The sequence below is a fragment of the Tinamus guttatus genome, unplaced genomic scaffold, assembly GCF_059628265.1.
Source record: "Tinamus guttatus ecotype Peru unplaced genomic scaffold, ASM5962826v1 Tinamus_guttatus_pri_ptg000002l, whole genome shotgun sequence".
NCBI classification, from domain to species: domain Eukaryota; kingdom Metazoa; phylum Chordata; class Aves; order Tinamiformes; family Tinamidae; genus Tinamus; species Tinamus guttatus.
Window position 1 is genome coordinate 1,398,252 of NW_028288536.1, and position 143,365 is coordinate 1,541,616.

Here is a 143,365-nt window from a genome sequence, read left to right on the forward strand (position 1 = left end):
CTCATCGTGCAAAATATCCAATTCTAGGTCCTGACTTGTCCCGTGAAAATCTCTTCTTGGGGTAATGCAAGGTCAGGAGAGAAGTCAGACGCCACTGAGCTGCAGACCTGGAGGGCCCATTAAGAAGATCGAGCCTTACTTGCCAGGAAAACACAGGGCATAACATTTCAGCAAGGGATGCCTTTGTCAAAGGTTAATAACGTGATGAGCAGGGGCCTAACCTTTCATTAAGGCATCAAATCTTGATTTAAAGGCAAAAAGTAATGATAAATTCACCGTATCTTGTGGACTACAACTTGCTAAAAATACTGCCACAGGGCTTCACTTTGAATTGAATCAAAGCTAATTGTAAAACCAGACCCACCCACCCCCCCCCCAAAAAAAAAAATAACACACAAATAATGGAAATGGAATATAAGTATTTAAAGCAGAGGGAGACTTATGGGGAAACTTTAAATTTTAGGGGAGCTTCTAGTCTTAACTTGAGGAAGGTTATATATAAAGAGTAGTATTTGCTACTCTGAAACAGAATGGGCTGTGATATTGTTTACTAGACATGCAGTCCTACAGAAAAAGAAAAAAAAAACATATTGCTGAAATAGAGACCCTCTTATCCATATTTACCCTTTCATGTCTGTGCCAAGATTGCATTCATAGTGTTGTGAATCTTTCTATTCTATCCTTAAGGAAAGAATATGAAACAGCAGTATCTGTGGATGTTTCTTAAAACGAAACCCGCACTGCCCAGGTGCCTGGATAGGGAATATTTGTTTGAAATCTTCTGTTCCATAAGGAATTGTAAATCCATAGAAATGTATGTTATGGTGGCTCACTGCACCATTTATGCAACTCCTGAGAGCGTGAATTTCCACCGATTTGATTTTCTGTGGTCATTTTTCAAACACCAGTAATACAAATCAGCAGTAAGAAGGAAAAGCTGAGTGTGACAAGCTGGTAGCACATATGTCTACATGTGGTATAAAGCAATGGAGAATCCTATAGATACAGATACTCTTTTTTGTTTTCTGTTACTCAAAAAGCAGAGAGGGGCACGGGAATTCTTCAGTCACACAGTGCTATGGGCAGTATTTACAAATCCCTCCAGGTAAAGAAGAGAGAGAGGACACTAAGCACAAGAAGTAGAATCCTTTGATGTGATGTGTAGAGCAGTTCTTAACTGTATCCTAAACTCATCGATAATCTGAGAAGAGAGGAAGTTTTAACTACAAAAATGAGACACAATAAACAGATCACCATCCGGTTTGGTGCTGGCTGCAATCTGACCAAATCTGGATCTGGACCCAGCTGATTGTTTTCATCTCTCTTTATGAAATCACATGAGATAAAAGCTTCAAAAAAGGTTTAGATGGAGCAGGCATCATTTGTTCTGCCTTCATTGGATCATAAAATTTGACTAGGCAGGGATTTATGGGTCTAAGGGTCCTGTTTTCTAGCTTGAGCTAACATTATCTAATCAAAACAAGACAAGGTGGACTTTGCTATGTATTAATCTGATTGAGTTAAATCTTCCACTGGTTGGTAGTAACCTGTTAGTTAAATCCTCCACTGAAAGAATGGGAGATTTAGGCTTAAATTCTGTGAACAAGTATTTCTGAACACACCATATATACATATTTTGCATTGTCTTGCCACTTTAGAGAACCAGTTTCACAAAATTTGTTCTCATTCTTTGCCCAGACCAAGCCACAAGAAGGGGATAAAGCTTGTATAATGTCTCTCTTTCCAAGCATGATTGATGTAAATTGATACCGATCTCACAAAACTCCTGTGAATTTCTCTTATTGCCTTGCATACGTGCTTTCAGATGATAGAAGAGTTGGAACCCTGAATGCAGTCCAAAATTATTCCCATTAAAAGTATTCCCATGTGTTCTGACAATTTTACACTGAAGAACAGAAGTGAACCAACTGGTTTTGTTTCTTCAACTCAGCTATTCTATTCACCTTTCCTTTCACCTTACAAGTGCCAATTTAAATCATGCTTGTCAGGAACAACTGACTCATAGTGAGAGGAGAGATGACTTTCAGATTACAGTGCCTTTCTAAAGTAATAAAGAAATTCCACTAGACAGTGTTTTCCTAATTTTAAACAACATTACAAAATGTTCACCATTTTAGTTAACATCTATAAAAATACTTTAGTTAATTGAACAGATCCTTCCCAATGCCTCCCCTATTCCTTTTTGAAAAAACATCAGAAATGAATGTTGTAAATCTCAGCACAACCTATTGCAGTCCAATTATTAAATCTTTTCAGCAGCATGTTCCTACGTGATACTCTTCCATATCTCCTGAACTTCACTCAGTCAACTTCTAATTCACTCCCAACTTCCTACTTTTCAGAATTTGTTCATTTCCAATATTATATACAAATATAAAAGACACCTTGGGTTATCTAGGCAATATGGCAAAACAGCACTGTAGTATAAAGTAGGGACAAAAAAAAAATTGAAAACAAATTCTTTTTTCTACTTCAAGAATGTTGTGATTTTCAGTTCTAGAGGACATAACTTTGCAAACAAGGTTCCTGTATGAAAACCTATAGCTGAAAATGGCTGCAGCAGAGAGATATTTTCAGTTCCAAAGGCCAAAGAAAGTTTTGTGCATAGAGCCACAAAGGGACGCAGAGTGGCATAATCCACTGAGATGCCTGAGATGCATCTGAGTGTTTAGTTATTCTGACAGCCCTGGAGGTCCCTGTCTATTCCCACATGAATAATCTCTGCCTCATCCAGGAGCAATCCACACGAGCAAGGAAATATGGACAGAAAACAGAATGCACCACCACTGAAGTGCTTAGTACGTACAGGCAAATGTGCATATGGTGAAGCAGTAGTGCCACTTTTCACCTGACAGGCACAAACTGTTTTTCCTCATGTTACCATTGCATATATCAACCTGGACTGGAAGGTACCCACCTCCTGCTACCTACTCCTCCACTTCCAAGAGGATCTCCACCTTCGTTATGTGGTACGTGCCTTCGCATCCAGATGATGGGCACATTGTGGAGTCCTAGACTACCTTGTTCTGTCACTCTTTGCTGTATCTTGGAGGCATTCCCAGAAATATAAACTTTAAAGAACAATCTGAATGACTACAAAGTGGTAATAAGAAGTAACCTTGTGGGTCAGTGCAGGGGAAGCTCATACAATGGAGACTACATGGGGAGAGCAGGCCAAGCAAGTTAAAACTATCAATATGGGAAAAGAGCATGGCTTGTGGATGGCATAAAAGCAGACAGACAGCAGAGTCAAAAAGGCCTTTTTAAAATAAGTGTAAGACCCCCTTCTTGATGCCGTAGCAAAAAGGATTTAGGAAGGTGAAATAAGTTCAGACTGGTGGATAATGCAGACTTTCCCAGTAGCAAGATACCTACCAAGTCAAGTGAGACAGCAGGAATGCTAAAGTTACCAAAGAGGAGGTGGTTGCAGTAATTAAGGTCTGAGGTGATGAGCTCAGCACCAACTGCCTCAACAACATTACAGACAGCTCAGCAAAGACAGCTGCTCAGGGTACAGCTGCAATCCAAGCACCTAACAAGATGTTCGGCTACTCAGTGACTGAGATGGTGAATAGTGCAGAAAATACTCTGCCCACATACCAACCAGCACTGAACTCTGGCACAGTGTCCATGTGCCTCCGCAAGCTCAGAAGGGACCCTGCAAAAGCAAGGGGAGGTCAGAGAGGAAGAATAACAACAGTGGGGGGAGAGGAGGAAAACCATGGTAGGAAGAGATCGAAAAGATGGGAATTTGTTTATCTCAGAAAGAAGATGGATAAGAAAAGCATGGCATAATAAAATGCCAAATATTCTAGAGAAAGTGTATGAGCCACATCTCTTTACCTTGCCACATAACACAAGAAAAGAAAAGGAACATTCAATGAAATGAATTGCTCATGTATTCAGAGACGATCAAAGGAAGTTCTCTTGCACTTAATGTGTAATTGGACAGTGGAAGGTATCACCACAGGAAAGCACTGAGGTCAAGAACTTTCCAGGATTCAAAGAGGGATTGGATGGCTATATGCATCACAGGAACATCCAATCAGAACAATTATGCTAAACTTCGGAAGAACTATAAAGACAGGGTTTCAGAGTTTAACCCAGTATCTGACTATTGGAGAATTAAAATGAGATTGCTGCAGGGACGGATCTGTCCCCTGAGGTCCTTCTCTCTTCTTTGCAATCAGACAATGCTGGACCTTTAAGGCCAGGCCTATGTGTGCTACACAGTTTCTCTTCCTCACACCCACATTAACTTCAGAGGCACTGAAAAGCTCTGTTTTTCCCTAGGTGCAACACTGCATCCACGCCAGCAAACTCAAATCTGCGCTCTCCTACCACTGACAGCCATTACGGCACCGTCTGTGGTTGAGCAGCAGTAGGCGTTTTCATCAGGACGGCTTCCTCGGGCCCGTGGCGGCCACGACCGCGGCGCTGCAGCCAGGTAAACGTGCAGGGATGGGGAGTGATACCTTTCCCACTGCGCTCCAGAGCGAGGAAATGGCCTTCTTCGTTTGCGAAGGTTCTTCTCTCTGCTCAGCACCACTTCCTTCATTTTTATAATCTCGTAGTATTGTATTGTCTGGTAACTGTACTGATTACTACTGTAATTTTAAAACCTCTTTAGGGTTTTAAAAGATCTCTTCGACCCCTCAGAACTGAAATCACTGAAACCATTAGATTTTAGTTGCCTTATAATGCACCTTTCTCCAAAAATAACCTTCCTGAGACAGTGGCCCATGCCCCGTGCAGTGTCCTAGGGAGACCTAATAACCATCGTTTGGAGGGCAGTATTGCCACTTTTGTGGTGCGTTATAGCTCATCGTTCCATGAGTCTAGTGTCTTGTTTGCCTTTTTTATTGCAGCTGTGCACTGAAGTGACAGTTTCCATGATTTCTTTCCACAGTATCCCCCCTTCTCGTGCTGATCGGCGCGCAGGATGCAACACCCATTCCCTGCATTTGCTCTTTGTTCCCAGACTAATTATTTTTCATTTCCTATACCAAGCAGCATTTGCCATCTGCTGGCTCATCAACTAAACGATCCAAATCCCCTTTGAATCCGCTTGCGTCGTTCCTTATCGCTTTCCCATGCTTCCAGTTTTACCATCCAACCCGCAGAGATTTTGCGCACGCAGAGCCTGGCTGAGGTACCTCAGCGCCACCGCAGAGACCTGTGAGCCCACGGGCTCCTCTCACACCTTGGGCAGAGCATCCACCTGCATTTGTCCCCTGCCACATTCACACAGGAAAGAAGGGCTGGCTCTGGCAGCAATTAGGCTCACATATGCTCCAGGCTGCCTGGGATTAGGGATGGCCGGCAGCCCAGGCCCTGCGGGTGCCCCAGGTGCTGTGGTCACACCAAGGGGCTGCACGCAGGCCCTTCCCGCCTCACGGCTCCCTCAGCCCCACTGGAAGGGCGGACACGTCTCATGTCTCATCCCAGTACTGGGACCTGATGGTGTGTGTCTGGGAAAAAGGGGAGAAGGAAAGAGAAAAATGAAATCTATATATATATATCCAATAGAAAATGGCACCTCTCTGGGCCCATAGGCAAAAATACCGATATGCTCTCACCTCAGCAGTGCAGTTTGCAGACGTTCAGCCCGGCGAACCTGAAACCTCAGGAAACATCTCTGGACAGGTTGGCCCGGTGTGTGTAAGGGAAGCCAGGCAGTGCAGGCTAAACGCTGGTGCTTTTGAAGCAGGGTTTATGGCCATGCCTTACACTGCGCTGATGTACGTGCCCCATGCACAGTCTCTTGAAGGTTCCCTTCTGCCGTAGCAAGAGCAAGGCCCACTTGCCTTTGCCCTAATTAGTTTGCCACTTTAGGATAAAATTGTCTCAGATTACCCACAGCAAACAATGTTTTGGCTGATCTTTCCTGGTCTTCCCTTAAAAGCATGTGTACACTTGAAGCATTAGCAGTTGCCTATTGAAGATACATCCAAGTAAGGATAACTGCAAAACCTGTCCGCTTCCCTGCACACTCTCTAATCATTTATTTATGTGGAAAATGATCACAGAGTGGTCAGTTCAGGAAGTTAAGACTTTGCAGTTGGTTTATAGTTCAAATGTAAAAAGATCTCTTTTTTCTTTTAAGTGTGTCGACTTTTCTGAGCGCCAAGCTCAGAGAGACCGAGCGTGATTTCAGAGAACATTTGCTGCTCCCGTTTATAGTGTTTGTAGTGGGTGATTTGAGCTGGGAGTGCAAAAGATGGATAAATCTTTAATAAGCTACAAATATCAGAGGATAACTTGTTCTATGCCTTTCTCAGGCAGGAAACCATCACACTCAGTCTAACTCACCCTTGGGTATAATTGTGATTCGAGATATTATATTTTATCCCAGACCATCCAAACACCTAAAATCAGCTACAGTTCCAGGTGCTCAACATATTTGAAAATTAATTTTTACCTTTATTTAAGAATCGAAAATCAGCATTTGCTTTTGCAACTCATGTCCATACTAATCACATCTTCCGTTCTGCTAGGATAAAGCGGTAGGAAAAAGAGCTTTGCCAATTCATGGCACAATTCTATTACTCTTTATTAACACTCAAGCCAGAGGAGATCATCGTAGGTACAAACGGCAGGATTTTCCACAGTCCTCCTCTTAGTGGCAGGTCTCCAAGAAGAAATTTAAGCTCCAAGCAGAATTTCAATTAGTTTTCATGTCTGAGTGCTTTACATTTAGTGAGAAAAATTGAGAGACCCATAATAGCCAAAATCAAGCCTTTTGTAAGAATAAAGACTCTTGCAATATTGTTGAGACCTGTGCTTGGACAAGGTGGTTGTATGATCTGTGCAGCATACAGCTTGTAGAACTGCCTGGAGTGTAATTTGGGCACACATCCGTAATATTTGATTCACTAGAACTTTTGAAAACCTCCTCCGTTACAACATTTAGACACAGCATCTCAGTCTTGCTTTCCCTTCTAGCAAATTTGTGTCTACTGCACAGAAAACGGTAGTTTTCCAGAAAGGGAAGGATTCTGATGCTCTTTTAATCCAAGTGACCTTTTCCCTGCTTACCTCACATCATCTGAAGCAACTGAAATTCTCTCAAAAGAGCATTGCAGAGGCCTCTGCCAAATGCAGAATATCTCCCCCTTTAGCTCACAAACATCCTCTCGATCTTACCCTCTCTCTGTCCTCTGCACAGACTTTTTTTCTTTTTTTGTCATCCTAACTACCAGGTCAGTTGTAATGTCCATGCCACTTCACCCTGCTGACATGCTGCCCTCGCTCCCCCATGTAACCATCCATGTTCTACTTGTTTATCCCCTCTGAAAGTGCTGTGATAATTGTGTCTGTCTGCAGACACATATTCGGATGCCATGCCGGGCAGAGTAAGTTAGAACAGTTCAAAAGACAGAGCTGGAGCACCCAGTGAGTTTCCGACTAGCCCAGAAGAGCTGAAGAATAAAGTGGACCCCATTGCCCTTCATGTGTCTTTGGTCACTGGGACTTGTAAGATCAAGTGTCTGGAGTTGGCCTTTCTTACCATTTTTTTCTCATTTCAGACACACGAGTTTCCCTTATAGCACATTACCAGGTAGCCAGTATGTGATCTTGAGTTTTAGGAAAGACATTTGTTTTGCCTGCTCCAGTTCTTTCTTTTCTCCCTATCCCTTTCTATTCTTGTAACTTTTGCTAATAAAATAAAGACAGATTCCGACCCTGCGGTCCATACTGTGGCCCTGCGCGAGAAGACTGTGAGGCATGGCAGAAAGGTGAGAGGAATATGGAAGACCAACTTTTACGAGTGAGATTCATCTTAGTTAATATCAAATGTTTCACAGTGTAGACCTTTACATCTGAGCTAGTCACCCTAAGGTTTCTTTATAAGAGACAGGTACATTCAGGGCTAGCTCAGCTGTAGGTATCTAAATTAGAAGAAATTAATTCAATCCTTCACTCCTGGTTCCAGCTGGTGACAGCCCGTGTCAGCACTAAATCCACTGCATCCACTTCATTGATATCAATGGCACTTTTCAACATTTGCATTCTTGGAGATACCACAATGCATATCATAATGGGAAAATATATCAGAGCACATCTCTGCCTTTCAAATTATCTCAGGAGCCTTCCTGGTTGTCAAGTGGAAGTTGCAGTATCATCTCTGTAACTTAATTTTCTGGGTATGGCACTATTCAGGTGTCCCAAATATTGAGAGACAGAACAAATGTAGCCGTTAAACCCTGCCTTTGAAAACCTGTATGCCTTTACAGACACAGAATGCCTTGCTACCTGCACAGGGACAATATGTGAGTTTGCTGCAAGGTTGCCAAGGGCATCCATCAAATGCCTGTTCACCACGTCAAGAAAAAAAAAATCTTCAGTAGCACTAAGGGGAAGTAAATATTATGGATTCCCATGCAGAGATACTATGGACAAGAAGAAAACTGACTCCAAGCAGAAAAATCTTCCCTTACCCTAACACTGTTGTAAACTATCTGGAGTTTACAGCAGAAAACTAAGTCCTGTAGTATTTAATTCACAAACAGGCTGACAAGGGCATGCAAAGTATTGCAGCCTGACCACTCTGACCACTGCAAAGCGAGATCCAATCTACCTTTTTGAATGTGGAAAAAATGGGAAGAGACACAATTTTAGGCTTTTTTATATATTATTTTGATACAACATCCCTAACTAGTGCTTTTTTAATCCAGTTGACTAATAGAAGCTTTATTGTTTTGTGTTGTAGCAAGCACCTGCTCTTGGCACATTACAGTGGCACATACATGCCCATCCCATGTCCAAGCTCAGCTGGAAATGATAAAGAAACTGTAACATGAAACAGAGCACCTGAAATCAAGGGTCTCACCTCATCTTATCTTTGGAGCGGAGGCATTGGCCTTACAAGTGTTAACTATCTGAGTACTGAGTCATGGTTTCAGATTAATTTAAAACTAGGCCACAGGTGGCAGTACACTTGTGTATAGTTCCTCTTCACAAGAACAATTTTGCACTGAGGGAGCTGCTGAAATGGAGGTGCCAGACCATTATCAGGCTGATGTAGACAACCCTGCAGACTCACAATATATACTGGAAATAAGTTCCACTACAACATCCTGAACTGCTTCTCCAAAAAAAAACTAACATAAAACTTATATTTATGAAGTCTTTCCAGTTCCAAGGGCAGATGCGGTCCAAGCATGTGAAAAAAAAAAAAAAAAAAGGATACTCCACCATTCAGCTGTGGCCAAATCATCTGCACCAGTTACGAGTGTTGCACCAGTCAGTGGTAGTGGGCAAAGGAAAAGGAGGGTTAAGGCTTCTCTTAGACTTCTCCATGGCAAATCCAAGATTTATTCAAAACAAACCTGAGGTATTGGTCCATTCTGCTCACTTTGCCAAAATAACCACTGGGGAGTGAAAGAAGCTGATAAAATAAAGCCATTAGCACACATTCATGTGCCAGGATTTTTGCTCTTCTTGCTCAGTAAAGCTGAATCCATCAGAAACCTCTGTCCCTTTCACGACTGGCCTTGTGGTCTGCAGTGGTTGTATTACTACGGAAGAGCGATACACTGCAACGTTAGCAAAATGCCTGTACCAACCTGTGGGCAGTGATTTCTCCCTATAGCCTTTCCAGATTTGCTCTTCATAATTGTTTTGGTTTTCACCATATTTAGCCAGGCACTTTTTATGCTCTTGAAAGGCCCTTCTGTGCCAAGACACCCGCGCCTGCTTCTCCTAATGCCAGGCACAGGCATGGATTACTGCTCCCTGTGCAAGTGTGGATCTTGTCACTTTATCCTCTCAGTGGCCTTTCAGGACTGATCCTAGCAACATGTTTAGAATACCCAGATTGCCTGCTAGTGAGGATTTACCTGCAGAGCATTTCTTTTTTTTTCTGTAATATTTTAAAAAGACACTGGCTATTTTCTCAAGCATTTAATTCTCAGACAAGCCGGGGGCAGAAATCCCCCTTAGATTCTTTCAGTCTTGAAATATAAAAGCAGCTCTTCTTAGCAGAACAGGTTAATTATTATTATAATAAAATATATATTCCTTCTAAAAATATGGCTGCAATGCTCATAAGAGCTACAGAATATTGGAGTCATGGTTAAAAAAAAAAAAAAAAAGAGTATGCGTAAGTAGTGATAGGCCTTATGTAACATATTAATCCTAGAGCCAAATGCTGCAGTTCAGGTTTTACAATAGCTCGTTTGCTGATTACCCTGAAACAACAGCGCTTGGTCAGGAAACTACTGCAATAATCCTGCAGCTTCCAGATGTCAATATCTAAGGCATCACTACAGCAGGCTGTGTTACTACAGCATTGCAGGAGTCCTCCAGTGTGCCTGTGCCATTCATAATTACCTCCACGACGCCCAACGGCGGCGACGAGCACGTACGCTCCTCTCCCTCCAGCTGTCTCGCGGGTGGTTCATTGGCTGCGGGACTACAGGGTGTTTACTGCTGCTGCTTAGCATAACCCTGCAGGATTTCGGAAGAGCATCACAAAAACGCAGCGAGCGGGCACGCAGGCAGGGCGCCCTGCTCGTGCCTCGGCCTGGCTGGGCCCCGCTGCCCTCATGGGCACCTGCAGCCTCATAAGTGTCGCCCCCTTCCCGCCAAGCCGGGGCCCTGCAAAGTCTGGCCTGTGGGGACAGGGGTGCCGCAACCGGCAGTGCCCGCAATGCAGCAGCACCTCGCCCACGCGGGAGCGGATGGATGGCAAGTCCAGCGCGGAGCAGGCCCCCTTGCAGTGCCTCCCTTTCCCCGTTAGATGTTGCTGCTGCAAGACACATGCGGCTGCACACCAGTCCGTGTTGCAACACAGTATCCGTGACCCGCGGGGCGGGGGGGAGACATATGTCAGGCTGCAGCAGCTCGGGTTGTAAGCGCGTGCGTGTGTGCGTACGCCTGGGATTTGGCTGGAGATGAGAGCCAGGGCACTTTTATGCCAAAGAAACCCGGACAAGGGCTCCCGCTGTGCACGGCCGGACGGCTGCGGAGGGTGCGCGCGCCGGGCTGCATGTCAGCGCACGAAGCAGCTCTGCCCGGCTCACACAGCGTGACCCACTCCCAGGCTGCTGAACCCCCGCGTGAGCTGGGTGCTAATTACGCACATCAGCATGGAACAGCTGCACGGCTTGTGCGTAGAAAAATAGAGGGGGGATGACCTCTGAACATATTGGTTTGAAATGGTCCAGGAAGCACAGTTAACACTTTGAGGGGAACTCAGTGCCCACTAGTCTCTTTTCGGTGCTGCCTAACTGGAAAACACATCTGCATTTGCTGCTGAGTGTTGAACCTGAGCAGGGGAGTCCTCTACATGGCATTAACTCAACACGGCTGACCCGTCCGAGAGCTCCTTGACCCAGGGAACTACAAAGTCAGAGCATGGATATATTGCCTGGTAAGGGACAGGTCGGTTATCTGTCACGTTGCAGCAATTCTTGAGTTAGTCATTGGTCCATAGGTGACTGCTACCAGGGAGCAAGAGCTCCAGGAGCTGAAAGCTGGTGACCAGTATGGAAACTTGGCAAGGAGTAACTTGGTTGTCGTCTTCCCCTTAGCTGGCTTCTGTCTTTGGAGATGGTATGAAGGGTTGAGTCTTATTGACTTGGCACCGGTACAGTCAAGCAACTGCCAGTGCTTTTCCCCTTAAATATAACTAGTTACAGACTAGCAAAATAGCAAGCAATGGAAAAGTCAACATTAAGTTTCCTCCTTTCTCTATCACATATAGCAAAGGTTTGACTCGCTGTTGACCTTTGTGCATTACAATAGCCCAAGATCACTCAAATAACTCTGGGAAATAAATTAGAGTAGCAGAGATACACAGGAGTACCAGCATGGGGACAGACCTTTTAGTGGCTTTACATGCCTTTCTAGACAATGAGAGACAGAGAGTTGTTCTATATTTAAGACAACAGCCCCACCATCATTGCCAGGTCACGTCTCCCATATTAGGTTGCAAGTAGCATGACACAGAGCATCTCCTATTTCACCTGGAAATGCTGTTGTGCTGAAGTTCTTGACATTACTTTAGATTTACTTTTTGTAAGTCGGACTAGAACTGGGCTTAGAAAGTAAGACTTAAGTAATATGTAAATACAGCTTAATGGGAATGCTCACCTCACTGAGATGCCCAAACCCACAGGGTCCCACTGAACCGAGGCCTGAACACACAGGGCTTCTCTGCCCAGCCTAGGATTCAAATCCAAACTTGGTGAAGACAACAAGAATTCCTTTCCTGTGGTCAGCAGGCTTGGCCAGCTTTACTTCACCCTGTAAATATTTACACACTGAATAAGCATATGCCTGGGCTCCTCATCAGCCTCCTACAAGCTAAGACATTTCCATGTCAGCCCAGGAATCCTCTGGTTCAGACGCAGTGCAACGTAACAGCCTTGCAAGACACAGAGAAGATCAACTATTTTCGACAGTTTGTCTGTTTCCCTAAACTTTCAAGGCTTTATGCTCTTTTTAACATTAATTCCTTTGCTGCTTTTTTTTTGATTTCTTCATAACTAATATTAGCCTATTTTAACCAGCAATTTTATGCATTCTTTGATGTAAGCACAGTATGATTACTTCAACCTTTTTCACTGTTAACTCTTATCCTTTTTTTACTTTACAAAACAAAATAGTCGTCCCCACATGCCTCTCTCAATAATTGCCCATATCTCTTATTATTTGCTTATATGTCAGCTTCTATTTAAAAATAAAATATAGTCATTGACTAACCATTTTAAAGCTGTTCTTCCTAACCTTAATTAATCCCATTTCCACTTGTCTTTCTGCGTTTCTGGTCCACAACTGCTCCCTAGAGAAACAGCTCTGGAAGGAAAAAATAATACACACATCCAATCCCACAGTTCTCTTAACAGTGAGTTTGCTCCAGACTAGGAAAGACCAAGATTATTAGAGGCCTATCTTCACAAAACTGTAAAATGCTGGCTCAGTAGATATATATATATATGCACATATATACATATATATTTTAGGCTATATGTCTTGTTTGAGCAAAGCTTCCTTCAAAAAAGTTGAATTTCTAATCAAAATGAAGACATAAGAAGGGCAGTTGTGGTGTCTGTAGAATTTGACTGGTTAAACATTTCTCCTGGCAGGGAACACCCACATTTTGAAGACAGGGGTCAGCAGAAAGTCAAATATTTTGGATCCTCACAGGAAAGCACTATACTTTAAATATTTTTTCTACACGAAACAAAGAAAGTGCATACTGGCTAAAATACCTGACTGTCAGCAGGCTTAGGCAAACCTTAGGTACCTTTGTTGGAACATTAACTAGCAATAGGAAAAAAGGATTGATATTGCCACGCAGTGTGAAGCAGAAAAACATTTGAAATAAGATCGTTTTCCAGAGAAAGGGACAATTGCTCCCCTGCTCCAGCAGTGCAGGCAGGCAGGGAGATTCCATATAATCACTTTTCTTCTTCTAAAAGGGAGAGCTGGGCAGTAGCACAGAGAGATACCTGTGGCCTCATCCCTGCATGTGAGGGGGTAGGGAGATGCGCTTCCAGGCAAACTGCGGTTAAAGAAAACTTTATTTGTTCCAGGGTACTAATTCCAGAAGGTCTAGGCACATACAGGACTGGGATCACGGCCCCTCGGCCATGGCGGCCTCTGCTCCTGCAGGAGAAACTCCCGGAGCGAGGGCCCGGGAAGGCCAGGGCCTGACTCCGCGCTGGTCCGGGGACAACCGCCGACCCCGACCGAGGTGCCGGGCCACCCCGCCGCCTGCCCCGCGCCTGCGCACCGCGCACCGCGCGCCCCGCCCCGCCCCTGCCTACGTCACGTGCGCGCGCGCCGGCGGCTGCTCCGCACGCGGCGCGCGCGCAGGCCGTGGCGAGGCGCGCTGTGCGCAGGCGCGCGCGCCGCCAGGGGGCGCCGCTTGTTGCCCGCGCGGCGGCCGGTGGCGCGAGGCGCCCTCGTGACGCGCTCGCAGGAAGGGCGGGGGGGCGCGGGGGAGGGGCTGCTGCGGGGACACCGGGAGGGGGAGGCGGCGGGGGGGACGAGAGAGGCAGGCAGGAAGGGAAGGAGGAGGAGGAGAGCGGCGCTCAGCGAGCCGTGGGCAGCGGCAGCAGCAGGAGGAGGAGGAGGAGGAGGAAGGCGGCGGCGGCTGTGCGCGCCCGTAGGCGGCGGAGGGGGGAGCCGCCATGTGAAGCTCCCGCGCGGCCCGGCGGGGCAGGCGGCGGCGCCCGGGAATGTGCGTGTGGGACGCGGCGAAAGGTAAGCGGCGGCGGCGGCGCCTTCCCCTACCTCCTCCCTTCCCTCCCTTCCCCCGCGGCGCTCCCGGCGCCCGTGGCCGCTGCGGGAGGGCGGCTCGGCGCCCGCCCGCCCCTCCCCGGGCCCGCGGCCTGGGCCTCCCTCCGTCCCTGCCGTCCCCGCGCGGCGCGGGGCCGTTGGCGGCGCGCGCCGTTATGTAACGCGCGGCGGGGCCCCGCGCGCCCCGGCACCTGCGCGCGGCCGCGCGTGTCACATGGGGCCCGCGCCGCAGACACAACACGGCGCGGCCGGAGCCGCGGGGAAGCGGGCTGGAGCGGGCGGGCAGCCCCGGCCCTGCTGCAGCCCTGCGCGCGCCGCCGCGCTCAGCACCGTCATCCCGCGTCCCGCTGCGCTTTTTTCTCCCGTGTTTGTTGTTGCAAGTTGTATTTGCTGAGCAATAGTGCTGGAGGACTGTGCTGAAAGGAAGAGGAGCGGCGCCTGCTGAGGGAGCCCGCGCTTACGCCAACGCCGAGGGACAGACCTCTTCGCTGAGGCCGCTTCGCCCTCTCCCATCTACTAACGCTGCTCCGTTTTGCTCGCGGGTAGCATTGGCGCGACCTGCGGTGCAAGGAGCCTGTGCCGGGAGACGTGCCAAAATGGCACGTGAGCCTTAAGGAGAGGCAGAAAGAGAGCATCGCAAACGCAGGATTTGGCGTAGCAATTGCTCATGTTCTATGCTGTAGTATTTCATTATTCCTTGGTGTGTTAAAATTAATGTCTGAGAATGACAGAGACATTCATGCTGACAAGGTATTCGTGGAAAGAAGAGTTACTCCTCATTATAGGTCTCGGGTTAAAAACCGGGGCTAATGTCAAATTGGATAATATTGTCTAAAGAAATAAAAACAGTGGGTTGTAATTACCCAGGCTAGATTCTTCATTCATTCGCATGCCGTTGTTGCTCTGACAGGCCATTTTAACCCGTTGCCTAATTACCATTACTTGCTGGAGGTCACAATTAAATTTATATAGTTCTGTTTTGTTAAAGTTCTTGGCACGTGCACGCAAATCCAAATCTCTAACAAACTCTTCCTTTGCCATCTTGTCTCAAGCATTAAGTTATTACTATTTCCCACCATTCTGGTCTTTTACTCTTTCTTCCACTGGACAATGTACCAAATACCTGTTAGTAAATAATCCTAGGCTGTAGGTCATTGGCAGGACTGCATTTAGAAGAGGCTCGATGCAGGCACCTCCCTTGTTATTAGCTGATGTTTAACTACTTGAAAGTATATTGTTTTAAAAATAGTAGGAATATATTGGCATACTTTAAATCTCTGTGGTAAATTCTGATGGTATTTATTTCTGCCCATAGTATGGGCATCTTCAGTACATATTCAGTAATTCACGTTCCAGTTGTAGCTCCAATTTGTCCTTCCGAATAATCTTGCTCTTGCATCCTCTTTACTTAGAGTCTAATCTGACGCAAGGATAGTGTCTTGTAAGTGGGTCCTGGATTTGACTGTCTTTTGATCTCTTGACTCGGATATCTGCTTTAAAGAAGTTTTATGCCGAATTTTCAATCTTGCCTGCACTCTTTCAGTTACTATAGAGGTTGAAGAGTAAGAATCCATCAGATATATTCAAAAACTCATTTCTAATAGGTAGAAAAATTAATAAGATCACACATACTCTTTCCCTACCTGTCCTGAACAATGATTTATTAAAAAGAGCAACTTGCCTGACCCTGCTGTGAGCTTTCCCCATTTAATGTTAGCTATTATTTATTTTATGAAGAATGGGTTTTTCTGTATTGAACCTCTTTTTAATTAAAGGTATATATGATTATCATCTCCGAGTTCTCTGACAGCTGTTAGCAGCATGTTTGCCTGGCATAGATACGAAAAGCAACTAAACATCCAAATGTCGAAACCCTCCCCTAGGAATACAGTATTAACTTGGTGATAGTGCCATGTGTTTGCCTGAGCACAGGTAGCAAAATGAGAAAAACTGGAAGCACTTGGAAGTGAGAGTGGTCTTGGGTTATAAAGAAGTTTGAAAGAGAGCACACGTAAGTTGATGCAAAAGAGGATGAGGAACAGGCAAGGAATTCCGTAACACCTCACATAGTATACTTTCTTTTTTAAGAGACAAATATAGTGCTTCTTCCCGTGAGCATCTTTCTGCTTTATCGTAGAGAGCAGATAGCATTTGGAGTGACTAGTGCTGATGAGATAGAAATCAGAATTATGAAGCCTTTCGTCTTTCTAGCTCTTTAGGAGAAGGAGAGAAATATGCAGAAGCACCTCAAATTTCAGGCAGTGGTGATTAACTTCCATTTTTGTGGCTTGAATTTTCAAAACTAACTGAAGAACTGGTGCTACTGAAGAGTTAGGGTTAGTTTGTTAAATTCATCTAAGCGATAACAATCCTTTTTATTAGTGTACCGAGGTAAAAGCTTGTCTTCCATAGACAGTTATGTAAGTAAAGAACTTAAGCAGATCACGGTCACTGAATTTCAATGTTAGCTTTCTCTGAAATTAAAGTACCATTGCAGTACCATTTGTGGAGCAAGTTTCCCATCTCAAAGCTTCACATCTACCATTTGGTAGTCAAACTGTTTAATGCTGCTGAAGCTGGTGATTTCATGTAGTCTCTCTATAAGTTGCTAATAATGTACACCAAGGTAATGGTAAATAAACAAGCATAAGGAGATACTTTCGTGTTATGACAGTTCAGCTCCTGTAGTTCATTACCTTTTTATTTAAAAAATTTAACGACTTTTTACTCCAGTCATCTATTGAGTCACTGTAGACTTCTAATACCCGTGGAATTTTATATCAGAGGATCCACAGATAAACTAAGCTGTACGTAAAAACATAAAACATATTTCTACTTGTTTTCATCTCACTGCTTACTAGTTTCATCTGATTTCTGCTGGTCTTAATGGTCCAAGTGGATGATAAAAGTAATATCTGTGGACTGAGAAAAGAGGTAGAAAAGCAAGAGTAGAAACTTAAGATTTTGAGGCTAAACAAAGAAGAAATGCCTTGTGAAGATTTTACTTCAAAAAGGAATTTGCTACTCTGAGAGTTTCAAAGGCAAATCCTGAAGAGCATTTGGGAACCTGATAATGCAGTGTCAGTTGGAAGTGAGAAACATCATTCAAAAGCTCCTTGCACAGATAATCCATCTGTGAATCCATGTTGAATCTGTAGTCCTCAGTGCTTTAACCAGTAAAATTACATAAGTTCCTAGAGTTTTGCTGCTGTGTGTTTTTAGGGCTGCCCCTGTGTGACTGGAGAGATGATCATCCCTAATACTTGACAGGAGCTACCACTTCAGATTTGCAAAGCAGATGTCTTTTCTCTCTTTTTCACTCAAGAGCCTGACTGGCTCAGTATCTGCCCTGTGTACAGTGGTAACCTGGAGTTCAAATGTAGCACAGCTGCCCTAGGCTCTTCTACAAAAAGGCAGGAAAGATACCTTATAATTACGTGAACTCTGTAAAGTTTTCCAGTTTTCCAAGAACACTCTTTGCTCCACGTGATTTTCTTCACTTGTGTTTAGTGAGTCATAAATCATGCAGTAGCTTCCCATTTGATGGAGGGGTCACTTACGCTAGCTATTGATTGTACAACCTACAGACTGTTTGACCTAAACCTCAGCGTAGGCTTTTCCTGTAAGACATGAGTTGTGGGACTGGGTTGTTGTCAGTGTGAGGAGTGTGCAAACCCAGGTTTCCACCTCATGAGCAAGTTCTGTTGATTTAAACAAAAGAATTAAAAAATGAGCCCTGTTCCTCTTTTTCAGAAAGTAACACAGTTCTCTGCCTTCAAATACTATAGGCATCTAAACACAGGGGCTTGAAGGAAGAACACTCATCTTGCATATTCATCTTTCACTGTTTCAGATGCTTACTTCAAGAGAGAAAGAGATTTTTCCTTTTGGTTTGATTTGCAGTCCATTCTGTATGCTCGTTATTGGGAATTGTAATTCCGCATTTACACATCTTATCCTGATTTGAGTAAATGGATTTTATTTCTGAATTCAGAAACTTAGAAGCTGACATAGACATTGTGAGTGTGCTACATCCTGTTCAGGCTGAAGTCCCAAAAGAATTTAAATACATAAGGGAAGTAATGATATCTGCCATTGTTCTGTGGCAGTAAGAACCCTTATATCGAGGAGATGATTTTGGACTAAAAAGTTAATAGAGCTACATGGTTAAATGTATCATGTACCAAAAAAAAAAAAAGAGAATGAACCCACTCACCACTGAAGAACTCCTGAGGGGGACAAATATTACCAAACAATGCACAAATGTTGAAGCTGAAGCCAGAGCTTCAGCTGTGAGCAGAAGGAAAAACAACTAAGTTAAACCACTGCTTGTGACAAGCTCTAAATGGACTGTAGCTGCTACTGAGTGCTATTCGTAGAGGGGAATGAAACATTGACAGTTGGTCTCAAATTGAATCTGGCTTGCTATTTTTCAGAGTACCAACCATCTCAAATGCCATGTATAAGAGCAAAAGAGTATCCAGAAGACATTGCTGAAAGCTAGTACGGGCTATACTGTGATGCACCATCTTACTTCAGGACAGCAAGTCCTCTGCTTATAACTATCTACCCACATTCTAAGTCTGTTGTGAAAAGGTTTTAATATTTTTGTCCTGTGCAGCTCTAATATAAATAGTTAAGTGCTAACCAACTGTTCTTGGTCATTAGGATGATTAACTAAAACAATAATTGTATCCTTTTGTATTGTTACTTGTATACTAAGTGTTTAGCTCTTGGTGGTAAAAGTAAACTGATCCAAAATAAACACCATGTTGGGTTACTGAAATTTTCAGTTTGGAAACTGAAGTAATTTAGCACAGAGTTCTTGTTTCGTATTCTGGGGGAGTAATTGAACTGAAGGTCAGAATATCGTTCTTTGTCGTCGAGCTCAAAGGAAAGTGTGCACGGAGCACAGCTCTAGAGTAGTTATTTGCACATAAGGAGTTGATTCTGAAGGACTTGGTTTTTTTCCATGCTTTTTTTGTGAGTTATATGGCATTTCACCTTTCTAACAAATGCTATGAATGTTCATAGTTTTGAAAAATATTCTTCTAAAACTCTCATACTACCAGTTTGTGGTATATTAAGTATAACACAATACTTCATTTTCCCAATATTTTCATGTTTGTTTTTTGCTAACTTACACTGTTAGGCTTACTTGTGGGAGGGGAGAGAGGCTGGGTGGTTTGTGGGGTGCATAAACTCTAAACGCTTTTCCAGCCAGTTTAATTTACATTACTTTAAAATGTCATCAGAGGTCAAATTGTGAAGAACTTGATGACTGACCATGTAGCAACAGGTGCTTGTAGTTAGAGGCAATTGTGTGCACATGTGGATTAGGAAGGAGTGTAGATGCTTTGTCATAATTTCTTTTGAAAATTCTTACTTTGTGTTGAACAGGAGGTAGCCTCTTGTTTTGAATGTTGCCCAGCTTTTTGTTTGCTGGGGAGAAGCACACAGGCAAGGGTGGGTGGTGACAAGTAGCTCGAAGCTAATCCACATCTGAATTAGTGTTGTTAGCTGGTTACAGCAGTGACCTAAAAGTGAAATTTTGAGATAATCGTTTAAATTCTTTTCAATCTGCTTTGGGCTTGCCTGACCGTTGTATGAGCCAGTTCAGGTCACTGAACTGTCAGGAAACTATCCCTGAAAAAATGAGTGACTTCCCTGATTGAGTGAGCTGAAAGGGCACGAAGTGCTGAACAGTGGGGTCATATGAATGCAGAGCTAATGCAGAGGTTGGGTAGGGAGAAAGGGATGGAGTGTGTAAGGCCAGCAGCGGGTGAAGAGCAGAACCGTCCCTCCTGGTGGCAGTCAGTCATCAAGTCAACTCAACCCTCTTGTGAAACTTCACCCTGAGAGTTTATTTCCCTCCGTGAAAGAAATTCGGTTGCTTTGCGACATGCTAATTAGTTTATTTGTAATGTGGAACAGTATTGTCTACTCTAAAGTGCTTTTGAATCGTGAGGATTTAAAATACGGTATCTTAAAAAAAAGCTTTTCAATTAACTTTTATTTATTTTTATGCTCTTTTGCTGGATTCTGAATTTAGAAGCATTTTGTAGAAAACACAGTTATAGACCCTCGTAGCAGCAGCTCTTTTCCAGAAGACTCAGCCAAGAATGGGACTTGTGTTGTGCTGAGAAATGTGTAAACACGTAAGACAGTTCTTTCCTCAAAGAGCTTTCAGTCTAGTGCCAAGTAGAGTGGTGAGTTTGATGTGGGAGCTGGAACGTCAATGCATGAAACTCAAAAAGGCCACAAAATACCCATTTGATGGAAACAACTTTCAAGCCCTGCTGAGCCTGGGATGGATTCAATCTGGAGTTCAAGCAAAAGATTCTGATATTCATTAGCAGTGTCCTGAGATATCCATACTTCTGTAAGCATTAAAGTTACACCTTTAAGAATAAGGCATGTGGTGTTTGAAAATCTGGCGAAGTTATCTGCAGAGTCATAGGGCAGCCTCAGATTGTCTTTGGAAATAGTTCCTGTGCTTTCCCGTGGTGCAGAGCCAGGATATATGAATTATGCCAGGTTCAAACTGGCCACATGAAGAGGCAGCAGAAATGTCTGTGTCCTGTACCTTAAAAAAGAAATGCCTAAGAGTAGAGCAAAGACAGCTTGAGTTTGCTGAGGAGTAACAACTCCCCCGGATAATGGAAATAACCATCATAGGTGATGGAAAGTGAACTGTCTTACTACTGGACCATGCTGATTTTAAGGTATTTTAAGTTTGTGAATCAGGTTGTTTATAACACAGATGAGATTGAAATAAATAATAACTTGCACATTTGCATCTGTATTTTGTAAGCTAAAGTCTCAATTGCTGTGCAACTCTTGTATACATACAGAGTTCAGAAAATATGGACATAACATTTAATTATGTGATAAGTTGGGTTTGATTAACAGTCTTTCAAACAAAATTAACTGGTCGTGGATTGGACAGTATAATGTTAGGCCCATGAAGCAGTCCACAAAGAGGTATCTTTTCCTAGTGGGCTCTGCAAGTAGTGCTGTAGGGCTCTGTGAGAGAGCAGGCATCAAAACTCCTTGTTTCTCTTCTGCCTTCATTTCTGAACAAGGATCTCCAATAAAAAAACTGATGTTTCTTCACTAGTTGAAGAACTCTCTGTCTAACAATAGGATTTTTCAATTTGTATGTGATCTAGGGAGAAGTGCAGAGCCAAATCATGTTTATCTTGATCACAGCAGTTATTTTTTTGTTTGTTTGTTTGTTTTCTTCAGAGTTTTTCCTCTTCCGCTAAAAAGCTAGATTTTATTTGTAGGAATGGACTGAACATCATTTGTACCTTTAGAGACTTTTGTGTAGCATCAGGTGAGTTTTTTATTTTACAGAAGCCTTCTTTGTTCTCAGGCTCAGTCTATAGGCATTTCACTTTTATTTAAAATGCTTTGCTTTGGGCTGGCAATTACTTTACAGACTGTAGAGATGCTCTAACTAGTAAAGATGGTGGTTTCCCTGTATCTGTACTCCTGGATTTGTGAAAAACAAAGACAACTCTTGCAGAAAAAAATAGATACTGTAGACCTAAAATAAATTGTCTTCAAAACTGGCCTGCTCATGATCATGGTTTAAGCTCCCTGGCTTGATTTTTCACCTCTACTTCCACAGATCTTTTAGCAGTGAGGATTCTCCTAGGTCCAGAAACCCTGGTTCATCATATAGTTCCTGAAACTGTAAAGGAAGATATTAGTCTCCACATTTTGATATGAGCGTTAGGAAAATATTATCTGACTCTAAAATGCTGATCCAGAGGCATCTAGTAATCATCGAAATACCAGGTTCCTAACTTGTGTGTTGAGTGTTTTAAGTGGACTGGCTGAGTCAAAAATCACATCTGCCAAAGAAAGGGTAAATCATAATCAGAAGTTGGAAGTAGGCGCTACGGTGCAGATTCTTTGCCTTTATGGGTTCTAGGAAGACAACTTCTGAGTGTTAGATGTGTCCTTTTTAACACATTAACTTATTCTTTTTTTTTTCCCTTTTTCTCCTGATTTCTAGTTCTAGTCAAACTGAGCCCACAGGCCTTGTTTTGATTTTGATTGACCGCACTGGTTGTGGTATTCTCTTCTAATGGCTTTCAGAATGGAAGTCTTTCTTCCTCATCTCTCAGTTTCCCAGAGAGAAATTAAATGATTTTCAAGGTTTCAGAAAATTCCCTCTTGAAAGCAGTTCTTCATCTTATCATGCACCGAATATCTTAGCTTCTGCCTTGCTGATACTGGAAAGGCTTCTTCAAACAAATTTAGAATACCCATCGTGGCCAGGTCAGAATACCACACTCTTCTTGACTGCATTTCTCTTCATCATAAGCATTTTTTTGTGTTTGTTTTGTTTTGTATTTTTTTTTCTTTAGATAAAAGAGGTTATTTTTGTAGGGATCAGAGATAATTACCTATCAAATTCTATTTTCTCAAGAACCTGAGAAGAATGAGGAACAACTTGGTGTGACTGATGCTGTTGTGATGAGTTTCATATACTCTTGAGAGTTGTTTTTTGTTTGTTTGTATAGTTTTGTTGTTTATTCCTTTTTGCTAACAGTTTCTTTTTCAATTTTTCATCCTTTATTAGGAAGGAGTGAGTGTCTGGTGGCCTGTTGTGGGCTCGTGTACTAATACCTATAATGTCTAAAAAGAACTTGATCTTAAAGAGGAAGTGTTTTATTTATTTCAACTTAAGACTTTTCAGTTTTCTCCCCAGACTCCTCAGCCGTAAGTGATACTTTGGAATTACAACTTATGTTTAGTTGGTAATTTCTTTCATATAGAAAATTTGTATTTTTCTAGACATTTCTAGTATGTGCCATTCTCTACAAAAAAATTAGATTCCACATGGTCATTCAATTCATGTCCTTCCATTTTTCTCACTTTTCCTTAACAGTCCTGTGATACCTATTAAAAAGAATCCAAACCACTAAGCATCATTTTGAGAAAAACATTCAGAAAAATGTTTTAGAAACATTCTGTATACGAATGTGTATTACTTACCCACAGAACAATTTAACATATTGACAGGGGAGAGGGAAGAGTTGTATTGCTTAGATTTTAGGGTAGAGCTCTTCTCCTTGACATACAATTAATCTTTGTAATCATACACATATGTGTAGGTTATGCATCAAATTACAGCTACCAAGAATTTAACCAAGTTCATCATGGTCTATCTATGTTTGCAGGAATTCTGAAAGCATTTCTGAAGCCTGTCTTTTCATGTTAGTCATACCTGCTTTGACTATAATTCTGTGGTTGCCTGATGTCGCATATTTACCATATTCCATAAATATCAGTGTATTTGTGAAACCTTCCGGCAACTGCCTCTTGTTCTGCAATCAGACTTGCCTGCAATCCAGCGTGAATTTCAGAGTATACCTACTTTGTAGCTCTAGAACAGCAGGGGTTTAAGAAGAGACAAAAGCTGGAAATCAGCTTTCAGCCAGGTTCAGGGGCAACAGAATTTTAGTATGATAAATGAGCCCGTCTGCAGAGCAGTGTAAGCTGAGGCCTGGCTAGGTAAGTGACCAGAATAGGTTGTTGCCTCAATTCACAGTGAGATGTGCTCCTGTGCAGGCAGGAGTGGAAAGTTTCTGGCACTTACTGAGCAATACTTTGTGTAGTGTAGAATTTATTTGGCTTCCTTTTACATATAAACTGTAGTTTAGCACATTTTTATGGAAGATAAAGGAATATAAAATAATAAAATAAAGATGAAGGCTCTAGTTTTTCTTCCTGTTAGTTTCCTGTTTAGTTTTCAGAATATACAAAGTACTGTTCCTGGCCTCATGCTTTGAGAGCTCTAAGAGACAAAAACATGCTTTTATTTAGGGGACTGGTTAGAGTATATTACATGCACCAGGCAGTGACCTCATGATCAGCCTATACCGTTAATCAATATTTTAGATTCAGTGTTACAACAGCTATGGTTGATGTGAATCACTAGAGTGCAGTGAACAGTTGGACCTAGTCCAAAACATTTCTTTTTCTCGCCATCAGTTCTGTTGTAGGCCACTAATGGCTCATCTGGGGAAACTGCTGTGTACAGTTCACAGTCCAGGGATAAGCATCTTGCATAAAGGCAAACTGTAATTTGCCTCACTGCGCATTTTTTATTAAAAAAAAAAAGACTAGAAATAGATCATGTTAGATCATTTCAGCAACTGGCTTTTCACAGAGCAGAATGGCTTTTTTCTTTTATGCAGTTTATTGCATTTGGAGCAACAGATATTTGGACCTTCCATGATTAGCTATAAATCCCTTGGTATAATTGATCTGATCTCTAGTACCAGGAAACTCCAGCCTGCGTTCAACCATGTGCAGAGTTTCAGCTGGGAAGAAGCAGAGTGCTCCTGACTTGGACAATGCTTTGCCTGAATGATAGCAGCTGTATTTAAAAACTTTTTATTGTTCTCTTACCTTTTAAGATGTGTATGTTAAATAATTTAATAAATCATAATGCAAAGTGAACATTAGAACAAAATGCACTTGTGTGTTTTAGATATGTAGCAGAAGTTGCCTTATGAGTTAGTGCAATACTGAATAACTGGGGCTTTATCAATTTTTAATGTCTGAATTAAATGTGTGGCTCATGTTTTAATACATGTCTAATTGTGACGATCTGTGGGTGGCCTTTAAGACACTGTTGAAGTGCTACTGATGATATTACGAAGCAGCCAACTCAGTGATGTTTTTCTTCCTATACAGAAGCTTCACTATGAGGCGGGGTGGATGGAGGAAACGGGCTGCCGATGGCGATGGCTGGGGAATATGGGTATGTTAAATACAAGTGGCTTTTTCAAAGAAGGTAAATGATGCGGTGAAAAGGGGGTTACAGCTTTGTAAAATCTGCTGTATGCTGTGAATTTAGTCCTTTTGCCTCACTTGACAAACATAATTCTGTTAAATAATTTTTGTAATTACCAAGTTTTGAAATGTTGTTTCACAGACAACCACTAATTTGCAGTATTAATAAGTGCAGACTCTTAAGTAGCTTTAAACAACTGTTTGAAATGAAGTTAAGTAACCTTAAAACTATTTGTAGTTGTCTGAAGAAGTCTCTGTATAGTTGGAAAAAAAAACAAAGAAACAAATTTACATAAGTATTTCTGATACTGCTGTGTCACATCTATGTGTACGATCAGAAAATATGTGGAGCTTGATGAACATTCTTTGCATTGCTTTGAGTCCAGTGAAACTCTTGATTTACAATCCAAATTTACATCTGTTTCCATTTTGTTAGTAACTTACATAGTAAGAAAAAAGAAATATGAGACAAATCCTGGCAATGGGATGAAAAAAAAAATTGGCAACAAGACACAATTGTAGGTAAGACATCAGGCAGCAGGTCTGCTATTTTGCATTTGGAACAATATGATTTGTCTTTTGCATATCATCCAAAGTTGTTGAGGAGGAATGCTGCCTAATGTTCCAGGGTTCTTGCATCTGATGAGTTTCAATCTATGTACATGAGAAAATGAGATGGGAATAATGTGTCCTTTTTTGTTTGTATTTTAACTTGAAAACCAGGGAGGGTACATGTCTGCAAAAGTTAAGAAACTGGATGATCAATTCCGGGCGGATTCAGTTGTTCAGCACCAGAGGGATGGAAATTCATCAAGTATCTTTAGTGGAGTTGCTATCTACGTCAATGGCTTAACAGGTGACATTTTTGTTTTTAAGTAATTTGTTCTTTCCTGTTATAGTATCTGTCATTGCCATGTTTGTTAAATTAATTGCGTATGTTTCCACAAATTTCATTATTTTTTCAATGTAAAATCAGATTAAGGTTTAATAATAAATCTTGCTTCACTAAATTTATTTAAGGGAATTTAATTGGTAGAAATAGCAGTATTTTTTTTTGACTTTCACTGATCATATTTGAAATGAAACCTAAGAGATTGGGGCGGGGGGGCGGGACAGGGGCACTGCAGTAATAGAAATGTTTTTACTTCTTTTTAACTTTCCCCATATGCCTGCAAATCAAATTCTGATTTTCTAATTTTAATTTTCAAAAATTTTGATGTGTTCATTGGACTTGCAGTGTTTACCTTAAATTCATGTTTGGGTAGATGTGTTGGGATTTTTTTGCTCACAATAAAGTAGTGGTTGAGACAATAACGCCCTAGAAGGAGGAGGAAGAGGGAAAACGTGGATATGCATTGCCTGTGGTAGACTACCAGTACATGTTAGGAGGAGTAAGATGTTTAATCTGCCATGTACATTTTTAAGTTTCTGCTGGGTTCCTTAAAATAAAATAATAATCTTCCTGAAGCACCCCAGAAGTTTTGTCAAGAACCTATGTTCTTGACATAATGTTGCAATTATTGGATAACTGATGTGTACAGCTGCTGTGGCATCCTGGAGCAGTGTTGATTTGAGCACTAACAGTACTGATCTGCGCTGCCATACATAAAAATCAGCAAGGTTAAGCTAGACACATTAAGCTCTTAGTACAGGCAGATCAGTTATTTAATATAGACAGTTTCTCTGGTATAAATCTATTGTTTTCGTATTCTGCAAGGCAGAGGTTCCTATATTGTGCTCCATAGGATGGTTGTCCGCATGGCTGGAGTAGAAACGATCATACTTAGGAGAAAATGTGCTGTTTTCCATTAAAAGTTAAATGTAAAATCAAGTGTTAGAACAATTTTAGAGTTGACAAAGGAATTCCACTGAAAGGAATTCTAACTGCATTCTCTCTCAAGAAAATTTGCTTTTCCTTCCCAATGTTTTCAGTATCTTGTGCAGAACTTACTGTTAAAGCCATTGCATTTGCCATATGTTCTGCCATAACTCTTTTGGTGCCAATGTGGCACTGCTGTCAAAGGTTTTCCAAAAACTTAGACTCTTTTTTTTTTTTTTTTTTTTACTATTTGCAAGATACTCTCTTTTTTCCACATGATTGAAAAAAGGCATAATATTAAATAAGTATTGGGGTTGTTGGCGGAGGTCTAAGAAGAGGTCTTAGTTTTAAGGTACATCTGTGCCCTGTAAAATTCAGGAATAGCCAAATGAGGAAGGAGTTGCCTAAGCTGGAAATTCTGGAGTAGGAGTTGTGTGGTCTCCCTAAGCCATTTTCAAACTAATACCTTTTTGTTGCTTTTAGGTGTAAACTAATACCTTTTTGTTGCTTTTAGGTGTAAACTGCTCTCCCACAGTGTGATCAGAAGTGATTTAATCTAGTACTTGGTTTTGGGTCGTGTTGTAGCAAACAGATTTTGAAAGTAGTTTGGCATAAAATCCACTGAGTGTTTTTTTTTTTTTTTTCCCCTCGCTCTGTACATGTTTCAGGAAGATCCTCTGTAGCTAGTAATATACTTACTTTTAGAGTAAATCTTTCTGGAAACGCTGTTTTCTACAGTTCTGCAGAAATGCATATCTGATTTGGTCTTTGAATAACTTGTGAAGAGAAAAACAATTTTTTTTTTATTTTTCTTAAAAACAATGTTTTTCTTAGTGTATTCGACAATACAAAGCAGGAATATTTCTGTTTTTAATTTTATAGATCCCTCAGCTGATGAATTAAGGAGACTAATGATGTTGCATGGAGGCCAATATCATATGTATTATTCCAGATCCAAAACAACGCACATCATTGCCACAAATCTTCCAAATGCCAAAATAAAAGAACTGAAAGGAGAGAAAGTAGTTCGACCAGAATGGATCATGGAAAGGTAAGTTAGAAAAATCTAGAAAAGCTGCTTTATAAAATATTGTATTTTAAGTTTTTATTTTGATTTAAAATAAATCTGTCCTGCATCAGCCGAATAAAGATACCACTGTCATACAGAATAATTTTTTTTAATGTTCCTTAAACAACTTTACATCATACAGAAAGTCTCAGTCATTGTAGGAGGGGTGAACACTGACCTGCTGTTTGCCACATTAATACCCAGTCAGTGGACCGGCCTTTGTCTCAGTATGTTTTATTAACTACCAGATAATTGTTTTTTAATTAACCTCCTGCCTTTTACTTTGCATAAGTTCGTCTCGTGTAAATAAAAGAAGAATGTCTGTTGAAAAGCATTTTCCTAAAACTGAAATTAATCCATCTAAAGTATATCATGTTGTGACTTTTAATAAAACAAATAAACCAAGGAACAGAAACCTATGAGCAGGAGAGCTAACAGTTTTATTTTCAAAGAATTTATGTCTTGTGTTTCCTTTATATATTAAAATATATAGGTTCAACTGAAATTGTTCTTAAGTCCTTGGAAAAGATGACAGGCTGAGAACAATTAATTGGTTTGCATCTGTATTCCTGCATCTTAGGGGGAATAGGACAGGAACATGTTTGGGGAATAGCTTTCCATGGCATGTAGTTCCTAATCAGTCTTTTCCTAGAGGATCGCCAGAAATGGGCAAGGAACTGTTCTGCATACACACTGTATGCAAAGCATGCATACAACAGCATACATACAAATGCTGTTTTCAGTTGCATACAACTTAACTGAATTTGAGTCTTTAGGACTCAAATGTTTCATATCATGTATCTTCCTTAAGGTTACTTTTTGAATTTTAGACGGAAATGACAGATTCTTCAATTTGAAGGGGAGCAGGGCGAAGAAGATTTTGTGTGCTTTTTTGTTTTTTCCCTTAATTTTAGGGTCTCGCCTTGTGTGTTTAAGTAGTTAGAAAAGGGGCAGTAGATGTGATTTGTTTCACAGACGTAGTTGTCTTAATTGGTGTAAAATATATATAATTTTAACCTAAGCTGGAAAAATCAGTTTGTATACATTCAGTAAAGACTTAACACATGAAATATTCTAGAACTTCCCCCACCATGTCTTGAGTGCAACTGTTGTATCTCCTTCTTCTAGACAATGCTACTGTAGAGTAACTCAGAAGAACTGCATATAGGCAACTTATGGGGATTAGACAAAAAGAAACAGCAATCTATTTCATCAGGGCATGATTTATGTCAGAATCTGAAAAAAAGCTAAAAAAAATTTCCCTTGCTTTCAACACTACTGCAGAACACTTCCTGGTAAAACATTCCATCACCGTGCAGTACCTGTGCGTGTGGAATATCAAATGATGTTACCCTCAGTTGGTAAGTTAGTGAAAATCTATGAAAAGAATTTAGAGGTTCCAAATTTGTTGAGTAGTCATATGCATATCTTGTTGGTGCAGTCTGATGGATTTTTTTTCCTATTTTGTTAAAATTTGACCTTAAAATGTTACTGTTACGAACAGTGAAATAGGTAATGTTGTTAGATCTTTCAGTCCTGTCGTCCAAGGCTATGAAATAAAAAGTTTAAGCTTACCTGTGCAACTTCAACACTTTCTGTGCACACATTTTGATTCAGTCTTTCAGTTACATGATCACACGCCATTTTGTGTCACCGTCACCTTCTCTGCACAGAAAAGATTTTGTTCAGGTTGCAAATTGTTAATTCGCCATCCTATTTTCTTCTTTACTCTGCAATCCTATACGTTATTTACTGTCTGCAGCTGAAATTCTTCACTGAATGTAGAATGAATAATGTTTTATTAGAGAGCTTTTGTATTGGCACTTATCATTGCAGCATCCGACTGTTTCCCCAAGACTAATGAATTTATCATAATACTTATCACAATAATAGCTTTGTTTTTATTTATTTATTATGAACCATCAAAAACATGAAGGTAAAACAATAATTTAGGTAGCTTGGAGAATGCCCTATGAAATACTTGAGGAAAAAGCAATCCTTTTATGCCTTTCCGTTAAGACACTGAAGGGTGGTAAGTCATGCATTGAAGTTTGTTTTGAAAGTTTTACACATTCTAAAATACAGACAGTCTGGTCTAAACCTCATATCCTGTGCTTAAGTGCGAAAAGCTCTAAAATTTTCATTAAACTGGCACCACACAGATAGACATAGTCTTGTAGTAATAATAGTCTCCAAATCCAATTTTGCAGAGAGTAATATGTGTTTAGATTAATTAAGAAACCATTTTTCTGCCCTCTCTCATGTTTTGTTTTTTTTAATACCTTCTGTTTCTGTTACAAATGAAACAGGTGTGCAAACAAACCTCCTTGCTGTACTTTTATTGCTTTTATATTCAGAGCAAATGTTATTTGAAAAATATAATGCACAATTATATAGTTCAGAAAGGATGCATGAGCAATAGAAGACAGATTAAGGTTATTCTGGGTGGTCGGAATTCTGACATAACCTGCTCTGAAACTTTACTTCCAAATTTGAATGCTCTTCTAATAAGTATTATTTTACATTTATAATAAAATCACCTTTCAAAGGTCAAGGCTAGTTAACCACTAAAATCAGCTACCATTGGAAGCTGTGGATTCTTTATTTTGATTTTTAGATTAAGTAAAGTTCTTCTTAAAGATATTCGTTACTCTAACACAGATATGAAAAGATTTTTAAATAATTTGCCAGGAAAATACCAAAAATCAGTTTGGTGAGTTGCGCATCATTTTCTGCTTCTGATGTGAATTCTGAGTGCAAAACATTTGAATAAGCATTTGAATGAATAAAATCTTTCAGTCTGAAATGAGGACAACTTTTGTAGGAGTTGCTGTGTTGCTCTAACAGTAATTATTTTGGAAAAATAATGTGGACTTTAGGAAAATCACTGTAGTTGTGTTTTGATAAGACCCTAATGAGAGAACATCAAAGAGAATTTCTGCAGACTAAGGGAATAATCCAGCAAGATAAAAAAATGTTAGAATAGTTTCTCTAAAAGTTTATTGTTATTATTATTATTAATGAATTAGCAGCTGAAATTAGATGTTTGTCATGACTAAAGTATTGATGCGTTCAAGTATGAGGGAGGATTGCTCGTGGAGGTGGGGAGGAGGAGTTGTTAGCTTCCTAGCTATTCCACTGGGAACAGATGATGGACCAGGAAAAAAAACGTTTTTAATTAACTGGAAGAGAAAAATAGATAGAATAGATAGAAAGCTGAGGTTTGATAATTTTTGTTGTTTAGATTAGTAAAATATTCGGAGTTTTGCGGCATTCCAAAGAGAGGAATTAGAATTGAGTTCCATTGTCACAGAATAAATGTAGCTTGGTAAAACTTACAAAACAGTGCACGTGAGCCAAAGTGATGAAACGATCTCTGTAGTGATGCAAGCCTGTAGGATCTTTTAGGCAAAGATGGCTTGGGGGGAAGTCTTATCAATATGTAAAAAAAACAGGAGAGTGTAAAGAAGAAAAGAAGATGGAGCCAGGCTCTTCTCAGTAGTATCCAGTGAACAGATAGGAGGCAATGGACACAAAGTGAAATACAAGAAATTCTAGTTGAACTTCAGAAGAAGCTTCAGCATTAAGCGTGGTTGCAGTGGAGGAGGTTACCCAGCGAGGCTGTAGAGGCTCCACCTTTGGAGAGATTCAAAACCCACCTGGACAATTTGAGCAGGGATGTTGGATTAGAAAATCTCAGGTATCCCTTCTTCTCTGATTTCTATAGCATTTGTGGAAGTTAGAAATATCCAATCGGATGTTAGAAGAAATAGTTCCTCTCTAATTATTACAAATACTGTAATAGATACATTTTTCTGGAGGAGAGGTTAGATGCTTTAAGCAAGGATATTGCTGTTGAATGGCGAGGGCAACCTGATGACAAGGGACATGGAAAAAGCTGTGATACTCAATGCTACCTTTTCTTCAGTCTTTACTATCAAGGTCTGTTTTCCAGCCTCCAAGTGGCAGAGTTTTGGGAGAAGAAGTGCTACCGAAGATATAGGAAGCTTAAGTTAAGGGTCAGTTAAGCAAACTACATGCACAAGTCCATAGGACCAGCTGGAATGTATCCAAGGGAACTGGCTAATACTAGGACATCTAGGATGTCTTTGAAGATTCATGGCGGTCAGAGGACTGGGAAAGGGTAAACATGCCTGTCAGCAAGAAAAGCAAGAAGGAGGATCCAGGGAACTGCAGTGCAGTTCTTCACTACAGTTTCTGAAGGTTATGGAACAAAGCTTTCTGAAAGCCGTATCTGGACACATGAGTGGCAGGAAGGTGATAGGAAAGAGCCAGCATGAATTTTTCAAAGGCAAATCATGACCAGCCAGAGTCAGAGTCTTGTCTGTCAGCTTGTTATAAGCGGCTTTTCTCAAGGGTTGGTATTGGGTCTGCGTTAGTTTAATGTCTCGCTTAACAACATGGGTGTGCATGAGGAAGTGCAACAAGCTTACAGAAGACACCAGGTAGAAGTGAACACTCGATACAGTGTTCACAAAGAAGGGGTGCCCTTTAGAGAGATCTTGACAAACTGAAGGAATGGGATGACAGAAACCTCATGAAGTTCATGACATCACAACAAAGGCAAATGCAGAGCCCTGCATTTGGGGACAGAGTAACTCCATGCTGTAGGACAGGCAGGGGACTGACTGGTTAAAAGGCAGCTTTGTGGAAAAGGTCTGCCAGGTCCAGGTGGACAAGATGACTGTGAACGAACCACCAGTGTGTCCTTGTGGAGATGAAGGCGAACAGCACGAGACCATGGCCAGCAGCTTGAGGGAAGTGATTCTTCGTGTCTGTTTGGCACTTCTGAGTGCACATCTGTGTACTGGTGTCTACAGTTTGGGCTCCCCAGTACTGGGAACGTACTGGAAACTAGAGTGAGCCTGGCAGTAAATCTCCAAGATGATTAGGGACCTGGAGGAGAGGCTGAGGGAGCAGTTTTTGTGCAGCCTGGAAGAAGGGCTCAGTGGGGCTCAATTGCTGTCTTCCCCACTACCTATATGGAGGTTACAGAGAGTCTGGAGCCAGATTTTTCTTGAAAGTGTACAGCAAGAAGACAAGAGGCAATAGTCGTAAGGTGGAGCAAAGAACAGTCTGAGTCAGTGTAAGGAAGAGATTTGTCACAGTGAGGGAGGGTGGAAACTGGAAAGAGAAGTTGTGGAATCTCTATCCTTAGAGTTACTCAGAATTTGACCAGACAGATCTCTAAGCATGTGATTTAACTTTTGAATTTAGCTGTGCTTTGAGGAGCTGTTGTATTAGAGAGACCTGCAGAGATCCTTTTCAACCACATCTTTTCTGTGATTCTAAATTCTGTGACCTAGGCTGCGTGGAAGAGGGAAAGGTACTGAAAGATGCATCTACAGTGGGTTTCCTGTTGTTGCTGCATCTTCATAGTTTGAAAATCAACCACCTGCATAATGGAGCTATTCCAGTAGATAGCATCTTAGCATGCAGGGGATCCTGAGTGCTCTGTCTAATGACCTTGAAATTGATGTCATGATTTTGAGATTTTACCTGCATGATTATGCAATTTTGCATGGTAATATGAGAAATATTATAATCAGGCATTGTAAAAGCTTAGTTGCTGCATCACCATGTCCTGTGGGCTGGTGGGCTGTTTCTACTCTTCTGCTCTCATAGAAACCTTACTATTACTGTGCTAACTAGTTTTTTAATTTATCTAATTGGGTAATATGATCTCCCACTGTATTCTTCTCTGATTGCACTGAGAGGTTACAGGGGATTTGGTCCCCTGTCCAGCTCTCCTGACAGTAGTACAAATCTGAGCACACCTCCAAGACAGAGTTCAGGTGTTCAGGAACAGCAGAATAGTTTGTGTGTCATTGAACTAAATTCTCTTTAAGATTCTGAATCTAATTGTATCTTCAAAACCGAATGTCAGTGTTTGATATGAAAAGGATTCCTTCCTGTAAGAAGCTTCAGCATCTCTGACCAAGTGTTCAGTATGGAGAGTTGTACATGAATAGGAAGTGGAGAGTAAGCTGGGAAGGATATTCTTTCTTCCACCAGCAACAGACATTGGGATGGAGAGATGAAATTGTACTGTGGGGTATTTTTGAGAGGATTCTGCTTCAAAAGTAATGACTTCCCGAGGGAATTAACCAGTTACCAAAGTACAATTGCAGTTCCAGTGGGAGAAGTAAAAGAAGAAGGGAGATGTAGTGCAGCGCTTAAGACAGAACTGGAATGGTTAGGGTGGATATATTTGGCAGGACTGTTTGGAAATCTTTCTTCTCCTTACCTCTCTTCCATGGATTTTTCTCGCAAGAAGGAGTAATTATCCTTTTGAAAGGGAAAAAGTGGAGGTTCCTCTTTAATAATGAACTGCATCCCAGCTGACCTCTTTTAGTTTCTGCACAGATTTACTGGGAGCACATGTATTCACTCATCATTGTTCAGTTAGAATAACTATTCGTGAGATTTTTGGATTGTGTGTTGTTTGCTTTGTTTTTGAAGTTAAATACATGTATTTTTTGCCTGCTAATTGGAAAAACAACTGAATGTAGACAACTGAAGAAAACATACGAGCAAATGTTCTCACTGGTTCCGGTCACAACATTATAAATTACTATCAAGTTAAGTCCAGGTAGTAGTTGGAAGAGAGTTGTGGAAGGAGAATTCAAAGATGCATAGCAGAACAGTAAACTCTGACCAAAGTAAGTATATTGTATGTGGGATATTTTTTGGATTAAAGAGGTTTGTTTTGTTTCTTTTCTTTTTTTTTTTCTTTATTTATAAGTAGCTTAAGTATTACCTTGTTTCTTTTTTCTGTTTCAGCATTAAAGCTGGTCGTCTTCTCTCATACATTCCGTATCAGCTTTATACCAAGCAGTCGAGTGTCCAGAAAGGTCTCAACTTTAATACCATATGCAAACCTGAAGATGCTGTGCCAGGTCCAAGCAATATAGCTAAAGATCTCAACAGGGTGTAAGTGTTTCTAATGTTGTTCATCCATACTGGGTTTGTGTTTGTAATTGTGTAGTGTTTTTACAGTTGATTTCACCATCAGTAGAGGGGAACTCTGAGTCACTGAAATGTTAAAAAAAAAAAAAAAGTATAGTTGAGGATGGAACCGCAGTATCTTTACTCAAAGATCTTTACTCTTGTCTCTTGTCTTTGTACCATATTTTACTGGATACCTGACTTAGGAGTTCCACTGGATGCCTCTGTGGAAATACCAGTGTCTGTTGGAAACATTAAAGGTTTCTGACTAGCCACTGAAAAACAGGTCTTTATTCTAAAAACAAAAAAGCTGCTATGGTTTGATTGCTTTTACTAATGGTGTCCAGAAGTAAATGTAAATGTGTACTAGCTTTTCAGTGCTTAGTTTAGCTTCTTTAAACAAGAAATCACAGCTTCTTTTTGTATGATAACACTAAAATTTAAGTGAGACTTGAGAGAGCAGATGGATTTGAAAAAAATGCAAATACAACAGATTTTTTTTAAAGACCTTAAGAAGGGAATGGAATTGAAGGCATCAGTGAAACTCCAATTATTTAAAAAAATATCAATACAGTAAAAGAAATCTTGCATTTGGACAACATGTTCTTTCTATATGTTTGTGTGTTTCTGTGCCTAAATGTCTTTAGATACTTCTTGTGTCCTTTTCAGAAGCACCTGGTATCGTTTGTTTTTTAGAGACAAGGTTTCAGAGTGACTAGTTTTCTCATTTGTAGAGATGGTCTTTTTCTTCCACTGTCAGCTGCTTTATGTAAAACCCAACTCTGCACAGTACACAGAGACCTCATTGCATGAGGGAGATTGTCTGTATTTGTGCAGAAATGAAACTGGTGCCACAAAAAAGAAATGTTTATCAATATTTTAAGTAGATGATATAACCACCACTGCCTTCTATTATTATTGTACAGTTGAATGAGAAGAATATTCACACTTTCAAAAATTCCTCTTTATTTCTACAAATGTGTATTTTAGGCTTGCCCTAGCTCCTGATGCTAAGTGTGTATGTCTGGAGATACCCCTTTCAACTATTGTTACTTTTAATTTAATTTATAATTGTGATAACCAAATTGCTATCACAGTTAATTGGCTTTCTAGTTTTACTTGTATGCTAATTATTACCCACTTCTTTTTTGTGGGTATATTTAAATTGATTGCTTTGGGAGTTTGGAGGGTGGTTGTTTTTTATAGTGTGTGAGGAATATGCATAATTCTTAAAATCAGGCTTTAATTCCACTTAAGCGTTGTAGCAGAGTCAATGCTTTTAATAAAAGCTTTATCTTTACTGTATGAGAATGAATGTAAATTGCCAGTATTCTCATAGCAGAACACTTTGTTTTACATACTTAATATACACAAAGTAGTTAGATTTTTGGTTTGTTGTTGAAAGTATGCTTAATTTATAGAGTCGGAACGTATTTTTCCTTAGGAGAAGATAAAATGAATCCAGCATACTAATCAAAATCCTGTTCTAAAACAATAGAAGGTTTCTATGTGTATTTTCATCATTTTCGTTGTAGCGTAGAGTTGGAAAATTACATCCACTAATTAAAAAGACGCTTGTTTCTGATGGCTTGCTGCACTATTCATACGGTCCATGGTGGTAGAGTGCCCTCAAAATAAGAGAGTTCTGTTTCCTTTGGAGAGCATGGGTCAAATTGAAAGCCGTGAAAATAGTTTTCCCAGTGCAGGCAGGCATTATTTTGGTCACTCCTGCATAAATTCCTGATAGAATTGTATTAATATTGCAGCAAATCCATGGAAACTTTTTCATCTGTACAGTGTTTTGTGAGGTATAGCACAAACTTTGTGGTAATTGCCTTGAGACCGTAAAAACTAATCAAATACGTCCTGATACCAGTTAACAAAATAAATAACCTAACACTTCAAATTACTTGGAAATGTGCCTTTTTATAAAAGAAAAGCTATTAAATTATCATATCTGTTTCAGAAATCATATTAAAAAGTGTGAGACTGAGAGTGAGATCACACCCAATGGAATAAGTAGCTGGCATGAAGAGGAAGATGAAAGTGACAATTTTGGATTTATGGAGCTGGAGCCAATCATTCCTGAAAGGAAACAAAATGGGATTCAGCCTCACAGAGACAGCACTGCCATTTTTAATGGACACACACACATTTCTACCAGTGCCTTAAAGACACAGGATTGCTCAGCACCGTCCAGCAACAGTGTTGCAAGTAGATTCTCTCCAGGCCCTGTGCAGGAGGAGGGGAAGACTGAAAAAGGCACCGTTGACTTCAGAGACTGCACAACGCAGCAGTTGCAGCAAAGCAACAAAAACAAAGACTTCCCGTGGAATCCACATAGGACTATGAGCAATTCATCCTCATCTTCATCTTTGCACAGTAATACTAAACTAAATGGTGCTCACCACTCCACTGTTCAGGGGCCTTCAAGCACAAAAAGCACTTCTGGACCTGCTCCTAGCAAGGCAGCTTCCTCACCTGTGTCCAAACCTTCAGATTGTAGTTTTATTTCTGACTTTTATTCACGGTCAAGGCTGCATCATATAGCAACGTGGAAGTGTGAATTGACAGAGTTTGTCAACAGTCTGCAAAGAAAAAACAGTGGTGTCTTTCCAGGAAGGGAAAAATTAAAAAAATGGAAAACAGGCAGGTCCACATTTAAAAGTGATACAGGTAGATACTTGTTTAAGAATGTTTATGTTCATAAGGTCTCTTTATATCTTGGCTCACATGTTAACTGTCTATCTGAAACTAGTTTTCAATGTTCACATGGCTCTCAGGCTATGTGGAATGGCTTGGTGACTTTGATGCATCCAAAACAAAAGGTTTAACTACATTTAAAAAGAAACCACTTAAATTGTGATTAATGTGATATTCTGGTCCATATTCAATTTCTCCTTGATTAAAAAAAAAAAAAAAAAAAAAAAAGAAGTCTTGACTTTACCAAGGTTTACCAAGGTATGTGGAGTGACTGAGGAAAACAATATTGTTACCTGTCTAAATGTAATTGCCATGTGCAAATCTTCAGAACGGAAATAGAGGAAAAAAACCCAAACTTGCTGCGTATAGTTCAGTGTGAAAAATTAAAAGACAAATCACATTTGGAAATGAGCTAAAATCAAAATGATTTTTTGTTAGTAAGGCTGTCATATTCTTCTGGGTGTGTTTAAGTGGGGAACAGTGTCATACAAGTCTTGTGAACTTGTCTTACGGCAGAAGAGAAACGGTTTGCGTCATCTCATTGTCCATCAAGGGCCAAAATGGAAGTATATGTGTAATTTGAGAGCCATAGTATTACAATTATAGAGTAAATATCCTGCATCTTATTTTTTTTTCTTTGAATTTACAATATTATTCAATTAAAAGGCTGACTGTATGTGATCAGAGGGATTCTGACTCTGTTATGCTGTATGCTTGTGATCGTTTACAAATAAGTTCACAAAGACAGATTATCCTAAAAATTTACTATTCTAAGAAATAAATTAACTGCTTTTGTGTTTTTGCTAGCACACCGCAGTTTTAAAGTATGTTGACTTATAAACTACCATCAAAACATGGTATAAACTAATGTATTGTACTTTTCCTTGAATTTGACTTAGAGAATTCCTGTAGTTAATTACTGTCTTTCATTTGGCAAGGAGCATCTTCTCAAGCACTGTCTTAGTTGCTTAGTTTCTGAACACCTTTTATAATATAGTCATTTAAATGCAGGTGGTAAATTACTAAAAATTAAAAAAAATGCATATTTCTTATTATTCAGCAGTTAACACAGTCGTCAAGCAGAACAAATCAATTGATATATTGAAATATTTTCTCACTATCATACATTCACCATTATGTTCAGATTAAGGTTTTACCTCAGGCGTAGCCTTCCCTGGCAAGTGAGCAACATCAACACACAAACCTGAATTTCTAGTGTACAAATTCACAGAAGAATTATTGAACTTCAGCAGTGTAGTTTTTTCAATCTGTAGCGATCTTGCTCATCTTTGCTGGATGTTTGCATCAGTGTACATACATCATTTGACAGAATCCAAATGCACAGAAGATTTAAATACATTCAGTGTGTTTTGTGAAAAGTGAAAGTCAACCTTCAGTGCAGCTAAGCTTTATCTTTTAGTTCTTTAACTAAACTCTTCTAAACTTTATCTCTGTTCTGATGTGCCAACAAAAATCCTGAAGCTCGCTCTCATGGATTCATTGTTAGCATTGAAATGAAAATCAGTTAAGATCCAGTTCCCCCTATATGCAATAATGTACTTGGGGTGAGGGGAGCTTATTATAGTAAGAGAGCGTTAATTATGGGAAAAAAGAAACTTAAGTGTGATGCCTTGTTTAGACTGTTTAGTTAGTGTTCATGTTTTGTGGGTTTTTTGATTTTTTTTTCTGTAGCTTTTGCACTGAGAATTTAGGAAATGGTGATACCCTCTTGGTGAGAAGAGGTAAAAATCTTTGTAACTAAGGGTGGTAAAAACTTCATGCTAGTCCTTGATGGCTAATGTGCGTAGTACCGGGTTCAAGTTCTCTGTTGGTGTATCTTCATACTAGGTAATGTGTCTGTTTCGAGCTTGGCCAAGCCACAGAGCTGTATAATGCACGTGGATATGGATTGCTTCTTTGTGTCTGTAGCTATCCGAAATAGACCGGATCTCAAAGGTCAGTATCCAGTTTTCAATGTCACTTTGCTGGTTTGAGGCTTTCTCTGCATACTAAACTCAAAGAAAACAAAAACCCTGCATGCTTAATCAATTGGACTTCGCATGTCAGTTTTGGCATCCTTTTCTAATAGCAGGATTGCACAACTTTCATATTCCTCCTTACTGACTCACAGTCCAAAAGCATGTGGAAGAGAGAACTGGAATTCTCTTTGCTGTCTGCATTTGAGTGTCCAAAGTAACAGCAGAGAAGTCACATTCAAAACAACCATTCTGTGTGATGCTGCACGTATCTCACTGAGACTTAAATCCACGAAAGTGGTTTGTGGTCAAAAAAATAAAGTATTATCTGGACGATGGTCAGTTCAGTTGGCACTTAAAGCTCTAACACTGTGATCTTCCGTAGAACCTAGGAAGCTGTAGCAAGTTGTTTCAGAGTAAAAAAAATCCAAAATTAAAACACCAGTTCTGCTATGCAACTACTGAATTTTGGTGTTGGGTGAGTCTGAAGACTTGGTGCAATGCTCTGAGAAAGACTCAAAACTATATAATCTTCATATACATTTCTTACATATGTGTGTATCTTAAAAACTTGGTTTCCTGCAAAATTTTGAATTCCAGGATGGCAATATAGAGAACCTCGGACTTTTGTGTGAATATTTTTTCTTTTTTGTAAACCAGTACCAGAACTTGCAATGCATAGGTTAGCTTGCTGTTGAAGAGTTATAGAAGTGTTGATATCATCAAAAAAGTCAGAATTTTAACTCAAGATTTGTGTAGTTAACTCAATGATCTTGTGTAGTTCATTGAACCAGTGGAACCAAATGTGTGCATGTGTTAAGATAAGCTTGCTTTAGCTAACAAGCCTGCTAAAATGTTTAAAACTTGTATGGTGTTTGCAGCTTGTCAGATTTTGTGCTAATGAATTATTAGGGCGTTGGGAAGTTTCACAGCTTCCCTTTATAGTAGTTGTTCAAGACAAGCCAGCATAGCTGCATTTTCACTCTTTCACAAGTTTTCATCTCTTTTATGTCTAATTGCAGCCATGTGTAAATTAACAGTCATAATGCAAAGTCACTTACATAGCTGTTTGCTCCTGTAACAATGCAGAAGCTTGAAGCTTATTTAAAATAAAATGGACATCTTCATAATCTTACCCTGGATGTGCTATTATTAACCTGTGAGTTTTTATATATGTTGTCATCTAATTATGTGCATTTTTTTTCCATAGGAAAACCAGTAGCTGTTACCAGCAACAGAGGTGCAGGAAAGGCACCGCTGCGCCCTGGAGCAAACCCCCAGCTTGAACGGCAATATTATCAGAACAAGCTATTGAATGGCAAAGCAGGTACTAAAAACTGATTTTTTTTAAAGTGTTTTGTGATTAAGAAATTTAAAGAGAGGAAAAGTTACTAATAAAATATGCAGTGGATAAACTTTTTATTATTATTAATTCAGAAAAGTTGGTTGCATAAGGCAATGCTTTGTGGCTTTAGTAGTCTGCTACTGTGACTTTTCAATGGTTATCTTTGCTCTGGGAGTATAATATTTTAGAGCCATTTTAGGGGTTTTATTCACTTTTTTATTGAGGGTGAGTGTAAGGTAAGTATGTGCGGAGGAGAGGTTTTTTGGTTTGTTTGGTTTTAGTAGAAAATACAGATTGTCTGAACACTTGGTTCTGAGTATTGCAGAAGTATATTACAGAAAAGCAGGTACAAAATATATTTTGAAAAGCTGCTAGTATTTTTTATGAATAGAAAGTAGAAATGATAGCACATAGCCAGTGAGGCATTGATTAATCGAAGTTGGTTTTTTAATTGCATTTGTATACCTGTGTACAATGGCTTAGTTTGGGAGGTGCTCAGAACATTTTGGGTGTTTGAAGAGTCCGGCAACTCCTGCTAATTTTGACTTCCCAGTAGTTTGTTTCTTCAAAACCAAGTAATCTGTTATAGTTTGAGAATTCTTTACTTTCCTACAGTCATTTAGAGCTTCCTTGTTGTTTTCTATGTTTTCAAGTAGCAGTATACTAGTGTATAGAATAGCAGTATACTAGTGTAAGGAAAACATTATTATCTGTTTTTCTGATGGTTACAAGGTGTGAACTGCATTTAGTGTGGGAACATACTAAACATAAATGGTAACTTTGCTTCTCCTTGAAGGCTAAGTGAAGATGTTTTTTATTGCAACAGTTTAATTTTAGTTTGGAGTGGAAGTTGCCTCTCCTTTGACCAACGTACACACACTTCTTACTGGACTTGTAGCAGATACTATTGTTCTAGTTTATAGCACAATTATTTTGCTGATATAAGGAGGGAAAATGCAGTTCCTTCTTCCATGGTTGTTTCTGAAATGTTAATATGACTTTAAAAAAAAAAAGTTAGGCATATAGGCAGGTTTTCAAAGACAATTGGAAACAAGGTATTACAGTAAGTGATGCCTTTTGGTCTGTTTGCTATAGTTTAAGTACTCATTTAAACTGCATTAGAATATATGTTTGTGGAACCTGCTGGCCTTGAGTTTTGTAAGGACGTTTTTGACTTTCTGTAAGTCAGAAACTTTCCAGACGTAGTTTCTGCTGTGTTTGTAATGCCATCTGTGAGCGTGTTACAAAGATAGCTGTGGCTTTGTGGGCTTAGATTTTCCATAGTACAGTTCTTTGTGTGAACCATTTATTGGTAGCTGAGTTTTAAGCAGTGGCGTTACTAATAAAATTTATTAGAGCATATCATTGAATAATGATGTGACTTCATACAGTGAAGCGAGGGAGTTAAGGAAGCTTAACTGATGTAACTTAGTATGTTCTCTGTGTTTCCTAAATTCAGCACCATCTCTTCTGCTATATGTATTGCTTAGAGGTACAGCAGGTTTCAGCCTTGCAATGTAACAAACTCAGGTTCTTACTTCAGCAGCTTTTCCGGGGTGTCCACACTATCATTTCTTCTAATCTCAGCATCCAGTCCCGCATGCAGGCAGGCAGCTAGCTCTTCTTTCTTGATGCTTAGTCTGCTCGTATAGTCTATGGTTTTGACAAAAGGATTTTTTTCCTAACAGTGTTTTTGCAGTCTCTATCTCATTTAGCTGCAGATACTTATTTTTCAATCTCTGTGTTAATTTTTATCCATCAGTACAATATTTTTATCAACAAACAAATTAGCCTACTGTTCCTGCTTACATTCTTGTAAACACATGGATTGACTCCCTTTTGGGTAGAAGAGATTAAGGTTAGTTGTAATCTTATAAGAAAACATAAGTACACTTTTGTTTAGGCTTTTTTCCCATCACAATTATCTTAGGAAGTGTATGTGAAACACTTCATAGCACGCACTTAATTGTGCTTTGCCACAGGTGAATATGGTATGGCGAGCCCATGTATCATATAGAAAAATGCTCTTTTCCCTAAAATATTAAATATATAGAATGCTCTTTTGGGCTCTGTTAAACATAGACCATTCTGTCTGGGGAGGTGTTGTATGAATGATGTAAAAAGGTAGGTGGGTCCAACTTTGAACATACACATATTTTTACTTCCATGTTTCAACTCAGAATCCACTTCATTTTTTGGTGCTTCTTGCTTTCTAGGCTGCCCTCTCTGGTCATACCTTTTCAAAGTCTTGCTTATTAGAAAAAAAAAAGTTACAAATTAAAAAAAAAAAAAAGAAAAAAAAGAAACCTATGAATCACTTAGTTTGATTACATACTGAATTCTGCTGCTTCAGCTACTTCTTTTTTTGCAATTACTTCTTCAGTGATATTAGTTCCTAGCTTTTGATCTGCATTGCTGAATGAGTATCTAGTCTCAATAGACTCTTGGATCCTCTATGAAATACTTTCTTTTTCTTGTTTGAATTCATCCAAATATAAAACTTTCAAATTTAAAAAATTGCTCTCATTCTGTCCCTAAATCTCCACATTGGAGACAGGCTTTCTGGGTAGTAGGGATTACTTCTCTATGTAGGTACCATCTCTAACAGTCGTGTCCTAAAGCTAAAGGATTAACATACGTTAATTGGAATTCATATTTTGGGGTCTCCTTTTTTGTGGCCAGGATGTCCAAGATGTGAATATTTTTTAGGCTTCCTTTCCCTCAACCTTAGTATCTCCTATTTTTCATTCTAAAGAGCAACAGTTTTTAACCATCATATTAGTCACAGATTTATTCTCAGCGATTTCTTTTTCACAGACTTGGGTCCTGGCCTCTGATTTCTCCATCCGTTGCTCCACATTCACCATGTGCCTGTCTAGTTTCCCAGCTTTTGATGAGAGGTTCTCTACCTTGCCTTCCATTGAGGACAATGTGTTCTGCATTGCCCTGAGTTTCACATGAAGTGACTCCATCAGCTCACGGGCGGCTCCGCTCTGCTGCGATGTGGGAAAGCTCGGCGAGTCCAAGGAAGATAGACAAGATGACAGCATCATCTCAGGCCAGGGCGCAGGAAGGCGTGGACTAAAGGAATTGTTCTTGTCATTCTTATCTTGATTTGGGGCATAATTTTGCTCTAATTTGCAGCTGCAGACATCTTAGGTAACTTACTGAGCTCTTGATACATTAATATATTTACAGCTTAAAAAGATACTTGAATTTAGCAGAAAGTCTGAATAAAAGCAGCTTTTCACGCGAACCGAGTTCTGGCCCCGCTGTCTCCACTCACTCACTGCCTCTGATGACAACTCGTATGTGCACCCAGCACCCCGCTTTCTTTCAGTTGAGTTGTCAGTGTGTGAGTTGTTGGTATTACGATGCACGATTAGGTGTTGTGGCACTTCGGAGTAGCCTTTGTGTATTTCAAAGGTGCATAGAATTAAATAGACTACAGTAATGAGGAAGAACTATAGCGTATGTATTGGATTTCATTTAGCCAGCAGCCATCAGAATCATCATTTTTTATCATTGCAGGCTGGCAGTACTTCTCTCCTGATGTACCATTTGGCACATTAAGCAATTCTTTTCTTAGAAGGGGAACCTCTGGTTTTGCCATGTAATGCAAAACATTTTGAGTAAATAAGAAGCTTTGTGTCTTTATGATACTTTTTTGTTTTGATTCTGATTGGGAATTTGGACGGGATAGCAATGTTTATATCAGTACGTGCTTCAGACTAATCCATAACTTAGAATCTAGACATCCCCTGTCAAGGTTTGCATACCATGAGCCCCTGAATAGAGAGGAAGAGAACTTCTGTACCTGAGCACACAGTGCTGTATGTCCTGAGTTTCTGTCCTGGTACCTAGTATGCAGTTGGCCTAAGAGCATGCTGTAGCGCTTCGTAGAATTTGGAAAGGCCTGGCTGAAAGTCTGAGATTGCAGTCTATATAGTTGTATCCTTTTGATCCAAGAGAAATTTGTGGTGTTTTTTGGAAGAAGTTGCATCTCCTAATACATGCATTATTAGAAAGTAATAATGGAGGTTTTGTCTGTGATTTTCCCTGTTAAGAATATTAAATAATGTACAAGTTTCTGGTTAGATTTAGTGGATTTTTATAATTTAAGCTACTTTATAAATATATTTATTACTTTATTTGGCTTATTAAAAACCATTTTGGGGTATATAGATAGAAGAAATATTTAGAAATAGTTTTGAATAGGAAGCTATAAATATGTGAAGCAGTGTAATTGTACTTAGAATATAATTGCTCTGCCTTGGTGATAATTGTGCTTTTTTAAAAAGAAATACAGCTTTCTTTTTAAAAAGGAATTTATCTTTTTGTTCAGGGAAGCAATTGGTAATTTTTCAGGGTCATGCATTTAATTACAGGCTGTGGCTGTATTAGGTGACATCAAGAGTTTGTCTAATTGTTGTTATCATTACAGATAACTGAAATCTCTTATAGTTCTATAATAATAGTGTAGGTAGCCATATACAAGTTATTCTATAAAAAGGAGAAGAACCTTACTGTAGCATAATATTAGTCACAATAATATCTGCAGACCTATCTGTAGAGAGAGATTACTGGGAGCTTGGAGGGGAAGAGGTCTGTCTTTTTTGTTTGGTTTGGTTTCTTGACTGTTATATGAATGAATTTCATGCTAAGAACCTCTTCACCAACAGGTGAAAAAGCTATATAGAAATTGTATGAAGAATACTCCATTATATTTATTTCATTCACATTAATTTTATTGAACTCATAAGAAAATAATATTAAAACAAATGTAAATATGATTTTCCAAGCAGAAATTAGAGTTCCTGATAAGCTGGACTCGTCAGTCTGGGAACATCCAGATTCCACCCAAATGAATGGAGCTGATTCGGATCTCACTATTCTGTCCATGGCTGAAATTGCCTCTTGTAGTTATGAAGCCAGGTAAGTTAAAGTTACCCATAAGGTTGCCTGAAAAGTCTCGTACAGACAGACGCAAAATGTCTGTAAATAGCAATTGTTAGGTCATATATTGCTTAAATTTATTCAGAAATTATTTTATGTGTCAGTTGTTATGTCCTTCCCTATTCATGCAACTGCTTTTTAAACATTGTTTCAGCTCTCAGCCTAACCTGCATGTTAACTGAAACAAAACCAATTAAGGAAAGCTTTATGCCATTCATAAAGATAAGTTTGATTTTATAATGTAATCTTCATTTCTTTATATTAACACTGACTTCCCTTGTGAAGTTGAGAACATCGTGTTGCTGAAGGGTTCAGTTAAAATGATACAAGGATAAAAGTGCTAACTAAACTTAAAAGCTTTTCATGCACTGATCACGTTGAGTGTTCTAGCTAGTATAGCTTTTAACTTTCAGAATTTGAAATATCTTGTTATACCACCACAATGCTGAAAACACAATCAGCTACCCTCACGGAAAAAATACTTCAGCAATTAGTATTTCACTGTAACTTTTTAACTATGTCAGGGTAGGCAAGGTGATATTTTTGTCTTTGTATTTGTTATGGGAGCATAATTTTAAATGTTTACATAGTGAGATATAAGAACTAGCTATCTTAATCTCTGCAGTATATGCTTGGTTTTAATTGTAAACAAAAGATGGCAAGCAGTGCTTTGTGGAGGGTTTTTTTTTTTTGATGTTTTAAACACAACCGCAAACACTTGCTGTCCATGCTGTATGCCTAACTATCATACAGCTAATTAAAATAGTCTATTTGCCACTATTTTTTTCCTTATTTATCAAAATACTGGCAGTCTTATCAGTAATTTACTTTTGGGGAAAGACAGTTACTTCATTTGGAAATACCACATATTAACAAAATTTGTGAAGCAGCTGGCAATACATGTTTTTGTTTCTTATTTGATTTTAGACAAGTTGGCATAAAGAATGGAATGTTTTTTGGCCAAGCAAAAAAGTTGTGTCCGAATCTTCAAGCAGTGTCGTATGATTTTAATTCATACAAAGAAGTTGCACGGACAGTATATGAAATACTAGCAAGGTAATGTGTGCTGTAACTTTAGATGATTTTCCGTGGTAATGTTGTCTGGCATGTTCTCGTTTGCCTCTGCTGAATGCCAGTATTCGATCTTGGATTTTCATCTCCGCGTCCCACTTCATGAAAATCATTGCTATGTCAGACCTTCCTTTTGTAGTCCTTGTTTATTTTGAGCACTCTGTTTCTTCTGAGCACCCTTTTTTCTTGGAGCCAAATCCTATAACTGTCAGCATCTGATTCTAAGGGAATCATTTTTAAAACTTGCACTGATTTCACTGTGAGAATTGGTTCCTGCTTGTTAGTGAGATGCTTCCACGAGTGGTGTGGTTTGGTTGTTTCATTGTTGTTAGTTAGCTTGTTTGTTTGTTTTAAGCAATTTAAATTGCTTATTGAAGTAATTTCTATTAGAAACTACTCTCATTTAAAATGCACTGGAACAATTCTGGAAATCTGTTAGTGTGAGTAAAAAATGAATATCCCAACTATCCTTCCCCAGCTGTTCCTTTGAAAGCATGATGCATGTTGAAATTAGTCCTACGTGATAATGTTACTGTAATTTGCTATATTAACATTTTTAATCTTTAAGTTGTGTGTGATACTAAATGAGCAGGGAAATACCACCACAAAAGGAAGACTTTATTTGCTACATATTTGTTTTAACAGATGGTGAGCTGTTGCTGGTGTTTCACCTCCTTTACTTTGTGTTGATAGCTATACTCATAACATCGAAGCAGTCAGTTGTGATGAAGCACTAGTAGATATCACTGAAATCCTTACAGAGACCAGGCTGACTCCTGATGAATTTGCAAATGCTATCCGCATGGAAATCAAGGCCCAAACTAAATGCACTGCCTCTGTTGGGATGGGTAAGTACCTTATGTCATTTCTGCTTCCAAGTATTGCCTAGTATTTTTAGGCTTATCAAAGCTATGCAGGATTAGTAAAACAGTAAGTATTTGTGGAATATGGGATATATTGCCATGTATATTAAATAAATTAAAGTGCAAGAAGCTTTAATAAATGAAAAGTTTTAAGGAATGTTTTGCTATAATCTTTGCTTTATGATTTGAAAGCTATGCTAAAATCCATCTGCATATTTACATTCATTTTTATGAAATGTTGCTCTGTTTCTTCCAGTAAATTGAAAAATGAGAGCAGATACTGTTCCTTGTAAGAGAAAGTAGTAAGAGTTTATAGCATGGCATGGTTTAGCGTAGCTACAACTAACTGAAAGCAAAGCTTGTGAAATCTGTAGCAAATATTGTACACAAAATTACACATCTGAAAACAGTTTCATTATTTCTCTTTGCATGGCCCTTTCCTTTGTCCTTTCTTTTGTTTTGGGGTTTTTTGTTTGTTTTTTCCTAATCACATTAGAGTAATGAGTATCTGGGAATAAGTACCGAGTGTACGCAAGTGTATAAATCCAGTTGTGATGCAAACTGAAATTAATTATTGTAAGTCTTAGTGGTAGAATTCTTCTTTTTATTTCTTGGGGGATCATGGTAGAATAGAGACTGTAATTCCCTCGATCCCTGTTTGTGTCTTGGTTTGACTGAAACACATTTGTAATCTCTTTTATATTTATTGTGTTATTAATTAGTGTGTTTAGTGTGTTTGGGGATTTTTTTATGTACAAAGAGAGAAATTGCTTTTTAAAACATTATCATATTTCTCTTACTGATTAAAAGAGACAAACACCTATTAGCAAATATTTATTTCTCATAAATTTGTAGTAGATATTTGGAGAATAATACTGATGTCCTTTCTAGAAATTTGTGCGGTGGGTACATTGCAAGGACTTTGTCTTTTCACTCTTAATTCATCTCAAAATGGATGGTTTGGTGGATAGTAATGGTGTTATTGCATGAATGTAGAGACCAGATTTCAAAAACTGGGTCTGACATCTCATTTAAGGGGTTTCTGTGTTGCCCAATGGGAAAGTTACACCAATACAATACAGTGTCTTATAAAATATCTTAATAGATATTGTTATACCATTGAGATCCCTTCTCAGCACTATTATTTCTGACTGGCAGTAAATTAAAGGAAGACATGCTTATGTTGGTTGAATAAATTTAGTCCATACCCCAGAGATTTTAGTGGCTAAACTAAACTGACTCCAACAGTGCTAGTGAAAGATGCTAGTTACCAACTCCTCTGTGAACATCCTGTGACTTGGCCTCTGATTTGTTAAGTGAGATATTAACTTTTTCCCTACATTAGTGTTGCAGCAATAATACACTAAAGAAGGTGAATCACTGAGTTTTTGTGGTATTAGGGCTTTGTTGGTATGTTTGATAAATATGAAAAAATCTTCAGTACTCCATAGACAAAACATGGATCCCCGAAGTTAAACAGAAAATTGAATGAGTCTGTTTTTAATTGCTTCATCAGTTTAACCTCTTTGCGGAATTGGCGCTTATAAGTCCATATTACTGTTCTTATTGACCAAAATTTCAAAAAGGGAATAAAGAATAAGAACATAGGTGGGAGGAGAATAGCAATGGGGATATTGGGCTCTTAGTTCTGCATTGTCCTGCTCTTTTATTGGTTTGCTTTATCATAAAGCAGAGTGTTTGAGTAGCAATAATGAATCCATTTGGGTCTCACTTTAGAGATTCTTTTGGCTGGGCCTGTAAACAAGGAGGAAAGAATTACAAAATGGGGCTTATTCCTCTACCTAAGTAGAATATTGCAAAGACAAATCCTGTGTATTTAGTGAATTGCCCTGTACGCAGTTATTTGTTTCTTCTTTGCAGGTACAGTTCCTACTGCAGTTACTCTACTCAAATCACAAATCCTGCTTGTTGCCAGTTTGAAAGTGGATATTGCAAATACATCTCATTAAACTCTTTACAGTGTACTGAGCTTGGCTGTACCTGCTGCATTTTTCTTTTAACTGTTTAATTGGAAAATCCTATTTGAGAAGACAAAATTTACCACAGACTTGCTTCAATTTTTATTTTCACAGGTTCCAATATTCTGCTGGCCAGAATGGCAACTCGTAAAGCAAAACCAGATGGACAGTATCACTTAAAACCAGAAGAAGTGGATGATTTTATCAGAGGCCAACTTGTTACCAGTCTTCCAGGTACTTGTCTCTTCTTTTACAGAACATTTTGCCTCCTGAGACTAAAACAACTGTAACTACAAATCCGTGTTCACGTTTCAGTCTCGAATATAACAAGATTAGATGTTATTTTGGGTTTGCGATCTGAAGGAGAAGATTTACTAATAATGTCTGAGAAGAATATCAGTGACCTTTTTGTATCTTTTAGTTAATGATGTACTACAAACTGTGACAGCATATGTAGATTTTTCAAGAAAGAAAAACGGGTTTATTTAATCCCAATGATTTTTGCCCTATTCTTTGAGAAAATGGTTGCATGATTTGCAGTTTTAACAGCACTAATAATTTTGTAATCCATCTGGCAGTTCCAACCAAGTTACAAAGATACAGTGTGTCTACAAGTTTTGTGAAAATTGGCAGCTGGAGAGAGGGGAGTGGTCTAAATTAGTACATCTTTTGAGGGGCAGGCAAAATTCAATAGCTATTTTGGCAGTAGCTCCAAGCTCCAAGTTGTCATATGTACAGCTGGAGACATGATGTTTTTTTTCTTTTTCTTCCCCCCATCCTTTCGTGCATTCCTATTCCACTAGGAGAGATTTGACTAAGGGAATGATTAGATGGGATGCCTATGGACACGGGAAAAACACAAGGAAAATGCTGGGGGGAAGAAAGAAGCCTTTTGGGGGGAAGAAAGAAGCCTTTCTAGCTTAGGGAAGCTCCTCAAGGAGTAAGAGAAGCTGCAGACCGACAGAACAGGTCTGGAGTTAGTGTCAAGAAATGGTGATAGGCAGTTACAACATAAGGAATAAACCTGTATAAAAACAGGCTGATTGATTATTTCTTTATTATTTTGTATTTCTGTTGTTCCAAGAAAATAAATGAAGGAGTTGTAAGCTAAAATATTTTCTGGCATGCAAATCCATAGTGCATTGCTCTTCAGTATGTTATTAATAGAGTTTGACACAGATATAATTCAAAAACTGCTGAATACACCTTATTCATGCGCTGTGTTTTAGTGATAGTTGTGCCCAACCTTCATGTGCACACACATATTTAGTGCTACGTATTCAAAATGGCAAACTGCTCTGTTTAAGGAAAAAAGAAGCAGAGATCTATGATAATAGAGGACAGTCAATAAAATGGAGAAGTGCTAGGAATAGAACTCATGTACCAGGTTTATCAGAAATTCTCTTTGCATTATCTTCTTCTGCAATCAAACAAACATCATGTACAGCACAGTATCATTACTTTTCAACATAACTTGTGGGAGGCTGTTTTTTTCCTCCATAAAACCATTCATATAGTAACATGCTTTGACCTGAGTCTTTTAAAGTTTTCACTCATGCTTCATGTGTTCATGGTAAAAGCTTTCTAGTGCTTGTATCAGTACATCACTAAAATAATGAAACGGATTCTGAAAGACAGAATTTGGCTCCCTGAGGTTCTTGACTTTTGCTGTCTTTGTCCATGCAAACTTGCAAGGTTTAATATCTCCCAGAAACAAGAGCCTACCTCTCATCAAACCCATAAATATACATATATTTATCATACTTACAGCTGTGCAGTTGCCATGGATACATACACTTGCCAGTGGTTGGTAATTCAGAGCACCAGCGATACAGGTATATGCTGTCACTTGCGCTTGAAATAGTGTTTTTCTACCTAGGAAGCAATGGAACAGTAGTAAAAATATTTGCTGGTTTTCCTTTAGATTAAATCACTTGTATGCAATGGTAAAAACATATTACATGTTGTACACCCTCTCTGGACTGAATATTGTAGCATGCAGAGCTATATGCAGTGTAACAGGCAGTGCTTTGTCAAGGAGGTTTCAAAGCAAAAGTCATTCACCTAGAAAGAGAGGAAACATTCTGCACCATGACACCTTAAATGAAATGTGTGATACAGATCAAAGAAATAGTGATGCAAGCAGCATTTCATTTAGTGAAATTCACTTGTCATTAGGATAGTAATTTGAACGTACATATTTTACGTTTAAAAAAGACAAATTTTATTCCGTCAAAACCTAACTCTCCTGAGTTGTACAGAGTTAATGGAACTAATTGCTTTCTTGTTAGGAGTTGGTAGGTCCATGGAATCCAAGCTGGTTTCTTTGGGAATTAAAACCTGTGGAGACCTACAGTGTGCTTCGATGTCAAAACTGCAGAAGGAATTCGGTCCAAAAACAGGACAAATGCTTTACAGATTTTGTCGTGGTTTGGATGATCGACCTGTTCGAACAGAAAAAGAAAGAAAATCTGTTTCAGCAGAAATAAACTATGGAATAAGGTTTACACAGGTAAATTCAAACTTGCTTTCTTTTCTGCTGCGACTTCTTTCAACTATAGGGGATTCTTTTCATATTCTGATTATTTTCACTTAGATCAGACCACTTTGATCTGTTAGAGCACCACTTTGTTGACAAAATAGAAATGAGGAAAATGAAGAAGTAGGAGATCAGGGTATAATGAGAGGAGAGCTTGCTGAGTTTTGAATTGAGAAGAGGAAGTGTTTCACAAAATTGGCTGTTCTGCAATCATTGTATTGGTCTAGTGCGGACAACCTGATTGCGGTAGTTTTGTCAGCGCCTACTGCATTCTATTTCATTAACATACCAGTTATTCAAACACGTCTGTGTCTAGAACCATCCCCAGTTTTGTCCAGTGCACCATTTTGTTCTATTTTTTTCTCGTTGTTTTTTTGCTTTGTTCCATTTTGTAAATCTTAGCAAAAACTATGAATGGGTGTCACTGACAAAATTGTATTCAAATAATTAATTTCTTTATTGAGATATTAAGCATTTTTAGAAATTACAGAATAAAACAGACCTCAGGGTGTTGTGTAGTTCAAGCTTGTGCTCGGAACAGGGTCAGTTACGAGGTCAGACCAGGTTGCTCACGGCTTGATCCAGTCAGGTCCTCAAAACAGAATCACAGAAGGGTTGAGGTTGGAAGGGACCTCTAGAGATCATCCAGTCCAACCCCACTGCTCCAGCAGGGACACCCAGAGCATGTGGCACAGGGTGGCATCCAGGCAGGTTTGGAAGATCTCCAGAGAAGGAGACTCCACAGCCTCCTGGGCAACCTGTTCCAACCTCTAGAGAGACTGCACAACTCCTCTGGACAGCTGCTCCACTGCTTGGCTTTGCTCATGGTAGAAATCTTTTTTTCCTTAAAAATCATAAGCACTTCATCTTCTAGGAATATGCCTAAAAATTGTCTTTAACTTTTGGAAGAAAATTCAGTTACCTCCATAAAGATTTCATATTTCACCGTTTTTTCAGCATCGGGATAGAAGTCTACCATCTGCCGTTCTGCATACAGTGTAAACATAAAACACTTGAAATAAGACCATTGCCTGTGAGTCAGCTTGCTCTTTTCAGTTGAGAAAATCTTACATATTTTCAAGTCTTAGCAATGCACATTTCACCAACTGCCAGGGTTTGTGGATTACATTAATTCTTACTGATTTGCATCATGTATCTGAAAAACAGTGATATTCTAAGCAGTGGAATGTTGACTTTTCCTTTTAGCCTAAGGAAGCAGAAGCTTTCCTTCTGAGCCTCTCGGAAGAAATCCAACGTAGACTTGAAGCTGCTGGTATGAAGGGTAAACGGTTGACTCTAAAGATTATGGTCAGAAAGGCTGGGGCACCGGTGGAGCCTGCAAAATATGGAGGCCACGGAATCTGTGATAATATTGCCAGGTAACTATGCATCAGGACCTGAATTGTCTGCTGTATACATCAGCCTACTCCTGTCGACTGAAACTTTCAGAAAGACAGGACAGGAATTTTAGAGGTGCTTAGTACCTTTGTGTCTGCTTATCAAACCTATATCAGGTATAGAATCTTATTCTCAGTTCTCTGTGTTTTGGTTCTACATACGCAGTCCCTCAGTTGTCAGTACTATCAGGAATTGAAAGGTTTGGGGCACAGGAGAAGAGATTGCAGTTTTTGGAGGTAGCGGACATGGGAAAGAAAGAATCTGACTCCACAAGTGCATTCTTTGTGGTTTGAAAATGCTTTCTTGAAAGAATGTACTCTTGTGTGTTCAAACACTACTTAAGTGGTTTAGTGAAATATGTTCAATGAATTATTGTGGTTATCCATTTCTGTTGGTGGGGATGTGCATTTTTCTTCCTCTTGGAAAGAAGAGGCTTAATAACTAGCTTGGTTCATAATTTAGTATTATTCTTGTTTTGATAATAGTGTCATGAAATATTGTGGCTTATAAAGGCTTTTGATCTTTTAAAAGTTTCATCTTCAGTTGATAGCCTGTATGTTACATGTATATTGTTGGTGTACACATCCTTTGTCCTCAATGTTGGAGCTATTTTTCCTTTTGCAGTACTTGCAGAAGTCATGTTTACATCCTGCACCCTGCAGCATGTGCAGCAATATTTTCATTCCTTTCAGAGACCAGCTGAGTTGAAATGTTCTGCTGCTGCAAGCTGTTCCCCTCAGCTGTGTGGTGTTTGTTTTACTGAAGGAGCTTCCTGCTATTTCTTGATAGCTCTTTAATCTCATGTTGATTGTGACAGTTGGAGTCGATTCTCCAGGAAAAATGCCTTTGTCTTGTCAAGATGGGTGTCTGATCAGTACTCTGCTCCTTCAGGTCTGCAACACATGGGGATTTTGGGCAGTAATTGCAGAATTACTTGTTACAGAAGCCTCTGAGGCCATTGAGCATCCCGAGGATCCAACTTGTCATCAGACATCTTGGACTGCAGTGATTCATCTCAGTACAGGCAAATTTCTTTGTGTCAAATCTCTCTGCTGTTTGTTTCACCAACAAGTCTGCAAAGAATTGTCTTTGCTCCTAGAAGGGAAAAGACCATGGGTAACTAGTATGGAGCTAGGAAGGTCGAATCTCTTAAATCTGTCTCTCTCAATCGTTAAGCGGCAATTTTGCCTAGCATTTCAGTTGTTTGAAAAGGGGAATATGTCTCTTGTCCTTAAGAGTGATGTTCATACAGTAATTCATCAGAAGTGCCTTTATTTCCTTGTGGGTCGTCATTACCAACATAGTGAAGTATTTTTCTGCTTGGTCTCATCACAGTGTTAGTCTTACCAAGATGCTACCCTGTCTCTGGTGAACTAGTTACGGAGCTGGGATGGTCAGTTGATAGTGACTGTCAAAGGAGCATGTCTTCAGCTTCTGCAAGCAGCTTCCTTTGTGTTTTAGAGCTGCTTAGGAGCGTGGGCTTATACAGCGTCTGTCCTGTACTTGGGAGCTTATGACTTACAATTTGCCACAATGTGCTGTATTAGAAAAGAGAACAGTGCAAAATCATTTTCTGAGACATCAGTGGTATTTTTACAGTGTCATCTTAAGTCCTGGTGGTACCATAGGACCTTGTAAAATATATGTATTTTACATAGCGCCTTAAAAAGATTTTTGTGGAATGGTGTGTAGCTCTAGACCTAGCCTACATGTCTCCCTAGTCAATTACTTTTTAATCATGGAGTTGATCTGCTTTCTTCTTTGCTTTGAACACTGACCTCTAAGGCCTAGGGAGTGCTTCATATCCTTCATACCAAGAAAACTTTTCATTTTGACAGGACCAGAGCTTTCCAGAGATCGCTTGGCCGTTCATGACAAATTCTGACAGATCCCAAACCCTTTAACCAGACAGCATCAAAGTGGGTAGTAGGTTGTCATGAGGGCACCTGAGAAATACCGGTGTCACCTGGAACTTCCTTGTGTCCTTAGTGCCCGTTCCACCCGAGTTAACACTGCATCAAGCACCTCAGTGAGAAAATTTTCCATTCCTCTAACATGAGAGCATAGCTACCTGAAACTCTGACCATAGCCTCCTCCAATAGAGTGCTGTGGGGTACGCAGAGCTGCCAAGCTCTGCTCGTGCCATAACCAGACTTCTTCATAATCTGTAACCTGCCTGGACGTTCCTGCATCTACTTCTGCCCCCTTCTGAAACCTTGGACTTTTGTCAGCTGAGAGGAGGTTGCAATGCTGGAGAGCAAACCTCTTCCAGGGGATTGTGAACTGCGCTTAAATGAAGGGTAGGGCACGAGAGCACTCCTGCAGGTGCTGCAAGGGGAAGTGTTCTTGTCTGGCTCCAGCTGACAGCATGAATATAAATCTGTCCTAGGACAAGTTAACGTCGGGACTGCACACTCCCAGAATGGTCAGTTAGGAAGTAATTTGCTTTTCTGTACAACATGCTTTGTTTCAGCTCCCTTTAAAAAGAAATCACAGAATGCTAAAAAAATTATGACGTGTCTGTTTTTTTTTGAAGCCTTCTCTGTAATAAATTCAGAATTATTTTATTTAGGATTTGTGAAGTAGTTGCTTTAAAAAAATTGTGTTTTTTGTAGGACTGTGACTCTAGACCATGCAACAGACAGTGCAAAAGTAATTGGGAAAGAAACTCTGAACATGTTTCACACAATGAAACTGAACATATCAGATATGCGAGGGGTGAGTCCATGTGAAAACCCAGATTTTTCTGTATCAAGTTTCTTTGTCGGCTTTAATAAAATTTTGTTTCTCCTAGGGTAGGAGGTAACCAAACTTAAGCAAAAGCATAGATAATGCAAAGCTCATGTGAATTAGACTATGCAATCATATTGTTTTTTTTATTTATTTTTTGAGAAAGAAAACAACTATGAAATTGTATATATATACTTATTTAGTATGGCATGGATTTATCTGCAACTTGAATAAAGCAGCCTGAAGTAACAAAGTTTCACCATACCATCTGCAGTTGTATTACCATATGTAAATTTGATTTTGTCATGGAATTTTTGCTAAACCTTGGCACAGTTATTAGGAAAGGAGCTAATATAAATACTACTGATAATGCCAGACAGAGATACAGACCATAGCCGAATACCACTCTAGACTTAAATCCAGAAGAGGTACCAGCCCATGGCTTGGCCTTTGCCTCTTTTGCATCACGGCTTGTTTGGAAGGCTTGTCCTTCCCACAGTGGTTCTGTCACAGCACAGTAAATCCATAATGAGGATGTATTGGCATGAGCCATTGGTTACCACAGAGCACAGCAGGCTTCCTAAGCAAACTTGCACTTACAGGTGTAGAAGCAGGTTCTTGAATCAGAACGTTGCCTTGCAAAGTCTGCTCTGTGGCTCAGGCTTCTTGATAGGACTGATCAAGTGTTTATCATCATCTTGTGTTTTTCCCGTCATCTTGCCTCTCTTGTCTCCTTAGTTGTCTTGGCTTCATGGTTCTGTTTCACTTGATTTCTTTAGCCCTTTTTTAGAGAATTCTTCTTTAAAGTTAGAATCTGGTGAGTGCTGTATTTGTTGTTTTGCAGAACAGGATGCTTCCTCTGAGCAAGTGGCTCTGCTGAGTTGTGGAGGGTCCGCGCAGTCCTAGATTAGGTGCAGGTCCATGTAAGGTCCCTGGGTGGTACCATTTCAGCTGACTTCAGGCATCTCCCTTACACATAAAGAGAGTCATGCTGCTAAAGGGCCCCTTTTTCCCCCTCTGCCTTTAGAAAAGGTCCTAGAGTGATAGCCTTGGATATAAGTGCCTACATTTGGGCAGGTGAATCCACAGGCTTATTCAGTATATTAAGATTACGCTTTAATGCTGCTGTTCTTTCAGAAAAAGGAAAACTAAAGGCAAAGATGTTGATTTCAAAGACTTACGTTCTAGAGCTAAATCTGAAAATGTTTAAAAGTATAACAATAAAAGTGAAAAGTTTACAGTGGTGTTTTAATATCCCCTTAACTGCAACTAAAAAAATGTACCAAATAGTAATCCTTGCTGTGTAATTATAGAAAAAAAAAGATGGAAATATATGCATTAGCCCTTTCTTGCTTTCTGAGCCCTTTTCTCTTATGAGTTACAGAGAATTAGCAGTATACTTGCATAAGGTACCAGTAGCATTTCTGAACAGTATGTTCTAGTGTTTTAAAATAAAAAAAAAAAGTAAGGCTATTTTATCAAAATTAGGAATATATCTTCTGTGATAAAGAGTACATTCATCAAGGTACTTTCATCCTTTGAGGCTTTGCAAGGACCATTTCTCAAAGGGAAACATTTTTTCATCTTTGGACTCCGGTGCTAAATTTAGTATAAGTTGTGCTGAGAAGCAAAGAAAATTCCTTCTTGTGTGTGTAGCCAGATTTAACAGTAATCAGTTTTCCTGGTCAGTACTTTCTGTACTTGTTAGTGTCTGAGCAATTTTACAATAAATGCATTGTGTTATCATCCAGTTGACAGACTGTTCTTTATACAAAAAGTTAAAGTGTTTTTTATAACTTCTTAGCTGTTGGATTGTGGTGAATAATCCTGGGATTTGTTAGGGATGGCTTCAGTAGCTATTTGTGTATATTTCAACATACTACTTATTAATTGTATATATTTTTTAAAACTTAATAAGATGAATGTATTAATGTCTTGGGTTTAGGTTGGAATTCAGGTACAGCAGTTAGTTCCCATCAATCAGACTACTCCAGCACATTCAACAGTACGATCTGGACACTTACCTGGTGGATCACATTCAGTCATTGATCTTTTTCATGTCCAGAAAGCAAAAAAGTCCTCAGAAGAAGAACATAAGGAAGGTTAGTATGATTCTTACTTAGCATTTGTGATAGCGATCGATTCTTAATGGCGTAGTTTATCACTCTGAATACTTATTCAATACTATACAATATTATACAGATTGTATAAGGTAAACTCCTTGAGAACATGTATTGTTGCTGCAAATGAAACTGCTACAAACAAAAATTTGTATTACATTTTTTTAAAAGTAAATAGCAACAGAGTATACTTAAAAATAAAAAGTTTTATAATAATGCCTAATACTGTGTGAACTGTATCATCATTAATTAGGAATTAGCTTCAGTGTGGCTCGAAATTTCAGGGTATTTTTAACAAGCTGATCATTCTGTATCTTGTTTTCATGGGTATAGTATTTGTGGCTGCTATGGACCTTGAGATATCTTCAGATGCAAGAACTTGCACTTTTCTTCCACCCCGCGGTACTCACCTTGCCTCTGGTCTCAGTTCTAATGCCAGCAAGCCTGAGTCTGCTGTCAAATGGAATGGCTTGCATTCTCCTATCAGCGTGAAATCCAGGCTGAATCTGAGTATTGAGGTTCCGTCTGCTTCCCAGGTAAAATCTGAGAATATAAAACATGTGCTATGTATATTCAATACTTTGCGGGAATGATGGTCTGATTTGGAGAGAACAAGAAAAGTTGCTTCACACTTTTTTTTTGCTAAAAAGAACACCAGTAGAGTAGAACACATAGTACAAGACTGTTACTGATGCCAACCTATTTTGCCTTAATAAAAGAGTTTTTAAAAGTAGTCTCTTAGAGGCTGTCTTGAAAAAGGATTATATTTATTCCGAAGAGAGAAACTTAATCTTCCAGTATCTGTTTTCCCTTGCCTGTACTTGTCAAAGGACTGAAATAGATGGAAATGGAAAAAATGCTGAGGCTACAGTATTCAAAAATATTATCATCCACATATTGTAATCTAAGATTTTTAAAGTAACACAAAGTCTAATTCTAAAGAATATGAAAACACTTTGGAAAAATTTCCATTGAATAAATTAGGCACAATCTGGAGTTACTACTTAAGGTTTGTATGATTATGATACAGTGTAGATTTGTAAATTCTCCTTTATTATGCTGCCAAAATTATTTCTGAATAACTGAAAAATTACCAGTGAAGAATTTTGTCAAGTGCTTTTTGTCACTTTGATAAAGGCAGGGCTTTTAACCGTTTTACTTTTTTTTTATAGTAACAGTATTCTTTGCCGCCAACCCAATAAATGATGATCAAGCCTTGTTCTGCACTTGTATATTTAGTCATGTCTTCCTAGACTGTCCTCTAGGTGTCTGCCTAAAAGAGTGTCAAACTTGTGTGCAGGTTAGACTGTGCAACTTCCTATCTTTTTTTTTTCCCAAATTTTCTTCAAGTTATATTGAAGCTAAGTTAGACACTTCAGATTTGTATAGAATGTAGGAAGACAGTCTTTATTTAGGTAAAGTATTTCTATTTGATTTTGTTGTTTCATCTAGTTATGAGAGCCAGTTAAGAGCAAGCTGCACCGAAATCTGTAGGAACTTTCGGTGTAAGCAGTCTTAAATGCTTTCTGTAAAATACTCCTGTAAATTAAATCTGTAGACTGTTTTATTTTTTTATATTCTGCTAGCAGCTTTCCCAAATATTCATACACATGTAGAAGCAGATCATGCTTTTGGCAGAGAAGTGTTCCTATAAAACAATACTCAGGCTAGCGCAGAATCTAAAGGCAGCCTGATTGCACAGTGTGCAACTCCATTTACTGAGCATCTCTTATAGAAATAATACATGTGAATGAGAGAAAAATATGCAGAGGAATTCCTAAAGCTTTTGTGCCCTTTCTGTCCAGTGTGCTTGTTTTCCTTCTGCTCCATAATTATAATATAATGTGGAATTCAGTACAGTGAAGGGGTTCTGACAGTGAGTCCCATGCTACCCTTTACATTGTGTGTTCTTGGAGTGGAACTGGAAGCTATTTTACACTCTAGAATATGTTTATAGAGCATACATATATATGTGACATGTGGAAGGAAGAAACGCAAAATGTAGACTTAAATAATCAGGAAGGTTAATCATATGGAGAGCTTTCATGAAAGCATTTCCTTTATACGGGTCGAGTAGCTTTTCATAGGTACTTGTCCTTCTTTTGCGGATCTTGAATCTGGTCGTGAGATCCAAATTTTCTTCCTAGAGGTGAAAGATGAAGTTTTTCACTACCCCTGTTAAGTCCTGGCTAGCAGCACTTACAGGCCAACATTGGCTTTCATTTACCTAGTCCATTCTGTTTGTGAGAAAAATAATGCTGTAGATCTTCTTGTCAATTGTGTTTAGTACCATTTATAGTAATTAAAAATCTGAATATAAACTCATTTTGTTATCAAAATCTGTGACAAAAATCTGACAGTATAAGACATAATTCTTAACATTAAAGGAAATTGGTCCCACGTTACCTAGAACTATATAAAGAAGGAAATTAATGGCTTACTGCTTTGAACCAGACACCAGTTTTGTATTCCTACGAACATTTTACCTGTACTTATTTTTGATTTTATTATTACTAGGTGGTTATAGAGGAAAAATTATGTGGAATTTGTGATGAGAATACTAAATTTTGAGAAAAGATAAAACCGAGAACTCATAGGCACTGAACTATTTTCAAGCTTGATTACATTTTCCTCTTGCAGTGTGTATTACAATCAGGTTCCCAAGCAAGTTCACACATACGAATTACAATAAAAAATTACTTTGTTTTTTGAGATTCAGGTGTTCCTGAGCCACTATTTTGAGTTAAATTAACACTGATTTTTTTTTCTCAGAAAAACCTAAAAATTGTTTTATATAACTTGCAGCTAGATAAGTCCGTGCTGGAAGCCCTGCCGCCGGATCTCCGTGAGCAAGTGGAGCAGATTTACACCATGCAGCAGGAGGAAACTTTTGGAGAGAGTCGGAAAGAGCCGGTGAACGGCTGCAGCGCCGCGCTGCTGTCCCAGCCCGTGGGAACGGTGCTGCTGCAGATCCCAGAGCCCCAGGAGCCAAGTGCCGACACAGGAATTAGTGTCATAGCCCTGCCCGCCTTCTCACAGGTAGGATGGTGGCTGAATGTCAGGGAATGCCCACTTGTCACCTACAGGAAGAGTTAACAGCTTTACTCTTGAGGCACAGTTACTGCAATCTGTTATTACTCAAAATGAATTATGGTCCCTTAGTAACTTCAGTAAAGTTTGTTTTAAATACATCTTTATCAGTCCCAAACATAATATGGTATTTATTAAAGATATATATAGTCCTCAGTATGCTTATGTTTTTGCTGTTGTTTAATATAAAATCCCCTCAGTTACACTTTGCTTTGCAATCCAGTGTGCCCATAGCCTTTTCCAGCACTGCAGCTGAGTTAACACTGCACCATCAGTCTAAAGCAGTCCTAAAATGAGCTTAGCTAGCCACAGCAGACTCACTCTGTTCTAAGAGGATGTTTTGATGGTGTAAAGCCAACATACCAGCCTCTGAACATGGGATTATTTTAAGCATGTTCCTGGGAGAAGGTGAGACATAACAGAAGACTGTGTGTGTCTCCGTTGTTTTAAATGCACTTGTGTACAGCAGGGGAGGGAAGCGAAAAGGTGTTTCTCAAAATCCTGGCCTGAAGTGGGAGTAGGCTGCAGAAGTGGTGCTCCCAGTGCCAGTGCTCCCTTCAATCTAAGACAGTCCTGAGGAGATGCAGGGTAAATGAATCAAAGATTGGACTGCCAAGATAGAAAATATCTTGGAGGGAGATCATTTAAAATAGAGCAGCATCAACAGTAATTTTATTTTTCCATTTGCTATGCCATTGCTGTTCTCAAAGTGATATCATCTAATCAGTTTTATAATGAGATTCTTGTTGTTTATAAGCAGTAATGCTGCTTAGCTAACAAGAACGAAGAGAAAATTGGATATAAATTGCTGAGCTGTTTTTTCGGTAAATAGTAGGTAACGCGTATTTATTGTTTAAAAGAGGTGTAGTCCATTTCACTATTACAAATGTCTTCACTTTGCTCAGAAGGTGAAGTGATTCATTTTGAACTGATTGGCTCAAGAGCAGTTGGGCCAGTTGCCATCCCGGAGCTGCTGAGCTGGGCTCTCCCCTAGAGTCGTTTTGGAAGAGCAGCAGCGCAGGGACTCTCCATACCTGAGAGGTTAAAATTACATAGTTAAACTTTTGCTTATCCATGAGTGTTCTGGGAACATCCGGGTTAAATTATACTATGCATATGCACATAAATGCATATACATATAAGTGCACACATGCACTTAAGTTCATTTTCTTTTAAATGATTCAACAAACTTAATAGTGACAGGCTCCATATGTAGAAATATCGCAAGTGACTCCAAATTGAGCACTGTAGTAGCTCCGCGACTGTGAATAATGCCCTGCCGTGTCTTACAGCTTAGCTAGGAATGTTTTCAGCTTCTCATTTCTTCTCTTTGAACTGCATTTATATGATCAGGTGTCAGCTTAGTTGGGTGACAGTGATTTATTCTTCAGAAACACATGAAAAATGCCCTCTTTCAGGGAAGGCTCTTCCTTTATAAGGGTGAAAAGAGGTTGGATTCATTTTAAGCAGCTGCTGAAAAAATATTTCAAAATCTAGAAGTAGGCATGCCTGCAAAAGCTGAATCCTGTAAAAGCATGGGGTGCAAAAAGTAAATATTACAGATGCCTTGAAATAAATGACAGTTGTAGTAGCAGAGTTAATTACTGCTGGCAAATTTCCCTTCCCTTTTTCTACTGGCTAAACACAGTGTAGATTACTTTTAAGAAAATTCACACAGCACATCAGAATGCCAGTAGGTGCTTGCTGAGGTAATGGGTAAATCTGTAAAATCCAGGTTTCCCTTGTGAATGTGATAAAATTATGTGAAAGCTCTGTTAGGACACTGACTGTACAGTAATTACTTCAAAGTCCAATTAATTAGTGTAAGTTTCATATGAATCTGACTGAAAGGTCAAATTCATATTGTGAATTTTACTTAACTGTGAATTTTACTTAATTGAGAATTTTACGATTTTACTTGGACTACTTTCAGTGGGCAGTGGAAAAAAAAAAAAAAGCTCAGTCCACTCTACTGCTTATTTCTGAAGGAATTACTTGGTCATGTAATTGAACAGTTGCAGGGAATGCACAAAAAAAAAAAAGAAGTTAACACTGTGCCTCCCAAAGTCCTGACTTGTGAATGCTTAACCATAGAAGGATAACCCTTTGAGACAGTTTTATTAAAGAGGATTTGTATTTTTTAAAGCATTGAAAGCTTCAGAGTTAAATTACTGTGTTTTGCTGTAATCCTCTGTTCTGTGGGACTGCTTGAGACCAGAATTGCTCCCACATCTTCCTTTAATAAATGTGTGTTTCGTGGGGGTGAAAAGTGTGTGTTGGCACATGGAGGTCTAAAAGTACTGTGCTAATGTGATAACAGTTTAACCTGTGGAAGGATGTTCACGTTTATTGCCTCTATAATTTAGACATAATGCGTGTGAACGGCACAGCCCACTTCTCTGACAAATATTGACATATTTTACTTAAAAATGAGGTGTAATTAGTAATGTGCATGAATCTAAAAGCATAATAATTATTCAAATACTTCTTAACTTTCACTGAAAAAGTGAAAACTTTTACAGTCAAGGCCACCCGTGTCCCTACCACATTCACTTCCTACTGACAGGTTTTTAGAATTTTTTTTTTTTTTGTACACATCTCAGAGTAAAGGACACCTCCCCCTGAGCAGACGCAGTCTTCTTAATAATAGGTCTGTTTTTCTGAAACACTTTTTGCAAATCACAAGTTGAAAACGCTGCCCAAGAATGTTGGGTAACTAAGAATACAGTAATAGCAACAGCGTGTCACTAATTTGCCACTTTGTCCACACAGCGAGGGAAAATGATAGATATATAATCTATTATAAAATCCTTTGGATCTTACTTTTCCCATATGAAGACAGCATTGGCAGCAAATAATTTCCTGTCCAGAAGCCAAATCCCTAGGACAGTTGGAAGGCACCGTGTTTTTATGATTTTATCCAAGGATGGACTATGGTAGGAAAAAAAGAAATGAAACCCTCTTCCCCGACTCAAAATATATTCACTGCCTGAACTTGTGTCTCATGTGCTGAAGAAGCAATACTGTTTTCAAGGATGTTACATTTGAGAAGTGTTACAGCTTATATGAAAAAGTATCAAAAGAAAAGGAAAAAAAATCTGATTATCACTGTGCTCAATTTTTGGAAAGTTGAAGAGATTGAACTAGGCTAAATTTCTCTGTTAGTACCCCATGATACTCGCTGAATAAAGACAGAACATCTTCAAAAGTCACTAGAGCTTCTGATTATTTTTAGAGGTTAGTAATAATATGTGTTCACAGATACTAATTTTACAAATGGATAAGTATAGAGCAGTATTAAAAGGTAAATAATGTAATGTTGCCTAAAAAAAGGTACATGAAGAAAATATAGAATGGATTTTGCAGTGTTCCAGTTGCATCTCATTTATTGTTGTTTAGTACAAAATGTAAATACCTTTCTCATGTGGCTGATCTGGAGGAAAGCAAGCGGTGCTGCTCTGTGGTAAAATAAGCAGACGAATCTTTTGTCCCTGCTCAGGTGGACCCCGAGGTTTTTGCTGCGCTGCCTGCTGAGTTGCAAGCAGAGCTGAAAGATGCCTATGATCAAAGGCAAAAGCAAGCAGAGCAGCAGCCCGCCAGCACCTTTGGTGAGTACACAGAGTTGTGCAGTGGTTTTGTGGGGGAGTTGTTTACTATTTGAAGAGACTGTTGCAACCCTAAATACAGTCTGGAAAATATAATGAATGTTTTTAGGAAGATCCTGCCGTAAATTGGATTCCAGTGTTTGCTTTTGATAGACTGTCAAATACGACTGGCTGTGGTCCCATTTTGCAAACAGATGCCTGGTGTTACTTAAACGAGTACTTAATTCAGTTCACTGGGACTGTGACACTAAACTTACCTGTGCCCATATGTTTGCAGAATGACATCTAAACTTGGTATATCTCATGGTTTAAGTACCTTGGTTAAGCAGGTATTAGTGTCCCCTTGGTTCATATAGCAGCAGTATGAGTTTCAGGGAAATGGAAATGGAACACAACTCACCACAGATGGAAGTCTGGTAGTCAGCTGTCTCTAGTCTGGGCTGACTAACCAGGTCTCCTTTTTATAACCAGCAGGAAGAGATCAAATAAATCTCCCTCTGAAAGTGCTTGTCACAAAATAGGTTGGAAATGTCACTGATTTAATTCCATGCAATTATTATCATGCATTATTATAATCAAATCTTGATTTCAGTCCGTGGTCTAGTGCAGATACATTGGAGTCTGATGGAACGAAGAAGAAAGAGTCTAGGGGAGGAGAGGACTTTGTGGGTGATGACCATCTTAGCCAGTACGAGGTGGGACCCTGCTGTAAGGTGAAGCAGTTGTCAGGCAGAGCTCAGTTCCTAGCATCTGCTCACACTCAGGAGCTGAAGTGTTTGGTATTAAAAGGCTTGTGAGCAGTCGTGTGTCCTCTGAGTACGCTGATGTCTAGCAGTGCTTTTCAGTACTCTGAACAGTGCCCATCTCTGGAATGACATGTGTGTAAGCTGCCCTGTCTGGGTTAGCTTTTACCAGTTAATACGGAGATCTTTATGGAAGAACCTCCCTTTTAATATAAAAATACTACTTTGAAATGTATCAACCACTGTATATTCCTTTGTTTTTCAGCATCAAAAAACCCTTTAGTTCACCTGAAGCATGCAACAATGAAAAGTAAGAAAAAAAATCGGAAAAAAAATCCAGCTAGTCCTTTAAAAACGGTTCAGAGTCCTTTGAAAAACAAACTCCTTGGTAGCCCTGCAAAAAACATGCCAACTACATCTGGAAGCCCACAGAAGCTCCTAGATGGTTTCTTGAAACAGGAAGGAGCAACTGCACAGGTAATTTTAATCCTCACACCAGCTTCTGGTAAAACTATTTCCATTTCTTTAGTCTTAGTCTTAGACTGAATGCACCTGATGTCTTTACCAGATGAAACCAGCTCCCACTTCCCAGTATTGCAGAATATTGTATCTGTGTACACATCTCATGAATCAGATGTATGCACACACGTATAAATGCATATATATGCTCTATATGTGTGTGTGTACGTAGATAAAGACGAGATGCTAAAATGCCTGTCAGACTGAGTGCTGTCGGTCCTTGTGTTGGCAGCAGTCGGCAGCGGTTCCGTCCACTTCAGATTCTCCAGGGCCGGCGGCTCTGCCGGCCGAGCGGCCCGGCTCGGTGCGGCCCCCAGCACCCAACCTGGCGGGAGCTGTTGAGTTCAACGACGTGAAGACGCTGCTCAAAGAGTGGATTACAACCATTTCAGGTAGGGCATATCCCGCCTGTGATGGCCTCATGTGCGCCGCAGGAAAACTATTTTTTTAGCAAAGCATTTGTACTCTTTCTTCCTTCCTCCTTTGGTCTTTTCCTTTCAGGTGTTTTTTTTTTTTTTTTTTCTTTCCACAGTAATCTTGAAGCCTTACAGTATAGGAGTAACTGGATTCCTCCCACTCAGTTGTTACTCTTTGTTTTTGCCAGCTCCTGGTCATGTTTCATGTTTAGCCTTGTGAAAATCTACCTCAGCCCATTTGTTGGGGCCTTCTCTTATGCCTTGATGCTACTTTTATGGAAAGTTTCCCTATTCTGTCAAATAAAGCGCAACTATTAAGGTGAAAACTACAAAGAGGGAATTCCTCCGTTTATAGAGGTATCATTTTAGAGGGAAATGATTACAAGTTTTCCAAAAATAGCTCCCAGAAACATGCTAGGATGAAGTGCAGTTTAGCTATTGTTAAATTGTGATTTGAATTTTAGTGTAATGTCAAACAATTAGCAATGCCTTAGCACTGTGGAAAATATAACCTGATAGCTTCTTAATATCCTGGGTATTACCATTCGCCTAAGAGTTTTGAAACAACTAATCCATTCTGAATCTCTTTTCTCTTTGGTTAATATTAGCTGTGCTGACATTCGTTCTTACAGAGAGGGAAGAAAACAGCAGCTCCATAAGCCTCGTATCCCAGGAGCTGCAGCCCTTTATGTGCAGGACTCCTCCTGCTGCAGGGGCAGCTGTGGGGGTGCAGCCACCGCCACATCAGCCCGGGGTTGCGAACGTGCAGATTTGCTTTGCGTTCCGCATAGAGAAAAATGGTCTTTTTTTCCTTCTCTTTCAACAGATCCCATGGAGGAAGACATTCTGCAGGTTGTGAAGTATTGTACTGATCTAATAGAAGAAAAGGATTTGGAAAAGCTAGACCTGGTTGTTAAGTACATGAAAAGGTAGCTGAATTACTGGCGTTTGTGACATTTAGACTGTTTTTGTTAGAGCCTGTTTCTGTTCTGTGCTCAGTGTGAGGCTAGAAACCTGCTAAACATTGCACAGATGGGTGTAAATTATTCAAGGCCAAATCTTATTCAAAAACGTAATTAAAAAAAGAAGCTGGCCAGGCAATATAGGTAATTGGTAAAAAAAAATAGTGGTAGTAATTAAGTAATTGTGTTGTTTGCTACAAAGCCTTGTGTTTCCAGACAAAGGTACATAGTTCTTCTGTTATGGTTGTCCCTTCATCCTTTTTTCATTCATTTGGTTCATGACACCTTTTATCTTTCCTTTGTTTCATTTGGTTTCAGCTCTGTTGCTGTCTCCAGGTCCTAATCCCTGTCTCACCTCTCCAACCTATCCTTAAAAGCTATTTTTATTGCTTATTTATTGTGCTCCTGTTACTCTTCCCATGAGTCAGGAGGCGCAAGTTCTACTGACTTGCTTACTGATACATAACTGTGTAGCTCCCCGTTTTGTGTCTCCTAAATGTGAAGAATGTGTGTTTCATGGAAACTAATCAACACTCAGAAGACTGTAGCAGTGCAAAATCTTTGTTACGTGTTTGTCTCATGGGATGACGTTAGGCCTCAGGGAATGAGGAGCACACAGTGCAGTTAAAGTCTTGTTGGCTGGCGCATGGCGGATGCCTGCTGCTCTGCCCAGGAAAAGCCCTGTCTAATTCTGACCTCTGTCCAAGTGACTGCAGCGAGGACAGCGGGGCCCTGCCGATCCTTGTTGCGAGGGCAGGATGCAGGGCAGGAGTCAGGCCTTGTGCTGTTAGCTGTGTGAAAGTGGCATTGGGTTAGCCAAAAACGTGTGTCGGTGCCCTCCGTTCTCCTGGGGGAGCTTCCTTGGGCCTGAACCTTTCACTGGCCACTGGGAGCAGCAGAAGGATAGAGGGTAACTCCGAGCTGGCGTGAATGGTAGAGGGTAACTCAGAGCTCTCCCATGTCAGTGGGACACAGGGTCTAGTTCGCTGCAGCAGGACACGACACAGGGCCCCCGAACCTGCTGTTCACACGTGTTACCCAGCTCTGAGAGCTGGGGGAGCAGATGCAGTGTGGGCGTCCCTGGGCGAGGGAGGGATCCGAGGCATCATTACCACAAACAAACCAAGTCACAGTTATAGTGAGATGCTGCGATCTCCTTTTCCGATACAGGAGTTGGAACTTACTGTCAGAGCTGTTTCTGTAATAGTAACTTTTGTTTTCCCTCTTCTTCCTCTATCCCTGCAGGTTAATGCAATCGTCAGTAGAATCAGTTTGGAATATGGCATTCGACTTCATTCTTGACAATGTTCAGGTAGTTTTACAACAAACTTACGGAAGCACATTGAAAGTTATCTGAACTTGTAGTGAGGAGCTTGGTGAGAGCCTGGAGCTCTCTGCTAGCTGTGCCATAAGTGCTTGTGAGGTATTTGCAAAGTGCATGATAGTAAAGCCCTGAGTTTTTATAATTTCAGATTTCTTTTTCAACAACAAAGTGTTTTGTACATTTCTTTTCAGAAAGTGCCAAATTTGTCAGTATTGCATGTAAATAATTGTGTTAAAATTCTTTTATTGTAGTATAGAATCTATTTACAAAATGTTTGTTTATAAAGTTTTATGGATTTTTACAGTGAAGTGTTTACAGTTGTTTAATAAAGAACTGTATGTATATTTTTGTACTCATTCTATTTTGTCATGCTTCAGTTTGAATATAGCTGACCCCGTTCATTAAAGCTCTAGCTTGGACTCCTTTACTCGGTTCCGCACGATGCCGCTGTCTCGACGGTTGCAGGAGCTGCTGCTCTGTGTTCTTCTGCCTGCGCTCGCTTCTCTCTCCCTGCCTTGAGCCAAGGGGGCCTTGCCTCACTCTGTCTTGTTCTTACTCCTGCAACAGCAGCCGTGCCCGGTGGAATTGCTCCCGGTGATCCCAGCCCTGTGCCAGCCGGGCCCAGGGCTCTCAAGGGAGCTGTGGAGAGAGAGAGGCCCACAGAGCCCAGAGCTCCTAGAAGAAAACAAACCTTCAAAACATTTTTACAGATCATGTTATTTGCATTAATTTGCCTGAGTTTCCATCCATTACAGCTTTGGTCTTCCATGGCACTTTGACTACTACTTTTGGGAGTGCTTGGCTTGTGTGTATGGCTGGACACTAGCCCGCTCGCAGCTCCCATGGAGGAGAGGTCCTTGCTGAAATTGTTGCGTGTGGGAGCTGCTGGTTTCAGAGGCAGAGCGGTGGTTGGGCGATTGCTACTCCAGTCTTGATCGAAACGGGCATTGCTCTTGAGGCGGAGGAGTGGAGAAGAGCTCCCAAAGGACAGGGCGAAGCTGCAGGCTGCTCAGCCTGGAGCAGCAGGTGCTTGGGAAGGGGCTAGCAGGGATTGATGAGGGGCCTCGCACATGGCATAGAGGGGAGAGCAGGGCAGGTGGCTGCCTGGTAGCCGGGCTCACGCACCGCAGCTCCATAGGCGCCAGGGCTGTCCATGGACACAGCGGTGCCCCAGGGTTGCTCAGTGCTTCCCGCGTGGCCAACAGGAGCGACCCCCTCCCATAGTGGCCCCTGGTACCACCTGCAGGAGCAGGGGCTGCCGGCCCTTCTGGCAGCACCGCCCCGCTGCAGCCTGGGGCAGAGGGACCCTCGGGATGTCCAGCAAGGGGACAAACCCAGGAAAGGGCAGGTGGAGGCTATGCAGCAGGACTGCTGCTTCACCACCCGCTGCTTCCAGCGCTCTGCTCTTTTATCCCCTTCTTTCTTGGAACCTTCCTGCAAGGCGGCTGGGAAAGCTGCTGCACAGCAGCTGCAAAGAGGCTTCCAGGCCTGTTTACCTCAGCCAGAGCACCCTTCCCTCCTTAGCAAAACAATACAGTACAACCACATGAGTTGATATCTCTGTTCTTAACTTAAGAACTCCTTTTATTAGTGTAGCTTTCACAATTGCATAGTTTGCAAAAATAAATTGTAACAATTTAGTGCAGTCTCCTCACTTTGACACTCAAGATCATTATAGTCTAAAGTCACTGACAGGCCCAGTGATGTGAATTTGTACCACACACAAACCATAGTGAAAAGGTCCTTTTCAAGTGTATGTTTTAAGTCTAACACCATTCTTGGTAAATTTAAACTCCATTGCCAAAAGAGGCTACAGTCACAAAGCAATTGTGAGAGAAGCTGTACAATCCAGATCAATGCAAGGGGTTTTTTTTTTTTTGAACAAAAATATCTGCACAATACAAAGCCTGATCAGTTCCAAATGCTTATTAGAGGTTATTTTTTATAAGTATTTTAAATGTGAAAAGTTTCAACTACATGAAAAATCATTATGTTTTAGTTCAGACTGTGCTTTTCAAAAGCAGTTGTTTGGCTCTTCAAGACACAAGTTTCAAATTACCCCTACTTAAAGACAGATCCAGCTGGGTCCCCAAGGGAAGGAAAGGTAGGAAAACACTAGAATTTGACTGAGTTTTGGTTGTCACAGCCACCATTAGCCCAACGCCTTTCACACTGGTGCAGCCCCAGGTGGGCAGCAACCCCTGAGGTGACACTGCAGCTTCTGAAACAAACTATGAAACAACTGGGCTACTCCGACCATCTCCTTTATTTGCTCTGCATTATAATGATTACAGGTCGACTTCCATGAACTGTACAAGCAATAAAAGGCGGCCAACTATGCTTTACATCATTGTTTCACACGAAGCAAATACAGAAATATCCAATTGCCTAATTCTCTATTTAAAAAAATTTCTAGAGGCACAAAGCAGAAGAATGTTGGAAAAGAGAGTTCAAGGGAAGAGGTATGCATAAATAAAGAAGTACTTCTTACATCAAAAATGTCCCAAGAATCACAAAGTCTGCAGAAGCTTGGTTAATCAAATACTGCAGTACTGATTTAATCAGTATAAAAGTGAAAGAGCTTCAGTTCTGTAATAAAAATTCAATTTATTTTCTTTTGGAGGGAGGAAGAGGTGGAAGGAAGGAGTCAGAGAAGGAAGGGCAAACTTTAAAACAGCAGCCAGTAGTAGGAAGGGCAGTGGGAGAGGTGAACAGGCACATTGGAACTGTGGGAACATGTAAATTGACCACTGTCAAACCAGTGTAAATTTCTTGGTTTCTCATGGAAAACATTTTATCCACATATTTTCCTCTTAAACATAAATCCAACACTGTCTTTAATATAGGACTTTGTTGGTGACTTTTAGAACAGGAATAGGGAGTTTATTCCTGCCTTCCCATTGTTGTAAAAAGTTATCTAGATGATCTCAAACACTTTCTTCAGCTCCACAATAAGCTGCCAGTCGGACTTCTGCATCTCGTCCCGGAACCAGTCCTTCAGCGCGTCGATGGACTGGCGACTGATCTGCAAGACACGGGGCAGAGCCGTGAGGGCACCCGCAGGCACCAAGCGGGGCAGTTTTCGGTGAGCTAAGGTAGCCAGTTCCAGTAAAGAGGGGAAAGGTCAGCCCCCGCTCGTCTGCACCACGCATCTTGCAGCCCTTTCCTTCCCGCTCCTTTGCCCTCACCCCGCTGGCCAGGGGTGACTGCAGCAGCGCAGGCCCTCCCTGATGCCCCCTTGGCAGGGATGCGGGAGCTCGAGTTAGGAAGGGCCCCCTCCTGCTCCCCCCACACCCAGCACCTCAACAGCCCCTCACAAGCCCCAGTAAAGTGGCTCCATCCCCCTCCAGCGGGGCGACACAGGCTGAAACACCAGGGAGAACCACCACGATGCCCTGAGTGCTGGCTACGTCAGCAGGCAGGCAAGAAGCCAATTGGCCATTTACCCAGTCACCAGCATCTGTCATTATCTGTGTTTTCAGGCTTCACACAATGACCCCATCCCACACAAGCCCCTCGCAGAATGGGCATGGCCCTTACCTTACTGACGAGGATATCCGTTGCTTCAAAGTGTCGGCCGTACATCTTGGGCGACTCACCAGGAATGGGCTCTATTTTCACACACACTTCTTGGCCTTTCTTGGCAACATCCACTGGCTTGTGGTTGATTTCAATACTTGTAACTATTCCAATTTCAACGAACTGTAACACAAGGAAGAAGCTGCAATGCACATAAGCCAAACCCACGCGCGCTCCCTTCCCTTCGCTCCCCCCGTTCACACAGGCCAACCCGTTTGTAGGGCAGGGCAGGAAGCAGCAGCACAAACCCCGCCACGAGCCCCGCGTGCCGGTGGCTCCGGCAGCCCAGCGCACCCACGGGAAGAGCCGCAGGCAGCGCTCGCACTCACGTTTTTGCTGGGCACGCACATGGGGGTGCCCTGCTTCACCTGGCCCGCCTCCACGACGACACCCATCACTATCGGATCTCGCGAGTTGAAAATGAACTGCGGGAGGATTTTCATCTTGCAGGGGAACACTGCTATGTGCCTGGGGGGAGACACAGAGGAGGCATGTGGAGACAGCCAGGGCAGCAGCATCGCTGGTTCTACCTTCCCTCACGCTCCTCTGGGGCATTTATCCCAGCAGTGTCACTTGGGAAAAATGGGGCAGGAAAACCCTCTCAACCTTGTTAACTCTCATTGATACTTGATCTTTATGAGCTACAGGGAATAATAATTGAGCAGGGCTGGCACGAATTTTATGTTGATGAAGGGCTTGGGCAGCCAACTAAGACCAAAATCAAAGGAGCAGTAATTAAAGCACAACTAGACTCTGAGACCAGCATGGGAATAGAAGCACTGTTGCCAGAGCCCATGTCAGTGCCTCCACTCAACATTGCGTAGCTAGGATTAAAAAAACAAAACTAACTCAATTTGGGATGAGGAAAAAACTTTTCTCAGGACCAACTGGTAACACAGCTTCCGTCAACTCAGTCTTGGATCCCTGCAAGTCCTTAATGACAGCAGATTGATATTTCTGCAGTCAGAATTAAGCCCTGTGCACTGGCAGCACACAAATAGGGAACAGAACCCAAACACTTTCAGTGTTATTTTCCTAACATCACAAGACTAACCCATCTGTCAAAAGAGGGATAAGAAACTAAGCTCACAGCAAATCTTAATAAGAAGGTTCTACATTATGTGATAGTTCAAAACACTATAGGGTTTTTCCACAACTCTCATCCTAATAAACTTAACCCCAGCTGGCAATAACTAAAGTAGAACTACACAATTCCTGGCAGTTACAAATTTCTTGTCCTATGCTCTTCTTCCTTTCCTTCCTTCCCATCAGAACTGCATGCTAAATAAAAACATGGAAACAAAGTAAAATGCAATTTCATTTAGAAATAAAACAATTAAGAGGTAATTTGGAAAGCATCCAAATGAAGATGACTCATACTTACTTGAACTCCTCTTGTTTCTGCTTTTTGTAGTCTTGTCTGTATTTTGTGAAGGCATCAAATAAGTGATAAATTATTTCAGCACTAAAAATCCGAACTCCTAAGCTATCAGCCATTTCCTGGGCATCACGCTCAATCCTTACGTCAAAGGCCAGAATTACTGCATATCTGCATGTAAGAGAGCCAAACAGTCCATCAGACAGACCATTAAGAGGCAGCCTAAGAAGGGAGTCTACTATGCATTTACCAACAAAGTTACTTACTGAGGGTCATGCTCCAGCATAACTGATGCTTTCATAACATCTTTTTTATGGACAGGACCTATGTTAATCCCTGCATACTGTTGAGAAAGAAAGCCACACAAATCAGGTGTTCATTATTCTAAGAGGAAACAGCTATAAACCAAAAGCAAGAACATCAGCACTAGATACAGCATAAGGTACTTACTGGCACTTCTGATGTTTTAAGAAATTCAAGTAGAGCTTCTAAAGAGCCTAAGGTAGAAGCCTGGACATAAACACCTTTCTCTTCTAATTTGATTGCATTCAGTGTTTGCTTCAGTTCGTGTATTAGTTCATCCTGCAGAAGAGAAAGCAAACCTTAGTTCTACTGCTGTGATGCCCCAGTGAAGCACAGCACTGCTCTGTTCATGAGTGGAGGCTGCAGTAGGGCCATGCCGCTTGCAACGCACTGCTGCTAATTTCAGACACCAGAAAAGCCTCTGCTGAGCCCGAACCAGCCGAGCACTTTGCAAGGGGGCCATCACCTAACACGAAGCAGATGCTCCTCCTGAAGTCAGTAATGTTTCTCTGCAGACCACAAGCTGTCCTGCAGCCCAGGCAGGCGTTGGCAGGGAGGAGGACTGACCGCGGTGCAGACACCCAAAGCCTCGGCTGCAGGCGGTCAGCGCCCGTCGTGCTGCAACACGGGCATGAGAGCAACAGGGCCACCCTGCTGCTCACAGGGCAGTTAAAGACCCAGCTCAGCTCATGCCTCTTAACCCAAACACTCCTCCTTTTCTTCTGACAGCTGAACCAATGCTCACCTTTATTACACACACAAATGCCTGCTGCTACTGTACTGCATACACATGCACCCAGGCAAGCCTCTACTTGGTGGACTTGAAAGATTAATCTTCCTTCAGAGTAAAAGGCAATTAGACAACCCAGTGCTGCCTGCTTAAACTGAACTAACACCGACTCAAGAATGTTCACAAGGACTTCTCTCTTTTTAAATTAACATTTTGACTTGGGCAAACAGGAGCATCTTGCCTGAATTTTGGTTTAAGGCAGCTGCATTTTTTATGTCATTCTGATAGGGTAAGTCATAAAAGAAATGTCACAGGAAGAGCTGTGCAATTAGCTTTTCCAATTCTGATGGTTTGAAAAACTCCACTGACATATATTAACTTAAAATGTATCAGTTGCTGCTAATATCAAATCAGTAATCAACAAATAATAAAACTGCATTCTCCATATGCAGACAAGATGTCAAGAATGTGCTAAGAATCGAGATACCACAAGTGTCACCACACTAACATTTCGTATGGACACAGAGCTACAATCTGTTATTTTAACAGTTTTTAAAAGCTAAATAAGTTATTTGCATAGTGAACTCTCACCATTTGAATGAACTTTAATACTGAAATAAGACACTTGAACTGAGCATGATAATCATCCTCACAGAGCTGACGAGAGTTTTACGCACTAAAGAGCACCTCACCTTGAGGACTGGGACTTCATCCTCTTTATAAGCCACAAGCAATGGCAAACCAGCCAGTGTTTTCTCCAAGTCTTTCCCGAGAATCTTCACACCTTGGGCAGCAACCACCTCTTTGTGCTTTTCATACTGATTCTGTAAAGAAGACAACACCAGCTAAGTGCTCACGCAGAACAGAGTGGTTAAATCTGCCCCTGGCCAGCATGGCACAGACCTCGATGGCACAGCCCAGCAGCTCCCATCTGCCCACCTTTAAATAGTGCTACTACACCTGCCCATTATATTTTCAGTTTTATCATCACAACATGAGGCTTTTGGTTCCGATTTTGCCTTAATGTCAATATGCCACCCAGTTTCCATACCTTAACTCGCAGCTCCTTCATGGGAGGAGGCAAGAGAAGACCTCTGATCTGAGTCACAATAGGGCCTTCTACCCCAGGAACTATAATGGTGTCTCCTTCTTTCAAGCGACCGTTAATCAAAATAACATCTATGGTCGTGCCCATACCAGGCAGTGCTTTAACCTAAACGAAGCGGGGAAAAAAAAAAAAAAAAAAAAAAAAGTTACTCCTTTCATCACTTTATAGGCACCTCCTTAGCCAGGGAGGTGGCGGGGGTGAGGCTTCTAAGCGAATTTCAGAGCGCGGCTGCTGAGTTACCTCCATGACTTGAGCTCTCAGCTCCTGACACTCAGCCAGCCTCTTGGTCAGCATGGTTTGCGTCAGTTCTACAAGCAGAGCTATGAGGCTTCCCATGCCATCCCCTGTGTGAGCAGAGGTAGGTACAAGAGAGACAAAAGTGCGGGGATCCTTATTCTCATAAAACAAGGCAGCGTTCAAGCCCTAGAATCAGGAGCGATAGTTCCAGGGGGAGGGAATAAAAAAATAAATAAATAAATCAGTATGTTGAGTCCCAGCCAATTACGATTGCATTTTAGAAATTCCAATTTAAAAAAAAAAAAAAAAATCCTATGTTACCAACAACATACTACGGAACATGCAGTCTCTACCCACACCTGGGAGCGCTACAGGATAAATCTACAAAGTTACATTTGACTTCTGTTGGTGACATACAACAATGGCCAGAAGTTCCCTGAGCTGATGTGTTTCATGTCCTGCCAGTGTCTAAAGGAAAGAGACGGATGGGCTCCTCTCTGGCACTTCCCAAAGAGGAAAAGAACAGGGACAGAAAACTTGATCTGTTATTGTGACTCCATGACCACACACAGCATTTAGCTGGTACTTTTCCCCAAACTAGCATTCCAAAGAATACCGCAGTTTAAAAAAAAAAAAAAAAAAAAAAAAAAAAAAAGTTTGCCAAAGTTCCTTTGATCCTGCAGGGTGTTTGTAAAGCAGGTGTCCAAATTGCCTTCATGAATGCTTTTGTGAACAGACAAGCTTGAAGATTCCCACTTACCTGTTTTGCAAATTCCACTATGATAGCTTTTGCACGTTCCTCAAATTCATCTTTTGTATTCTTTTTCTGCTTCTTTAAAGTGACAGCTACATCTGTATCTGGACTTTTTTTCCAGTCATATAACCTATCAATCTTGAAAATACAATAATATGTCATCTTTTATACTTGCTGAAGGGCATCTTTAGGTTTACAACACTTATTTGCAAGAAACACTTAACCAGAAAGAGCTATTCTATCCTTTTGCTCTACCCAGGAGTTAAATCTCTATTTGCTTTAACTGCAGTATTTTCCTAGCCACATACATACAACATTGGATAACAATGTTGGACAGTGTTTTTTGAGCAACATAACTTTAAGCTTTTAAAAATTCAAACTGTATTAATGTGAATTCAGTTGGAAGCATTTTATGTACATTTATGTACATGTAAGATGAAGCAAGTTTAGAAGAAAGATTAATTCATAATTCCACAAGGGGCTTTCTTTTTCTTTTTTTTTTCCACCTGAAAAGTGACACCACTATTTTTAAAGATCTTCTGAAGCTTGCTGGTAAGAACTGGAACCTTTCTTATGCTGCAACCGAGAACACAAAGTGGTGTTTAACACACACACGACTACATACTTTAGAGAGAAATCACTGAGTAAGTTTTCAAAGCAGGTCAGACTTAGTCCAAGAATCTACATTTGCTTAATTCAAATTCCTAGTTAGCAACCTTTCACAATATTCTCAAGCTTCACTATACTGCAATATACACATATCTAAATTAACACAAGTTAAACATCACAACATTTGCTGTGTAGCTCAAGATCATATATTTAAAAGACAGATGAAGACCTAGACATGTGACAGAACTAACATGAAAAGCAAAAACTTTTGGCAATTTAATCTTTGGGTCACTGTAAGCCTAAACAGCTTTCTATCCAATAGCTTTTTAAAAAGCAGATATTTTCAGTAACAAGATAATAATTTTATCTGTTCCAGCACCTTCAGCCTTAATACTTACTTCATTTTTGAAAGTCACTACCCACTACTTGTGAATAGCCTCTTACCAGTACATTAGGCAACACCCAGAGTCACTGGACACAAATAGTTTCCTTAATAGAATTCATGTAAGTCATGACAAAACAAACAGCTCTGCAACAACAGTATCTCATGCATAAGCACCAAGACTGAAGAATATATAGTTCTACTCTCTAATACTCCAAAGACTGAAATACTTCTGTGATCAAAAGCAACTGTATTACTGTGACATAAGCCTAAACACCAGCCTAGCTTCCATTCATGAACCCACAAGTATCACTATCTAAAGTAGGTGTTTTAAATGAAGCTTGTCTTTCAATTTTATGAACCGAAAACATAGTTTCACACAAATCCATCTAAATAGCTCTGAGGAGAGAGAAAAAAAAAAAAAAAAAAAAAAAAAAAAAGATATAGCTTATAGAAGTGTGAACCATAGACTCAAATCATAGGAATAAGACAAGACAAAGTTATCAGGGAGAATTGAAGAAAGATCTGCGAAACTCTCATAAGCCATAAAATTATTGGGCAGAGGTGTCAGAAAGGCATCAGAAAGAATCCAAGAACAGCAGCTTCAAAATAATTCGAGTTTGTGGAAAAAACAAAGCTGACAAATGCTAAACATGCTGTTAGAGAGGTCTGAAAAATTATCTTACCTTGTTGAGAGCTACTATAAAGGGGCATTTCTTGGATTTCAGCAGGTTTATCGATTCAATTGTCTGTGGCTCCAAACCATGCATGATGTCAACTACAAGAATGGCAATATCGCAAAGCGAGCTTCCTCGATTTCTTAGATTGCTGTGGCATTAGGAAAATTGTTATTTAGCAATAGAACATTAAGAAAAAAAAATGTTAAACTTGTTTTGACCAACAAAAAGTAAAAACAGATCAAGTGGTTATTAGAAAACTACATACCAATAAAATACCCAAATCATATCAAGTTTACATTCCATTTAACAGAACATTTGAGTTCTTGTAGGTAAAAATAAGAGAATGCTACTGTTCTCCAAATAGTTTTCCTGTTGTTGTATGTTTTTTACCATCCAGGATACATTCTGATTTGTTCTAAGAATATTTCAATGAAAGAGGGGGTACCAAATTTGAATGAGAAACTACTATTCGGTTACTTCAGCACTTCAAGATCACCAGACACATGCAGAACACAACAAAAGCTGGCTAGCCAATGAAGAGTTATCCGTGATAAGGTGGCAAGAAACTCACAGCACATTAACAGGTGCCCTACGACTTGGCATTTTGAATTTTTAAAACAGTGTTATGTTTTAAGAAAGTCGCATCAAAGACAACTTAACACTTCTGTTCAGGTATTCCACCAGAACTACCTGGGTAAATACCCACACATATTATGGTTTAAACTGAGAAGTTGATCTAGTAACTTGCTTGCATGTTGTCGATGTTTCAGACAGCACAGGAAGCAGGTGATTTTTGCTATTCAAAAATCTGTAGCCTTAAGAACTCCATGACCTTAACTGGGACACTGTAGACTGAAGGCTACAATAGAAGCTTTAATTTTTTAAACCAGTGCATTTATAGTGACTTCTGAGATGCTCACATTTTCTTTTCCAACCAGTTTTCTGACTGTCTTTACTTTCACACTACTTAGAAGTTATTTACGTGGTTTCCTTTTCCTCTAATATTCATGGTTCAGTTGTCATGAAGACATTTACACCTCTACTTTTGATTTTATTAAGTGAGAAGAAACACAGTGGATTAGGCAAATACCTAATACTTTGTTAGAATGCATGTAGACACTTTAAACATCATTTCTGAAGAAGAGAGTATTGAAAGAGTGAACATTACCTGAAAGACTCATGTCCTGGAGTGTCAATGATCAGCATTCCTGGAATTTTTATGTTCTCTCTGTCAAACTAACATTTCCAAATATTAGCCATCTTGGAAAGATTACACAATGGAAAAAAAAAACCCTTCAGAGCTCAGGGTTTTAGCGACAGCACTCACTTCAAAGATCCAGACACATATTTTAAGCAGGTCTAGCACCTTCTGTCAGTCAAATTAGGCAAAGCTCATTTCAATACAAAATACTAACGTGATGCAGCACAATTCACTGGATTTCAGGTTGCCATATGCTTAACTAAGAGCATCTGTAAGATGAGGGAGCCCATCGAGAGGAAAAACAAACAAACAAAAAAACCCACACACCCACATACACAGTTCAGTGCAGTGAGAGTTATCATACTTGTCTTGAACATTTACTCCCCTCAAATGATCTTGCAGTTTTAAGTAATTGAATAAAATCTTAAGAAATGCACTACAGAACTGAGAGGCAGCTCTCTGTACAGGTTTTAAGATGGCTGTTGCTGCAACCTCCTCATTACACTCAGTAACAGCCAATGTTCTGGGCAAACCTCCCTCATTAAACATTTCCTCTGCAGTTGACTGACTAGTTTTGTAATTACAAAATTCTTAAGTTATGAGTAATATTCCTGTCCCTTGAAAACAACCAGCACTGCTAAGGTTTTTGGACACTTATTGCAAGCAGATAGAGTATCTAAAAGAAGCAACACAAAATAGTTATTTCTGTATCACAATAAAATTCAAATAGACTCAATTTCAGTTCCCCCAGCTAAAGTTAAGATGATAAACTAAAGTACTGAGAAATAAGCGGTCCATTAGTATACTGTCCAAAACGGGGTAAAGAGCAGGTGTGTGTTTTTGCTGAAGAAACAGCAATGCATCAATTGAAACCAGCATCAGCTACATATATTAAAATAAAAAAGATGAACCTCCTCTTTAGGCAGGAGTGAGAAAAGAGATAAGAGTTAAATAAATAAAGCACCCATCCACAAATTAACTCCAATATTGGAGATAAGGCGGGGGAAGGCATCTACCATTGCCAGCACAAATCTTACAAGGCCTAAGTATCAATTAAATATATTTTTAAAAAGCAGTATTTAAAGTGCTATAAAACTTACATTTTTCACCATCTTTGTTTGCTCATTAATAGCTTCAAGGGGAACGTTAGTTGCCCCGATCTGCTGTGTGATACCACCAGCCTCACTGTCCTGGACATGGGTATGTCGAAGCTAGAGACAGAGAGAGCATAAAGAGCTGAATTCAAAGATAACAAAAATACTTGCACACAAGAGGCTATTTATAGTCATACCAGATGACACTATTTTCAGTAAAAACTGCATAAGCATGGACAAAAACATATCTGCATCTTACCTTATCTAAAATTTTCGTCTTGCCTGTGTCGACATGCCCCAGGACACAGATAACTGGTGCTCTGAGCTTCTCAGTGTTCATATTCTTGCTGTTTTCAGCTCGACGCTTCTACAGAAATAAATTTTAATATTGAAAGTAAAGCTCTTGACCTCTCAAGCCGATTACACATGCAAAACAGAGTTAATTTGGGGACTTCAGTTTTCAAGGTGAATCAAGCAAAGGTAATTGACAAAAAAAAAAAAAAACAAAAAAAAAAAACAACACAGGCAAGAAAAACCTAAATACAGTTCATTAGTAGGCTAAGTTATTACATACACTAACATGTACTTTTAACGGTGCATTTTGAACAGCATCTTAGTACAGAAAAGAGAAAGTTTACAACCACAAAAAGGAATTATGTATTTTTAAAACTGAAATATCTATAAAGAGTTAAAGGGTACTTTTTTGGCAGAAGCAACACTTAAATATTCTATCTGCAATGAAGGCCTCTAAAGCAAGATACTTTGGATTCAGAGAGGGGAGAAAAAAGGGCAGGGCAGTAAATAAGATAAGACCATTTTATGGACCTGTCTAAATACTAGTCATGACACGGCTACCATTTTGACAGATTTAATGAGACTTTCTCTGAACAGTGAAGGTTGAAATATATTATTTTATATATATATATAAAATATAATGTAATATATATAATATATTATACAGTGCAAGAGTATTGGCCCCATAAAGCCAACTCCTAGTACCTCAATTCTCCGTTTGGCTTTATCGTAGGCACGCTCCTCCTTAGTGCGGTCATCGTCAGAGTCGTACTCGGAATCGGAGCTAATCTCTTTGCTAGGCTTCTTCTCCATAGACTGTTTTCCAATAGCTTGGGAATCTGCCTCTCTCTCATCTGAGGTCTTTTCATCCTCATCGTCGCTCCCTTCACTTTCTCCTTCTTCGGATTCTTCACTCTCCTCTTCTTCCTCCTCCTCATCTTCTTCCTCCTCATCCTCCTCCTCATCCAGTTCATTTTGTTCTTTGACTTCTATGTGGACAGGTTTGCTTTCTAGGAAAGAAAATAAATAAAACCTGAAGTAATTTTTTTAATTGTATTCAGATTTGTCAGGAGGGGGCAACAAAACAAACAAAAAAAGGCTATTATATAAGATTGAGAAATGTGATCAGGTTCCCGTATTTTTCAGATTTCTATATCAAGTGTTTCATGGCTAGACCTGCCAACTTAAGTGTTTAAAATCTGTGCAGGCAGAGCAAGACTGGGAGAGGAAAGGAACAGGGATAGGATCGGCCATTTTCATATAATCAGAAAAGTAAAAAGGTGTCCTTTAAAATCCCGTGCACTTTATAATGGAATGAATTCACTAACACACTTCAGCATAGAAATAACACTACAAAGTCACAATATGCATTCAGTGAATTGCGGATCATGAAAGCACATTTAAAGATAAAAAGAATCCAAATTTCTGATTCTTACAGTTACTCCTGTATCTTTAAAAGCCTTATCTTTAGGTTTTTTTTAACAGGTTAGAAAAGACTTATATCTTCCAGAATAATTATTCAGTAAACAAAAATAATTAAAAGTAGTATTTTTTGCAAGTACATTTACACTAAACATAACCTGAGGAGTTGCCAGGACGCATGCTGCTCTTAGTTATCTTCCCCTGCTACACTGGAAGTCTATCAGCTTAGCAATACACTAAGTCTAAACCCCAAGGAGGTTCTTTTCTGCAGTGCATTGGCTGCTCATTCACATCTGATCAGTCTGTGGGATGTGACACTGGTAGCAACAGACTAAAATGGATTTTCAGGAACATGAGCAGTCCTTACTAGCCAAGGTAGAACAAGCCAGCATTGCAGGAATACCCTCCTCTGCAGGACATATACATATACAGAGGAGCAAACTTGAAAGCACAGGTACTAAAGGTGGGGTTGAGCAGGCCAGAATACATCAAAACTAGTTTCTGATCTTTAGAAATAATTAAGCTAAATCATGGAAGGACTAAATACAGTAACCAACTCCCATTCAGGGAGATTAACAGCAGCACTGCTCCCTCTACCACCAGAACTTATCCGAGAAGCTACCCCCACGTGCTTGCCAAGCTCTAACTCTTGGGATTCCCCAAAATCCTAGTAGTGGTTTAAACATTTCTAGAGAGGATTTTTACTGCTGTAAATCAAACAAACAACAATAAAACTCCAAGTGACTTAGTTTATCTGGTAAGTACAATTCTAAAGAATCCTTTTCATTAGAATCATAGAATCATAGAATGCTTAGGGTTGGAAGGGACCTCTAGAGATCATCTAGTCCAACCCCCCTGCACACGCAGGGACACCTAGAGCACGTGGAACAGGACTGCATCCAAGCGGGTTTTGAAGATCTCCAGAGAAGGAGACTCCACAACCTCTCTGGGCAGCCTGTTCCAGGGCTCTGGCACCCTCACTGTTAAGAAATTTTTCCTTAAGTTCCTATGGAATTTTTGGTGTTTCAGTTTCCGGCCATTTCCTCTAGTCCTATCAGTGGCCACCACTGAAAAGAGACCATCACCGTCCTCTGCACTCCCTCCTTTGAGGTATTCATATACACTGATTAGATCCCCTCTCAGCCTTCTCTTCTCCAGGCTGAACAGGCCCAGCTCCCTCAGCCTCTCCTCATAGGGCAGATGTTCCAGGCCCCTGATCATCCTTGTAGCCCTGCGCTGGACTCTCTCCAGCAGCTCCACATCCCTCTTGTACTGTGGAGCCCAGAACTGGACACAATACTCCAGATATGGCCTCACCAGGCCTGAGTAGAGGGGCAGGATCACCTCCCTCGACCTGCTGGAGATGCTCTTCTTAATGCACCCCAGGATCCCATTGGCCTTCTTGGCCACAAGGGCACACTGCTGCCTCATGGTCAACTTATCATCCACCATGACACCCAGGTCTTTCTCCACAGAGCTGCTCTCCAGAAGGTCGGTCCCCAGCCTGTACTGGTGTCTGGGGTTATTCCTTCCCAGGTGCAGAACCTTGCACTTGGCCTTGTTGAATTGCATGAGGTTTTTCACCGCCCAGTTGTCCAGTCTGTCCAGGTCCCTCTGGATGGCAGCGCAGCCCTCTGGGGTATTGGCTACTCCTCCCAGTTTCGTGTCATCAGCAAACTTGCTGAGGGAGCACTCTGTGCCTTCATCCAGGTCATTGATGAATAAATTGAACAGGACTGGACCAAGGACTGACCCCTGGGGGACCCCGCTAGCTACAGGCCTCCAACTAGACTCTGCACCGCTGATCACCACTCTCTGGGCCCTGCCATCCAGCCAGTTCCTAATCCAAAATGGAGACACCGCTGGGATACGAACCCAGGATCTCCTGTTTACCAAACAGGAGAGTTTCTGAAAGTTTTTCCTTTAAGAAGATGAGGTGCATATATCCCTTTCTACCACACTTGCTTCATCACTCATTCAACTTAGCAAAGCGGAAGAATTATAGTATTTTCTCCAGCAATGACTCAGTTCAAAAGATCTATTAATCATTGGTATTTACATGCTCACCTTTCTCCTCGTCTTCATCACTAACCATAGCTTCCCAGTCATCCAAACCTGCATCTTCTGTTTCTTCTTCTTCTTCCTTTTCTTCTGAAACTGCAAAATCCGAAATTAAATTAAGTAAAAAGGAAACAGCCCTGCAACATACAAATCTTTTAGAAATCCCCATCCTTTGGCTTACCCACAACTGCAACTTTTAAGCTTGCTCGTACCATAAATCTAACTTAACTCTCCAACTTCTCAAATAAAAAAAAATCCTGACAGATAAGCAGGGAAGGGGGAGGGGAAAAAAAAAAAATCCAAAATGTCAGAGCAGTCTTCACTAATGCTGCATACTTAAAAAATAACCTTCACTTCTCTCCACAAAGTCTTCTAACTCTAGTATGCCTAGCAAAACTTATTTTTGGAAGACATAACTAAACTACTATAGATCCAGTTCCTGTGTGCATATCTGACAGGCATCTGCTCAATAAACATCAGAAATTTCTACAAAAAACACATGCCTTGAAAGGAGCTGCCCAGTTAACAGCTAGTCATGCATAACAAACAGAGAACCAGTAAGAGAGTTTGTTTGCAGTATTAATTTCAGTTAGGAGGAAAGCAGTTAAGCATTAAGACTACATGTGCCTTAACACAATTATATGGCACTCTGAATTCCAGAAGCACTGAAATATTAATTCCCTCCGAACTCAGACATCTGAAGAGACTGCAGCTATTAAGAGATGAATTGAAAAAACAAACTTTCAGTCTTCTCCAAAAGAGGCATTAAACAGCATATGTGGTGCAGTACATGGCAAGTCATGAAATTTCAGCTATTTGAAACCAACAGGAGGAATAAATACCAGACTGCTAGAAGACTAAATCAGAACTAGCATTCTGCCAGACAGCCCTTCTCTTTCATGGCAACAGAATCATTCTTTCAAGAAAGAAGCCAACTAGAAGTGACATATATATTCAACATATGAATATTTTGGCATATTCAGCTGGAAGCCTTGTCAGTACTTGTCTAACTTAAGAATAAAAGGGAAAAACTGAAAAGGATTGTCCTGGCTAAGGAAGCAGAAGTCCAGGATGCTATTTTGCCAACACAAGTGCTGTTCACAGATAATTAGGAAAGCAAGGGTCACACACCAGGCTGAAAAGTCTTATTTTCACAAGCCAGTCAATATTCACTGCATTCAGCACTTGTGAGTGCAAAACCCACTAAATACAGAAAAACATCACTGAAGATTGCAGCACAGGTACCAAAAGGGGCAGGGAGAATGTGCCACATCTGGCAGTTAACAAAATAGACTTCTAAAAAGCAAATGAGAAGTGAAGGGAGCTGATCATAAGACACTGAATGTTCTTACATGCCACAGCTGCCTGAACTAATTGAAGACTAGAGTATACTCAGAATATGGGGCATTTACAGTTTCTCATCCTGAAGCTTTGTGCCTTTTTATGCCATGAAATTCCATCAGTTCCTCAAGCAGGAAAAGTAGCATTACCTTGACTAAGGACAGCCACTCAGCCCCATTCAATAAGATACAGGGTATCAAAAAAAAGTTATTTGCCACTCCATACCACCACACAACAGCCTTCCCATATGCTCGAAGTTGAACAATGTTACTACTGACCTGGTTCTACTGGAAGAGGAGTCTCTTCTTTTATTGGTGTTTCTAGTTCTACAGCATCTTCAGCTGGGGAAGTTGCCTCCACAGTTTCTGAAATTGCAAGAAAGCAAATTAACTCCTACATTCTCTCAACTGAAACTCACCTAGTTAGAAATTGGATGTGAAGTTATACAGCTATTTTTAAGTTGTACTGGTACAAGGAAACTAACCAAAATTAACCAAACAACCACCTACTGATCTAAAACACAGTTAACTTCTTGGAAGAAAACTATTTCTCAAATAGACACCACGCTTTAAATAGACGAAGTCCATCAATGTCCAAAAGAATTGCCATTACTTCTGAACACAATATTCTGTGGGTTTTGTTTTTTTTTTTCTTCCCCAAAAGAGCTGAAATACTGATTCAAGTAATTATTTTTTAAACCAATTAAGGTCTTGGTGAAAAAGCCACTCTATCACAAGAAAACCATGAAATACAAGAGTCAAAAAAATACTGACACACTCAATCAATTCAAACTATGCCTAACTAGTATGAAAAAAAACAAAGTTTAAGTCTTTAGTTCTGATTTAAGTTTTAGCTTAAGGGTGTTGGGTTTTTGTTTTGTTTGTTTTCAACTAAAAAGTTCCTTGTGGTCCTGGAAACTGAAAACTATTCTCTCGATAGGGCACAAGCAAAACAGCTTTCTCCAACTTAAAAAACAAAAACGACACCAACCCCCTTTCATCCAGGGGTATCAGCTTAGATTTAATAACAAGTCATTGTTATTTACACTTTATTGTACTTACTTTACATAAGCACAAAAAACATGCATCCTCACATTCCTAATACTGCTACATTTTACAAATTCTAAAAACAAACTAGACTAGAAAAAACGTAATGGTCAAGTACACTGTAAAACAAAGGATTAAACACCAAGCAGCCTTCAAAACATCTCTGTGATCTTAATACATGAGCACTTGCATTGGTAGAGATGGGGAGACAGAACTTGCAGGCACTCTGACATGCGATCAGTTTAGGATCAGTTGATTTATTCTACCAATTTCTCCTGAACTGCGACTAATTTGTTGAGTATCTCCATATGTAAACTATACCTTCTTTATTTTCCTGCTGCTGCTGCTTCTTTTTCTTTTTATCTTCATATATAGGCCTCTTTTTTGGCACAGAGTCTTTGGATGGCACTTCAACACCTGCAAAAATCAGGGAAAAATCCAGGTGATTACTTGCTAAACAAAATTTGGACAAACAAGACATTTTCCAGGCTTGCAAGGTGAAAGAGTAGAAAGAGTGGCAAGTAGGCTCAATGCATTTTCTAGCTAGCAAAAACCTTAGCCCAATTTTTTAAAAGTTACAAGAGTTGAGTGATGCTAAACAGTTCTACCTGTTCTCTGACTGTCCATGTAAATGCACTTCTCAAGTAATCTTATCACGGAAAATGTCAAACCATAGAACTGCAGGTTTGAAAATTCCCAATACTACTTAAATATGCTTTCATGAACACACACACACACACACACACACACACCCCTCAAGCTTACCAAGCACGTGTCAACTGAAATTCCTCTATGTTAGAATTCACTTTAAAAACAGTCTGACAATTGACCTAATCACAGACATTTAGAAGCAGATAAGAGATCTCCTCTTAAAAGCTTAGTTAGCAGATAACGTTTTGCCTTTTGCTATAAAAGGCTGTATTTTTAAAACTATATAGACTTGGTTTAGGTACTAAAACAACAACAACTTGAAGTCACCACCTTCATTTTCACCTCCCCAGAAAAATAACATGGATATATTGCAAGAGATTCAATCAAGAAGTAGTTTAGCGAAACAACAAATTCATCATTTAATTATTCCAGTACTTTCTGAAACACTCAAAATTCCTTTGGGCAATTTACTGAGATGGACAGAAATTGAATTATGGCAGCATTAAAGTAGGACTCTAAAATGCAACAGCAATTGCAGAGAACTAAGAGCCTAAGTTTAGGGCTTTGGGAGTTCCAAACATTGTGCTAGCTACAGAAATCCTTTCTTTTTTTCCCCTACCCCACTTCAGCAAATTGAGACAGGGGTTCCCTCCGAATATAAACATAAGAATATTCAACCTCTGGAATTAACTTCTTCCCTTAGCCACACAAAAAGTTACCAGAATGTGGGTTTACAGTGTAACAGCTACAGGGTAGCACTTGCACACATTTATTTCACTGCAATGGTAAGAAAAGAAAAAAGCAAGTATTTGACTGAAAAGTAGGACAGCTTCTGTACTCTTTTCCCAGGGCAAATGCACAAAGATAAGTAGTTCCTATGGACTAGCCAACTTGAGACAAAGTAATGATCTTGCTCAAGTGACCACACAAATTAGTTCAAGGGGATGGAGATCTCCAGCCTTCCCAGGTCTGAAATCTGCTCTTCTTGGCCTTTGCGTGCAAGAAGTGAAAAGACTGATTTAACTAACTTAAATCTGTAATAGGAATGTATTGTTAACAAGTTAGATATTCAGTATATAAAATGAAGATACACACACATTTAGAACTACTAACAAAAACAGCGCCACTCTGCCTTCCTTGACACATTTACACATGGAATTACTCAGTACTCATCCTCCTACCCCCAGATAGCAAAATCTAAAAGCGATGAGTAAGGTGAATGAAATACTCTTTTCATTACCCTGAGCTTGGAGGAGTTTAAGAGTAGCCTCTGCTCTGGCTCTGGCTTCTCTTTGAGCTTTAGTTAAAAGTTTTCCCTCCTTCTTCAAACGTTCTTTCCTCTCTTTTTCTTTCTGCTTCTTTCTTTCTTTCCTCTCTTGTTCTAGCCTTTCCTAGAAAAAAAAAGGTTACCAAAGAAAGCATGTAGAGAACGTGCTTTTCAGAACAAAAGCTGTCAAAAGTACATATTCTATCGACAAGAAACATATCAAGTAATAAACTGGCAGCTGAGCCAACAAGGACAGAGGTCAAAATCAACATCTCCTTCATTCAATCTGCAGAATAAAATATAGTTATACCTCCTCTTTGCGTTTAGCTTCTAGTTCCTCCAGGCGTCTTATGCGTTCTTCTTCCTCTCTTTTTGCCCTTTCCTCCTCCTCCTTCATTTTTGCCAAGGCTTCTTGCATAGCTTTGACTGTAGCTTTACTAGGACCCTTTTTCTTCTCTTTCTCTTTTTCTTTTTCCTCACCTTTCTTTTTCTTCTTGTCTTTTTTCTTTTTGTCCCCCTCATTGTCATCAGCTGCAGATGCAAAACACACACATTCAAAGATGCCAGAAATTTTAGGGACTCCAAACACAGCGAATGTTTCTACTACTATATAAAACATCAAATATAGGAAACTAATCTATAAGCAATTCAGAATGAAAAAAAATTCTTAAAATACAAAGCAGGGCCTGAGATCTTTATGCAACAGGTGTCTAGGAATAACTGTGGAGTGAAAAAAAATTACTCTTGGATTAGAGAACTGTAAGCATATGCTGCAATGAGAATTCACCATCTGGCTTTTCTGTCCCCCACATGCCTGAGAAACTACAGGCCAAGGAAAAATGGTCACGTTAGCCAATGCAAGAAGAATGAAAAGGTTACCAAATGTCTAGTGTATGTGGTTTACAGGAAAGCAGCAGTCATCCTCATTGCCAGCCAACATTTTGGTCTCCTTATTAAAAAAAATGAAGAGTATTGGAAACTTTGTTACCAACCTTCTGCTGTTGCAGGAGTCTCTCCCTTGCCCACGAGGGCTTCAGAGGAAGCCTTCTCTTCAGCCTTCTTTGGAGCTTCCTTCAGTTTTGCTGGTTCTTTACCAGCTTCTGATTCTTCCTTCTCTTTCTGTTTCCTCAGTTTAGCTTTTTCCTCCTCACGTTTCTTCCTTTCACGCTCCTTTTTTTCTGCCTTCTTCTGGGCTACTGTTTTTACTTTGAATGAAGGTTCTTCTTCCTCATCCCCACTTTCAGCAGCAGGAGTGGGTTTTGCTTTTTGGGTTTTCTTTTGTCCTTTTCTAGGCTGGGAGACCTCATCTGATTCATCACCACTGTCCCCCGAAGACACTGCCCTGACTCGCTCTTTACTTTTTTTAATGTTAGTCTCATCATCTTCTGACAGGTCCTGTTTTTTATTTGACTTCTGAGTTTTCCCTTTATTTTTCTTAAGCAGCACCTCATGATCATCATCATCACTGCCAGAAAGCATTTCTTGTTTCGCTTTCTGATTTTTTCTAGATTTTCTATCTTTTTCTTCTCCTTCCTCACTGTCATAGTCATTTTCAATACTGGCCTTTTTACTCTTTCCTTTCCTCTTTTTGTCTTGTTTTGATAAGCTGATTTCTTCACTGTCATTTTCAGCCTAGAAATAAACAATCATATAATCAGTCATGAAGAATGATATGGTGTGTGTTCTGAGACACTGCATTCAGAGCTCGAGAAAACCTTCCCTTATTTAAGGCAAAGTTTGAAAAGCAGTACATAAAACACATGGGTTTTATATACCATACTCCTTTTTTATTATATTTCTACAAAGCCCACAATTAAAGCCTTTTCTGCATGGTTTTGGATAATCATTTACATGCAGACATGGCTTCTGGCAAAATCTTTCATAGTTGGCATTTAGCATGAAAGCATGACCAGATACAAATAAAATAACATACAAACTGCTAAGTTTCACTTATGAGCTCCAACTACGCTATAGCAAGAGAATTTTATTGGGACAGTTGCGAATGGTAGCCCAATTATTTCTTACTACATACCCACATCCCTTATATTGTTCACCTTTCCTGTAGAAGGTTCTTTGTCAGCTTTCCCTCCTTGTGTCTCTAAGGATAGCTCTTCCAGTTCTTTCAGGATATCATCTTCACTAAAAGAAGAAAGAAGTTATAGGACTTAAGTAACTGAGCTTGCGTACAATGGAATAAAATTACAAAGATATCAAAAATATTTACTCAAAATCCTGTTTTTTCTTTTCTTTTTTCTTTTTGCCTTTAGATTTCTGAGGCTCTGGCTCCTTTGCAGCTCCTGCACCTTCTATCTCAGCAGCAAGGGCATCAATATCAATATCATCTTTTGCACTAAAATACGAAAGAGAATGCAGGGTTATAAACAGTTCAAATTAAGTGACATAAGTAGAAGCCACCTGCACAAAACAAAAGTTTCAAAATCTAAGATCAACCTGAAGATGTAAGAAATGCATGGACAAGAGATGTTTAACAAATCATTACACACTTATCTTATTCCTCCCAGTATACCAAAAGTATTTCACATACATTTTAGGTTTCACCTCTCCAAGAAAAAAAAAAAAAAAAAAAAGAAAACACACATACATTCAATTCTTGCAATTTAAATTCAGTTCTTTAAGTTCTATATGGGAGATTTGATTAAGCTTTTAAGAACATAATTATGACTTCAGTATTTTCCTTTACCACTAGAAGACAATTGTTTAGCCATTCAAACCATAAAAAGCACCACTAGTGGAAAAGCAATCTCCCTCTTCCCCTGGAAAGTGTAAAAATGAAGCATGAATAGGAAAAAAAGTGTTGGAATTCAGTAGCCAACTAATTCTATTGAAAACATTTATCTGCTCCTTTAAACATTTTTTGCATAAAAGAACGGAATTACTGTATCTTGATGGCTCTTGTAGATAAGTAAGAGATAACATTAGGTAAGCAACAGTTCTTCACAGTTCCCAACTCACAGTTACAGTTGCTTGTGCTCTGTCACCAGACTGAAGACTTTCATTATTCTTCCTCAGAAGTCAGACAGGAGAGAGCATCCTAACCCCTCCCCAGACTCTCAAAAAATGGATCAGGAGAAACGATAACAAAGTTGCAAGCAACCATTTTTGTCACTTCTCCCAGGCCTAAACAAACTCATAGGAAGTTTCACAAGGCATTTGATCCGTGCTTCCCTTTTTGTTAGATCTCATCCCTATCAAGTTTTTTCCTTTTGATTTCCCTTTCCTTTCTCAGTACACTCTTTCATCTGTAAGAAAGCAAAAGCAGCTCTCTTCTACTCTTTATCAACTATTTTAGTTCAGCATTTTAATAGGCTTTTTTTTCCCTCTAATTGTACCCATGGGACTGAGCAAAGTGTTCTACGCAGAACAGTTTTTCCAAGCTATTGCACTCCCAAAGCAAGTTGTTGTTTCTTTTTCCTGCTATTCCCTGCTGCACACTTACAGCTTCCATGCAACTTAGTGCTCTATTAAATGCGCAAATATTAGCACGCTATTTCTATCACAACTTGTAGTTTCAAAAACAAAACAAAACCACACACACACTTTTCACCAACATGCTCTCAATACTTTTTCTAACTCCCTCTCAGCTACATGGGCCGAGAACACAGTTCTTCCTCTCACAGTTTCAGTCTATGTCATTATGTTATGACCACTATCTGCGCTACCAAAGAAAAAAAGTTGTCCCATCTGAAGCTACAACCAGAAAGTCAGAAAAGTGCATTTTTTTTTTCCAAATCCAAAATCTACACAATACCAACAAATCTTTCAGATACTGGAGTTTCAGCCTTGCCAGTTCACAAATCTAGGAGTAATCAAAAAAAGACACCCCACTTGCTTATTCAAGCAAGTCACCAAATACTGACCATCTATAACAACTACACAAGTATTGTTTAAAAACCAAGTTTAATGCTTCGTTTTTAAGATTTTAGGTTCTTTTACACAAAGATATCAAAAAAGAAAATTAAAAGGCTACATGATGCAACACCTCACTACATAGCACCTTTTCTAGAGATACTTACTTTTAACTAAAAAGAAAAATAAACACCCTTGTGTGTCTTAAAGAAGCCTAGTGGTATTGGTATGTCCCATATGGTAAATAATACACATCTCAAAGCGCAACTCTTATAAATCATTAATGCAAGACTTATAAACCAAAGCCCTCCCCCCAGAGAGAACAACAACTTTTGGCGGGCCATTTGCATCTTTAAGAAGTTGAATTTGTAATTTAGCGATTCAAAAGCCATTTCAAAAAGCAGTTTGACTTTACACCTAGAGTTAGAGCCCTAGCATCAGGCTGAGCACATTACACATATGGCTAGGTATCTAGGGCCTTACAGGTTTTTCTGCATTAAGTGCAGCCCACCAGTTTCTCGAGCATGCTTGCATGCTTCTTTCCCTCTGCCCCAGGCCCTTACAGAGCAGATCAAGGCAAAACCAAGACGACAGTTTGCAAAGCCAAGATACATGGTCTACTGCTGCTGATGACACTGCTCCCACTGCTGCAGTGTTAACCATAGTGCTATATTGGGGTTAGAGGCACCAGCCCTTAAGCACCTCTTATTTTAGATGGATACTCTAGACTGATGTCTTTGCACATTGTAACTCCGTAGAAAATACATTCAGGCAGAAAACACATGGGTTTTATGCTACTACACAGAACACAACACAAAGCAGAAAAAGGAGGGAAGTCTCCCTCTTTTGCGGAGATTTTTTTATACCAAAAGGAAACCACTGCATTTAAATATGTAACAGGATATGTAATTAATTATTAATGTAATGATTAAATATGTAATCTTTCCTACCTACACTGGTCAATGCACCTACAAACCCTCATTTATTTCCCCTGTAAACTTGGGCTGCCTAATACAGGACCTGAAATCATTATTATACCCAAATCTCTTTCAATTTTGTCCTCAAATCGCTTTCTCAGGAAGACCTTCTATACAGACTCTCCAGCCTAACTTCAGTTGTTTAAGCTCATCATGTTTTTGACTCAAGGGAGGCCAGTTGGTGATTTGATTCAGACCCCAGGATTTCTCCATGTTCTCACGGCACAGGAGGCTCTGGGAAGCCTGGAAAACACAAAGCTGAATGCAGAGAGCTCCCGCCTGCTGAGAAGGGCATGTTTGCCCCCTTTTCCTCTACCTTTGCTTCGGAAGTGAAGCCTGAGCCACCTCTTATTCATGCACTTTTGCCTTAAGCCACTATTTTTGCTGCTAAAAACGAAGAGAGCTCATCCATGCCCTAGTTCTGATACTACTAGGGCAGCATTTCTATGGAGCAAGTAAGCACAAGATTTCACTTTGCAAATAAAAGAAAAAAAGCATTTAAACAAGCAATTTCTAAAACATTAACCAGTTACCAATATTAGGCATGGATGCCTATGGAAGAATACGGATCAAAATTCCGCAGTAGTCAGGCTAGTTATAAAGGAGTTATCAGCAATCTATAACAAGCATGCAGAGATCACCATCACACTAAAAATTATTTTTCCTCTTCAAAATGAAACCGCTGCTCTCCCCCCCCAAGCATATTTTTCACATTCCTCCTATAGAATTTCACTGCCTTTTACCATTTAAAATAGAATTAAAGTAATCTATACCCACAAAATGTCTCTGAATTTTAAAAGCAACACATCAAAACATTCAGATATCTATCCTGAAAAATATTGATCTAGAAAGGATATTAAGCAGTCATCTGGAACAGGGGTTTTTATTTCTTTTTGAGTTTGGGTTGCATAAAAGCATTCCAGTACAATTTGTTTGCATAGCCTATTGAAAGCCTGCATTACACAGGGATCAAGGAAGCAAACTGATAATAGATTCCTGGATATTCAATGGACCACTAATTAAACAGTGTTTTAGTCCCCCGCTTTGCATCACCACTCCATACCAAACCAGGACCAAATATACCTAGACCATCCCAAATACATAATTGGGGATTTTTAAGAAAGGAGTAGACAACGAAGGCAACTCAGCAACATTCCTCACGGAATTAAAAGCTCCAAATCAGGCTAACAACATAAAGTCACACTCCAAAAGCCAATCTAGATATTAATCATGTTAAACCAAAACACTGGCAAGGAAAACTACATTCCCAAATCCAAACTATAAAAGAAGTGAAACATTTTTAGTGTAAAGTCTAAAACTGCATTAGAAAAAGATGAAGAACTTCACCCACCTCTGCTAAATCTGAAGTAAAAAAGATGGCCAGCAGCTCTGCTATTTATAAGATCCAAAATAGTTGCAAGCTATTGAGTCAGAAAAGCAGAAAACCCTCCTGACTGATAGGTATGTAGCCTGGAGGGGAGGGAAAAAAAAAAAAAAAAAAACCCACACACCACACCTCCCACCAGTTACCTTCCTAATACAGAAAGGAAATGTTTAAACTTCAACATCAGGTAAAATAAAACACTGTATTACAATATCCATTAAAAAAAATTGTGGCACATTAAAAAATAAAATAAAAACAAAGAAGCATGCATGGATTTGAAGCAAGTTGCTTTTCTGATGCAATGGCCTGCAACAGTTAGCGCCTAGAAATGCCATGTGGAAGCTATTATGAGATCAGAGTTCACCTTAAAACAAACAAATTTTAGAACGTTCAATCTTACATCATGGTTTTCATACATGATGGCTTGCTCTAGTCTTTAGAGCGGATTCTTTGCCATTTCACCTGCAAGCCTTGAATTACAAAGTTATTGAGTTTCTACCGCTTCTATACAACTAGGAAGTCACATATTTGCAGAGGCCAGGAAGATTGAGATTTTACCCTTTTTTACAGTAGTTAATAAATGTACATCTCACCAGAAGTCATCACGCTATGATTCGCGATTTGAAGTTTTTAACTCTGACATAAGAGAAAACCTGCAATAATGTCCTAATCTAGAAGTGTTTCAGAACAATTCTAAGTTCACTTTAATTACCTACCATCTCTTTGTTCCCCAAGAGCTTAAACGAGTGATTTCAAGAATATGGTATGTTCAACACTAGGGGATTTTTGTCACGAGGCTTCCATACCAATGACAAATACTGGAAGCAAATTAACCTACCTCCCTACAGCAAACGGAAGTCTAAGCATAATTCAGAAGGAACCACTGAGTATTGGAAAAGCAAACTCACCACAGGGAAGAGAAGCCCACAGCTATTAAAAAAAAAAAATGTTGACAGATCTTTTGCACTTTACTTTGCTCAGTGAACTCCTGCCACTCAAATGCTCGGCTGCCCTTCCTTGTCAGACAAGCTCCTCCAGCTTCTGTGCAGGCTCCAGCAAACCATTGGCCTGGGAGCCAAACAGAACCAACAGCGTTTCACAAATACCCTTCGACAGCAGATCAGCACATTAGAGAGACCAGACATGCACATTCTCATCCATGCTCTTTCCTGAGATCATCTACAACCATGTGCTCTGTTCAGCCTGGAGAAGAGAAGGCTGAGAGGGGATCTAATCAGTGTCTATAAGTACCTCAAGGGAGGCAGTGAGGAGGATGGGGCTGGCCTCTTTTCACTGGTGGCCACTGTCAGAGTTAGAGGAAATGGCCAGAAACTGAAGCATCAAAAGTTCCACAGGAACTTAAGGAAAAATTTCTTAACAGTGAGGGTGACAGAGCACTGGAACAGGCTGCCCAGAGAGGTTGTGGAGTCTCCTTCTCTGGAGGTCTTCAAAACCTGCTTGGACGCAGTCCTGTGCCACGTGCTCTAGGTGTCCCTGCGTGTGCAGGGGGTTGGACTAGATGACCTCTAAAGGTCCCTTCCAACCTTAAGCGTTCTATGATGACTTTGAGGACACCTATAAGAGTACTCATACCACATAGCCTAAAACCCAGAGCGAGGGTTCAGGCAGAGATGTCATCTTGACAAAGCAGTGATAAGAAAAAGAAAACTTAATCCTTAGTCTGTGCATGACCTGAAAAGAGTAGAGAAATGGGATTAATTAGCAGCATACAAAAAGAGAAGAGTTGTCCTCATTTATATCAATCCAAATCCATTAGAGGTAGATGAATTAATCTACAGAAAAAAAAATAAATAAATAAAACACAGAGAAGATATCTTAGGGTGAGAAGCCACCTAAAAGTACCAGAAATCCAACATACAGCTTTGCAAGGGAAGACAACTGGATAATGCTCTCCTGATGGAAGTGAAGCTAAAGGGTATGTGCAGACTTAAAGTTCACAAGTGTTTTCTGATCCATGCTTGTGACCAATACAAATATGATTAGTAAAACTTGCCTTAGTTTATTATCTCAGTCAGCTTTAAACCTAAGCCAAATTGTTTTGAAGTTGTCTGTATAAAAATGAAGATCAAACCTCAGAAAAGGGTTACATGATTAAAAAGCAGGGTATGCTTGTGCATGGGGTGAAAAGAAGAGGCAGGATGAGCAAGCCAACAGAACAGGAAAGTCGCATCACTGCTGTAAACTCACTGCCTGCATTCCTGTGTAATGAGGTCCATTTTTGCTGAGGCAACTCTGGAGACATTGCATCACTTGCATGACACCAGCTCCCCTATCCAGCTTCAAAGGACCATCACCGTCATTAAGCCGTTCTCTTTTGGTTAAAAAAAAATGCAAATATTAAAAAAGTTGAAAGAAGCTGAATCATCTATTCCTATGCATTTGGGCTTGTCTTAGTTAATAACTAATACCATTACAGAAGTCTTGATCATTACTTCTGTAGAGTACATTACCCTTTCCTTGGGTTTGAGGCTTGTAAGCCCAGTAACAAGAAAAATAACCATTTCTAAATGCAATCTCATTGCAGAATTAGAGCCTTACAAGGTTGAACATAACATTTGTAGCTGTTTAGTTTTAGGTATTAAGCCAAATTGGTATAATTCCCCAAAAGGAAGCTCTGCTAGAATAGGTGGATTAAAACACTACAGAACATATAACTTTCGAAGTGTTTTTGTTAAGTGTTCAAAACTATGCACCACCAGCTTGTTCTTTATATGGGCTGCAAATATAAAGTACAAGCATTTGCTGGGTCAGCAGTGCTATTCAAGGTCTGAGAAGTTGCAGCCTTTTTGTCATTCTCACTCATCACAGAATAAATTTAAATACCAACAGACATCTCATTTTGGATAGAGGGGCCAGGGAGGGCGGTGGGGGGGTTGTTTTCTGCTGAAAACATTTGGATTACATTTACATAAAACTGGCATAACCTGAAAATTGTGGAAAAAAAAAAGTTCAGGTCCACTACAATCCTTTCTTGGCCTGCAAAGTGAAGGAGAGCCAAGTGGAGCACTGGCTCTGCCATCCATCACTGCAGTTGATGATGCTAAAGAAAACCACTGCCCCCAAAATCCCTGCCCAGCCTTGTCCTCAAGCAATGAAGCAAAGTGGGAGGGAAACAGCTTCCCCCCCTCTTTCCCCGTCCCCCTTTCTCCTCTTATCGAGCAGCCTAAAATGAGCATTTTTTGATAATTTTATGTCAGATCACTCATCTGAGCTGTACATACGCATTAGATTCAATGTGATGGAAGTGGTTGGAATGAAGCCCAAATAGAGCTGTGGGCAGCAAGAGCAAGATTACAGAGTCTGAAATAGCTCACAGCAAGACTGAATTAAGTGCAGCATGAAACTATATCTTAACAGCTTTCCCCTAGTAAGATGAAGGAGCTGGTGAACCTAACTAATTACATGAGACAGCAAGGAAGCAGCACTTGACTAAAAGTATAATTGGTTTCTACTCATGCTTTTAAGACAATGATTTCATCTTACAATATTAAAGTCATGCCTACCTTTTCAGGCTTAGCCAAGCAAGAAGAGTAACTATTAGTTAAGCAAAACCTAAAAGAAGGCTTAAGTTAGGCCCCAAGAGATTCTAGGAAAAACAAAGTTAAAAGTCTCCTTCACACACCCTAGATAAAAAGGAAAAAAAACAAAGCACATGTATACTCTTTTATACAGAAGACCCTTTTAAACAAAGCTGTAACAGGGTGCCAAGGTGAAAAGAGCTTCTGTTGTACCTAGTAACAGACAACACAGAGCTCTCAGAAAAAACCGTTCTTCAAGGCTCAGTTTAAATATTTAGGTCCCAAGAGAACAACACAACTGAAAACATGCAATATGAAACACTAAGTAATGAACAAGCATTCAGGCTTGCCTGAATTAATTCTTGTGTTTGTTTAGAAAAAGAAGGAGTTTAAATTTTGTCGTCTTCTGCCAAATCTGCCATTCCACAATTTCCATATCCTATGCATTTCTTATGGTATGTAGTCAAAACACATCACAAAAATACCATCTAGATCACTTCATGAAACAGACTTTGGGTTCTCTACAATCCTGAACAGCAGTGGACACCCACCTACATTAGTTATAATTAAACTCAAATCTGCATTTAACATTATCAGATTCTAAAGAAACACACTTCAATGTTAAAACAGAAGAACCATCCTTAAAATCACACACAGACAATTGTGGAAAAATATCTGAGATATAGGAAGAGCAAATCATCAGTGCTGCAAATTTAAAAACCCACAGGCCACACACATGCAATACAACATCTACTTTCAGAAAGGAACAGCCACCAGTCTCCACTGTATATCTGCGTGCAGATCAAACCAAGTGGTTGAACACACAATTTCTGTGCAAGCAACATGTTTCCTCTCCCCATCAAAAGAGCTTTTTCTCCCAAGCGTTACACCAACATTAAAAGTTATGAGACTGGAGGTTTTGTCCAGGCCCATAATCCTGACTCCTTTTATTTTAAGGAACAATACACTGCACAGAACAAGTGCAAAGCAAGGAACATAAGGCCAGAGTCAGAAAAACATGACAATACAAGTGTAACTATAATAGACAAATGGATACTGAGCTGCCAGCTTGCCTGGCTTGCCATGGCAAGTGTCAACAACAGCAAAGTTTTAACTTACTGCAAATCAACCCTTTCTTCCAAGCAAGGTCTTCCAGAGGTGTCCAGAAAACTGAAAAATGATTTTATGCAGGCTTGGGCCCTACAGTTTTCTGAAGTTCATGAAAACAGCTTTCAAGAGCAGCAGTTACATGTCAAATTTAGAAGGCTTTGTTTTAAAAGACAAATCCAGAAGTATAAAATTTGTCATGCAAACACTGTGAGAAAATTAAGAATGTCTCTTTTGTTAGAGAAATTTACTTTTGCATAGAAGAGGCCAACATACATTCTTACTACATTTTTGTATTTTATCTTCTGGTACAAAATCCAGGCGCCTTCCAGATGAGACTTGCAGAGCCGGGATTCCAAGGATTTATCAGCCATTCTCTTTGCTGGAACTACAGAAAGCTTTGCTCTTGGAAATATTTTTGAAAAGCAAATAGCAACAGTTATCATTTATTCTCTGGAGTACAGAACATTTTGAAACTACAGGTTATTTGCAGGCTTTCTAGAAAACACAGGCCTTCACAGTACTTCCCAAGGCAATATTGAGATTTTAACTTAAAACACTAAAAAGACAGACAGAAATAGAACATTTAGTAGACAGTATCAGCAGTTTAATTTGCAGAAGAGGAAGCAATATATAGCATCAGCACTATCAGTCTTATTTTAGCAGCAGCGTTCGCTCTTGGCTGCAGAATCACGGTTGGCACGCGCAACTCCTAAAGCAATATGCATGAATGGTCAGAGTGGTATGCCCAGGCAGCAGCTCCCAATATTAAAGGGCACAGGAACGCACTCAAAGATTAAGCGTTGGAAACTAAAGAGAGCTACTGAGAAGAGGAGGAAGAGGTAAAGCTGGGAGGAGGGAACAGAGAGAAAAGAACCCATAAGAAGCTAATGAAAACAGGAAAGATGCAGATTCTAGGCAAGCAGTAATTGGGAACATACAGGGAATCTTCTTCTAAGGGCACAGCACCAAGCTGAGGTTTGAATTCAAAGCATAGTCCACAACAGCCCTTCTTCCCACACATTAGGAAACACCACAGCCAACTTGTACAGAACAGCATGGGAGACCCTTGGTGCATGTGTTGCTCTTCAGCTCTGCCCAAGAGCTGCAGCAGAGCTGCCACTGCCAGCAGGAGCTGCATCATGCACTGCAATTCCCCCTCTGCCCCAGGAAAGCCTGGAAATCTGTGTGTCTTACCTTGTATTGACAAGCCTTGCTATGAAGTTTCATTTGAAAATGAACAAGCAACAAAACCATAAAAATTCCAAAAGTCTACTAAGGGTACTTTCACCTTTAAAGGAGCCTCACAGTTTTCCTACACCACACAGTTTTCCTACAGCAACTAAAACTCTGGTCATCTGGATAAACGTGTTCTCTATGAACACCTACACAGCAAGAACAAAAAGAAATGTCAGGAGTCAACATAAAGGTTCCACAGGTGCTGCATAATGGCAGGGTGCAGTATAGCAGGAACAGATTTATAGGCATACTGGTTCAGCAAGTGATAGAAATATTGCCTCTTTCTCAGTATATATCTTCCCCTTCTTTCCTTATCAACATAGCAGCCATTTCGCCCCTATGCATTTACATCCTGCTCCCATGACAAAATCCTTCCTCAGTTTCATTTACCAGCATACTACTTTTGATATATATTCACCAATATGACCTCTATTTCATTCAGCAGAAACACTGACTGGGCAAAGAAATGAACTAGTAGACCAGCCTGACACCATCAGATAATGGGGAAGTACCTTGGCAGGTAATGAGATATTTCAAACTATCACTGGCCTTCTAGGTCCATCCTGATTCACATTCCCTCAAACTCTTTCCTGTTAAACAAACCAAATGTAGCTTTCCTGCCCTTCTCAAACAGAAATCTGTTAATTATTCTTTCACATTATCCCTTCCATCATCAAGTAGCCTTGTAATAGGGTATTGCTATTACCAGTAATGGGACATAGGCTTTGTACTGAGCTTGCAAAGCTTCAATACTGAAGCTTGACAGGATTGCTCCAGCTCTCCTTGGCCTGCCTGCAACTTTGTTTTACTTGATTTAGCTTCCACAGCAGTTTCTCTGAATGCACAGGACTCCTTTTTAACATCTGCTTTACGGTTGTTTATCAGTACACAAGGACCATACAACCCTGGCTTCATACAGACAAGAGCAACAAGCAGCCGGTCTGTGTAGAATAAGGTATTTACAACTCTAACACGGGGGCGATGCAGATAAACACAGGCCTGATACGATAGCAGAAGCCTTGAAGCAGAGCGCAGGGTGCAGCAAAAGAGTGATAAGCGACGGGGCGCAAGCCGGCACTGCAGACCCTACAGCTAAAAACAACTCACCAGTGGCCAGTTAAAGAAATGTAGACTTGGGGCCAAATATTGGGTTTAGTGGTAAAAAATGGAATGAGGAAAAAAGAGTATTTAACACGTAAAAAGTACCATATAGAGTAAATATGGCTGTAAAGCAGAGCTGCAGACCAATAAAACAAAAGCAAAGCACATAAAGCAAACATATGAAAGGGATCCCAAGTTGATTCCAGAGGGAGGAAGAAGCCATCAACATGAACAATCACATTCTTCCCAGTGAAGGGCTCCAGATGCAACAAACTATCACCAGCAAAAGCCACCAACCTTCAGACCTAGAGAGCAGGGGAAGGGTGAGCCTACCACCCAGAAAAGGACAAAAAAAAAAAAAAAAAAAAAAAAGTTTGTATGGAGCAATATAACATCACTACTCTTTCTTGTCCTGTAGAAATTGAATCTGCACTAATGACTGTGTTCTTAAGATTAACTATACAATTTTTTGGCTTTACCTACAGGGTTTGCTATCCCTCTGCCCATGAACAAGCTATTGTCAACAGAGGTGCCCCAAACAGCAGCACTTCTGTGCCTGAAGGCTCCTGCCAGATATCAGTGTCATCTCCACCTCGTGCAAAGAGCTCCCTTCTTCTACAGGGCAAAAAAACCAACCTCTTCCTCAAATCACACCTGACTCACCTCCTCACCCAGCACTGCTCCAAAGGGATCTGCCATACAATGCTGCCACTGAGACCAGCTGGGAACAGTCTGCACTACAAAGCAGCATATGGTACAGCACAAGCAGGGAGGAAATAAGTCAGACGAGATCTTCGCTAGCAGAACAGTCAATATCAAGAAAGACAGAACAGAAAGTAGTAAAACAGCTCACACCCTAACCTCGAAAAGGGCAACAGCTTTAGAACACTAGCATTTTTCTTGGTATCTTATTGTAAGGCATACCTAGACAGCCAAAAACACCTAAAAGCATTAAAGGAATACTTCAGATTTTCACAGCTAATAACAAACAGTCATATTCTAACCACAAAAAGAGGAAGGGAGGGAAGAGAATCCGAAAAAAAAAACAAGTTTGTGAAAGAAGCTTCTTTGGGTACTTTCCACTAAATAAACAGACTTACTGAGTCAAGAAGCACATACAGAATGAAGAACTAGGGTAAGAGTAGAAAAAAAAAAGTGTACAAACTGTTTCTTGACCGTACTCGTTTTAAGAGAACATTCCCCCCGTCAATAACTCCCTGTCAGTATTTGCAACTTCACAGATTGATTACGTATTTGTGACCTTACAATGACAAGTAACAACACCTACTCTCCTACTAATTTGTACATATGCAACATGATTCACCCAACAGTGAGCCATATGATAAGTAAGGCTGCCTTACTTATATGTTTTCATATACTTATATGAAAACATATATTAAAAAATGAGAAAAGTACACTGACAGGACTATCTCCAAGCTGTAGGGAAGATCCTCGTGGAAGTTGGTGTGATTGCAAGATATTAGTATCGTGTGCATTGACTACACCTACAGAAAGCACAAAGATATACCATAATCTAGAGACCCCGATCTCATTTGAGAGGAAAGATGGGAGAATCGCGGCGCCAGGAGCGAGGAGAGAAACCCTTTCCCCGCCCGCGGGCGGGCCGCGCCGGGCAGGGCGCTCGCACCGCGTGCTCCGGCAGCGAAACCCCTTCGCGAAGGGCACGGCGCGGCCGCGGCCCCCGCGACGCCGCCAAGGGCGCAGCTCCCGGCGCCGCCCCCGCGTCCAACGGCCGCCAACGGCCGCCCCCCCGCCGCCGCCATGGCGCAGGCCCGGGCCCGGCAGCCGCGCGGCGCGGCCTGACTCAGCGCCGCGGCAGCGGCAGGAAGGGAAGGCGCAGGGGGAAGGAAGGCAGGAGGAGAAGGGAGGCGCCGCCGCACCTGTCCTCGCTCTTGTTCTTCTGCTTCTTGCCCATGGCGGCGGCAACAGCGGCACCTCCGCAGCGGCCGCCCGCACCCGCGCGCAGCGCCGGGCATATGCCGAGCCGCCGCCTCGCTGCGCATGCGCCGCTCCGCCCGCCGCGCACGCGCGCTCCGCCCGCCCCGCCCCCCGCGCCACAGCGCCGCCCGGCGGCGGCTCCGCCCTGCGCAAGGGCCGTCCCGCACGGCCGGGCCGTCCCGCACGGCCTTGCCGTCCTTTTCCAGCCGCGGGGGACCTTTATTTTCCCATTCCCAGCACGCTGCCGCTCTGAGGAAACACGAACACGGGAAACGGGAAGGTGGCAAGACACTTTTTTTATTATTGTTTTAAGCACACTTTAACATCCTGCTGTCGAAAGGCGTCGGCCCGGCGCACCTGCGAGAATCACAAATCCCTGGATGCGCCAACGCCGCCGCCCGAGCCCGCCTTAACCGCAACCCCTCGCCCCGTCAGCCGGCCCTTACCGGTAACACCGCAGCGCCGCTCGAGAGCGCGGCCTCCCCCCTAAACATGGGGAAAGTCCTTTAAACAGACGCGTATTCCCCACCGCACCCCGCGCAGCCGTTAAAGAGCCGTTAAACCGCCATTAAGCCGCCGTTACACCGGCCCGCGCCGCCACCTCCTGAGGCACCGCTTCCGCCCCTCGGCAGGGGCAGGAACAGGCGCGGTGCACGCTGGGACCGCCCCACGCGCCGCCGCGCGCCGTTGCCATGGGGATGGAGCTGTAGAAATGCATGCCGGGAGAGGGCATCCGCGGTGCGCGCCGGGAGGTGTAGTCCCCAGGAGGAGGCGGGGCTTCCGCCTGCGCACGCGCGCAGCGGGTGCAGCCACGTGGCCGCCCGGGCCAATGAGAGCACTGAGAGGCTCTGCGTGCGCGCGCACGTAACAGCTGCCGCTTCGGTTCTCGCTTCCCCCCACCCCCTTCTCGAGGTCTCGCGAGACTTCGACAGGGCGGTACCGGCGCGGCGGCTACGCAGCGCCCACGGGCGGCACCTGCGGGCAGAGCGGAGCAGAGCGGAGCAAAGCGGAGTGGGGTGAGCGATGTGAGCGGCGGCCGTTGTGTTCCCTTGTGTCGGGTCCGGTGCTTGGCCGCAGGGCAGGGAGGGAAGGGTGCACCGCGGCCCGCGGGCGAACGCGTCTGGAACGTGGCGGCCGCGCCCCGGCTGGGCGGGCGACCGTTGGCGGTAACGGCGCGCGGAGGCGCAGGGCAGGGCGCCTGCGCAGTGGCACCCACGACTTCCTGTCCTGGACACCCTGGGCTCGAGGTGGGGAGGCAGGCAAGTGCGCCCCTTCTCTTTGAGGGGAGCGAGGGCTTCAGGCTGCTTCACGGGGCGTGGGGCGCTGGGCGAGCTGGGAGTGTTGGGGGCAAGGGGCCCTGGCTGCTCAGGAAACACTCTCTGTCACTCAGGGTTGTGCGGTTTGGAGAGGCAGCACCTGCACTTGGACGTGTTGGGCTGTAGTGACGGTGCAGCATGGGGTTAATAGTTCCTTTTGTTTCTAGCTTGCATGGGGGGCAAGGCACCTCTTACCCCAGTTCACCAGAGTGTACTCCCTTTCTTGAAGATCTAGTGCCCTCTGACCTGTGCCAGTAAGTTTTCCACATCCGTGCGTGGGATAAGACAGAGGGAATGGAAAGACTAGAAGAGAGAGCACATAGTAGCTGTTGGGAAAGGCAGTGAGGACCAGGTACTTAAGGTCAGAACCAGCCAGAATCTGGCACATCTCCAGTGTGGCAGTAATCTGGTATTGCTGATGTCGCATTAAACTTGGAGCGCTGCCACGTTGTTGGTGTTTTGCCCATCACCACTTAAAGCGTGTTCTTGAGTCTATGTGTAAGGTGTTTACAAAGCCAATGGCACTGCTAGCTTGACCGATCTAGAACCTCACCAAGAGTGCTCTGGAACCCAGCATTGTCACAGCAAACCCATGGCCTCCAGGCCGAGGATCTCATCAGAGTTCCCGTGTTTTTCTTTTCGCAACTGCCACTTGTTCCAGTGCTAGTTGCTTGTAGGGCAAGGTAGAAGTGTGCTGGAGAAGGCAAACAGATGTGTCCCCACAGCTCCTCTTGCTGTCCAGAATTGAGGGTTTGTCTCTTTTGAAATGTTTTATGAGAGGGAAAAATCTTCACAGAAAACAATTTTTAGCTGTGTTAGGTAGTGGTTGTTGGAGGTTTTTTTTTTTTTTTTTTTAATCTTTTCCTGACTGCTATGGATAGTACCCACAATAGCAGCTTTCTTGTACTAGCTGAAGCAGCATGTTGGCCTAGAGCAGTGGCTATTGCACTCCTTATCTCTGCTGTGGCTAGGGAAAGAAAAGTGTTAGTTCAGATTTAATATATTAATACATATCAGATACTTAAAATAATTTGAATTTAAACTGCTGTTGGAAATGCACATGCTGAGCTTTTTTAAAATTTATTCTGATGCATCTTCTGTCTTGTCCAAGCAAACTGGAGCTTTTTAATCACATCACCTAGCTTCAGAATATTCTGAATTAACACATGGGCTTGTCTCAGGCTGAGAGTCCCTGTGGAATTGATTAATTTCAATTTATTTTTTTTCCAACAAGACGTTTGAGGTTCCTGTGTCCTTTCAGCAGCTGGCTGTGGGACTAAGAGACAGGACATGACTGGAATCTTTGTTGCTGTCTGTGTTCATTCCCCCAAGAGGTGAACAATACAGAAAATGACAGGCCGTCTTTAAAGAGAGGGGCATTTTGTTTCTCTGCAGTTTGAATTGCAAGTAAGAAGGGGCAGGCTTTTAATGTAAAGTGTCCATTTAAATTGTAATTCCTTATGTTACCTTATATCTTTCATTATATCATTTTTTTTTTCAGCTCTGAAGAGTAAAGATGGCTGCTGATACCTCTGTTGAAATACTTCAAAAAGTCCTGGAGAATGAAATACTTCAAACCACCAAGATAGTGGAGGAACGCCTCGATGCCGAAATGCAGAAACTTGACCAAATGGATGAAGACGAATTGGAGCTCCTCAAGCAGAGGAGGCTTGAAGCATTAAAAAAGGCACAGCAGCAGAAACAAGTAATTCCTGTAGTAACACAGGCTCCTGATGTATACATTATAGCAGACTCTCTGAAAAGCTTCAGGAAATCGTCTACATGGGCTGTTCTACTCCCCCTTCCTCCCCCTTTCATCTTTTCTCTTGTTTAGTCATTTTATATTCCAGGAGAGTGAGTGTCTGTGTGTTATCTTTCTGAAAAGGAAGACAGGAACCTTTATGATTATTTGACAATAAGGACAGGATAAAGAGTCTAGTACTAGGATTTGAGTATGCCATTAGTCACTAAAGGTTCTTGTCTGAAAGCATAAGCCAGAGAGACAACCTAGCGATGAGCCTTTAGGCTCTCTAAGCTTCCAAACTTTGGCAGATTTTAGCTTTGGAATCTCATGCTTTTCTCTAAGCTACTTTGTAGAAGAATATTAGCTTCTTTTTTGTAGAAGAATAATATAGGGTCTTTCCTTGTTCTTAGGCTGGAACAGTATGTCCCATTTGTAATTCAGTGAAATTTTGGCTGCATATGGATTTGTTCCTTCCGTCAGGAAGGAAGTCCTGCTGTGGTCCCTACCTAATGTCTCCTGCTAAATTGTAGTCTTTGTGTCCCCTCCACCTCTCCTTCCTCTGCCAAAACCCCAAAGAGTTGTTAACATATGGCACGAGATGTGAATTTGTAGAGGGAAGCTGTAGATTTGCTAACTTACTCTAGGCAAATCTAAACAAAGAAATGGATAATGGGAGTGGAGCTATGTCATTGCATGGCTGGAATGCTGAGAGAGAGGCAGTCTTGATAGCTTTTATGTTCTAAACGTGCAGAGGAGAAAATAAAGAGATACACCTCATGCTTGTCTTCAGAATTTCAGTTTTTATTTGATTCTGTTGTATATTCCTCTCTTTTTATTTTTTCCAAATTCTAACAGATCTCCTTGGATGTGAGCATGTCGTAGTTCTCAAATGCAAGAACCAGCTGATCTTAAATCACTGTTTTCATCCTTTTTCAAGTGCAAATTAGAAATACATTACCACTTGATGAAAGGAGTAAGCTACCAAACCTATCCTGTAATGGGTTGTGTAGAGGAAATTGATGTGTACCAAGTACTGAAAGATAAAACTTATTTCTGTTTACATCTCATGATAACTTCAGGTGATAGTATGTCTAGTCATTTTAATGTGTACAGTGTTCAGACAATTCCTTTTTCTATTCTATGCAATTACAGCTTACAAGATGTTCTGGGTTTGCTTTTCTTCTCTCTTTCCATTTCTTGAAATCTTGAAAACTTAGATTTTTTAAAGCGTGTTTGCATACTTAATTGGGCAACTTATGAAGTTCTGTGTGAATTTTAACTTGTGAAGTTCTGTTTATCCACACATTTTGTGATTAATGGTATTGTGTGTTTTGTATTTTTGAATTATTTTCTGAAAATTTTTAGTGCACTTTTAATAGATAAGCATTGTATTTTGTAGGTAGTTAGGCCTTTTATTCTCCTTAAATTTTTCATGCAGTGAAAAATGAGACAAAATATATTTCAATATATACTGTGACTGTGTTGATTATAGACAGAGTCCTTTGAAGGTATGAAAGCATTTTAGAGAGTCTCTCTCTCTCTTTCTCTCTCTCTCTCTCTCTCTCTCTCTCTCTTTTTCTCTGTACCTGATCTGCTCTCTACCCACCCTTTCTTGAGAAAGGGACAATCCCAAAGTGACATTTGTGTAATCTGTGTGTTTTGAAAACAAGCAATGGGAAAGAAGTAATTTGTTTCTTTGTTTCTCCTTCTCAGTATTACTGCATAAATGGCCTTCCACTGAAGCCAACTCTCTCTCTCTTTTAAGAAAATTTTATTTGTTATTTGAATGGAAGATATATGTGAACATTTTTTTAATCTTTATAATGTGTTTTTAAAGCAGTAGAACTTGCATGACAGATGCAGCACTAGAAAACTTGCTAATTATTTGCTTTTATGTGTTCAATCAGGAGTGGCTTTCAAAAGGACATGGAGAATACAGAGAAATCCCAAGTGAGAGAGACTTTTTCCAAGAAGTTAAAGAAAGTAAAAATGTGGTTTGCCATTTCTACAGAGATACAACTTTCAGGTATAGTAAATAAATTATGCTCAAGATTTTTTTTTCTAGATATCTATAAATACAGAGAGGTTCTTTCAAATCTAGCACATAAATAATTGTATATTTGGGAATTATATGTGTGTCTGTGTATGTTTGTGAGATTTATATATCTATTTATATACCTTCACTTTGAAATATCTCTCCGTGGCACCTGCTGTTTTCTTCTTTCTTCCAATTAATCTAGATGTGACTTGATAATGATTAGCCTCTTTCAAAGTTTGTTAGCTAATAAATTTTGAAGTTTTTTTCCCAAAATATGAGAATAACAAAGAGATGGATATGCTTTGTTACTGATTTGAGGGGAATTATTAGCAAAAAGCAGTGACTTAACAAAGCATTGACTTTCAGAAGATCACTTCAGTTAATCCAGCTTTAAAATATGCAGGGCACTTCTGGCAAATGAAAAACAAAATACAAAAAAAAAAAATTCCAGGTCTCTTCAAAATGTAACCTTTTGACTTGGAAAGAATCTGGATACAAGTTGCAGCTGCTTTCCCTTGGTGCCTGCACTACTGTCATTCCAGCCCTTGTCCCAGGGTGTGAGAGACCTGGATCTGAGTATGCTCATCCTGACTCAGAACAGGAACCTAAAATAAGATCTCCCACTTCCTTGGAAGATTTTTAGAAGTTCTGTATGCAAGGCTGTTCCTGAGTGGTTTATCTCAATATCTTCTGTGAGAAAGCACTTGCAATACAAATCTGTTTGTTGAAGGAGGAACCAGTTGTCCTATTTTTCTTTCCAAGGTGTCATGTTCTCTTCTAGTTTATGGGGTGTAAAGTGAAACAGCTTTGTTGTGAGAAATTGAGAGGTCAAATCCAGATTATGCAATGATGCATCTATTTCAGCCTTATGGTTTCTCTGTTACAACTTTGAATTTTAGGAATATCTGAAGCAGTTAAGGTGTTCGACTAACCTTTTTTCCCATTATGTTTATATAAATGGACGGATGGTTAGAACAGGCTTGTTTGTAAGGTGGCTGCCAGCTTGCAACTAGTGCTTTGGGTTTGCTGACTACAGTATCGAGTTACTTTCATCCTTGCCACTTCAGCTTTTTAATCTTTCTAGTTCTCCTCTTGAGTTAAAGACAGCCATGTAGCAGAATTCATGCAGCTAAAACAAATTACTTGAGATGATCCAAAAAGTGAAGATTCTAGATGAGGAGTCTGCAGATCTGTGCTATCCGACAAGTATTTTAAGCAGTAAATTTTATGGTCCCTCAGTTGCGGTAGGAAAGAGAAATCATGTTGCTTGTAGCACCACTGAAGCACTCTGTGCAAATTTGTTTTGCACAGCTAGTTACTGCATCTCTGTTGTGGAGGTAGTAGCTGAAAAAGAAAAGAAGGCAGATATCTATTCATAGTGTTTTTCCAAAGATGAAGTTCATTATGCAGAATTTCTTTTCCAGCTTCCAGACAGTAAAACTAGAGAAAAAGCTGCAGGGGGAATAGAAGTCAAAGAGTTTGGGGGTTTCTTGTGACATTGCAGTAAACACAGGCCTCAAGAAACAGGCTTTCACGTGTCTCTGGGCATTATTAGGAGAAACAACAATGGATGGTGGAGTTGTACATGCTCCATGTTCTTACCCTACTGATCATTAAACCTGGCTGCCATTGAAACACGATTTCTCTTGGAACTATGTTCTGTCAGTCATATTAGTTCCTCAGACTTGGCCTTTGCAATTAAGAAATAGCTGTTTGTTGTTACTTTTAACTTTTTCTAAAACATGCTCTTCAACTTATTCACTCTAACATTTTATATAATTTTTTCCCCCCGCAGGTGCCAAATAATGGATAGACATTTGACTGTATTGGCAAAAAAGCATATTGAGACAAAATTCTTGAAACTAAACGCTGAAAAATCTCCATTCTTGTGCGAGAGACTGCGCATCAAAGTAATTCCCACTCTAGCACTAGTAAAAGATGGAAAAACACAAGACTACATTGTTGGCTTTACTGATCTTGGCAATACTGATGACTTCACTACAGAGACCTTAGAATGGAGATTAGGCTGTGCAGACATAATTAATTACAGGTAATTGAGATGTTTTCAGATAGAGTTTAAGGAGAACATGCTTGCAAATGGGGAATCTGTAACAATTTGTGGGTTTGAGTGATATGTTGTTTGCCTGAAACGCATGTGAATCTAATCCAGTTATTTCATCCATGTATTCTGGCAAGGGAAAGAAAAGAGTATCACTGTGGCAAAATTTTGAGATATTGTAACAAACTGTCTCTTTTTTTTAAAAAGTAATAAAAATAAATATAGGCCTTGCCAAGAAGCGTATAGAGTAACTACTGCTTTTTGTGGCCAGTCCTAAGATATTTGTCTTATGTAAAGTATAGATGCTTATGTGCCACAGTTGCAGTGCAGTGAGGTTTGAGCATTTTGGTGAAAAATAGGGGGGGGGGAAAAGAGGTATATTTGTATAGGTAATATAAAATAAGATGTAACTTAAGACTTTTTCAGTGAAAAATACAGAGAAGTCCAAATAATTTGTATAGCACTGCAATATATAGTCACAATAAATGTCTTCATTCAAGATTACAGGATATAAGGCATTGGAAAACAACTGCCATCTTGGTAGACTAACTTTACAGCAGGATCACTCACCAGGCTTTTCTACTTAATGTGCTTAATTTGTTAATTTTGCTGTTTTGCTTTGAATGTCTTTGCTTTATCTTAAACTTCTTTATCTCAATTTATTTTGTTGCCTGATTTTTCAAACCTAAACAAGAAATATTATTATCCCTTAAAAAGGCAGCAAAACCTTTGTTCCATTTAGTTTAGCAGCTGCTGACCTTCAAGTGAAATTATAAAACAACTCAAAACAAGAGGTAGTATCCACACCCAGTCCTGTAATGAATGCACAGGAGCAAGGACAGCTTGGATAGGGGTTCTAGATAGCAACATTTCTTGATGCTGCTGAGGAAGCCTTGCACTGATGTGGCAGGTTAGAGCACAGAGCAAGAATCACCGTAGGCTGCTCTGGGCTGCCTGAAGCCCAGTGTGCACAAGCAGCCAACAGGGGAGGCTCTGCCCCTGGCCTAAGCAGGGCAAGGGGGAGGTGGCTTCTGGCAGCGCCAGGCTCAGGTGCGACTGCTGCAGGGCCTCTCCCCTCTGTTATGAATCCTTATGCTCTTTTATACTTCTTTTCAAGCTCATTTTGATGCAAAAATCTCTTTGAAATTTCCCAGTTACTGTTGAAGCCAGCAGATGGTTATCTTTACCATGGCTGCTTTGAGGCAGACTTTGCTTTCAGAATTTCTGGGAGTCTGTTCCAAGGTGTTGTTTATGCTTCCAGTTTTAAGGGGCGTTATCCAGACCATTTTGCCCAGGCTGGGCTATACCAGCTGCCCACTATGCTACTTCCGAGCAATGTGTGCTTGGATTTTACAGTGGAGTAGGGATTGTTTCCTCTTATAATGTTATTCTGGAGAAACAGCTAATTGGAGATGTTGCTGTCTTTGTGCAAAAATGTTTTAAATCAACCTCTCTTCCTCTGTTTCTCCAGTGGAAACCTGATGGAGCCACCTTTTCAAAGCCAAAAGAAATTTGGCACCAGCTTTACAAAGTTGGATAAGAAGACCATCAGAGGGAAGAAATATGATTCAGATTCTGATGATGACTAGAAGAACAGTTAAATGTATTTGTAAACCATCTTTTGTTTATGCTTGGTACATTTATAAGAATGTTTTTTATAAAGCATATTGTTTTTCATTGCATCTGCACATAATGCTCATTTTTCTATACAGTTTTATACAACTGAGTCATAGCAGAAGAAAACTCAAATATTTTTTCTTTTCTCTTTTGAAAGTCATTTGTAAATCAGAAATCTGAGTCCTTCAAAGTAAGTAATACGTGGTAAATTCAGTTTGTCTAAATGTGAGTTTATGGAGTGTTTTAGAATACCTGTTAGAAACAACTGTACCAAGTTAGACCAAAGGTCCCTCTGGCCCCAGCATCTGGTCTCAATGGCCGAAAGCAGATGCACGTGGAAGAGCAGAAACAGGGTAAGCAACTAATGGTGCTTTCCCAGCACATACTCTGAGCAGTTTGCAGAGTCAGAAGGTTTATCTGAAAACTTGCTAGATAAAAATGGAGAGGAATTGCTTTTCAGTCCTCATGGATCACTTTAGCATCCAAATCATATGGCAGGGAGTCCATAGTTCAACCAATGCCTTGCGTGAAGAATTACTTTGTTTTGTTAATCTTGAATCTGATAGCAGATTAGGAAAAAGTAAGAGCTATTTCTTCCTATCAGCTCCTTTTTCCGTTATCTCTTTAAATTTATTATTACTTATCATGCTGCCAGTGAAAGAGACTTAATAACAAGCACGACAAATTATTAGTACAGAAACTGCATTTTTAACGAATGATTGCTTATCTTATGGTATTGCTATACCATAACATTGAGTAACTTAACTGCATTGCACTAAGTTGTAAAACAGTCATACTTTCTGTGACTTTTGCAATAGGTGGTCAAGGGAGATGCCTTTTTACCATCTGCATACGCTGCATGTTAAAGCTGATAGAGCAGGCAATAGCACATAGCAAGAAGAGTATTGAGAACAATGTTGTTCAGGGGTCTGTTTAGTTCTGTGGCTTCAAATGTGTGAATTCCTTAGCAGATGTTTGTACAAGGGAGTAGGCTAGAGGAAAATATTTGAGAAAAACCTTGTACTGCTAGTTTTAGATGCAAACATTGTACTGCTCTTCAGTAATGGAGAGCCTTTTCAAGGGAGATCTTTCTTAGGACGCAGCGTAAAGCTCGATTTCTGTCTTGGTAGGAGTTGATGATGAGTTTCTTCTTAGTTTTCAAAACCAGTTTGCTGTGTGCTGAAGGACCCTTCAAGGTGGCACTTGCAACCCCACTGACCCCAGAAGCGCTGCAGTGGGTCTAGTTAGTCTGCTGCCTCACAGCGAAGAACACTTGTGATTGGGCCAGCCCAGCAATATATTTCTATAAGTATGTTTAAAAAATTATATTTTATTTCAGTTCATGAACATTGAAATAAAATTATTTTAATTCTAATGTTGACTTTTGCATTGTAATAATGAAGTCTGTATTGTTTCTTTTTCTTTTGTTCATCCGTTTTTCATAGTATCATAGAATGCTTAAGGTTGGAAGGGACCTCTAGAGATCATCTAGTCCAACCCCCCTGCACACGCAGGGACACCTAGAGCACGTGGAACAGGACTGCATCCAAGCGGGTTTTGAAGATGGCTAGAGAAGGAGACTCCACAACCTCTCTGGGCAGTCTGTTCCAGCGCTCTGTCACCCTTACTGTTAAGTAATTTCTCCTTAAGTTCCCATGGAACTTTTGATGCTTCAGTTTGTGGCTGTTTCCTCTAGTTCTGTAGCTGGCCACCACTGAAAAGAGATCAGCACCATCCTCCTCACTGCCTCCCTTGAGGTACTTATAGACACTGATTAGATCCCCTCTCAGCCTTCTCTTCTCCAGGCTGAACAGGCCCAGCTCCCTCAGCCTCCCCTCACAGGGCAGATGTTCCAGGCCCCTGATCATCCTTGTAGCCCTGTGCTGGACTCTCTCCAGTAGCTCCACATCCCTCTTGTATTGTGGAGCCCAGAACTGGACACAATACTCCAGATATGGACTCACCAGGGCTGAGTAGAGGGGCAGGATCACCTCCCTCGACCTGCTGGAGACGCTCTTCTTAATGCAGCCCAGGATCCCATTGGCCTTCTTGGCCACGAGGGCACACTGCTGCCTCATGGTCAATTTGTTGTCCACCATGACACCCAGGTCTTTCTCTGCAGAGCTGTTCTCCAGAAGGTCAGTCCCCAGCCTGTACTGGTGTCTGGGATTATTCCTCCCCAGGTGCAGAACCTTGCACTTGGCCTTGTTGAATTGCATGAGGTTTTTCATCGCCCAGTTGTCCAGTCTGTCCAGGTCCCTCTGGACGGCAGTGCAGCCCTCTGAGGTATCAGCTGCTCCTCCCAGTTTGGTATCATCAGCAAACTTGCTGAAGGAGCACTCTGTGCCTTCATCCAGGTCATTGATGAATAAATTGAACAGGACTAGACCAAGGACTGACCCCTGGTGACACCGCTAACTACATGCCTCCAACTAGACTCTGCACCACTGATCAGCACCCTCTGAGTTCTGCTATCCAGCCAATTCCTAATCCACCTCACTGTCCACTCATCTATCCCACACTTCCGGAGCTTGCCCAGGAGGATGTTGTGAGGGATGGTGTCAAAAGCCTTGGCGAAGTTGAGATAGACGACATCCACTGCTCTCCCCTCATCTACCCAGCTGGTCATTCCATCAGAGGAGGCTATCAGGTTAGTCAAGCATGATTTCCCCTTGGTGAATCCATGCTGGCTGCTCTTGAGCACGTCCTTGTCCCCCATGTGCCTGGAGACAACAGCCAGTATGAGCCGTTCCATCACTTTTCCAGGGATGGAGGTGAGGCTCACTGGCCTGTAGGTGCCTGGGTCCTCCTTCTTGCCTTTTTGAAGACTGGCGTGACATTGTTTTTCTTCCAGTCCTCCGGCACCTCCCCAGTTCTCCAGGATCTTTCAAAGATGATGGGGAGCAGCTTAGCTATGACCTCTGCCAGCTCACGCAGCACTCTGGGGTGCATCCCATCAGGGCCCATGGATTTGTGGGTATTGAGGTTCCTTAGGTGCTCTCTGACCCAATGCCCTACCCAGGGCAAGTCTTCCTCTCTCCAGGATTCTTCTCTTGTCCCTAGGGCCTGAGACTCTAAAGGGCTGCCCTTGATAAACACCGAAGCAAAGAAGGCATTCAGCAACTTTGCTTTTTCTGTGTTATTCGTAACCAGGGTTATCCACCCCATTCACCAGCGGACCTACATTTTCCCTGATCTTCCTTTTGCTGTTAATGTATTTGAAGAAGTTTTTCTTGTTATTTTTAACATCCCTTGCCAGATTGCATTCCAAACATGCTTCGCTTTCCTTGTCGCATCTCTGCATTCCCTGACTACGTTCCTGTATTTCTCCCAGGAGGCCTGTCCTTTTTTCCACATTCTGTATACCACCGCCTTCTGCTTGAGCATTGCCACAAGCTCCCTGCTCATCCACACAGGTCTCCTGCCCCCTCTGCCTGACTTCCTACACACAGGGATGCACTGTTGCTGGACGTGGAGGAAGTGCCGCTTGAAAACTAACCAGCTCTCTTGGGCCCCCCTTCCTTCTAGAGCTCTAGCCCATGGGATTCTTCCGAGGTCTCTGAAGAGGCTAAAGTTGGCCCTCCTAAAGGCCATTGTTGCAAGGCTACTTACAGCCCTGCCTCCTCCTCGTTGGATCCTGAACTCCACCAACTCATGGTCACTGCAGCCGAGGGTACCCCCCACCTTAACATCTCCTACTAGGCCCTCGCTATTTGATATCACGAGGTCCAGTAGCCCACCGCTCCTCGTCGGCTCCTCCGCAACCTGCATCAAAAAGTTATCGTCGACGCTCTGCAGGAACCTCCAGGACTGCTTGTGCCTGGCTGTGTTGTCCTTCCAGTTGATGTCGGTGTAGTTGAACTCCCCCATGAGAAGCAGGGCCTGTGACCGTGAGGCAACATCCAGCTGACTATAGAAGACCTCATCAACTTCCTCATCCTGCTCAGGTGGCCTGTAGCAGACACTCACCACAGTATCTCCCACATTAGCCTGCCCTTTAACCCTTACCCACAAGCTCTCAACTCGCTCATCCTCGACTCCCAGGTTGAGCTCCATGCATTCCAGTTGCTCTCTCACATAAAGAGCAACTCTACCACCTCTCCTTCCCAGCCTCTCCTTCCTAAAGAGCACATAGCCTTCCATGGCAGCACTCCAGTCATGTGAGCTATCCCACCACGTCTCTGTGATTCCAATGAGATCATGAGGCTGGGACCGCACACAGATCTCTATTTCCTCCTGCTTAATCCCCATGCTTTGCGCATTGGTGTACAGGCATTTCAGGGAAGTAATCAAGCCGGCAGGTTCCCCAAGAGGGGTAAAAGACGACCCTCTATAATCATATCCTATCCTCACTTCCCCACTACCATACTCCCACTGGATGCCATCTGACTTTGACTGTGTGGTACTGATCACCCTGTCTGTGTGACACTCCCCTTTCCCCTTCTCACCTAGTTTAAAGCCCTGCTAACCAGGTTGGCCAGCCTTTTGGCAAAGAGGCATGTGCCCCTCTTGCTGAGATGGTTCTCTCTTTTTCTGTTCTGCTGAGATGGTTCTCTCTTTTTTGGTTAGAAAATTTCTTTTTTGGATTTCTAGCAAACTATTTAGAGTTCTGCCTAACACTGACATCATTTTGGTTACACACAGAATCACAGAAGGGTTGAGGTTGGAAGGGACCTCTAGAGATCATCTAGTTCAACATCCCTGCACAAGCAGGGACACCCAGAGCATGTGGCACAGGGTGGCATCCAGGCAGGTTTGGAAGATCCCCAGAGAAGGAGACTCCACAACCTCTCTGGGCAGCCTGTTCCAAGGCTCTGTCACCCTCACTGGAAAGAAGTTCTTCCTCACATGGAGATTAAACTTCCTGTGTTTCAACTCGTACCCATTACCCCTTGTCCTATCACTGGTAAGCAGCTGCTTTAAATAATAATAATAAAATAGATTTGAGAAATGTGAGAGGTCAGCTTTGGATGTTATGGGGCTAGTGCATGAGCTGCACATGGGACATTAGAAATGAGTCAGGGCTGAGCTTGATGTTTGTGTGAACTAATCGCTAAAAGTATGGAAAAAAATAACTCATCGAAGGTCCAGGCTCTGGAACTCTTCAGTGCAAGACCATTTGGACCTGACTGTGCCCCAGTTGACCCCATGATGCCCTGGTCAAGGAAGACACATAACAACTTGGTGCTGAGTTGAGCTTTGGGAATGAGTCTGGTCCCTGGAAAAGATGGGATGAGAAATAACCTCTGGAGGAGGGACCAGCGTAGCAGCTACTGTCGGACAGCATTAGTAGGTCGTAGCACCTGAAATGGCACTGGGAGCCATTGAAGGAGGCAGACTAGGAGGAAGAACAGGTGCCTTCCAGTCCTGTGTGCCAAGTAATTCACACTGTGCTGTTTCCCTTTTAGAAATTCTCAAAACGAGTTCTTTTCTGCATCAACATAGAAGCAGTAGCTGAAATACCCCCTGCACTGTATGTAATGAGTTTTGGAAGTACAAAAGGACTCATCTTTTCTTCCTGAACATTGCTTGAATCGAGTTCCTTTTCAGAGTTTACTGAATTAAAAATCAGCAATTAGAAATTAAGTGTGGAGGAGGAGGGAGAGAGTGATTTAGTGTTTAATGGAGAATTGAAAATTTCAGTAAATAGGGTATTCTAATGCAGAAATTTCTGTAAAAAATACACTTTGAACAGAACAGCTTCTAAAACAAGCTATTTGTCTTCTGAGTAAGAGTAAAGTTTGTATCTTCAGCCCATTGTGAGGAGTGCTCTTGTTTTGTTATCTACTGCGCAATACTACCACAATAATATCCAAACCGGAAAAAAAAAAAAAAAAGGGTGATGTGGAAATAACATGGCTTTGGGCTTCTTGTGTACTTCCGTTTTACAGAAAGGCAGTTTGATCTGTATGTGCAGCTAGAAAGCCAGTGGGCTCAGTGGGCCAGGGTTTAAGGGAAGTCTCCCTAGAAATTAGAGTAGTCCAATAGACTTCAAAATCTAAATTACTTAAATACGAAGGAAATGTTGCCCCCAAATCCTCTTTAAAGGATAAATAGGTCTACATACTTGAACAAAATAATGCTCTGAAGGTTCACTCTGATCTTCTGTTCTTTGCTCTTAAGCCTGTCAATGTGACTGTGGTGATGCGAGGCGTTCTGGTCTCCCAGCCACTCCCTGTCTTCCTCCTGGAAAGCCCCGTTCTCTATCAAACCCTGCAGAAGTGAACATATAATAAAAATGCCTGTGCATTATTCATCAATTTAAGCTAATACATCCAACTGGCTAAGGTAGTACTTAAGAGACCAAACTATCATCCAGAAAACATCTTGTTCAAATTGAGTGGATTACTTCTAGGCACGTGCACGCTGAGAATTGCCTGATGCTTGTTGCTGAACCAGGGAGAGCCAATAAAACTTGCTTTTGCGTATCCCATGAGGTGCGTGTTGTAAGGCTACGTTTCTGCATCAGCTGTTGGAGCCGTGCCCTGAGGTGGCAGGAATAAGCGACCATGGACCAGGGGTCATGTAGATGTGTCTAGCACACCGCTGAGTCTGTGTTAATATATTTTGCTTTTATAAGCAGAGCTTGTTGAGATGTTCTCTGTGGTGATATGGTTCCCATATGTGACTGTTTATGTGTGCTTCATGTATGTTAAACTATCTGCTTCACAAACCCTATAATTTTCCATAAACATTGACCTTTCCTAAGATGACGTCATATAAAAACAGGTGATCGTAAAACAAAAGAAAAAATCCTTCCTTGTTCTTACTCCTCCTTGATAATTATTTCTTTTGTTAGTGTGCTGTCCTAGAAAAGAGTTTGAAATAGTTTCCTGCTTGGTTTCCAAAATGCCGAGACTCTTCAGTGCTTTGTATCAGGAATTCCAAATGCACAGAAAAGCCCTTAGTAGTTATCATGATTAGTGGATACAGTTAATAATTAATCCTTAAGAGATGTTAGTTCAACACCTCTGCGAGAAATAAATGTACCATCGTCATTTTATATGTTGGAAACCAAAACATCATTAGCTCTACCACAGGACCTAGGAACATCAAGAATTAGGTGCTCCAGTATCTAATTTCAGTAACAAGTCTCCTGAAATGGAGAATTTGGGATTCGGCACATGAGCTGCCTATCCAGTGCATGGTGCCTCAGGATAGAATTCAGAGCATCTGGAAGGCTGGTGAGAGCTGCCAAAGTGAACTACCATGAAATGTTCTGCCCAAATGCAGCCGTTCTACCCTCAGTTTTTAGGTTGTACAGCACCAAGAGGCTTGTGGGACTGGAAAAAAAGAAGGAGCAAGAGAAAACATGCCATTTGCTCAAAGGTTTTGTCATCAGGACACTGAGCCCAGGCACCAAACTGCTCTTGCTGGGCTACTATAGACTCACACAGGAGCAAACAACTAAGTGCCGCCCAGCTGAATACTTGGCACAGGGCTTGGGGGCAGGACGCTCAGTAGGTGCTGCTGCTCTGGGGTCTCCCGGATTGAACTCCAAATGCCTCCTTTAGAGTTGTGCTAGGTGCAGAAAAGAAAGTTAGGCAGATGTATAAGTTGTCAATCCCAAGGCTAGGAAAGGCAAATCTAGAGGGTTTGGGGATAAACAAGCCCATGAGGGAAGCTACCGACACATCCTTAACTGGCCTCCAGCTTGCGTCGTGTGTCACGGGCAGGCTCCCCACGTAACACTTACTATATAAAATCTGTGACTGGCTGATGTTACCTATAATTACATCCTGGATAAAAGGAGCAATGTGAGAAATACATCTGTGTAGGGATGTTTTGAAACCAGAGCTGAAACTCACGGAAGAGACAGTAATTAGCACAGATATTGTGCCAGCTAATTTTCTATAGCATTTTCACCACCCAATGAAATGTGATCATGCATCTCTCAGCCCGAGGAATAACATGAGCAATACACAAGGCATTTCAAAATGATGCTCCATTTTGATCACATCTCAATGAACAGGAATGAGAAAAAAAAATGGTAGACCACTTGGCATGTGAAAACAGAAAAATGAAAATCTGTGGTACTGTAAGCTCAGAGGGACTCTTTTCTAGCTTGCATAGTCATTTTTCTGTCGTGTAAACAGATGTTAATTGCTATTTTATTTCAGTAGGGTAGCATTTTATGACCCCTCAGGACTCACTTCTGCTCAATATAAGTAACAATGTCTGTGGAAGACCATGGAGAAGCTGTGTGTGAGCTGTAGTTTATTGACAACTATGAATCCTGGGAGGCTTTCCTGCTCCTTAGGCTTAAGAAGAGATGGATATTGTTTGATAAGTGAACTCTTCCTCTCTCCTTGACCTCCCATCTCCTTCTTCCTGCTCACATACTGTGCTGACCAAAATCCTTCAGATGAAGAATTCAGTACTGGCATCTTTTATATTTAAAAATGACACAAACAAATGGGCTTAAATTTGTGCTTTTTTAAAAACACTATGTTTGTGTTCTTTTTCCTTAATATGTAAATGTCACATTCCCATGTCTTTCATGCTCACTCTCTCCCTATTATCACCGTGAAGGCTAAAAACATGCTGTCCTTTTGAATGAGTCTCACATTCCAAACCTTGTGCTTTAAAAACAAAGAGCAAGAATAATACAGAGAAAAGAAAATTAGAGAGAGAAACATGATAATGTTACAAGGGAAGGCAGCATTGTTCAGTGCATTCCCTTGGTGAAGTTTGAACCATTTAGAAAGATCCACTTTATATGTAGACAAAACTGATTTCTAAATCACCCTTTCTTCAAACCATCATAAGCAGCATCACGTCACAGGTGCATCCCTCCTGTTGGGTTAGGGGCTGTCTCAGAGGCAGACCTTACCTGACGCTTGACGTCAACTTCCAAATTAAATCCAGCATCCCAATGGAAAATGCTGCGGACTAATGACAGATGTAGCCCACTCTCACCGAGTGATACCCACATCTGTAGTTCTCCACAGAAGTTCTTTGAGGTTGAAAACATGTTTTCTAACATCCTGCAGGTCTTTTTTACATGGTGACATCTTTAGACAAGCCCAATCGCTCAGAGCACTGCCCATGTTTGTGGGCATGGCTTGATTTCCACAGTGGCCACCTGCTCTCTGCATTCATACCAAGAGAAGGCAGTCAGCACATTTTGTGAGAATAAAGAGATTTTTTTTTAACAAGAAAAGATTCCACACTTAATGCTGCTGAATATATACATATATACATGTATACATATGTATATGTATACATATATATACATATATATATATATATAAAATTCAGTCTTTTTACTGCAAACTGAGAATATAAGGCCCCAGAGATGCAGGAGCATACAGCAGTACAGGTAAAACTAATTGTGCTTCAGAATATGACATCCACAATGCAGTGAGTAAATAAAGAGCAATGCAATGCGAGGCAGGTACTGAGAATTCATATGACAGTACTGTGAAACACGGAAAAAAAAATCTATAATTAAGTGAGTAAGAAGTGAGAGTGGAAATACATAGCAAAGAAAAACAATATTTAAATTTAAAACTTTATCTTAAGGAAGACCAACATGAGGCCGAGTCATTAGGAAAGAAATATGACCGAAGGCCAGAGTCTACCTTGCAAACAAGGTTCCAAATCATCAGCGTGAATGCAGGTTCAGTGACAGAGGAATACCAGTTTATTATCACTAATATGATACTGTTTTTAAGAGGTAGCTGGGTGTTATTAAAACTAAATTATTTTTATCTATTTAAAAGAAAATGACTGCTGCTTTGGTTTCCCTCAAGCTGTACCTCTGTCTTTTTCCCAGCTCTTTTGTGCCCTTTCTCTCCTCCAGTTAATATTCTGGGTTGCAACTTCCTTTTATAAGGATTAAAGCTAAGCTTTGCATGTGATATCTTTGTTTTCTACCTATTATTTTCTAAGGTGCCACATTACTACCTTCTAGTACGTGAAATATTACCTTTTGCTATTTAACAAACTAAGCTCTAGCAAAAAACATAAGATGAAGTGGTAATCTAATCTGAGACACCATAATGAGATATCAGGGTGGTTCATGAAGAGCAAATGCCTAGCCTTACTATAATCTGTGGGAAAATGGCTATTAATTTCTGTGTTTCACCCAAATAAATTATTTTTACATTTACGTCTCAGCTTATCCCATATCCTAATCCTCATTAAACAACAGGGCTAGATCTTCCAGCGAAGCTTCATTCCTTCATACTAACTCATGATGTACATCATTGATATTTGCGCTCACAGATTTGTTTATTTTAGGAAGGCCTACTTCACGATCTCCAGGAATTTAAAGACTAAAACCATCACCCATTTTTAACCCAGAAATTAGTATCTGGCCAAAATAGTGCATCTTGCTCAGCAGATCTCAAGGTCTCCACAAGGAAAGCTTAAGGAAAAAACTATGAATTTGTGATGTATTAAGATAATGAAATCTATTCAAAGAAGATCTTCTTTTGCAACCTCCACACATACTATTGCAGAGTCTGGGAAAGAGAAAAATGTGCGGAAGAGGACAGACTTGGAGGGCATTGGCCTCCCAGATAGTGACTCAAATGTTTTTAGTGACTTACAGGTGTGAAAAGTGTCTCTGCTGCACAGTGCAAATCTCACTGACACCCTCTGTGCCCACATAGGCTTCATCTGCCAAGATGTGAGTATCTTTCCTCCTCATTTTAGCATAGCATCCAGCCTCTCCAAATATGTAAGTCAAGCCCTTCCTTTGCTCTTGAAGTATACTTGCCACCCTCTTAAACAAAGCTTGAAGTATGCAATGATGTAAAGAAATGTTTTTCTTTAATTATCATTTATGGAATGCATTTTTGGAATGCATGATATTCAAAAAGCTTGCCAATCTGAAGTTATTAAGGAAAGAAGACAAAAACTCCTCCAGAAATGCGCTCAGACTGATTTGAGATGTGAAGCAAGGAGAGCAGTAGGTAAGAATCTGAATGTTGCTCAGCTTCTGCCACTGATTCACTGCGATTCTTTCGGCTGGTCCTTTAGTGTGCACTAGTTTACTCATTGCTTAAAGGAAAGCTTAAAGGCTTAGAGGAAAAACAATATTTATTTCCTTTCACATAGCTGTCCTGAGTCGTGCTAAACAATGCTTTGGATGAAAGGAACCATAAGAATGCAAAGCTCTTATTATATATTATTTATTATAATTCAAGATAAGTGTCATCACACTGGAAGGGGATTATCATTCCAAAGCCCAGAGGGTGGGTACCCTTTTGTATATATAAAACTCATCAACCACCCTGTCTCACATGAAGGCTGACTGAAGACAGGTGAGTCTGAATTCACTTATAAAATATCCTTTTAGAGGTAGAATCCTTAATTTTGCTTTGGTTTAGCATTTGTTAATTTTGTGATTATCATGCTGCTCTTGCTTAAGGCTTAAGTCTATGATGATTTTTATAACAGGAAGAGAAAAAAAAAGGAGACAAATAACTTAAATATTTATAATATGTCGATTTTCTCTGTGTGGAAACAACCACCAACTGCTGCTTTCAATGGGGCTTCATATTTGCCATTAAATTAATAGGTAGCAGGCCACCCACATCGATCCAGTCTTGCCGATAGTCATTGTTTGTGTTAGAGCTGCTATGTGGGCCCGCCCCAGGCTCTGAGCATTTGCTGGGTTGAACAAACTCTCTGAGGACGAGGGAGTCCTTCCAATAACATCAATGAACGTCTTGTGTTTGTGTGTCCCTGAAGGTCGATTTACACGGAAATGCCTATTAGACTATAGAAAAGGCCAAGCATTATGAAAATCAATAGGGCACTTTCAAGTGATAATAACATTGTGTGATGGCTTTGTCAGTCTCATGACCGGCTTTGTCAGTCTCATAACCAGCTTTGTACTTGAAATCCTACTGAGGAAAAAGCATTTTTAAGCCAAAAAAAAAAAAAGCTCTGTTTAAAAGCACTCACAAGCAAGTTAGGTGCAGTTGATGTATTTTTTCTTTTTTCCAGCTGATAGCTATTAACTGATAATATTTTGGAACTCTAATAATAAGCCTAACTGATGCATTTATTACTAGAGTGGTTATCTGCCATTATTAAATACAGAAATTAATGCAGAATTTTTATTTCACCAGCAAAAAAATTGAAATTGCTTTGCTAAATTCTTAGCAAAGAATTTTCAGTTCTTGAAAGCATGCTTTTCCCAAAGTCAAGGAAAGAAGTGTCACCTTTTGAACAGGAAAACAAAAGATCTCTGCACTCTGCAGTATACCAGACTTCAAACACCTGAATAATTAGATATGTCTCTGCACTGTACTGTGCTTTCATACCGTAACGATATGCAAAAGGTGTTCAAGAAGGGCTGTATGGATGAGGGGTATGAAATGATGGGGGAAATATACCCCTCCCTCCCAGCTGCCAGTAGGGATCTCCTCACTCAGGTGAGCTGCACGGGCTCAGGGCTTGCCCCTGAATGCCGAAGTGGAGGGCAAGCAAGACCAGGCAGATGTTCAGCCACAGGAGGGGATGGCATCACCCAAAATGGGTCTCTCTCCGCTTGCTTCTCCTTCCAGCACCTTTAGTGAAGCTGCTTGCTGCTGGGGAGAGCCCAGGGCAGCATATCATGGGAGGGAATATCATGAGAAGGGAATTCCCCTGCTTTTCTCAGTGCTGTTGCTGCCTGATGCCTTGGGGTGCCAGCTCCTTCTAGTAGGCAAACGTTGCTACGGTGCAATTGGAAACCTCACTGATTTCTTCATGTTTTCTCCACCGGTTCTTCATGTTGCATCACGGATGTCCTCACATTTTGCCAACGGACGTGTTTTCAGGTTTCCTGGGGCTACCGAAGAAAAGTGTCACCATGGGCCCTGCACTTCTGCTGCTCGGCCTCGCCGCCCTTATTGGTGAGCTGGGGCCTCAATTGGGCTGAGTTTAGTGCCATGAGCATCCCCATGACCTGTTCATAGAGGGAGCGTGGGGAGGAGGAGCACAGGGAGGTCCCCTTTCTGTATCACTCTGTAAAACCATGTGTGGTTAAATGTCCTCTGTTTTCATGGGAGGTTGCTTGCCTCCTGCCCACACCAATATGCAGAACGGGCTCAGCACCAAGCTGCAGTGACAAGCATTTCTATTCCTGGTTTTACCAGGTAATCTTATCTGATCCCTCCATCTACTCAGAAACCACCTCACAGATGTCATTGGCTGCTTGATGGAGTCTATTAATTTATCAGATATTGAGGAAACAGTGTAATTTGCCCAGGCCATGCAAATGTTCACCCAAATAAATTCCTCACCGATTTACAGTGAGACGTAGATGTTCCCAGCTGGGATGTCTTGATACCATCAGCCAAAAGGGCCCTAGGTGTCAAGGGGCATTGCCCGGAAAGTGTCCTCTGAGATAAATGCAGAGACTGTGGGCCCCTTCCCCCAAAGCAGCTCAGTGGGGCAGGACCAAATATGTGCAACACATCAATAGATTCATTCCCTTCAACTCATTAAACTAGAAAAGAAAAATTCTGTTCTCAAGATCTCTTTGATAATGTTCTTGACAGAGAGCAGTGACAATAGCATGAACATGGTGAACTCAGGATTATTTGGCTATTTGGTCTGGATGCAATCTTCACACTTAACCTTTATTCACTTGCACAATATTGCTCCTAGATCTTATGTTTTCCAACACCTCTGTTTAATGTTTCAGCTCCATCTGTGAGTTACAGTTGCTATGGCGATATAAGTACTTTTCAAGCCCCTGTGATTTCCTGTACAGCCGTAAGAACTCCTGACTGTGGTAGGTACAAATCATTGCTCGATTTGCCATATTTCAGCATACAGATCTATTTGTACATGATGGAGAGATGCTTCACTTTTTCCATTATTGCCAAGTTAAAGGTGGTATAGCTAGTCAGTTAACCAAAGAAGGCACAAAGCAATCCAAAATAAAGTGGTCGGTGCTGCTAATCCTCAGGTGGGAGGACTCACTCATGCCCTTACGGTCAGGACCAGCTTCTAGGCCAGGTAAAATGGTGTCTTCTCAAAATTCCAGAGTCTCTCAGCTTCAAAGGGAAGCCGCACAAAAGCTGGCATGTTTGGCTGACACATGTCACAGGCTCTGATCAAAGGAGAAAGGTCCTAAGCTTGTAGTCATCCTACTGCTGAGTGACGTGGTTTTTGTATCTCCTTCCCATTTTCTGGCACATTGTAGAATGCTAAGTTCTTCAGACAACATATTGTTTCAACTCCTCCCTTTTGGGGAGGACCAGAACTTGCAGAAGAAATAAAAGACATGCCAGCACTAAAATATGGAGAGCAGAAAGAAAGCTGTCCTTTGCCACGTGTGCAACCCTAACTTAGCTGAAAGCCAGTCAAGGTGGCAGCCAGAGCGAACTGCCTTCTTTACAGCCACTTCACACGGTTTCCACTCAGGAAGGCTTCTACACTGAATTTTATTTCCTTTTCCATTTCTTTTCCACCATCTGAATACAGTAGGGGTTCACCTGTTACTCAGAAGAGGCCCCTAGGGAACAGATTGCAGGAAACAGCAATAGCTGGGAGTGAGGCACTCACTGGTGGGGGGGGCTACAGCGGAGGAGATCCCAGCCTGGTACCGGCACCGATCCCAAAGAACCATAGAATCATAGAGTCACTATGGTTGGAAAAGACCTTCAAGATCACTGAGTCCAACCGTAAACCTATCACCACTATGTCCTTAAGTGCCTCATCTACACGTTCCTTGAACACTGCCAGGGACTGTGACTCCAGCTCTTCCCTGGGCAGCCTGTTCCAATGCTTGGCTACTCTTTCCGTGAGAAAGAGGATGCCCATTATCTCTCAAAAATTAGGTAGGTGAAATGCACTGCGTATTCTACCTTTACACTACCAGTCTTATGCAGCATCCTATGCCTATTTTCTGCTTTCGTGTTTGTGTGCTAGGTGTCACTAAGTAGCAGGCTACCTTAGTCTTCTGCTTTGGACTGAGCTGAACATCCCTTTAGAACTCACTGACTGTATGGCCCAGACCTCCATGGATACCTGGAGGATTCAACCCATACCTCATATGTAGGAACCTCCACAGCAGACACCTGAGTGTGGTGTCCAAGGATGAATCTGAATCTACTCATTTGCAAAAGTGGTTAAAAACTCTTTATTAACAGACTGACAAATTGACCATTAATACTCTTTGCTGGTTACCTCTCTCTCTTTTTTTTTTTTCAAACACGGTTTGAAATTTTACTTTTCCAAATGCAGAACAACGTTTCCAGCAGTGCAGCAGCAAAGGAGGAGTACAAATTGCACAGTTCTACCACTTCAGACAGCAGCAGCCAGTGGGTGACCAAAGCTGCCCTCTTCGCCTTGTCCCCAGTTCAGAGATAAACACAGGGTATTGGCACTGCAGCTCAACAATTATGCTCAGAAGTTGATGGGCTGTGTGTCCTCCTCAAACGTGTAGCTGTGTTTTTTTTTCTTTCCAAGCAAGAATTTACGCCTTTGCTATACGAGTTCAACTGCAAAGTGAAAGTTTCGAAAGTTAGGGTATGTAAGTTTGCTTTTTCCTCCTCTACAGGAATGGATGCAGTAAAGAAGACTTTTCAGATCGACTCTATACGTCTGCGGAAATATGAGATACCGATTAAGAGAGTAGCCAGAAATCTGTGCTTGGACCCAGCGCTCATCGCTGCCATCATCTCGCAGGAGAGCCGTGTTGGCCTTCTCTTAAACAATGGCTGGGACCAGGGAAGACGCAAGTTTGGCTTGATGCAGGTACTGCAGTAAGAGAACGAAAATTGAAAGCCCTGGCTACCAAAACAGTAATATACTAGGTGTTTCAAGGCTTTATCTTAACAAATGACAGTCTGATATTCAAGACATCACTTAAATGCATGCTCTCCCAAGAATACATCAAAGTTTTGGCTTACATGTTACCCAAATTAAGGTCACTTACCTGAATCACGGCCTAGGAGTATGAAAAAGCAGGAGAAGCTGTAGTAGTGGCTGTGTTCAGACACAAACTAATTTTCTTATTTGACTTTCCTAGATTGATAGACAGTATCCTAACCTTTATGGAACCTGGGATAGTGAAGAACACATAAATCAATGCTCAAATATCCTAGTGGTTGCAATTAATGAAGTTCGGGCAAGACATCCCACCTGGACCATGGAACAGCAGCTGAGAGGTACAATATCTGCTATACATTGGAAAAGGACACTTGAGATTAGGTGCAGAAACAAAGTTGTAAGTTGCATTAGCTGCCCCATGAAGATTTTAACGACTGGTATTCTTAAATCAGAGAGGGGGAAAAAAAAAGCCTTTTTCTATTTTCCCCTGTCAGTACTTTAGTTTCTGATTCATGTTTCAGTGTGCACACTGGCAAATTTTCATACTAACGTAGGTTCAGTTTTGTTTCCTGTACGCTGCTTTGTTAGGGTTTTTCTTTTTCTTTCCTGATTTGTATATACTTTTAAAATATCGTAAGAAGGTTTCTAATACATTTAATTAACAATGATGATTTGTTGTTTACATGTCAACGGGGCAAAAGCCTCTGAGTGATGTGAGCCCTTTGCATTTTTTGATGTTGGTTTTAAGGGAAAACAGCATCGGTCTGGCAGATTTTTATAGCATCTCTTACAAGAAAACAGCATTTTCTAGTTTGAAAGCAACAATTCCAAAACAGCAGCCAGCAACTAAACTGTTGATAGATGCAGCTTCCCAGATAAAAGCTGTCCACGGGGCACTCATGTTTCTGTCTGCATTCAGAAACTACATTGGTACATTAGCTGCATGACAACTTTCCTGCAAGAGGAAAGGCTGGATAGAGTCTCAGCAGGTTTCCACTTGAATTCAGCAATGAAAGCTCATAGAGCATCCCTATGTACCACAGCTGATGAGTGACCAAAGTTTCTTTAAAGGAAAAACATGTTATTTTGCTCAGTGGACATGGACAGGTTTTAAGTTATCCTCTCATCTCTTTGTCCTACAAGGGAAATGGTTATAGATGAGGTAAAAAGAGGTAAACCACCAGGAAAGAGAGGAATTGAGGCATTGCAAAAACACAGGATTTTCATGGCAGGCTACTGAATTGTGTCGAGGAGCCTTGGGACCTACATTTGCTTGTAATCTGTATTATCCACATTTTATTGGTTCATGCAGTGTATTTCCTGCTATCCCATCCTTGCTCTGTCCTGGCATTTTCTGGGCCTAGTATGCCATTCCCACCCACATTTTGAGATGATTGTGGATTTCCTGGGGGTTGCAAAATAAAAACATGTGAAGATTAAGATACTTTTCATCAATTAAAACAAAATTAGCAGTTTACCAAGCTGTTGTATATGTCCAATGAGATTTACTGTTCTTCCAGCTAGGAATTTCAATGTTTGAACCTTTAATATTTATCTATAAGCCAAAAATGTTAATAACTTTTTTTTTTTTTTGCTTCCAGGAGGAATCTGCACCTATCGTTCGAGGATTGGCAATGTCCAGGTCTATGATGAAGACCCATGCCAGAGAGACAACTACTATGTCAATAATGTTATTAGGCGAGCCCAGTACTTTAAGAGAAATGGGTTCTAGCTCATTAACTAACCCCATCAAAGACCCTCTTTGCAGATGGACTGGCCTTCTCACAACTTGGGGAGACACAGGAACATCTGAGGGAAATTGATGTTGCATAGACTAACCTGACAGTGATTGTAGTATAAAAATCAATTCCTCCAGGTTTTCCTGGTAAGCGTGTGCTGGCAGCAGCAGTAAAGGACTTGCTCCAGCAGTCCAGTGTCCCCTGTCCTCAACTGTCCCCACTTGCCTGGCAGAGGGAGCAGGCCATTGCCACAGGGCAAGCTCAGCTGTGCCTGCCAGAGGGTACCAGGGTCTGTCAAGAACTAGAAGTCAAGAGCTCAGGGCCTTTAAAAGGAGACGGGACCATGTTCAAATATTGGATTAGGAAGGAGTTATTCACCTCCTCCTGTCCAAAACTGAACTTAGCACTGATTGTATATCCCCCAGATGCATATGTACTAGCAGTTCTGCCTTTGTACCAGCTGTGCTGTTCCTGTCTTGATCCCCACCCTTCCCTCTGCCATCCAAAAGGGAGGAAAAAGCCCCCAGAATTAAATCCTTCTTTCCTCCTGATTATGCTGGCTACTTGGCAAGGAAGAGACTTCTTTCTCAGTCTTTGATCTTTGGACATTTCTGCATTTAGCTGATTATTCCTGTGGTCAACCTCACCAGGAAAACACAAAATGCACATTTCTTTTTTAGTCTCTTTAGCCCTGAAGCCCACAGTAGTGGCATGGTTAGTAAACTCTACAGGATAAAAAACAGCCTTATACAGAGAAATCCTCTATATCGGAAACACTACAAGTGCTGCAGGAAGTCAGCAGCACACTTTTCTGTTAGAGACCAATTCTCCAAGCAGGAACCAGCTGCATATGTACCCACCACAGGAACTGTATCACACTAGTACTGTTGGTGTAAACCTCACAACCTCTCCTGCTTTAGCTTCGGCACATCTGTATTGTGGCCTGTCAAGTTTAAAACATGCATATATGTCAGCATCTGTCCCTCTGTCAGGAATCCCAGCTTTTAATTAGGAAATTTTTTGGATTTAGGTTTATAAACTTTGTTTGGGAAAGTGTTCTTTCAATGCGGATGGATCTGGGTGCAAATTTAGGTTTACTAAGAGTCCAAATAAAGAGAAATGTTGTATTCCAATGTTGTGAATGACTCATCTTTGCAAATTCATCAGAGTCAGTGGGTAGCAACATGTGGCTTCAGTAAGCAAACCAATTCAATCCTCTTGGAATGGATCTATAGCTCAAGCTGAAACTATGTAGGGGAATTGTCCCTAGGGGAACAGAGGGGTGAAAAGAACTGAATTGAGAGACAGAGTGTGAGGGGGCAGATTCACAGTCTCCAGCCTCAAAGCAGTGCCCAGGACATGGGGAGGAAGTTCATCTTTAACCTTCCAGTCACCATTTCGGGGGCACAAGGGTGTTCTGCTGTTTGTCACTGATGCTTATGTCCAGAAGCGTGGGGTTAGTGTGACCCATGGCTCATGAATGTGGGCTGCCCACAAGAGTCACTGCAGCTGGGCTGAAAGCTGATTTGGAGAAAGCTCTTGAAAGCAGAACAATTTTAACTCTGTTCTCCTTGATTTCCTATGGTCTCACCAGTCACTCTTCTGCTTATTCTTCACAGCAAGGACTGTGCTTATCCTTCAAGGCAAATTCAGTGTTTGTCATCTCTGGAGACCAGAAGGAGCTATAAGGCCTCCTTAATGTTGCTGCTTTTTTTTTTTTTTTTTTAAGATTACAGAAAACAATTCAGTGTTGAGCAGCCAGGGGTATTAAGCTATCCATTATTTAGTCTTTAGTGAATTCTGCACTATACAAAGAAGATAATTTTAGAAAAATTACCACTCTGTAATAAGGACTTTGAAATATACCACATGGTTTGATTATTTGAAATAGCTCATGTAAAATTCATAGGTTGAAGTCTTTGCTTCATTATGTTATGTAAACCACTCACTTTATTTCACTTCCTATAACTCCTTAACTACTAATGCACTGAATAAAACCAGGTCAACTCAGCCTGTAGGAGATCAATGAAATGGAAAGAGTTTTGATGCACCTAATTTTGATTTCACTGTGGTTATATGATACCTTATGATCTTTGACTGACCTGCCTTCTAATAAATTCAATTTAATTTTTGCTTGTTTTTGGACACTGTACACATGTCTGGCAGATCAATATGATATTCAGACGAAAGGGCGGAATCCCAATGCCACCTACTTGCACAAAGTGGCTTTTTTGAGCTTGGAGGATGAACAAGAGTGGAGCTGGCATTGGATTCATTCATGTTTCCCATTTGCTGACAGCAAGCACCTTGTTACTTGTGCATGTTGCCATCCATGGGGATCTGCGAGTTTCTCAGGAGCCCAATTTTGACAAATGTCATAGTGTGTCATCTGAGAAGCTACTCATTACAGCAACAAGTGAGGGCTTGTAGAGCTGCCTACTGGTTAGGGCCACAGAGTAAGTTTTGTTTAGTCCACTTAAAAGAAGTCCTGACTGCCACAATTGCACATTTTACTGCAAATATTGTTTCATTGTTTCATTGCTTATCATCATCGCAAGCTTATACTGAGTACACAAAATACGGGTGGAAAAAAAAAGAAGTAGAGATTGATTGCTTGGTAGGCTGACAGGAATGAACAAATAACTAAGGAAAGCTTAACACCAGCACAAGCAAAGGCTTGAGCAAACCTTTCCTGGCCAACATCCATACTGGTTTTCCTCTCTGATCTTTTCATGATCACTCCTGTCTGTTGTGCTCAGAGGTGTTTGTCTCACTGATGCACGCAGGGCTGCCACAGTGGCACCCATGCTCCCCCTTTATATCTGTTGCCAGCTGCACTGGGAACGGATAGCCAGGTTGGGTTGCAGGGGCTGCCCTGGGCAAGGAGAGGCCATGGACACTCCGTGCTGGTCACAGCTGGGTCCAGCCACCTGAGCAAAGGGTAGAGATGGGCCTACATGCCAAAACACATGCCAGAACAAGGACATTCCTGAGGGACCATGACCGTGGACAACCACGTCGGGAAGGGACACACCTGAGGGACCATGGCTGTGGGGGACTTACATGGGGCAGGACAACCTCCAAGGGACCATGGTCCTGGGGCACCCATGTGAGATCTTCAAAACCTGATTGGATGCAATCCTGTGCCATGTGCTCTAGGTGACCCAGCATGTGCAGAAGCGTTGGACCAGATGATCTCGAGAAGTCCTTTCTAACCTTAATGATTCTATGGTTCTATGTGGGGGAGGGAAACCTCCACGGGCCTGTGACTGTGGGGACCCACATGGAGCAAGGACACCTCCAAGGGACCACAGCCATGAAGGACCCATGTGGGGCAGGAACACCCTTAGGGACCATAGCCATGGAAGACCCACATGAAGGGCTGCACTCCTGCCAAGAGAGGCCATTGGGGCTAACTCCAACCGCAGCCCATAGGGGTGGCCATGTGGCACATGGCAAAGTCCAAGGAGGGAGTGGAGACCCTGGAGGGTGGAGGAGAGGTACTGGACTGAAGCTGAGCCCAAGGAAGGAGGAAGGAAAGATATTTCCCTAAGCACTTAATTGCCAGTGTCTCCTTCCTTTCTTAACACCAGCACCAGTAATTAAAAGTTGGCTTGCTGGCAGTGCATTTAATTCTAAGTGCCCGGGTAAAGCCTGTTCAGCCCATGATGGAAAAACATGATGGAAAATCTCGGAAAACAAAGTAACGTCATATGCGCATGCACCACAAAGCAGGAGAAAGGAGAGGGAAAAGTGCTAATTGGGAATCAGAGTGAGGGGAAAGAAAGAAGCTTCAGAAGGTCCCAGAGCAGCCACCGTATCCAGCTCCCTCCTGCCTGCGCTAAGGCTGTCTGCAGTGAAAGGGCATTAAGTGATTAAAGAAGATTAATGAAACTGAGCAAAACAAGTGCCAAACAGCCACCGCATGCCGAGCAGGTCACATACCCATGGCTGGAGGGGAACGGGGCCAGCGGTCACCCCACTAGTAGTGCTGGGGGTGGGTCTGGGGGGAAACCAAATGATTTGCCAGGCTAGGGGGCACAGAGAAAATAAATAAATAAGAAGGAAAACCTCATTTTGCGATGGCCTTTGCCCCAGCACCGCGCATTGAGCAGCCAGGGCTGCGCCCTGCGTCACCAGCACTGCTGAGGCACCATGATGGCACCTGAGCACGTTGGGCCTGCCAAGAGGCAGGATCACAGCTCAAGCCAGGGCATGGCCTGCAATAAACTCAACAAACACAACTTACAGCAGTCACCTTTTTTTTTTTTTTAATTTCTTCTCATTCTTCCTGGAAGGAGAAGAACACAGCCCTGATTTCCTAAGATCAGGGCAGGGTGAGTGCTGAGGCTTGGCTCCTTCAGGGGAGGTTTGTGTCGGATGCTTTGAAAAACCTGGAGGGTGGTGAAGCAATGTGACCTTCTCTGGAGGTTTTAAAGAACAACAGGGATTAATATTTAACGGTAGCAGCAGCATAGCAGGGGAACAAGGTAGGGGAATTAGATTTTGTTAAGGACTTTTCCAAGCAGACTTTTCTGCATCGGCATTTACTGTAAGCAAATAGACACAACAACAAATTTGAGGTAAGGAAGCAAAACCTTTGTTTGGAGTCTATGCTTAGTTTTTAAAGCAAATTGAGAAGTGTATTCAAATGTTTAATATGAATTTTGTCACAAATGTAGCAAAGTGTGGATTCCTTCAGAGAACATGGGAAAAAAAAGGGCAAACCTCATCACAGATCCTCCTTACAATAAGTAGTGAATGTGAGGTGGAAAGCTTGCTTTCTCACACCCTTGCAGATCCTTGGCAGAGGGAGCAGTTCAACAACCCTTTTAACCGGTACCTGAAACAGTGAGAAACCAGTGCAAAAAGCAGGTCAGGCGAAGTCATAAGCTCCAGGGGAGGCGACTGACCCTAAATGCTGGAGTTGGATTGGTTTTTGCCTCGTGTCCCCATCTTTCTCTCTCAGGAAGAGAGAAAATAAAGCAAAACGCCACCAAAGCAAGATAACACTGAATAACTACATTTGTTTTGCTCTGTTACTTGTTGAAAACATGGACTGGGATTTCCTAGCCAAGAAACTGCTCCCAGGGCTCTTTTGTGGTCAAGGCAGCAGGACTTCATGCACACTCACGCTGCACCACAACATACAGCTCTCCCCTCTGCAAACTGAACTTCAGCATCACTTAGACATTTATTTTTCCTTGGATTCATTAATGCACACTCATCTATGCTGCTATCTTCTTTTTTTGCCCACTTGGTTTTGTGAGGTTCTTCTGGACCTCCCTGTCTCCTGCATGGTGTGCAATGCCCCTGAAAGCATCGCCTGTAAACTTGGAGATTTCACTGCTCATTCTCCTCACTTCTGCATCCTGGAAAGGGACTGTTAAACCTTTTCCCTTGCAGAAAACAGCCTTTAGTCCATAAGAAAACTGCCCTCCTCTTCTATGGTAACATAGCTTCCTTAGTAATGCTATTCTGAAACTTTGTCAAAGCCACAAGTTTTGCCCATCAGCCTTTGTCCATGTACTTGCTGATACTCTCATAGAAGATCAAGAGTCTAACCTGCCTAACCTATCTAGGCACTTTGTGAGTCTGCCCAGCAGGCCAGGTACCATATAGTGCCACTGGATATGGAAAAAAAAAAAAAATCTACATGCCTAATAATTGAACCTCCTGCTATGCCTACCTCCTTCCTCTACCCCCTTGCTGCAGCAACATGGTCAGCACAAAAGGACACTTGATACCAGCTGGAGCTCATCTGAGAGCTTAGATATGGTATTTGCTCCTTAGAGCATTGCCTCATTGTCAGCTATGGGCTCCCTGATTGCCCTCAAGACCCTGGATACGGGAGCTGCAGCACAGGAGTGTCCAGCACTCACTGTCTCCCAGCTTAGGGAGGCTGGCAGGTATCTTGCACTCGGTAACATAGACTGAGTAACCACTCATCTTTCTCACACACAGTTTAAATGAGCTTATTTGGGCTGAGAAAACTCTATCAGTTTAGTTTCTCCTTTTAAGGCATAACTAAGATCACTCATTTCCTCCATGGACATTATTAAACTAATAAGTGGTAGATGAGAGATGCTCAAGAGCGCAAAAAACCCACACAGCAAGGAATTAGGTGACCCAAGGCATCTTGTGCCTTCCCTCCTCCGAACTGCCCTATCTGCACCCCTCTGTCTTCAAAAAATATTAATATGAAAGAACTCATAATATTTCTTATTAAAAGGCAGGTGAGCAGAAAATACTTTTGCTGCTTTTCCCATTTCTACCCTTTAAATCAGGTTTTATTTTACTTATTTATTTTACTAATTTTCTGCCTATTCGGCCTCACCTCAATTTATCTCTGGTCTTATATCTTACCTTCTACTAGTCCAGTGCTAGCCCCAGAGGACAGCAGTAGCATCATTATTTGCTGAAACAGCTTCTGCCTAAAGTTGCTCTTACGAGGCAACAATTTCAGAGAACCCTGTACTCTTACCTAGGACCACTCTCTCTTCTCACATGTGGTCCAAATGGCAGTAAGAGCTGTGATGTAGCTCAAAAGAGAGCATTTCTGCACTTACTGTAAAGAGGTCACCCAATAAGGTATGTGCAGTGTGGTTCAGAGCTAGAAGATTTTTGATAAAGTTTAGGTGATCACTGGCTGTGCCTAAATCTCATGAGATCCATCAACAGGCAATGCCTGTCCTGCACCTGGAGAGGAATAACCCCTGCACCAGGGCAGGTTAGGGGCTGGCCGTCTGGAAAGCAGCCCTGCGGAGAAGGATTCAGGAGTTCTGCTGGACACCAAATCAGCCACAAGCCAGCAAAGCACTCTTACAGCAAAGAAATCCTGCAGTACTCTTGACTGCACTGGTCACAGAGTTGTCATCGAGTTAAGGGAAGTGATCCTATGCCTTTTTGGCACCTGTGTCCCATTTTGGGCTCCCCAGTTCAAGAAGGACACTGACATGCTGGAGTGAGTCCAGTGGAGGCCACAGGACAGCCCAGGGACCTGGGTCTGTTCACTTGGAAGAGATACAGCCCCAGGGAGACCTTTTCAGCTACTACCACAGAATTTATAGAGAAGATGGACTTACAGCCTTCTTGGAGGTGCACAGCAAGGAGATGAAAGGCAACAGTCACATGAAGCAACAATAAAGATTTGGATTTGATGAAAAGAAATGAATTTTTCAAAAGAAAAAGTGAGTGGTTAAGCACTGTAACAGGCTGCACAGAGAGGATGGGGAATCTCCATTCTTGGAGATGCTCAGAGCGTGACAGGAGCAGGCCATGAGCAACCTTATCTAGCTGTGAAGCTGTCCCAGCTTTAGAATAAAGATGTCCAGAGGTCTTTTCCAGCTTAAGCTATTCTGTAATTCTATGATTTTGTGAACATGCAACCCGAGGGGGCGAATGGAAGATGCAAACATAGCCTTCACAGCAAACTCAGAGAGAGAGATGGTGAAAGAGCTACTCACACATATGCTGCAGCTTGCCCCACGAAGGAGTTGCCCACATTGGCTCTGGGCAGGGCAGCGGGAGCCCTGGCATGATTTGAATGACAAATTTCAAGGACCAGGGAAGAGAGAGTCAGCGAAAACAGAGGGAAGCCAATTTGCCCAGGATTTATGGACTCAGAGTAAAACAGCAGATATAGCATATGAATTGGCATTTTGGCACCCGTATCAATATTTTATAAAGGCTTTTTTTCTGGTCACTGCATTCTCCAATTGCAGACTACCAAAGAGAATAAATTCAAGTAGCAAAGCAGATCAGACTGTCTGGGTAAGTGCTCTTGATACACAGGTACCATAATCCCACTGCAGGAGTATGAGAACTGCAGGAGAGGTGAAATCATGAGGCCAGAAGGGGAATCCTTATAGAAAACAGAAAGAAGATGCAGATGTTCAGCTAATCCTGTAACCACAGCAACCAATTAATATCTGACTTAGTATATTTGCCCTCTTCCCTCCAAATGAAAAAGGGTAGAAACCCCTGTTGTGCTGTTCAGTAGCAGCTTCCCTTTCCTTGAGCTTTCTGAGAGATGTTAAAATCATCTTGAGCAAATATGCCAGGGCCACTAAGCACTTCTCTGTCTAGTGATTGCTTGAGCGATGAAGGTTAACCTGAGGGATCAAGAGGCAAACCATTTAATTACTACTCACATAGTGCAGTGGCTTGATATCATGAAAATGTTGTCAGAGGTGAGGTGATATGCAGGGTATACATACCATGGAAGGAGATGGGGGCTCATGAAGAAACACATCCACAGATGTGTTGGGGCCTTTCTGACTGTGAACAGACCCATCAACAGCTAGAATCAGCCCCATCACAGACGCAGGCCATGGGTCTCTGGCCCATAAAGTGCTCATACCCTTGACTTTCTGTCTTCTACACACTCTTTAGGGCATGGCTCTGGACATAAAACCAGAGCTGCTCTGGGCAATACTTTCCTCCGCAATATTTGTGGTGTTGTTGTGAAACTGACCCCACAACTGTTTGACTGGCTGTAGCATGACAAGTTTGACCATCACCCTTGAGACTGACTCCATATATCTGGGCCTTGATGCATCCTTCTCCTTCCTCCTCATATTACGTCTCCCCAAAGCCAGCTTTGAGCAGGGAGTGGGACAGGAGAAAAGGGAGGGCACCAGGCAAAGGTTTCAGGACTGCTTGGAATGGGAGGAAAGCATTTGGAAATGCCGTATCTGGGAATGGTGGGCATGAGAGGTGTCTCTGGCACAGGCAAAAAAACTTGCTCTGCAAAGGCAAGGAACTCTGTGGCACTCTGATTCAAGCAATCATAGTCAAATAACCTCTTATTAATGTATCGCTGAGGCCTCAGCTCTCGAGGAGTGCTGACTTGGTATGGCAAATGCAGGTGCAGTGGTGAGAAACATCTGCCTGCTTTCCAGCACTGCGCTTCCAAGTAGCTGCACGCCAGGAAACTCCCCACCTCTCAGTGCAGAGAGGTGTGGAGGCAAGTGGCTGCCTGAATCATCTGGGAGATGAGCTGGGCTCGTTAAACAGTAGCACGAAAACAAAACAAAGCAGGAGCAAAGTGGAGCTCCAAAGCGGTGTGAGTAGCACATCCTGTCCTGAGGGATGCCCCTCCAGCCCCAAGGGGGCAGCCAGGCCTGTGCAGGGCAGCCGTGGGCCCCTCTGTGCTGCACAGCTAGTACCTAAGGGAGGGTCATGGCCCTCTTCTATTTAGCAGGTGACGGGGCAAGACCAGGAGAAAAATCTGCAGGAAAGCTGAATTCCTTGCCTTTAGTTTTGCCAACACTGTGGTTCCTTTCAAAAATGGGTTGTGAAATATCATTAAAAAAATGTGGCTAGAGAAAAACCCAGAGAAAAATAAGGGTTGTTTTTGTTTCACAATCTGGGAAATGCCACTCCTAAGAACATACTTGGCACCCATGCCAGGGCCTATCATGGCACAGGCTCTATTTGCACTTGAAAACTTACTGTTAAGCCTGGCAAAACCACAGCCCAGTGCATTTCATCACAGTGCCAGATTAACATAAAAAGGGAGGTGCCTCATCACATATATCCAACGTCTCAAAGCCTCAGTCCCGTGGCAGAGGCTGCGTGGGAGGCAGGAAGGTAAGACACCACCTCCCTGGGGGCCCAGAGGCAACAGGCTTCACTGCAGGAGGTTTCTGCTGAATAGGGACACCAGGATTTGTCCCATTGCTCCAGATTCAGCTCCCCTCAATTTACCTGGTTCTCATGTATTTATGAGCACTTTTCCCTAGGCTCCCTTAACAGCAGAAATAGCTGTTCCCAGGGCACAGTTCCTCCTGAAGATGTCCATGATAACTTAGACAAAGTGCTTGCTGAAAGTGCCTATCTCTCTCTATTGATTATAAAGACAGTTTCAGAGATCCAGGCAGAGCTGTCTGCATGAGGAAAACATGGCTTGTGTATAGAATATGGGCATAGAATAGGTGTATATAATGAGGGTGCCATAGCAAAGAGCACTGAAGCCTATTCATTTTAATTTTCCTGAATTAGATATTGAATTCAAAGGAAGTTACCAAGTCATCCTGTAGGAAGCGGGTTCTAAGTGTCAGCAAAACCGAATGGTCACAAGTGCCTTGTGAGCGGCTGTAGACTGTTTTGTGTCAGAAGAGGGAGATCTGCCACTAGGACATCAGTGATGAGTGCTTACAAGAGCAGATGCAGAGTCAATTATATCTCCCTTTGCATAGACAAATAGCTGCCTTCATCTCAGGGAAAGCTTCTTTGTGTTTGTTCAGCATGCAATGAGATATATTCATGTCTTCATGTTTGCTAATGCTGATTTTCAGATTGTTTTGCGTGCTCGGGGAGAACCATCTCCATGCATCTAATGCTTGTGCTGCTGGGCCTTGCTGCCCTCCTGGGTAAGTCTGGCATCTCCCCCTGCTTCACTGAGCCCCTAAACCAAAGCAAATTCCCCAGACATCTCCCCTCCTTCCTGCTCCAAAATCTAACCTATATGCTGAAGAAGAGGGTTGGTTCACCATCAAAACGGTTGTCATTAGACTGTGTTGGACAAGGGAGCCTTCAGCTCCCCCTGTGAGTCCTGCTGGGGTGGGCGCAGTCTGGGTCTCCTGTGCTGACATGAAGAGGGACAAAGGTGGCTCCACACCTGTGTGCCCAGCCCGTCCTCCCCACGCACGGCTACTGCAGTGTGTGCCTGGGCTATAGCCCTCCCCAGGCTTTACTCACAGCCACAAAAGCTTTCGGCTGCCCACATCTTTCTGGTTAACTTTCTCAGGCACGTCTCAGGGCCGGACCGACTGCTATGGTGATGTAAACAGAATTGACACCACCGGGGCTTCATGCAAAACTGCGAAACCGGAGAGATTAAACTACTGCGGTGGGTATCACCTTTCTGTCCCATGGCTCCATTTCACAGAGGGCAGAGTGATCCTAAGTGCTTTTAAGGTTTCAAAAGGCTGAACACACACTGCTGGCTGATCCTTCCTAATATCCCTGTAGGCTATCATTTACCTCCTTTAGAAGTGAAGTAAATGCAATTTTTGATGTAATTCTGTCTATATTAGAATAATTACACTAGGGCTGGTTTCAACTTAGAGAGGTGACAGACAAATTCTGAGTTGTGAAAATTATTAAGGAAATATCCTTACTTTTTATTTTAATTACAGGAGTTGCAGCTTCAAAAAAGATTGCTGAAGTGGACTTATCAGCTATGAATAGATATAAAGCTCTCATTAAGAAAGTTGGCCAAAAACTGTGCATAGAACCAGCTGTGATTGCTGGCATTATCTCTCGAGAATCTCATGCTGGCAAAGCACTGAGGAATGGCTGGGGTGACAATGGAAATGGATTTGGTCTAATGCAGGTATTTGCTGATACTCCAGTAAAACCTGATAAATGAATATCATGTAAAGAAAAGCAAACTACCTAAATATATCACCCATTACTGCAGGAAAATGACATTTTGCTTGACATTTCTAGGTGGATAAAAGATCGCACAGACCTGTGGGAGAGTGGAATGGAGAAAGACATCTTACACAGGGCACACAAATTCTTATCTCAATGATAAATCAAATAAAGAAAAAGTTCCCACGCTGGACAAAGGAGCAACAGCTAAAAGGTAGTGTACAGACTACAGATTTTGTCCAGGAGAAAAGAAAAACCTTAGGATCAGAATATGCTGAATTATTTTCTATGTCCCTTAATAATGATATTTCTGACAAATGCTAACGCAGCTTTTCACCAATGGTGGTGGTTGTCTGCATTTTTATTTCACAGGCAAAAAGACAAGCTTTATCTATTCAGTGTTATTTCTGCCTTTCCTTGGCATTCTGTCTAAATTCTGTCTGAACACTGTGTAGCAAATATTTATATACCTGAAATCTACTTTATACTATAGCTGAGCTTTCCTTACCTGACCATGAGAAAACTACAGCCATTCAGGTTAATAGTTCTGTAATTTACTTGAACAGAGCCAGCAGTTCACTCCATATGGCACAAGAGACAGAGAAGAGACGTTTGCAAAAGGAACGTGCTTCCAGGGAATTGCAGAACCCTGCTGTGCAATGTGGCAGACCTGCCTGTTTCTTAGCAGGTTGTACGTTGCAGCCAGCATCACCCGGCTGTACTGCTGCGCGTGCCTACACGAGCTTGACTAGCAGTCAGCTCAGGAATCTCTGCCTTTCAACACAGCATATGGGGCAGCATGAACAGGAGCAACTGTAAGACGAAGCACATGCAACGTATGATTATGTTTTAACTGGTTTTTGAGAGCAGTAATTTTAAAGGATCAATGAAAACTTACAAGGATGTTGGATCTTATATTATGCTGTGAATAAGCCTGGTGCAAATGAAAGGGTTATGCTAACATGAGTAAACAACCCCCCAGTAACATTTTGATGTTTTGCTGGATTCAGACATAAATATAAGCTGTTTGCAGAGCCTCAGTTAAGTCAGGCAGGCTCTGATAATGGTAACTTTCCCTCTCCCCCTTCA

At 41.1% G+C, this 143,365-nt stretch overlaps 5 protein-coding genes across 9 annotated transcripts in view; 4 read left to right on the forward strand and 1 right to left on the reverse strand.

Moving 5' to 3' along the window:
• The first annotated feature begins 14,160 nt into the window (after positions 1-14,160).
• REV1 (REV1 DNA directed polymerase) lies at positions 14,161-69,630 on the forward strand. 5 transcript variants are annotated; one of them, XM_088519409.1, is made up of 23 exons: positions 14,161-14,238; positions 24,994-25,060; positions 25,816-25,948; positions 27,794-27,962; positions 34,785-34,934; positions 36,916-37,625; positions 39,501-39,608; positions 40,839-40,955; positions 45,776-45,908; positions 46,857-46,985; positions 47,694-47,848; positions 49,957-50,076; positions 52,134-52,354; positions 53,588-53,760; positions 56,395-56,497; positions 58,455-58,611; positions 58,963-59,165; positions 61,435-61,668; positions 65,219-65,327; positions 66,333-66,544; positions 66,819-66,978; positions 67,829-67,931; positions 69,210-69,630. In XM_088519409.1, exons 2-23 carry the CDS (start codon positions 25,004-25,006, stop codon positions 69,319-69,321), a joined length of 3,768 nt encoding a protein of 1,255 aa, XP_088375535.1. In that variant the 5' UTR covers positions 14,161-14,238; positions 24,994-25,003; the 3' UTR covers positions 69,322-69,630. The 5 variants fall into 5 exon arrangements, with proteins under 5 accessions (XP_088375535.1, XP_088396248.1, XP_010220959.2 ...); XM_088540122.1 differs by lacking the exon at positions 14,161-14,238 and having other exon boundaries at positions 24,965-25,060; XM_010222657.2 differs by lacking the exon at positions 14,161-14,238 and having other exon boundaries at positions 24,965-25,060; positions 66,822-66,978.
• Positions 69,631-71,538: 1,908 nt separating this feature from the next.
• Positions 71,539-104,639, reverse strand: EIF5B (eukaryotic translation initiation factor 5B). The gene is made up of 24 exons (XM_088520220.1): positions 104,541-104,639; positions 91,650-91,775; positions 91,480-91,564; positions 90,418-91,057; positions 89,736-89,956; positions 89,399-89,549; positions 87,829-87,924; positions 86,740-86,826; positions 85,127-85,210; positions 82,343-82,647; positions 81,603-81,710; positions 81,350-81,460; positions 80,217-80,284; positions 79,055-79,196; positions 77,384-77,515; positions 76,627-76,809; positions 76,330-76,491; positions 75,971-76,102; positions 74,696-74,827; positions 74,512-74,588; positions 74,252-74,416; positions 73,197-73,335; positions 72,829-72,990; positions 71,539-72,313 (listed from the first exon to the last, which is right to left on the reverse strand). Exons 1-24 carry the CDS (start codon positions 104,573-104,575, stop codon positions 72,206-72,208), a joined length of 3,651 nt encoding a protein of 1,216 aa, XP_088376346.1. The 5' UTR covers positions 104,576-104,639; the 3' UTR covers positions 71,539-72,205.
• A 2,779-nt stretch (positions 104,640-107,418) lies between these two features.
• Positions 107,419-113,699, forward strand: TXNDC9 (thioredoxin domain containing 9). The gene is made up of 4 exons (XM_010222656.2): positions 107,419-107,619; positions 109,566-109,684; positions 111,492-111,746; positions 113,227-113,699. The coding sequence occupies exons 1-4, from the start codon at positions 107,431-107,433 to the stop codon at positions 113,342-113,344; spliced, it is 681 nt and encodes a 226-aa protein (XP_010220958.1). The 5' UTR covers positions 107,419-107,430; the 3' UTR covers positions 113,345-113,699.
• A 12,484-nt stretch (positions 113,700-126,183) lies between these two features.
• On the forward strand, positions 126,184-130,887 carry LYG2 (lysozyme g2). The gene is made up of 5 exons (XM_010222655.2): positions 126,184-126,226; positions 127,021-127,110; positions 128,884-129,080; positions 129,355-129,493; positions 130,757-130,887. The coding sequence occupies exons 1-5, from the start codon at positions 126,184-126,186 to the stop codon at positions 130,885-130,887; spliced, it is 600 nt and encodes a 199-aa protein (XP_010220957.2).
• A 9,563-nt stretch (positions 130,888-140,450) lies between these two features.
• The window catches only part of LOC104575324 (lysozyme g), a 3,441-nt gene continuing 526 nt past the window's right edge, over positions 140,451-143,365 (forward strand). The window contains exons 1-5 of the mRNA XM_010222661.2: positions 140,451-140,488; positions 141,196-141,270; positions 141,648-141,749; positions 142,039-142,235; positions 142,352-142,490. Of these exons, the coding sequence (XP_010220963.1) occupies positions 141,228-141,270; positions 141,648-141,749; positions 142,039-142,235; positions 142,352-142,490 (481 nt within the window). The 5' untranslated portion in view covers positions 140,451-140,488; positions 141,196-141,227. The remainder of the gene's footprint in view (positions 140,489-141,195; positions 141,271-141,647; positions 141,750-142,038; positions 142,236-142,351; positions 142,491-143,365) is intronic.

Coding starts and splice junctions, on each gene's coding strand:
- TXNDC9 (XM_010222656.2), top strand. CDS start 107,431: ATGGCTGCTGATACCTCTGTTGAAATACTTCAAAAAGTCCTGGAGAAT. Junction 107,620..109,565: donor AGGCACAGCAGCAGAAACAA/GTAATTCCTGTA, acceptor GTGTTCAATCAG/GAGTGGCTTTCAAAAGGACA. Junction 109,685..111,491: donor TACAGAGATACAACTTTCAG/GTATAGTAAATA, acceptor TTCCCCCCGCAG/GTGCCAAATAATGGATAGAC.
- EIF5B (XM_088520220.1), bottom strand. CDS start 104,575: ATGGGCAAGAAGCAGAAGAACAAGAGCGAGGACAG. Junction 77,516..79,054: donor TTATAGTAGCTCTCAACAAG/GTAAGATAATTT, acceptor TGTATTTTCAAG/ATTGATAGGTTATATGACTG. Junction 74,828..75,970: donor ATGAAGTCCCAGTCCTCAAG/GTGAGGTGCTCT, acceptor TCTCTTCTGCAG/GATGAACTAATACACGAACT.
- LYG2 (XM_010222655.2), top strand. CDS start 126,184: ATGGGCCCTGCACTTCTGCTGCTCGGCCTCGCCGCCCTTATTG. Junction 127,111..128,883: donor CGTAAGAACTCCTGACTGTG/GTAGGTACAAAT, acceptor CCTCCTCTACAG/GAATGGATGCAGTAAAGAAG. Junction 129,081..129,354: donor GCAAGTTTGGCTTGATGCAG/GTACTGCAGTAA, acceptor TGACTTTCCTAG/ATTGATAGACAGTATCCTAA.
- REV1 (XM_088540122.1), top strand. CDS start 24,974: ATGTTTTTCTTCCTATACAGAAGCTTCACTATGAGGCGGGGTGGATGG. Junction 25,061..25,815: donor GCGATGGCTGGGGAATATGG/GTATGTTAAATA, acceptor CTTGAAAACCAG/GGAGGGTACATGTCTGCAAA. Junction 46,986..47,693: donor GTATATGAAATACTAGCAAG/GTAATGTGTGCT, acceptor TTGTGTTGATAG/CTATACTCATAACATCGAAG.